General features: G+C 36.7%; 1 protein-coding gene across 1 annotated transcript; it reads left to right on the top strand.

The window, feature by feature from the left end:
- Window positions 1–4,972: 4,972 nt before the first annotated feature.
- LOC133516958 (uncharacterized) lies at window positions 4,973–115,896 on the top strand. Its single transcript, XM_061850031.1, has 16 exons — window positions 4,973–5,864; window positions 41,806–41,949; window positions 71,176–71,238; window positions 78,056–78,192; window positions 80,025–80,218; window positions 80,451–80,579; window positions 85,194–85,314; window positions 86,013–86,294; window positions 89,176–89,362; window positions 90,358–90,486; window positions 93,110–93,350; window positions 93,631–93,795; window positions 93,989–94,185; window positions 94,778–94,890; window positions 95,365–95,451; window positions 101,148–115,896. The coding sequence occupies exons 1-16, from the start codon at window positions 5,384–5,386 to the stop codon at window positions 101,298–101,300; spliced, it is 2,823 nt and encodes a 940-aa protein (XP_061706015.1). The 5' UTR covers window positions 4,973–5,383; the 3' UTR covers window positions 101,301–115,896.
- The last annotated feature ends 6,000 nt before the right edge of the window (window positions 115,897–121,896 follow it).

The raw sequence follows: 121,896 nt of genomic DNA, 5'->3' as shown, positions 1-121,896 counted from the left end.
AGGTGAAAACCGCATGAAAATCCGCCGTTCAGTACCTAGTTGAGTTTATCGCGATCATACGTATCTACATACATACAGACAGACAGACGCGGCGGGGTTCTTTGTTTTATAAGGTGTAGTGATGTTTCTTTTATACCGCAAACAAAGGTGACGCAGCCATACAACGCGATAACAAACCATCAAGTAAATCGTTCGCACTAGCACTAGCAGTCAAAGTCATAAAATAAGTAGTATGGTATTCATCAACTCTAAAAGCAACCTTTAACTGGATATCGTTGGACCTTGTCTTGCAACTAGGTTAATAAATAATGAGTTCTTTGTATCTTAGATTCAGACCAAGCTAAAGCTAACTCTGCAGCGATTTGATAGTTGAAGGCCGAGAAAATATGTAACACACTACACATGCTCTTTTATGGCTCTACAAATAAGGTCGTGTCTGATATTATTTAGGCCTTCTTTGTGTAACATTATTGCAGGTGACTGTACAAGTGCTATTTCAAACGTCAACTTCTATGAAATTATAACGTTTAAAATAACACTTGCATACTCTATGCTATCAAAATCGCTGCAGAGTTGTCTTGGTCTGACTAAGATTTTTATAACTTATTGTAGATTGTATATCAGTCGCAATCGCACGTTAAGGCCGTAGGTACCTACTTAGGTCACAAGTTCTGTCATAAAGGTTTTGACTGATAAAATATACATGTAAATTACCTTTTCATAAAAAAACTTTACCAAGATTTGAAAGCTTGTTTTATACTGATCAAAACGTAATATATTTAGTTTAAAATTTAGATCACCTCTTTATTTACTACTTGTTTCCTTTGGGATTATCGTTAGAAGCAAATACGCGGCTGGATTGTGAAAAATTGTACTTTATACAAGAGAGTAAAAATCAGTGTCACATTAATAAAATTGGTAAATCGTTTATTTGTATGAACCTCCTTTATTAGAACGTTATTTTATCACCAGCATTTAGTTTTCCGACAAGTCTGTACTTCAGCAATTGCCCTTAAAACTTAGGGTACTTTCAGTTACACGCTAAGTTTTGACTGCCATCCAATGAGTAGGTTTGGTAAAACACGTACGGTTGCAATTTTGGCTATCCAATACAAATTAATTATATTTTAAGAAAGATAAAAGATCCAGCTTTTGTTGTTTGTAAGATTTAACCATATAAACAGAAAAATAAATAAATGGGGATCAACTCGAACAGGTCGCGTATTTTTTGCATGTTTTTTTCTAAAAGTTTTTCGAATATTACATAGAATTATGCAAAACTGAAACCGAGACAGCAAATGACGTGAAATTATAATGTAAGTAATTCAGCATAAAATAAGCTTTCAACCCATATATTATATAAATAATAAGGGATCTGTACCTATAGCTTTTTTATCAGTCAAAACCTTTTTGACAGAACTTATGTCCTGACTATATACATATACACGTAGGTAATATTCTGCTGGTGTTTTTACATGCCTGTTCAACTTCAGCAACCATGGGTATCTCTCCGATGCAGTCACTTATTAGGCCGTGTATACATGTCCTTATAGGTTTGCCGTAGCTCGGAGATACTTATTCCATCAAACTATAGCGATAAAGGTCAGCGATGACCGCCGGTCGACCGGAGAAGCTACTAAGCTAGTGACCAATTGATCACACTATCGGCGTGTTCAACAATGCGCTAACGACATCAGTCCACGTTGGCCGTCTATTTCATTGCTGGCACACTTGCATAATAGCTCTTTGCACGTGCCACCTATTGTCTTCTGTTCTACTAATCGGCATGCCTGTATGTGGCGAGCAAGTAGATTGCAACCATTTTTTAACACGGAGGGCTGCAAAACCGGCACGAGTGAACGCACTCGACAGGTACAGGCATGCCAGAGGAGTTGTCGCCGTGTTGCACGTTTTTTTAACCAACACAATCGCGTGGTGCACGATATATTGCTATTGTGTTCGCTATCCTAGATATCTTTTCCCTATTTTCCCTTTCCATTCTGGTCATCCAATTTTTCCATTTCCATTTCCGTTGTCTTCCCATCTGTCCCCGCCGAGCACAAATGGGAAGGATCCATACCCATCTGTGGCCGGCGGGGACAGATAAGAATGAAACTATGATGAGGGCCGCAGTTCTAATCTAACCCAACCCACTGTTCTGGTAGCAGCTCGTTTCTGTGAGGGCCGCAGTTCTAACGTGACCTACCCCAGTTTTCTGGTAACAGTACGATTCTGTGAGGACAGCAGTTCTGGTAGCAGTTCGTTTCTGTGAGGGCCGCAGTTCTAATCTAGCTACTACTAGAGTTTTGCTTGGTACTTGCGTAGTTCTAAGCTAACCTAATCCACTCTTCTGCGTTTTGAATAATATGAATTTTGATGTTAGAAAAATCCAACTTTAGTCAACTTTATATACAGGTTTATATACGGCCAAAGAATACGGAATATATACGGAAAAAAAGGAAAACTGATTTTAGGTGAATCGAAATATTATTATAATGACTTTTATGCGAAATAGCGTTATGCCAATCGTGTTATGCCATGTGAAAATATGACAATCAACTTTATGTGAAAAGGTGCCTACCCTGACGGAATAACATAATATGAATTAGGTAACCTATTTGATTGACAAAAAATCGTAATCATGTGTTCCCAATCCTTGCTTCATGATCAGTCCAACACTATGGTTGTACTGTATGGACGGAATAATATTGAGTTCGCATTCGTATCCTATTTACATTTTCGTTCTGTATGCATGCAACATTCAACTCAATAGAATGCCGAAAATTGGGTCAATTTAACTCGTAACATTTGATTATAGTGTATAGGCATTGGAGATAGATTCAAACTTACAAACTCATGTCAATTTCATCCCATTTTTTACATCATTCGCCTGCGATTAGTAACATATCAATAATGGATTTTCATCATCATCATCATAAGTATTCTTCTTTTACTACGGAGTCGGGGGTTATATATAACGATAGTCCTAAGACTACAGGACAAAATGTCACCATCTTCGAAAAAAAACATCTGCAAAACAAAAAATGCAAAAAAACAGTGGTTCATCCATTGTGTGATTTATGGGTGGGTGACAAACAGTGTTGGGCGTAATCTAATCAATTACTTGTGTAATTTTAACTACAAATTGGATCACTTAAAGTTGAATTATTTGTAGTTGATTACATGTAGTTACAACTACTTGCAATTGAGTTTACTTTGTAATTTATAATCAAAATGACATTAATTTATGATCAAAATTACTCAATAACCTCTTAATAAACAAAGTTGAGCAAATTTGTACTTGTACTCTCTCAGTAAACAACACTAATAATATATTTTTTTAATTTTTTTTTCATAAATTTACTCAACCTCGTGCCATATAAATTTAAAAAAATGCTCGTGTGCCGCTTCATGGAACTACTCACCTGACAAAAACTCGTTTTTGCCCTAAAATTTTCATATTTTTTAAAAAGTTCCTTTGTACAAAATCTTGTAAAATTAACATTCTTTTTTATATGAAAAGTCAAACTTGATATGTTAAGATCACTAGTTAATTTTTTTAGGGTTCCGTAGTCAACTACCCTTATAGTTTCGCCATGTCCGTCTGTCTCTCTGTCCGAGGCTTTGCTCCGTGGTCGTTAGTACTAGAAAGTAGTACAATAAAATCAAAAAAATGTTTTTAGGGTACCTCTCCTACACGTAAAGTTTTTTTTTTTGCTTTAACCCTAAAGTGTGGGGTATCGTTGGAAAGGTCTTTCAAAACTAATAGGAGTATTCAACAAACATTTTTGATAAGTGTGTATATTCGGAGATAATCGCTCCGAAAGCAAAAAAAATGTGTGCAGCCCCCCATCACCACCCCCCCCCCCCTCTAACTTTTGAACCATAGGTCCAAAAATATGAAAAAAATCGTGGAAGTAGAACTTAAGAAAGACATTAAACGAAAACTATAGCGGACATGATCAGTATGGCTGTTTCCCCTTCATATTAAAAAGATGTACATCCACAGTTAAACGTTATTACGACATTAAATGGGTTGTTAAAGTTATTTGGCATTATTCATGTAAATAAGCTAAAATTTAAGATACAAATTTGCTTATTGTACTCATTCTATTTTTATTTAATATTTAATTTGTCTAAAACTGTTTCATTGGCTGGATGAGTAAAGCCGTTGACTATTGGCAGTTTTAGAACGAAAGAGTAAAAATTAAAAAGTAAGAGGCAATCCCGCTATTTTTTTATTAATATTCGTTTATTGCACTCATGTACGATGCATTATTAAAGTGGTGTTGGAGTAAACTTTGGCTGGCATCTAACGTTGTTAAATAAATAAATAATTAAAAGGCACGTATATTTATTTTATTTTAGTATATGGAAAACCAACAGCGCTATATATACTCGTATCTAGAACTTCCAATAGAATTACAGAGCCAATTACAGGTTCTCACTTATAGAAATACAATAAATTATAAAAAGTTTTTGCCCATCTTAACTTACACATACAAGTTCCTACAGCATAAGAACAGATCTATATATATATATATATATATATGATTCATTTTTACAAAAATAAATTTTAAAAAGAAAATAGTAGTTAGTAGAGTAGTAGTAGTAGTAGTATTTATAAAAAATAAACATGAATATTTTATATACGACATCCATCTTGGTCCAAATTTCATTCCCACACCCTCCATTACGCATGGTCCGACACGTACTTGGTCGGTTTTTTCACACTTGACCATACGTTTAAACATATACCAAAATTAAGTATTGTGGGTAAAAAAATATAATAACGGTTACTGAATATTCTTAAGACTCGGATTTCCCTTCGGTGTCCTATTTAAAATTACACTCCTCTATTTAAAAAAAGTATACTATTCGTTTCAAATATTTCTAGCTGAGATAAACGACAGTGATATTCCATTGGTATTCAAATTTCCGTTTTGATTACCTCAGCAGATACTCGAAAAAAGAGTTGTGATATCATCTTACTTTAATTTAGATACAAGGGATATTGTAGTAAAAGTAATTATATGTTTACATAACACGAGTATATAAATGGTGACCGCTAGCGTTTCATGTAAAAATCGTCGCCGGGTTCCATACAGTAAGTAGTGTGTGAGAGGCGGGCGAAAGCGATCGATAGAACGAGCGGCGCGGCGCTGCAGTCGGCGAACCGGCTGCCTGATGCCGTCGCGGTCGACTCGCTTGTGCTAAGCCAGGAGCCGAGCGCCCGAGCCGCGCCGAGCGAGCGCCGCGCGCCGTGCGTCGCGTCCGCTGCCGCCACCGCACCGTCGCGACTCGCCGCCGCGGCGACACTTCGCCAGCGCCACTCCGGCACTCCGGCGAGCACTCGCGTCGCGATTCGACGCGTGACGCGACCATGCGCGGCGATCGCGCCGCCCGCGACAACCGTCACAACAAGGATCACGACAACCTAAAATCGTCTCTCAAAAAAGGCAGTAAATCAAAAAAGCACAGAGTAGTTTTTGACGAGAGCGCGAATGAATTTTTCGAAGCGGATTACATTATTGTCGTACGCGATGAGTGCGGGTATTCAGATGAAGGCGAGAGCGAGGAGTGCTCCGGTTGTGGGGCGTGCGAGCAGCGCTACCAGGAGCCAGAGCCCGGGGCGCTCAGCCCGCCGGAAGGGTACAAGGATATGGGGCTGTTTAATAGGGACGGCACGCTGCGGGAGCAGGCGTGGTGGGAGACGGGCGACGTTCTGCTGGTGGGCGAGCGCTCGGGCACGGTGTTCACGCCGCAGCACCTGCAGCTACTGCGGCGGCTGCAGCGAGAGCGGATGCTGCGCTCCACCATCTGCGCGGACTGCGACGCACACGCCGCACTCCACCAGCCGCTCGGTGAGTCACCTCTATCTCAGCGAAGGACGAATGCCCGCAAGCCAGACGTCCTGCCTTCGCCCCTAAGATGTCACCGATTATACATACTTATTAACATGCATATTGAACTAGAACTCTACAAGTATTTCACTTCTCAGGAATGGCGATTCATGAGTTTCATGACATGACTCACTATGCTAGTGAAACCTTATACGAGTAATTGAGAAGCTATCATTGTCTAGCTAGTCCGCTCTTTATAAACGATGTATCTACTCGTAAGTATATAATCGTGTCGTTTAGTATTTCACTCGTAAATAGCAAGATGCATGACAGTTAAAAAGTATCTTAAGTCATTTAAAATTAGACCTGGCAAGGCGAGTGTTTATTGTTTTTCTGACCTTTGCTTTATATTTTTAGGCCTTTACAAATATCATTGTGTAACTAAAGCATATGCGAATTTATTGATTTGAATAATTCTCTTACACGCCATAGGTTTACCACTTAAATGAAATCGCGATTAAGTAACGTGAATATAGAGCATTATGTTTCTAAACTAAATAAACGGAATCTTTCGTCTTCGCAAGTTAGTCTTATTTTATATTGTTATTTTTTGAAGTTTATGGTTGATTGGACCTACCTTCGCAATTATTATTGACCAACAGTTTCTATGCCACATTGACCAACCAAGAAAACTAGAGTTAGACCAGCTAAGTTGGCAGCGATTTTGATAGCCCAGACTGTGCAAGTGTTATTTTAAACGTCAAACTTCAATGAAATTATGTTATGACGTCCGAATAACACTTGCACAGTCTGGGCTATGAAAATCGCTGCCAACTTAGCTTGGTCTAACTCTATTAGCTTTTCAAATAAATATTGCTATGAGTATATGCCTGAATTACTCGAGTGTTAGGATTATTTCAAGATTCATTTGCTCACTCCGTTAGGACTAACAAAAGATAAACTTTTAAATTCAGAAGCGCTTTCAGCGCAGAACGCTATTTAAAGCGTTGCACTATGATGGGGAAACAAAGAAAAATAGCTGTTTCTTTTCTAATAGCTACCTTCAGTGAAGTCTTGCGGATAAGCTGTTCGTTGTTAGGTATTACGAATTGGAATCTACATCATTAGACCGCTACGCACATAACAATATTCCCACGATGGATAATTAGAGATTTAGAGATGTTACTGAGTTATTCTTCTGCGATTTCGTTTTATTTTATATTTTATTATTGCTTAAAAAACGTTTGAGTTCACACCCGAGTTTTTTTCTTTTAGAGACTGTGTTGGTAAATGAAGTATTTTTTTATTTGTTATATCGCAGCAAGAGAAACACGCACACAGACATCTTTTACTGTTCATTTCTTGACATACTTACAGTCTGCTGACAGACAGATGACGGACAAATGGACCCTAAAAATATACGAACCATAAATGAAGTCTGTATTAAATTTGCCGTATGCTCGCCAACTTTGTCTTGCCTGTTCTATACTTAGTATTTTAGCTTTGCGACACAAATTAACAAGATACATCAAAAATTATGATGCATTTTTCTTGTTGCAATGACTTTTTTAGGTAGTGCCCCCGCCAAGATGAGCAACGAGTAGCGCAAGGGCACTACCAAGCTATATATTTTGACTAAGGTGTAGAGTTTGTGAAGTTAGGGCTTTTAGAGTTAGTAGAAGCTTGGCTCTACAAGAGATCTGATAACTTTTAGACGAACTTTATGGTTTCGTCTTAGCAACATTTTACATGAAAATGTTTTTGATGCGATTATTTATTTCGCAAACAGTAAGCATTTAGGGCATAGTACAGCAAAAGTATGTCTAATAACAATACAAATAAACGTACATAAGAATATTGGATTTTAAGGTCCAGGGCCGCCAGAGGCGATTCTACTATTAAATTAAATTAAATAATCATTTAATTCAGGCATAGCCCATATAAGTGTTAGTAACAGCCTTAAATAATATTGTTAAACTATGACTATTACAATTTCCTATAATCTACCATGCAACACGTATACTATGGCATTCCGACCAGGTCCTTTGACATTTATTATTACAATTTCACAATATTACAGTTTCAAACGCTATGCAGAGTTAGATTGATCCGACCTGTTATCTCTGAAGACTAGGTATAATTTTCCATTGAACCTGGCATGCCACTCAATTTGGGTCGTTGCATGTGTTTTATTAGTAGACTAGGACCTCTAGTACTGTGCATAATGCATAATAATTAGACCGCAGTTTGACGTCTGATCATTACAGTAGCATATTTCTAGGCTTCAAGAAACTCATGTTACCAGGGTGAAAAGTGATAGTTCGAAAAAAGAAACGGACTTGAGTAGTCAGTCAACTTTTTTAGTAGAAGTTAAACTGCGGTGGCGGGTGTACCTAAATAAAAACGAAAAAAAAATCTTACCATATTTTTGTACTTAATTGGTATTATTTAGTACCTCCATAAAAAAAAAAATACCTCACGGAACTTAAAGTTATCATCAAAAAACAGTACACCCGCCATTCTGACAGAATAGCGGGTGTACTTTATTACGCTTTGATCCCGCGATTATTGATAAATTCTATAATAACCAAATTTTTGTACCTTCATATTCAATTATAATATGAGCCAATTTATTTGTGGTTTCCAAGTTTTACTCATTTTACATTTTGCTTGCTTTTACACTTTTGCAGGCGCTATAATATTAAACCTTATCGATTTCATTTATAAGAAAAAACGCTACGGTACAATTATTAATATTACGCCAGGAATTAGTAACTTTCACGTTTAATCTGATCAGTTCAAATAACTCAGAAAATTATGTCCGAAGGCAAGTCAAACAATTCCTTCTAAAGAAAAACCATGTTCTGAAATGTACGTTTTTCATTAATTATTGGTGATTAATAAAATTTACCCGCATATTATGCGTGTTTGTCGGTATATTAGTGTGATGAATATACTTCTTTGAAGGATATCGATGCTGTTCTTTTTTGAAATAAAAAAAAATACTAAGTACAACTAGTGGCTCCGTGAGCTGTACACCTTACGAGAAGATCGATAAGCTTAAAACATGTAAAGCCAACAAGAAATATTTACTTCGTCAAGCCAATCAATGAAAAACGAACATTTCAGAACATGTTTTTTTTAGAAGGAATTCTTTGACATGGCGCCTGGCCCTTTTTAAGACAATTTCTGAGTTATTTGAACTGATCAGAGTAAACGTAAAAGGTACTAATTCCTGGCGTAATAAAAATAATTGTACCCTTAGCGTTTTTTGTGACGTACTGTTTTTTGGTGATAACTTTAAGTACCGTGAGGTACATTTTTTTAATGGAGGTACCAAATATTACAATTTACGTACAAAAATATGCTAAACTTTTTTATTTTTTATTTAGGTACACCCGCCATTCTCGCTCTCACAAACTGCGGTCTAATAATTATGCATATGACACAGCTAGAAATCCTGGTCTATAGCAGTTATTGCTTTCCATAGGCTGGAAATTTGTCAGTAAGTATTGGCATTTTGAGAGAGGGAAGTGTCAGTTGAGGACTCAGGTTTAAGACATTGAATTAAGCATACCTATATGTATATAAATTTTTAGCTGCAGCCCGCGACTTCGCTCGCTGCATTACCACGACGAATAGCCAAAGTTATAATTGTAAACAAACTTGTATGTGTAATAATTGAACATGTTTTTTAAACTTGTGCTTATAGATCTTATTACAAACCGCATATGAAAGAAACAGGTCCGTCTGACTCATCAACGTGTTATGAAAACAGCTTAATACAGTAACTTGAGATGTCCAGTTGTGTGCTCTGAGCAGTGGGCAGTCCGAGTTTGCATGCATTGAAATGACATCTACAATACTAAAATGTCTAAAATATAACCATTAACATCGGCCAATGACTTTATAAGTTTCCATATCTTTAAGTTTCATACAAAGTCGTCCGCAGCGTCCGTTCTGTATATGTTCGCGATAAACTCAAAATCCGCACATTGATATGTGCAACCCCTGTGAAGCTGGCTTTATTTTTGAGTATAATTACAGTGAGACACCTCATTCGGTTCTCGTATGTTTCTTTTATCCTAATGAATGTTTTAATTATACGGAATTTTGACTCTTAGAGACTATACATCTCTAAGGATAATTTGATAAAAGTCATTTAGTTCTGACATTTAGAGATATTTACACCTCTAAATAATTTTAGAATTTATTTTTGTTTCTATTAGTATCTCCTTGGATTTCACGGGCCTATAAATCCCTGTCTTTTGATAGGCTTGCGTGGGGATATAGATCCAACACGTAGATGCCTCTTGGAGAGATTTAATGTCATGTAGAATTAGTATTTTATTGTATCTCCTTGGATTTCACGGGCCTATAAATCCCGGTCTTTTGATAGGCTTGCGTGGGGATATAGATCCAACACGTAGAGGCCTCTTGGAGAGCTTTAATGTCATGTAGAACGCCTGCTGGACCCCGTTCACGAGCGCAACAATAGACACCCATGAACCGGTCGCAACAGGCATTGGGACTATTGTAGTAAAGTGAACAGTATAACGGTCTATGGATTGAAGTTTGGGAGGACAATGAGACTGGGTTATTGCAAAAACGTCCGGACACCTGCCATAACAATGTTTTCACTAGTTATCGAGGCAGGCGGTGACTCGCCGCCCACTAGATGGGCCCCTGAAAATGCCGTCGTGAAGACGACCAGGAGCAACACCGGTGTGAGCGGCTCAGGGGTGTCGAGAGGTGTACGCCGCTTTCTACCCACCAGGGGCTGATAACAGCCACTGTGCCAACTCGCGTCTTATGCAAGTTTTCACTTCCACCCCTGGAGCATTTAGCTCTAACGACTCCTCTCTGGACGGCCAATGAAGGCAAGCCAGAGCTGAGAGTCCTGCGGGTCCCCTTGGGGTCCACTCCGACCGACGAAGACACGCCGGAGACGGAGACCCTGACCGACTCTCGGGAGTACTCGGGTCCGTGGGGTCGTTACTCCCCAACAGCTCGCCACAAGCTGCCCTGCGGTTGAATTAGTATTATTATTATTTTAGTAATTTATTGTAATTCGACATTTAGAGACTTTATACATCTCTAAGTAATAATAATAATTCACTTAAGTACTTTTTCTTTAAAAAATAATACTTTAAGTAGTTTGCATTAATATTTTCAATGAATTGTATTTTATACTTAATTGTTGATGTGCTTGTTTTTGCTTGTATGTAAATTCCATGTTGACGTGTAAAAGTGCCCTTGTGGCCTATTTGCTGAATAAATGTTGAAGTTGAAGTTGAAGCTGGGACGGGTCGCTAGCATTAGATTATGATTTTGTAACTGTGAATCACTTTCCTTATCTGATTGAGATGAAATTGGTATTAGATCGACAATTCTGATATAAGTAATATAATTCTGTAATGCTGTAATGCTAAAAGTCGGAAGGTAACTAAACGGGTTATTCCCACTAGTTACCGCCAAGTTGTTACCAGTGGTAACTACTGGGAATTTTTTTCCCAGTAGTTACCAACAAAATTTGGTTGGCGTTCAATACTAATAAAAACAGTATAAATATAGAGTACTTTAATGAATAATTAATTTAAAGTATAATTAATTATAAGTTAATTAGTTACTCGTTTAATTATAAGTCGATTACTGTTTCAGTAAACTGCCTTAAAAGTAATAAAAAAAATCGGTCTTGGACTGATTTGTTTGTTCATTCGTATAATTTTGACGTTATTTATTGAAAGTGAGTTTATTGTCGATGGCGCTTACGCCATTATCAACGATACTCCTATATAAATACAACGCTGCGCTACGCAGTATGGTGTAAGCGCCTTTGACACAGGATCGATGTTTCATAGGTAACGTCACAACTAATTCAATTTACAATGAACAAGATAAATGATCTCATGCTTTCGAGGTTGATGGCAAAAAGGTAAACAAAAAACATATAATGTAATAATGAATATAATGTAAAGCAGAAAATGATAAATAAAGGAGAATATAATGTAATAATTCTTAATAAAACAAAATCACACATTTATTATACGTAAAAAACAATTAAAAAAAATAACAAACAATATTGATTGAATTGCTATCGGCGCGTAAGATAGGATTGCTATTGTCATCGCGCGAGCGCGGGCGGACCGGACTATCGCGCAGACCAGCGTAACGTGACCGAGACATTGATAAAGAGAGCGTGCCAGAGATACGCGTTTATACTGGTTGACCTGAGCGGTCAACACGTCTGCCGAGCTCGCCCAGTAGTTGGTGATAAGATAACAGTCCTACAACATGCATTACGTGTTAACTTTTAGTCACTACACAGTCTATCCTAATCCTACGCGCCGATAGATTTCAATCAATGGTGTTAAAATCTTATTTTATTTATTTATTTTTACGTATAATAAATATTTTAATTTTGTTATAACTAATTAACTTATAATTAATTATACTTTTAATTAATTATTATTAAAGCACTCTATATTTATACTGTTTTTATTAGTATTGGACGCCAACCCAATTTTGGTGGTAACTACTGGGAAAAAATCCTACCTTTTATCAGTGGTTTGGTGGCACCTACTGGGATCTTTTTCCCAGTAGTTACCAGTGGTAAAAGCTGGGAAAAAAAATCCCAGTAGTTATCACTGGTAACAACTTGGTGGTAACTAGTGGGAATAATCCAAACAATCGAACAAAACGTAAACACATGAGGTTTAGACAGACGTGCTTGACACGGGGTACAGTATGCCATAAAAGCATGCATAACATCCAGCAACCTGTGACATGGATTTGACATTACTCAGATATTATACTTACATATTATAATAGCCCACTGCATATCCGATAGCAAATTGGATGTAATCAGGTTGAGATTTTTCTAATTCTCTCCTATGTCTTTGTTATATCTTTGCTATTTGAATGATAAATTATGTATCTATAGAATTAAACCGTCGTACAGGTCGGATCTGCTGACTAGGCAACCGGCTCTGTTTGAAGGATAGGTAAATTTTATCTAAGGAACCTTTTAAAATTGTTGTAAACCGGTTACTCACATATTATTTTTATTTTATTTATAGGAATACTTACAGCTAGTTAGAGTAACAAAATAGGTTTCGAAATAAATACAGTAAGCCAATTACAAGTTTCCACAGGTAAAAATTGCGTAAAGTACATGACGTGCGAAACGGTCAAATTAATAATAACTATTATGCTTATAATTATGTGAGGCTGAGTTTAAACATGGAACGAGAAGAACAAAAGAGAAAGAAATTCATGATGTTTGCAAAGCTGATTAAAGGACCTAGCAGCTCTTAAAAGAAATGAGATTTTCCTATAATTAGTATGAACGAGGGGAATTTGGAACGTTCGTTTGGTGCGAGAGGATAAGCGTGAGGGGCTGAGAGCCATAAGTTCGCTAGCACATGGTTCTGAGCAATTTTCGTAATATAAATTTCATCAGATATATTCCGCCGGATGTAAAGAGGTAGCAGGTGGAGTTTGGCACCATGCTGTGTGCAACTTTGATTTGGAATTTATATCTCAGAAAGCGAATTAACTTTTTTGGATACTTTAAATTTTTGAAATAAAGGTGTCATAAGTGTCATAACAAGGGTTCCAAACCTGAGACGCGTATTCTAGATGGCTCCTTACAAATGTAATCGACAGTTTTAATTTATTTTAATGTTCTTACACGATATTATGATAATACCAAGTACCTTTAAAGCTTCGTTGACTATTGAATCAACGGTCCGATCAAAGATCAACTTATTATCCATTACGACACCCAAGTCCCTTATTTCACTACACTTGAAAATAACCTAATTTTTTAACAAATAGAATTAAATACATTACGCTTACGAATAACGAAGATGGCAAAGCATTTGGACACATTTTTAACTGGTTCATTATTGGCACACTATCGATCTAGTCTAAGGAAGGAACTTTTAATACAGTTGCGAAAAAATAAGAAAAACAACAAGTACTTTTTTATGCATGTACTATAAGACAGAAACAATTGTAAATATAAAATATTTTACTATTATTACCCAAGTATCGTTATTTACGATTATTTGTGTATCGTATATTTAAATTGTATGAAAAAATATCGAATGTTGCCTTTGGAAACTTAAAACATCATTGCGGCGAGAAAAAACGATGCTTTGACAGGCGTTTCGGCAGCTATTCCATTCCATTCAGACAACTTATTAAGAACGGTTTTTCAATATTCAATATTAAAAAATAAACGTGCTATGATGATGAAGAGGTAAGTAATAATATATGAAATATGCTCAAGTTTATTATTTTTACATTAACAGTAGGTTTTTATGTTGATTACGACTTTTAAAGGAAACTAACATTAACACTCATCAATAAGTAGTCTTGAATTGGAACACGTGGAAAAGTAAAAAGCACTAGTTCGCGAAATCCAACTTTCCGCACGCTAAACAGCTACGTAAAATAGCACTTTTTGAGCAACTGTATTAAAAACATATTTATTCGTATTACTGGGAATTGCACATCGTCGTTGGGAGTAGTGTTTTGTATCAGATAATTATTAGAAAAACATGCTGGCATGTATATTTAGACACAATTTCAATATGATAAATCTGATAATCGGGCCGGAGTCAGGTCATGCTTAGTGTAGGGTTCCGTTGTTACCATTCTGTCAGAATACGCTAATCGGCCGGGGGCTATTATATAGTGAGTATCATGTACATTACAAGCATAAGGAACCTTCGCAGCGCTTTGTACTTCTTTTATTAAGAAGATAAGATCATGTTCGCTATAGTGTTCATTGAAAATAAAGCTTTTATTTTGAGATTTTTTCATGTTTTTTGGTTCGTTTGGTTCGGTTTGGTTCAAAAGTTAGAGGGGTGGGAGTGACACATATTGTTTTTTGTTTCGGAACAATTATTTCTGAAAATATTTACTTTCTCAAAAAATGTTGTTGAAGACCCTTATTCGTTTTGAAAGATCTATCCAACGATACCCCGGACCATTGGGTAAAGCGAAAAAAGGTACCAAAAAAAATATATTTTTGTTGTATTATTTTACCGTTCTGTCGTCATGCATGATTAATGTATCCATACCGGCCATACTAAATTGGAGCTATCTAGCACTAATGATTACGGAGCAAAGCCGCGAACAACAGACAGGCGGAAATGGTAATACTATGCGTTTCTAGTTGACTACGGAACCCTAAAACGTAGGTGATTTGACGTCACTATTCTTATAAATTCCATATTGCCATATCGTTTCGATAGTTCTAAAAAAGAAACTGACTAGTAGGAGTTCTAATGTATTATGTTTTAAAGATATGTTCTTCATTCATGCGACACGCGATACTCATAAGCCGTCTATTTGTCCGAACTATTTGGCCACTTTGACTACTACAGAGTATTTGACGCTGACTGTATCTACCAAATGGAGAAATAAAACAAAATCGGACTCGCCAACCGAGGGTTCCGTACAATTCTTTTTTTTTTCAAATTAATAGTTCTGATTTTTGCCTGTATTAGTAGTATAAGACGATATTTAATACTTACTTGCCAAATTTCATACTTAGTGAAAGATCGACGTAAAGTAACCTATAAATTTAGATGCCCTTGGGAGAGTCGAAATATACGTTTTTTCGCCATAAACGGCCGTATCTGCTTTTTACGTTAATTTAGATATTTGAATTTTTCACAGCTTCAAGGGACTGTAGACATGAAATACGGTTTTAATTTGAACACGATACCTCCACGCATTCTCGAGATAAAGACTCTTGACAAACAGATGGACGGGCATCTAAATGATTCTAGTGATACGGAACGGAACCCTAAAAATACAAAAAAAAAGAAAACCGACTAAAATAAAGTATTAGGTACCCCATTTAATTATATGCGTTACAAACTGTTAGTTTGAAGTCGGTGCCAAGCCAAATAATAACAATACCGATCAGTAATAATGAGATTTATGTCTAAAACTCACAATACATTTCAACTAATACATATTATATACTAGAGTAGCTGTGATCTGTAGACCTCGCGCTTTAAGCTTAGAAGATATATAACTGAAAAATACTTAGATCGATGAGTCGTTATCATAGTGAAGTCACAAAGGTCTTAAGCGCCATAGGCGCTATAAGGCCTTGTAAGTCCTTTATGCCAATTTCCGAATATAAAAAAAAAAAATCAAAAACTATATTGACAAAAAAATATATAGTCGGTCAAATAACTTTGTCAGCTTTCTACTGATAAAGTTATTTGACCGGCTATATATATTTTTTCGCGAAATTTAAATTTTCAGTGGATTGATTCACTTCACGCGTACATTTTTAAATTTTCCGCATTTTTCTACTGATCCAAACGGCTTAACAATATTTATCATTGAATCTGGGTATAAAATTTCACGAGAATCGGTTTAGAATTGCTACCTGTAAAGGAGTTAGTCAACGAATTCCTTTACATTTTGAAATTAAGAACGACGGGAAATACCTCAGTCCGAATTCCATGCCTGGATCCCAGGGACAGTTTGAAAATTGTTCTTTAAAAACACGGCGGCAATTAACATATATTCTGTAGGTATCTAATACACACGGCTGAACCGAACCCCCACCATGGCACAGTCCTTACCAAGTTCATCTACTCCATACGATCACTTTTATAGTATGAAACGAAATCCACCGTCGGTACTTATAGCCGCATCCTACTAGTGATACGATTTTTTTTTTTTTTAAATATCAGTAGACATAATTAAAGAATAATTACCAAGCTAAAACATTGTGTACCTACATAACTTTATTGTTTATACAACGTTCAAGCGTGCTATAACGACGTAAAAACAGCGAATGTGGCCTGGGGTCCTTTTAACGAATCGCACTGATTTTAGGTATACATAAATAAAGCATTACCGAAGAGCCCTTTAAAAGTGGTTTAAAAATGTTTTTACTAGATGGCTCCATTAAATAAGAATATGTCTAAAATACTTTTATCATTCTATAATTGTACTGTTGTGCATATGACAGCGGCCAAGAAACTTATGTTTCGTGGAAAGTTGCAGAAGGAACCGGATAACAATTCAAGGATAAATTAATGTTCGATTTCAAACAAAAATAGACGTTTTCCTTAAGTAATTTCTAACTCGATACAAAACGTCTTTCAGTAAAAAATATATTATAAATAGCACTGAAGTATCCTTTACAATGGTATAATTCAAATCGCACGAAGCAGATACCTAACAACTTTCGGATCAACCCTCGTACATACACAATAGTTGGATATATATAGACGAAAGGTACAATTTTTTATTTATTTGTTTGTTTGTAATATCTGTTAAACCCACTGACATAAATATACTAGACAGGCTATCGAGAACAGATTGTGTCCGCCATTTTCGGCGTTTGACGTCTGTCACTAAGCTATAGAATAAGCATAGCTGTGTAGCTAGCCAGAGGCGAAACTGTTATGACAACTGTTCATTTTCTGCATACATACACACTGTGAAGAATCTAGATAAAATGTATTTATTTCCTTACAAGTGTATGGAAATTGTTTTACATATGTGACATGGACGACATTAAAATTTATAAAAAATTATAAATTTGTGACACATGCGTGGCATCTCGCCTGTAGTCGGAGACATACTAAAAGCAGTGAAGTGCCGGCACTTCATTGAGGTGTAGAAGCATTTTCTTCCAGTGGTCTTCTCTAGTACTACATAATACCTCAATGGTTAAACCAGCTGTTTAGATAGCCAGACCCAGGCCCACGTAAACAACGCAGCGCGTGTAGCGTACCTCGCGCAACCTTGAGGCGTATTTAGGGTTAATCGAGCCACTTAAAATTATACTAGGGCTGTCCAAAGTGCAGAACTTTCGTGGCATATTCGACCTAAGGACCTTTCGAGGTAGAGCGTTTTATAGGTAACTTATCGACTTCCATATATCGATACGTTATCCTTCAGAATAAATTATTATTATTAACGTCGTGTGTCATGTACCTTCACAAACCGGTTCATACAGCGGTATTTAATCTTTTGACACAACACAAACGCGCGTAATATTTCATATAAAATTGTTAAGCATATATGTCTCACTAATTGTGTTTACAGACGTGTATCTGTTAGGTTATCTGATATGAAGCGGAGTAATTTGGACCTTAATAAATGGCTATTTATATATATCCATATCCCTACACTTTCTTGATTCCTAATAAAAGAGTTTTAATGCCAATCAGAAAATTAATATTATGTTTCTAAACGGGGTTCTTGTAGGTAGAGCGATTGGGCAGCAAAACCCTTATTTATATGCAGAAGTTGCAGAATATAGGTATATGTATGCTTAATTACTTACTATGTTAAACAAAATACGAGGGGGATACATTGTTACGAAGAATATTTCTCGGCTGCGATCCCTGACCAAGCTTAATGTGGCTTACAATTAATAGTTCGCGGCAACTATTTTAATTGCCTTTGACATTTATTTTAGTTTGGTGCAAATAATTTATGTAAAAACAAGATCACTGTATTTATTCTATTAATTAAAATTTTGAAGAATGTATGTACCTAGGTATTTGTTTTTAATTTTATCACAGGCGGACGCGTTCAATAAATGAAATATACCGATCAAGTATGTGATGTTGTCGTGATTGAGGGTTCCGTACTTTATAAGATAAGAAAAATATGTAGTTATTTACACTTCCGTCCTTTTATAAAGAAGGGAAGGGTAAGGATTTATTTATTGATTCTAACTACATCCCTATGCTTTGTTATAATTAACCTTATATCTAAAGGATAGGTGTTCAATTGTATTTTTTTACACACCAAAAAGGGCGTAAAAAATATTCTCCTAAATAGGAAATAAACAATATTATAGGTAGATAACAGAATATTATTACCTGGCCCCTATAAACAACAAGCGGTTTATTTTATTAACTTTGACACACACCTACACAATTGATTCTCCGATAAACTAAAACCAAAAATCGATATGGTTTATTGGTAAAACAAAGTAATGAAAGCGTTTATTCGCGCCACCATAAGCTTCACAATTCCGATTGACGTTCCACAAAGCCCCTTTTGATTGTTAATCCACAATACGCCACGGTTTTCACTACTACTAGTTTGATTTAGCAAAATTATTCTGCTTTCTATTTTATTTAAACCTACAAAGGATTATAGTTTTAGCCTTGATATGTTACGTTTTGTTTGTTTTATCAATCTACTATTAAAATGTAGTTTTATGAGTTTTTCTACTTTTTGCACCTCGGAAGTAGTTAAACCGAATCTGTTGTCCGTTGAACGTCGAACTGTGTCCGTTTTCACCGTATCCGGATGTAAAGTAAATAGTATTTTACCTTCGCCATGTTGCGTATTTTCAGTGATACTAATTTCTTTAACTGCCATGTTGTACTTTTTGACAACTGACGTTAAAGGTCATTTAACGTCACTGATGTAAACCACTGACATATACGTACTACGGACTAGACAGGCAATCGGCAACAAATTGTATGCGTCATTTTGTCAGTCGTGTCTGTCCCTGAGTTAAAGAATAAGCATATAGCCATCCAGAGAAGAAACTGGGCGGTTACCGGGAAAATCGAAATTCGTCAATTGCGGGCATTTTTCTCTGTCACTCTAATTACGTGTTAGTGAGAGTAAAAGAGAAAGATTCCCGCAAATTGCGAATTTCGGTTTTCGCGGCAGGCCCCCTGTTATGACAGCCGATCATACGAGGGTGGATTGAAAAATTCGCGGCCTGAATATTAAAAACAAAACAGAGGTTTTTTAATTTATTTTTATTTTTCTACATCCCCGTCGAGTTGAATGCACTTATTCCATCTGGATTCCAGAGCCATTACACCACTTTTGAAGAAGCTTTCCTCGAGACCTTCACAATAGGCATCCACCTCAGCTTGGACCTTGGCGTTGCTTGAAAATTTCATACCACTCATATGTTTTTTTAAAATTGGGGAACAGATGAAAGTCCGATGGTGCTAAATCGGGTGAATAGGGTGGGTGGGGCATTAATTCAAACCCACATTTGGCAATCTCCGCCATCGATTTTAGTGACGTGTGAACACGTCCATTGTCCAGGTGGAAGATAACTTTCTTTGTCAACATTCCAGGTCTTTTTATCTTCAGAGCCTCGCGTAATCTGCGTAATAACTCGCAATAATAGTCGGAATTTATAGTTTTACTTCTCTAGAGATAGTCAACCATTATTATTCCCTTTGCATCCCAGAAAACAGATGCCATGATTTTATTGGCCGACAAAATTGCGTTGGCTTCGATTGCTGTTTGGTCTCTGGTATATAGTGGTGGACCCACGTCTCTTCCATAGTTACAAATCTGTCCAAAAAGTCTTGAGTATCGGCTTCATACAGGTCTAGACATTCACGTGAATTAGTACGGCGAGGGATTTTTTGTTCCACTGAAAGAAGCCTCGGGACCTATCTCGCCGACACCTTGGAAAAACCTAATTCGTTGACTATAATATTTTGAGTTATTTCATAAGAGATGCTTACGATGTCAGCTATTTCCCGCACCGTTAGTCGCCGGTCTTTCATTAACATTTCGCATATAATTGCCATATCGAGGGCTGGGTGGTCAAACCCGATAAGTCGAAAAAATTACATATTTGAGTTAAATACAGTTTCATACAGTACTTTTCAAGCTCTTTCTAGTGGTCAATACCAATTTCGTGATTTAATACTCCTTCTACGTTTTTAATAATGCAGTAATCGAATAACTCTCGAATTTGTTGAATAGTTTTTTAAGATAAAATCATGTAAGTAGCAATAAGTGCTACATTTTGTAAGACTTCCAATGGAAAAACTGGATAGCTGCATGTATAGGAATTAAGCATGTAATTTTCATGGTCACATTGACTATTTTATGTTCTGGTAAGAACAGTTATATTAACTTATAAGATATTAATAGCAAAAAGTTTTTAAAAGTATCGCACTTTTTTTATAGTAAAACCATTTTAGTGTAAGTATATGATTTCTCCTTTAAAATACAAATACAAAGCCATAGTTAAAGCAATTTAACTTCTTTTCATTTTTTTTTAAGACTGCAACACTCTCTCAAAAGTTATAGGTTAAAACCCATAACTGGGCTTATCGTACTCGAGCCCAGAGCCGAAACGTCATTGTTTCGTCAGTTAGGTTTACCACTCCCGCGCAGCACTTTGTATTCGTTGAAAAAATTTAAAATAAAAATCGTATAAACAGTTTAAAGTGATGATACTCAAGTGAAAGTTGTTAAATTAGTGAAAATGAGTTATCGATCAAGAAAGATAGTGAATGTAGCTCTTCAAGGAGGCACGAAATCAGGTAAATATTTGTATTTGTTTTTATAACCTCATGTCAATGGCAAACGTATATGTACGTATTCTTTCATAATACGTTATTTGTTTTAAGTAATGGCATTTATCAGTTAACTCTTAGTGTCTATTTAACATGATCGTTATTTGTTTTAATCGGAAAATGATTTCTACACGAAAGCAGGTACATTTTTTAACAGTAATGATGAATTTCAAGGTCTTCGTAGTAAAACCCAACAACGATTGTTATTTGTTGTCAATTATTCTTATTTGTGTAATATTTTATGTCTAGAGGTACAATAACGACCGGTACTTCTTCTACTGATAATATTAAGGAAGCGGACACAAAGTCTAAACCTGATTTTAAACCAAGTAAGTGCCATACCTACCTACTCACTAATAATAGACCCAGGCGGTCGAACCCGATAACTCGAGCAAACGTTTTTAAAATTTAGAACTACGTGTGACGTATACAAGGTGTATGTTGTGATATAAAAAACATTTCGTCTTATAGGGTTTTAGCTCTAGAGCCAGGCCATTAAAAATATTTTTGCATAAAACCCTATAAATACGCTTTGTCATTCTATTCTAGGGGTAAAGCGTTTTATTGTTTTCGTTGTTATTGCATTTTATAGGTTCACCTCAAATAAGGGAACACAGCGATGGAAACTCATCAGCGGACTTGGATGAAAATCAAATGGACATTGCAAACGAGATGAAAAAGTTTGTCCATATGGCTGATTTATTTTCATCAGGAAGTTTTCTGACCCGTTTATTTTACAATTACTTACTTACGTTGAAGTCTGGGCCGGGTAACGCCTGGTCGACTGCCGCTTTGTCGACAACTCGTTGTGGCATAGGCCGACTGGGTAGTTTAGTTATGGCCCTGGTCTAATACCTACACCTGTAGATTTGTACACGTAGGTACACGCTTCCCGGCAGCGGTAGGTATATTTCGCTTGCGGCGCGCTTCGTAGGTACTGACAAACTAAGTATAGCTATGAGTAAGTAGTGCCTATCTAGTTTTATTTTAATACGAAAATCGCCTAGCTACTGTACAATGTAATGTACATCAATTAACTTAAAACTTGTACTATTATGTCACAGTCATTTTTCTATAGAAATGCTGATCTACAAAAGTAGGTACCTTAAAAGATCACTCACAATAGACCGTACGTCCAGGCCAGTCACAGGGAGATCGTGTGCGCGCGGGTGTGTGTGTGTGTGTGTGTGGGTGTGTGTGTGTGTGTGTGTGTGTGTGTGTGTGTGTGTGTGTGTGTGTGTGTGTGTGTGTGTGTGTGTGTGTGTGTGTGCGTGTGCGTGTGTGTGTGTGTGTGTGTGTGTGTGAGAGAGAGAGAGGGTGTGTTTTGATTAAATTAATGGGGAAGCTAGTATTGTATAACTTTACTATTTATGAAGCGAGATTGCCAAATGTAGCTTACTGTCTGTGCTGGTCTGAAATTAATGGAAAAAAGGGAAGCTGTGAAATAGGCACATGTCTATATTACTACCTGTCAGAATGTATACCAAAACACGTAAATATTTAACATTTCTGCGCTACTTCTCTGGGCCGTTCAAAATCCCGAGCATCTAGATACCATCGAGCAAAAGTTTTTAGAAAATGGACATACCTACATGGAGGTTGACTCGATGCACGCAGCCATAGAAAATGCAGCTAAAAATGTTTCTATTAACAGCATATCGGACTAGAAAAATACATTCAAACAAGCGAGAAGAAAACAGATTAAACACATTAATACTGATGATGGGCAACGGAAAAAATACCTAATAGAAAACTATAAAGTGAAATAATTTAAATACAAAGACGACAATTTACATTTAGACGACAACAATGATGAAGTATGTAAAAGGGGAAAAATACAATTTTTTTTTCAACTATGATCTCACTGACGACTTTCTAATTATGGGCATACAATCAATACTCCGAAAACAAGAAAACGAGCACGCTCTAATCCACCTTCTGTGGCTAGTAATGAGTACCCGATGGATATTGATTCATTGTACGACAATCACTTGCCAATAAGTAAAGCAAAGAAAAGAGACTTGGAAACGATGTGTAACAAAGGTATTATTCCAGAAGAATTCCCCCCTGGATTCGTGGTTTAGCATCTGTGAACGAGGTAGAACCAACTTATTGTGATAGTTGTGAATCCGATTAAATTTTTAAGACTAATTTGTGATAAAACTGGCAGTAAAACTTTAAATAAAACCCTCTAAGTCCGCAAGATGAAATATTAATTTAAATCAGAACCCGATAAGTAGTTCCGTGTTGAAAGTTATTTTGAAATAAAAGAGGAATTGTGGATTTTAGAGATGTTCGTTAGTCCTCAAGTCATAAAGTAATAATAGGAGTTTTAATTTTAAGCAGTTTTTTAAAGTAATTCCTTTAGCATCCAAATTTACAGGTCCTTAAACTTTCAAATTCGAAACTTCCAATAAAACCCTGTAACTCCGCAAGATGTAATATTATTGAAATCAAAACCCGATAAGATTGTTCTCTGTTGAAAATAATTTTGAAATAAAAGAGAAATGGTGGGTTTTAAGGATGTGCGTTAGTCTTCAAGTCATAAAGTAATAATGGTAGTTTTCATATTAAACACAATTTTGAAGTAATTCCCTCAGCATCCAAATTTACAGGACCTTAAACTTTCAAATTCGATTATCTCAAAATGCATATTTTGCTAGTTATCGGATTTGACCACCCAGCCCTCGATATTGTCCGTGTTAGTCACCGTTGTTGGCCTCCCGGGACGAGGGTCATCTGCGATACTATCTCGTCCACGCTTGAATTCAGCTGCCCATTTTTTCACCATCGTATATGATGGACAGGATTACCCTAATGTACTTTGCATATCATCATAAATTTGCTTCGGTGTCAATCCTTTTTTATGCAGGTATTTAATCACAGCACGCTGCTCTAATTTCTCCATTTTCACGATATCTACCGACACGTAACTTTAAATATGCCGTAAAATTGTTTTGAATATAGACGCCAATTGAAATTTCGCGGGAAGACAGTTGAATAATGACAGTATTTTTTTAAATTTTTCACTCAACCTTCGTATTCTGCCTATACATACACATAAGTTTAAATAATCGTGATAAAATATATTATTACAGTAGACAGTACATACATATGATGCTACTTTACCGCACGAGTGCGTAAATTAGCATATTACGTTACTGTGTCGAACATTTAAAGGGCCATATGTACTGTAAAATCTTGTACGATACATGTGCGAATAGGTAATTCGCAACTCGTGTCGATTTAAAACACTCCGTTCGGTCGTTTTTTAATTTATCGCCACTCATTTCGAATTTCCTATTTTTCTCACTTGTATCGTAATGTACTATTTCCTTACAAGTCTGATAAATTTTGAGTGTGTAACACGTTGCCTACACCAAGGGCCACACAGGCACCCCCACTAGCGTCTTTTGAGCGTTGCGCCAAGTAACAGTCTCAGACATGACTAGAAGCCGACGCTCAGGAGAAGCTAGTTTGGCTCTAAACTGTTGAATGTTTTTAGCACTTATTAAGCATTCAAAAAATAAGGTAATGAGAACTGATACGTACACTGCGAGTGACGACCTATTTTCGATTACCTGTTGATCGGCACAAACGATATCAAATGAGGTAAAAGGGGTGGGAGTGTTTCGCCAGGAATCTACTAGATAGGTGATTAAGGGCTTATCAGCATGTTGATTTTTAATAATTCGACTTATGACCGCCAAGATTGCTCAAATCTACGTTCGTGCCGTAAAACTAACTTCAAAAATAAGTATAAAGCCACATTGTGACTTAATATTTTTATCTACACACATATCATAAACCCTCTATGATGCCTTCAAAATACGTAAATAATGGCCAACATTACGATAAACTGTTTTGTTACAACAAATTTCTTATCTGTGATGATATTGTAATTGCTTCGTAACTACATCAAAATCGATTTAGTTACGACTTGAAATCTGGAACATCTCTGAAAAAAAAAGCAATTCCATTTGACATCTATTCTAATATCAGTCGAGATGCCTTTTTGTTCGAAATGAAATGTAAATTGCATACAATTGACATATCTTGTATGTTAGTTTGTATCGAATGATACGGAAATAGGCCCCCGACTCTAGTTTGTCTCTGAATTAAAAAAAAACTACGAAAGTTTATCTATTAATTAGTTTTAAGTATAAAATGAATATGTTTAGTTGTTTTTAAAGTAACTATAGCAAAAGTTTTGTGTAAAATGAGCGATAATAATATTTCGGTGACGCCACCACATATCCGCGAGTTCCGCCAAGAAAGCAACGATGCCCTGTAATTTGGTTTAGTGAATATATCATAGAAAGTTTATAATATGTGTGTAGATAAAATAGTGTATGTAACTGTACATAATTATGCATTAAAACACTGATGTGATCCTATTAAGTAACTCACTTCGTTCGTTTTTTAAACCCACAGTCGTGTATTTTAATGCCTTTTATTATGTAGTAGTCACATAAACTACTATAACAATTGTTCATATGTTTGTTATTTATGTGTAGTTCGATATATCGAAGCAGTCAAGGTGCCTAAAAATATCTAAACTGGCACTTCAACTTGATAATATTATATGCTCTTTGTTGATAATATTAGACTCAGATATTTATAAACACATTGGCAGCTCAGATATATTTGATGGTGACTGAACATCCCTACTGAATAAATTAAAAGCGAAAGCAACTCTGTCTGTCTTTTACCTCTTCACGCTTAAAATGCTGAACCGATAAGATGAAATTTGGTATGGAGATAGTTTGAGGCCATAGATATAAGAAGTTTGAGGCCCAGGCCAAGACAGGGTAGTTTTTTTCCATCACCATCATCAACATTCCACAAGCGAAATAGCTTTCCCTCGGAATTTTATTACATTAGTTTTTTTGTTATTATTTGTATAATTGATGTCCTTTTTAGGGTTCCGTGGCCAAATGGCAAAAAACGGAACCCTTATAGATTCGTCATGTCCGTCTGTCTGTCCGATTCTGTCACAGCCACTTTTTTCCGAAACTATAAGAGCTGTACTGTTCAAACTTAGTAAGTGGATGTATTCTATGAACCGCATTAAGATTTTCACACAAAAATAGAAAAAAAACAATAAATTTTGGGGGTTCCCCATACTTAGAACTGAAACTCAAAAAATCTTTTTTCATCAAACCCATACGTGTGGGGTATCTATGGATAGGTCTTCAAAAATGATATTGAGGTTTCTAATATAATTTTTTTCTAAAATGAATAGTTTGCGCGAGAGACACTTCCAAAGTGGTAAAATGTGTGTCCCCCCCCCCGTAACTTCTAAAATAACAGAATGAAAAATCTAAAAAAAATATATGATATACATTGCCATGTAAACTTCCACCGAAAATTGGTTTGAACGAGATCTAGTAAGTAGTTTTTTTTTAATACGTCATGAAATTTAAAAAAAATTTTTTTTTTCAACATACCCATACATGTGGGGTATCTATGGATAGGTCTTCAAAAATTATATTAAGGTTTCTAATATCATTTTTTTCTAAACTGAATAGTTTGCGCGAGAGAATCTCCCAAAGTGAAAAAAAGTGTGTCCCCCCCCCCTGTAACTTCTAAAATAACAGAATGAAAAATCTAAAAAAAATATATGATATACATTACGATGCAAACTTCTAACGAAAATTGGTTTGAACGAGATCTAGTGAGTAGTTTTTTTTAATACGTCATAAAATTAAAAAAAATTTTTTTTTCGTCAAACCCATACGTGTGGGGTATCTATGGATAGGTCTTCAAAAATGATATTTAGGTTCCTAATATAATTTTTTTCTAAAGTGAATAGTTTGCGCGAGAGACACTACCAAAGTGGTAAAATGTGTGTCCAAAGTGGTAAAATGTTGAACGAGATCTAGTAGTTTAAGTAGTTTTTTTTAATACGTCATAAAGGAACCCTTCATGGGCGAGTCCGACTCGCACTTGGCCGCTTTTATTATACAGGCTGTAGACAATTTTTGATGTAATATGGGGCTTTATTGGGTCCCGGCAAATATCCAACCAACACTAGGGTTTTCATTCTGGGTGAAGTGTTTTGCGAGAACTCTTGTAAGCTCAGTGGCGTGTTGCGGCTTTTCTCACAGCAAATAAATGAAACATATATACACATCCCAGGAACGAGCTGTTATGGGCTAATGACCCGGCGGCGACCGACAAAATTGTCTCTAAGTGGTTAGATTCTATAATCATCATTATTCACATCTTGATCATTATTGAATGTAGGAATTAATGGTACTTGTGCCATTACAATAGCGACTTACATCTCATTTCTGAGCCGGAGGGGAAAATAATCCCTATTGGGGCTAGTACAGTTTACTTAAATGAGTCACTGTATGTTACTGTAAAATCCCTAAGTACGGGAAATCCTAGGATTTACCAGTTACAATAGTTTTCATAAAAAACAGTGCCTGCGCCAATCTTGGGATGACTCGCCAATTCTTGGGATCTCTATTAGGCTTTCTAAAGCCAATTCCGGTCTTTTTTAAGGCCCTGAAAGTTCGTGTTCTTCTTTCACTCTCACTGAGAGTGCATAAACGAGATAGATGTGCGTGGGGTAAAGCGCCGAGAGCTGGTAGACATTTTGAACTATGTAGGTACTTGAGACAAGTTGAAAATTTTACTGATACTTCTCATATAAAGTGCCCCTGTGGCCCATTTGCTGAATAAATATTTGTTTGTTTGTTTTATAAAAATCATGTATCTGCTTCTGGGGACAAAAAAAGCTGCAGTAAATAGTAAAAAGTAGAATGACCCAAAATTGTTCAGCCTGAGCCTAAATTCAGACGAATCATCCATGTGAAAAAAATAATCATTTTATAGCCTTTACAAGATCGTATGTTAGAGGTTGTCCATTAATCCTGTCATGCCTAGTAAGAGGGGAGTGGAGGAGGTCTGAAAATAATCACGAATATCACCATGGGGGCGGGGTGGGCCGATTGTTAGGAAATTTTACATGTATTCTTTTCTTGAATTGCAATAATTGTAAGCAATTATTTCGTTTCAATAATAGTTTTCAATACTTGCACCAAGAGTTTAAACATGACCAATAATTTAAAAAATGTATTCAATTATTGAATACAAGTATTGACAGGAAATAATTGCTACTCATTACCAGTAATGACGTAAAAAGAAACCCCTTTTAATACGCAGTAAGCACGTACCATGGCATTTCATATTGTATAGCTGTAGTAAAAATCCCCCACTCAACATCCCTTACATGATATCCTACGGCCGCCTTTCATCTCTGTCATTAGATCTGCATGCTCGATGGTATATTGCATTGCTATCAGAACTAAACCAACATGTAAAAATATACTAATAAATTGATAATAGAAAATCATTCTATATCAGCTTGAAAGATATGCCCTAAACAAATTGACAAACTAACATACATACATTACAAACATCAAAAGTTAGTAAAATGCTATTACAAAGACTTGATTTTTAATTATTATTATAATTTACAAAAACAGAAATTAAAATTTATTGTCAATAAAATATTGACAATATTATCGACGCGTCCCACGCACAATCTAGGTTTACTTAAAACTGACGTCATCTCGTTCACGGACAGGGTTGTCTATGGTTGTTCTTGTACTTGTGTGAATATGTTTATGCTAGTTTTTGATAATTTAGTCGTGTGCGTATGTAGCGATGCATGCAAAAATGCATTAGTGTTAACAATGTGTGTGCGTTATCTCGTCCCCCGCGCCGTAAACGGCAGAATTTTCTATTCCATCTAGTTATATCTTCCAAGAGCCAGTACATTTGGTCGGGTCTTTGATCTTGCCAGGCGCGTGTAAAACATTTTTCAAATCAATTTCTAGATCGCCTGACAAGGTCAAAGACCCGACCAAATGTTCTGGCTTATTTTTGATGACTATTTAGATACTAAACTTTTACTTTAAAAATTACAGATGCCTCAAGAACATATTTTGGGGCAAAAAAAATCTTTAGTTGATTTAGCACGGCTACCCGGCAGTCAGTCCTGCAGTGCTGATTTAGGGTATGATAGGAGAAGTATTAGGCAAATTTTATTTACTCTAAAAAGTCTACCAGCTCTTCGTCTAAGTAGTTGTTTTATGCGATAGACGCAGCGTTGAACGCATGCGATTACGGAATGTAGAGAAAATGACATTGTGCTTACTGCTAAGTTTACCGCGTAAAACAATGTATGGTCATTAGATTATCTCGGCAAATTTACGAACAATTTTTACATAAGGTCCACATTACATCCACGCATTTTTTTTAGTAAAATATAAGATTTGCGTATTTTTGTGATCTTACGTAAGAACTATCAAGACTCCTCCCACCCCCTTGTAACAAATAAATATAAGACATTCGACTCCCCCTGCCATCTGAATAGTCTTACGTAAAACATGAATAGCGCCCTTTGAAATGTGTTCAGCCATAATTTTATTGAGTTTTTAGCCTCACTGAAATTACACATATGTTTGTATGCACGTATACTTCTTTATTTCCATAAGATTGTTTGCCAATAAATCGTCGGTAATATTTGCACGTGCGGATAGTGGATACACGTTGCAAATTTAGTTATCTAAAATTGGGAAACAATTACTGGATACCTTAAATTTGACTCCTTTGCTCAAGGAATAACTGACAAGGGCAGCAGACATTCTTTTCTACAAAAAGAGACAATTTTATTTTTCTCACTAATTATATTTTTTATAACAGGAAGTCTTTATTATTTATTTACAAGCAACAAGGAAAAATAGCTCAAACGTTGTTCAAAATTAGCCATGCTAATTAAGATTAAATAGTACATTGCGCAACGAGAGGAGTAAGGGAAATTTTGCATACGAGGTCTTTCGATGCACGACAGCCACAGGCTGGAGTGCATTAAAGACTCGACTTTGCAATATTCTTACCCCCGGAGTTACACACAATGTTTTCCATCACACACTTATATAAATAAATAAATATAATAGGACATTATTGCACAAATTGACTAAGTCCCACAGTAAGCTCAACAAGGCTTGTGTTGATGGTACTTAGACAACGATATACATATATAATATATAAATATTTATAAATACTTAAATACATCGAAAACACCCATGTCTCAGGAACAAATATCCATGCTCATCACAAGAATAAATGCCCTTACCAGGATTTGAACCCGGGACCATCGGCTTCATAGGCAGGGTCACTACCCACTAGGCCAGACCGGTCGTCTAAAGAAACACTTGCTAAGAAAAAACTAAATTTTAAGGGAAATTCTTAAATACACACATGACGTTTCGAACATTCGTCGGCCATATTGTGATTTAGGTTTAGGCATCGAAGGCACAGACCTATCCGGCATTCAGCCACGATTGGAAATTCTGTAAAAATATATTAAACGGTTATTAAATTTATCATATTAAATATTTTTTAAGATGAACAACAAAAATAAATATATTCTTTGTTTTCACAATCCATAACTCCCACGGGAACAATACATGCCTTTGTCCTTCAGTATACCTGCATGAAATAAGATCTTTTTCGAGCCAATGTGATGTAAATATATAAAAAAATGGTAACTGAACTAAAGTGATGAAGAATATATGTTGCTACCGGTGGGAACCTATAATTGGCTCTTTGTTATTTATATGTATATATAACAATGTGCAATTTATAGCTGATGGTTCTCCGAACAATAAATAAATAAATATAATTTAATGCTACGAGTAAGTAAATATTCTCTCTCTCTCTCTCTCTCTTTTAATTTAAGAGCAAGGCTCTTGTCGGTGGAGTAGACGCCAGTTTTCGCGGTTTTCTTTTTAGTTGCTGCGTGTAACTTGCTCTTGGTTTTCCTATTAAATAAATATTATTAAAATTGAATTGGTACTACTATTTTTATTAGGCAGGCGTCCGGTTTTTTATATTACATAGCCAAGTATTTAGTCCATTGCTTTCACCTAATAGCCCTAGTTCATTTTAGATTCCATAAATACTCAATATTCCTTACACCCTGGAGGGTGCTGCCTCAGTGTGCGTCCTATGAAGCGGGCAAGGGCAGAGTCCGCTCGGTGTACCCCTTACATCTAAGTGTCAAAAAGGGGCTGTATGTGTTATAAAGGGGCATCACGGAACACCATTGTTCCATGATGTGTATAAATCGACCTACTTCCACAGTAAGCTAAATAAGCCTTGTCATTTAATATAAACTTGTATAATTGCGATTTGTGTGTGTGTTCCAAAACAATAGTACAGTCGGCAGTATGGATGATACGGTCAGAAATATTAACCAGATTTTTTTACTAATGTTTGATATCTGAGTATTTATAACTCCTAGTTAGCAGAGCGCTGTTGACTGTGATCTGATTACGTTTCGTTCAGCAAAAGACATGTGTCGGTTTCACCAAGCTTCAAAGTGACCTGTGAAAGGTCTCCGCGTGTAATCGCCGGTTCGCGAGCCCGCATCGATTTTCGGCAATTCAGTCAACCTCGCTCGCCCCACCTCGCCGCCAGCTCCACGAATGAATGTAAGCTATCTCACACCTCTATCTGTTTAAGGAATGTAAACCGTGTTCACACTGTTCGCTATATCGTCAAATCTGGGAAGGGGAATGACATTGTACATGTCTCTATTTCTGGATATGAAATTGTCAGGCTTAGCCCATAGGTATTTCGCCGTTCCAACTTTATTTACTTCTTATAGGTCCTTTCCTTGCATAAGAGTGCTGGCGTGTATTTAATATACACGTCAAGTTGGTATAGGTAGATAAGAGTATAAAGCCAAATAAATAATTTCATATAATTGTATTGTTTTAAAATCAATTCATAATTAATAATTTAAATGCAACTACAAAATCAATGGTTTACACTCATCTTTCCTCAACTAAACCCCTCATTTTCATGCTGCTATCTACAATCAAAATATTATTTCAATCATTTTAAAACTATCCCAATGTTTGGCTTAATCGTGGTTGCCCTAACACTGCGTTTAAATTTAAACAGTTAAAAACTATTTCTTTCAAGTGAACACTTTCGTCTTTGGTTGCTTATCTGACACATCATTTATGAAAAAACGTATGTTGGTTGATAATTGTCACTTATCAAAGAAAAAAAGATTTTCCACAATAAAATTATATAATGTTTTCATTGTAATCCGTAATCAGCGAATGCATTCTTTAGATATCGTAAAAACTGACACATTTTGACGTATACCGAATCAAGTTCATAAAGCCTCCGCTAAAATACGCGTAAACTGGAGTATATACTCTTATATCACTAACTGCGAAAAAATGTTGAATTGCATTAATGCAGACTTGGAGACATTTCGTTAGAACATATTCAACGTTTTAAATTACGTTCCAATGTACATTCAATTGAACGGCTTTCCTGCAAAATCCTGATTTTGTAATTGCCTCATTTTACTGAGGAGGTATCGATCTTGTCGCACATCTTAAACTAGCGAAATTTTTGACGACACCACTCTATGATGCGTGCGCGTGGGGACCAATCAGCGAGCGATCGTCACGGTCATACTAAACAAATTGTTAAATAGAATTGCCCGCCAGCTCGCTGATTTCTCTTGTTCATTGGCATTTTTACTTCAATGAGGAAAAAACACGTGACCTATGAGGTACAAGTAGAAACGCGTAGCTCGTGCTGGCAGTAAATTTTACGTTAGGGAAGAAAATACGCACGATAGGGTAAATCATCAACTACTGGCCACTTTATCCTATTGGCTATGTGCAAATGTAATGCTGTGGGTAAGTAAAGCGATCCCAGCGCATAAGGTGGTAAAAATTAGAACTAACTGCGGATAGCGTCTTTAACATGTCGTACAAGTTATATGGCTTGAAATGAAACTTTAAATTAAGATTACTCCTGAAATATTCATTTAAAGTGTATGGTGTGAGGGACCATTGTAATTTGTATGAAATGCTTAATATAACTAGGCTTTTTTAATTTGATAATTATAGGTTTAGGTTTAAAGAACTTTACTGTCATAAATAATTACATAATTCACTTACATGAGAAAATTCATAGCCACTCACGTGCTTATTTGGCAACTGTAGTTACCAGCTGTCACCCTTATTTTATTATAATAATAGAAGTCACTGAAAAATATCAAGCACGAGAGTGGATAGTGGGTATAAATTCATAACAAGATACTTATTACTAAACGCTCGGAACATAATTATATTTACGTTACCAACTGAACACCAAACAGAACCAGCTATGTATGAGGCAGATAAGACGATGCGCTAGGATGGATGCGGCATACTCGAGAGTGCTCATAATAAGCATAAGTTTCGTGGATAGATAATTTTTATTCGTTTTTATTTATTTTTTCTAATATAATTAATATATATCGGTGCATACGTAGTTTGAAAATGTTTAATTATAATTACTGTATCCGTGTAAATAGCTTTGCAAACGCCACACATTATGTGATCTTTTTCTAGAAGTTTTCAACTTTCCAAGAATGGGTAAAGTAAGTTACTTATGAAAAAACATGAAAGGATGTGGGATGAAATGCTAACTTAACTAAGCTTTTTTCTAATCAAAAATGTCATTTTTTAATACAAGCCTTTATTTATTTATTTAAAACTCCATATCTCCATCTAGCGAGCGCTTAAACCAACACGACTTCGCTGTTTTGGTCACCTGGAGAGGATAGGAAAGGATCGAGCTGTGAGTAGAGCATATGTGTGGCACCCGGGTGGAGAACGTCCATCTGGGCGTCTCAGGTACCGCTGGGCTAGAGTGACGAAGTCTTTTAAGACGGGAAGTGGCGCAGAACAGGGCTCAGTGGTGTTTGTTAGAGGCCAAAGGCCTTTTTGAGTCACTGAAGTAGCCATTGAAGTAGTAGTTTGAATAAATTTGCAAAGAAAACTTTGATCGACCTTAAACGCAATGTAAGATCTCAACGAGAAGAGACTGTCTCAAAAGTTAGAAGACATATTCGAATATCTTAATATCATCAAAACCACGTTCTGTTCCATATGTCAATTGTATTGGACAACTTTTTGAAGGAATTGACTGGCATTAAAATTCATGGTAGTCAAATTTATATGTAATAAAGCCAAATATCTATACATCAACTTAAATAATTAAAAAAAAAAAATTCGCATCGCAGGCAACCAATATTAAACGGAGGATAGAAGAATCTCTATAACCCATACATTGTAACAAATACAGTTATGCCTTCAATTCGAAAAACCATCTAATCAAGCAATTAAATGATTTGTAAGAAATAATAGGCGATTTTTTTTAAGTTTAACATCGCAACCCAATAATAATTAATACTACTAACTTAACTAATCTAACCTACCGGTTACCAATTGTATGTTTGCACATGATTTTACAACGGCGTATTTTACGTGCGTCGCGTTATCGCGCCTATGTAACTGAATGTTATATACCATAATAATAATCTACTTAGAAACAAAATTTTTAACCAAATAAAACGTTCTCATAAAAAAATGCCGAAGTTTGTTATCACCGTAAAATCATCGGCGAAAAGGTAATACGCCTAAAAATACCATAACACTTGCTGTTACGCAGCCTTTTATACTAAAACCTTGATTACATTACCCTTTTTATAAAGTTCGTATGAGTTTTATTAAATAAAATATATATATTTGAATTATTCGTTTTATCCGGATATCCGGATAGTAAAATAATAAGTATTCGAATTATCAGGATACGAAAATGGGCGGATAATTGTAAGCCCTACATATAAAGTGGTATTAGAATTATTCTTTTTATCCGGATATCAACTTAATAATTATCCGGATAGTAAATTGGACGGATATCCGGATTGTAAGCCCTAGTTGTTAAAGCTCAGACGGATTAGGCAGCGTTTTAGATAAAAACTCGTAGCCATCGTGATTTTTTCCAACAACATCGTTATATTTCAACCAATTTACACAAAACCTTAACAAGTTATACACGTAAACCTTCCTCAAGAATCACTCTATTGATAGATGAAAATCGTACGAAAATTCACTCAGTATTTTTTAGTTTTAGAGTAGTTTTATAAGATGTAGTGAATTGACGTTTTCTCTAGACTTGCGGACGCTAAGTTGCGCAACAGTCGTGCATATAGCGAATAGAAACACAATTAATTATTTTTTATCTACCTTAGAGCTAAATCTTATATTTTTAAGATTATACCTATGTTTAAGTTATTGAGTTACAATTAAATATTTTTATATGCTACTGAGTCTTTTTACTTAAAATTTATATCTATCGGTGCCTTTTTTAACAATAGCTTTAATATTATTAGGTTTATTATTTATGTTTTCAATTACATCGATTCGAAAGCTGTTTAGAACTCTTGGAATGCAAGAGGACCAGATCCTATTACCATATTCATAATTATTTTTATTAGTTATGTAATTAGGTTCATTGGGTAGACTGTGAAGGTTATTTGGCCTATTATAACTATTCACCGGTCCCATACGATGCTTGTATTCTTATCATATACACTTACTAAATGATAAGGCTAAACTGGCCGTAATCCTACTACAGTAATTAATCAAGTTTTCATAATTATTTCTAAATTATTGTTTTATTTTTAGCGGAACTATAGTTTTTAACATTCTAATTTGTAATTTATGCATTCGTTGTAAATAAGTTTTATAGGTTCGTTCATAGCCGGATATGCCATAGTTAATTGTGGAGTCAGCAAGGCAATATACAATAAACGGAGTATGTTATTTGGCATTTTTTGTTTAATTATAATAAGATTGCTAAGGATAGCTCTTAGCCTATTGCCAACATTATCAATATGCGGTCCCCAATTAAACAAGGTGTCAATTTTTAATCCCAAATAGGTATTAGCACACCTCAGTAAAAGATCGAACTTAAAGAAAAACAATTAATATTAGATAGAGACAGACAACAGGCGGCCTTATCGCTAATCTTGTATGTAATCACAGTTTTAACCTAAATAGAGTTGACAATGGGTAATCATAATAATACTATGGTAAAATCTGTACTGCAAATAAGTATTTAATTCCTACATTAGTACTCAAATAATTCTTGGTTTGCAATAGTCTGCCTAATACTTCACACGTTTAGTAGGTACCTACTGGCAAGATCCCACAGAAAAAATAGCTGAATCTAGGAAGCCAATTCAAACTTACATTGTGACATCAAAGTCTAAATAACGTCAGTCGCCCGTCGGTTCGCTCGCGCCAATACATGTACGGACAGTACGAGCGAAATGCACGTGCGACTGACATTATTTAGATGTCACAATGTGAGTTTGAATTGACCTCTAGAAAGTTGAAGCAGACGAGGTGGGATCAACGGCCAGTGAGACGAATAAAGTCGCGCGTGGCTACGGAGTAGACGCTACGCAGCGTATATAGCTCGTAGGCCGCCAACTTAAGCTACGAATCACGAGTCTTTTGTATCGTAAATAGCAGGTGCGAAACCTTCCATTGCGCTTGGTCCGACATTTATTTTGCTAGTTTATTTATACTTTGCAGTTATCAGCGAAGTGTCTGCAACATTACATAGTAGTATATTCAATATTTACATTTAGCACAAACTTGATCGTATTCTTTTTTGCTAATTTATCGTCAATTTTAAGTGCATCTCTATAATGGTGATTTATCTTGTATAAAAATATTAACATCAATAAATGTCCATATCCGCGTGGTAAAGAATACACTCAGAGAGATACTATTTTTTTTTTTTTGCGAAAATATATGCTGAAATCTATTTACATGCAGCTCCCAGTTCAATTAAGCCTTTTGTAAGTTTATACCGCGGTTTTATTTTGATACCGCCCCGCGCATTCAATGATGCTGGTATTCACGTGCACGGCAAACAAAAGTGCCCGTGTCATAAAAGTAGAGTAGAATGGTTCGTTTCCAGTGATCTTTTTGATTTGCTACAATTTTTTATACACGCAAGGCACGCATATAGACGTCATGTTTTTATAACTTTTCAGGCGCAATGAGTCTAGGTGTTTTAGTGGACTTTCGTACAACATTACAGGTCTGGGCCTATATAGTAAACTTATTTTGTATCACTATCAATCTGCTATACACATGATGTGACCTAGTACCTTAATACTGGATAAGTACCAAAATGCGATCGAATTGAGAACCTCGTTCTGACGATGGTGTAGATTGCTAACAGTGTTAATTAGTTAACGCAGGCTGTTTTAATTATTGTCTACAGAGCTGCAGAGGTGACAACTCTTGTTTTAAAAATCTATGCATGACCAATATTCGGCCCTGGTTGGGGAGCCACAAGGGGATATCGTGGTGTAATTTACTCTGCTCGTGGCTCGTTGAAACACCAATTTTACCGAATAAGATGATCTTGAGAAATATTTAACAGTTATACAGACTGACCAGCAGCGCAGCATGCATAGGCATACAATTAAAAAAAAATTAAATCCGCATGGATCTTCTGCTTATGATAATGAATATTTTTAGATCATGATCATAAAATTGTGAAATGAGTAATTTGCCGCTGGACATCCTATATTCAAATTTTACATCATTAATCTATTTTGAAATTTTATTGTTAAATCATGTAAGTAATTTGCAGCGCGTATGTTTTTTGAGAGATCGAATCCCTTATTATACAGTGTGTATTTTTGATATAACCTCAAACTTAAAGTATACGTAGGTTTTAGTGTTATAAAACAATTCTGAAAGATTATTTTAGTTTAGTCTTCACTACCAGAGCATAATTAAGTTTTTTTTTTTCGAGCGGCAATGTATTTCGTACTTCATTATCACTTGTGACCATAGAAAAAGCATATGACATGTCTCTGCTTGTGACAGTTATGACATCGCGTCATTAATGATACGTTTTGAGCTAAAACAAAGTAGTGATACATTGCTTACTGAATTATTTTGTATGAAAAAATAGAAGTCATCCATTTTTTATAAAACCTATGAAAGTGTGTTAATTACAGCCTAAACTAACTGCCCTTTGATTATGTGGTCGTATCAAAAATACACGCTGTATATTAATTATTATGATGACCAGTCAAGGATGAAAATGCAAATGCGAGTGAGTTGGAAATCGAGATCTAAGGGTGTGTGTGCGTAAGGATTTTTTTTACTGACCTAGAATACTAACAATGGGGCACAGTTTGCCATCGTGTTTTCCTTTATAATTGGTTTGATCATGATAAAAATAATGACTGACGACCCCAAAGGGCTGCTTAATATTTTGACTGATGATGTTAAAAAATATATAGGTATTTGAGGAACCGACAGGCCTCTTAACATGGGTCCGTAGTCGTAAATGTATAAAATGGCCACCATCTTGAATTTCTTTTGTTTTGGTCTAAACTTGTTGAAAATGGATATATCTAATCTGAGAATTAGAAAGGCTCCTTCATGACTCCGTTGTCAACGTGGTAAGAACGGCAGCCATATTGAAATTCTTAATTTTTTTTTTGATATTAAAATTGACAAAAAAGATCCGAAAGACCCTTTATTATGAAATCGTAGGCAAAATTAAAAAAAAAAAACGCCAGCCTGATGTTGAAATTTAATATCTGTACATCCGGAAGGACGTCATCTTGAATTTCTTTATTTTACTTCCGATAATGCTGAAAATCGATATCTGAGGATCCTAAAGGTCCCCAATATTAATCTGTTGACAAGATTGTAAATAAAATAAAACAATATCTCTGTTCGAATTTAGATTGGCTCATTTAGTCCGCATCCTTGCGGAAGCTCAGTTCTCCATGCAAACTTCTTCTTCTTCTTCTTCCTTGCCACTTCCCATTATTTGGGGTCGGCTCTCCTTGTTCTAAGCCGCCAGGACGGTCTGTCCTGGGTTGTCGCATCTGTAAGTTGGGCTCGCTCCAGGTCGCGGGTTATAGTAGCCAGCCACGTGGTTTTGGGTCTTCCACTGGCTTTTCTGGTGCATGGTATTGTCAACGCCTTCTTGACCACGTGATCTTCGGAACGTCTCATTATGTGGCCATACCATCTAAGTCAGCTTTTGGTGATCTTATTTGTGATGGGCGCAATTTTGTAACGCCCCCTGATATACTCGTTTCGTATTTTATCAAGTTTTGTTACGCCTGCTGCCCATCTCAGCATCTTCATCTCTGCAACATGGACTTCGTTTTCGTGCACCTTTTTAATAGCCCAGCATTCAGTCCGTACATTAATGCTGGTCTGACAGCTGATTTATAAACTTTCCCTTTTACCCGAATCGGCATCCTAGATTGCTCTGAAACTTTGTACTTACATATAATCGGATAAGGAATATCTGCGGTGTCCAGGTCTAAATAGGTTTTATATGTAATTAAAAAACTATTTAAAGCATAAAGTATTACTTTGCTAATCCACGAAAAGATAACGTGCCAATCAACCAGTGCTAACTCATTATACTTACTTACGTATTTTTACATGAAATTAATATTCCCACCCTCCCACCGCAAAAATAAATACGCAAATAATTACTCATAACAACCCACCACCAAAAGTACAAAACCCGACACGTGTTTCGCCTCTCTACGAGGCATTCTCACTTCCTCGGGAGATGCTGGAGATGTTGACGGTCTAACGTCCGACAACTTTCACTTTCAATTTTTTGACTTTCAGTTTTTGGTAAGGATTTCCTTAAGTAACGCCTGATTCTATTCATTATGGCTTTATATGTACTATGTCAGGTCATAAGTTCTTTCAAAAAGGTTTTGACTGATAAAAAGGCTATAGGTACAGACTACAGACAAAAAGTACGGTAATAGCCGGGCCCACACAGAGCGAGCATAATACGCGCAAGGCAATGTCCTCACGCACAATACGGCTAATGTAGACGGGCCTCGGTCGAGGCGGCGCGCGCGTTTTCCTCGCCCGAGTGCGCCGCCTCGGCCGAGGCACGTCTACACTGGCCGTATTGTGCGTGAAGAAGTTGCCTCGCATATACCTATGCTTGCTCTGTGTAGACCCGGCTAATGGCAGTCAAAAATTGTCGTGTCACTGAAAGGTACTAAGTTTTCAGGGTAGTGCTGAGCTGAAGTACAGACTTGTCGGAGAACTTAATGCTGGTGACAAAATAATGTTCTAATAAAGTAGGTGCATACAAATAAACTTATGTACCTATTTTAATTAGTGTGACACTGACTTTTACTCCCTTTTGTAAAGCATAATTTTTCACGATAATCCCAAAGTAAACAAGTAGTAAATAAAGACGTGATCTAAATTTTAAACTAACTATATTACGTTTTGATCAGTATAAAACAAGCTTTCAAATCATGGAAAACTTTTTTATTGAAAGCTCTGTATTATATTTTATCAGTTAAAACCTTTGTGTCGGAACTTATGACCTAAGTACATATATTATTAATATATTTTTCACGTCAGCAGCTGGAACAAGGGTAATTTGCTGCTTAAAAACAGTGAGCAAAACCGCATTTTGCTCACCGAGTGAGACAAAATAACATTCAAGTGACGTTTAGATTCGAATGTAATTTCAACGTGCGGGGCCTAATACAAGTTCGAAATATTTGGATTCTATTGTCTTTATCCCTTTCACGTCATTAGCAAAGAGAAAGAGACAAAAAAGTGCATACGTTATTCAACGGTATATTGACGGTTTATAATAGACCCCCGAAATAAGTCGTAGTATCCGCAATTCGGACCGGATCTTACGAAGTTTTCTTTTTACAAAAAAAAAGTTGTCAATTGAACTGTCAATTGATGTTCGTTAATTCATTATTTTCGTATTATTTTATTGAAATTTCTTTCGTTTTGTTTTATTGCGGTAATTAAAGTTAATTGTTAGAATACCTTCAGAAAATATGAGTGAAATAGTGATCCGTCCGTCTGGATTACATTTTTTCAGGTTGTATTTTTTAATGGCTGACTGACGTGAAAATTTTTGTGTACTACACGAGATCAAAGTTATTTACATCTCGTGCGCTTTTGAGTCCCTTACTACGCTCAAGATTCTAAATTAGATATTATAGAATCTTTCGCTTGCACGGGACTCAAAACAAGCACTCGAAGAAATATCAACTTTGCTCTCTTGTTGTACAAATAACTATTTACCTATGGTCTATGTTATTACTTTTCCCTTTATATGTATCATTCTTTTGTTCTTTAGTTGTCATAAATCTTTACTGGAAGCCGGTTGTTTCGTCGCTCTCCTTGGTTATCTCTATAGTAATGTCCCCAGTTCCGGGACACTACCTGGTAGTTTATGTATCTCTGAAGATACATAAACTTGATGATACCATAGTTAGAAAATACAGCGAATTTAAGGTTTTCATACAAAACTTGATTTGCTCGATTTCGTTTGTTTTATTAGCTGGGGCTGTATTAAATTAATTACAGACATACCTCATGTAATTTTATGTGTAAATCCAACACGTCGTAGTTTTAAAATGAGAACGAAACTCCGTTTGTATGGGAAGGTGAAATTCGGCCGAGCTGTTAACGCGCGAATTGCAAATAAGTATATTTTTGATGGAATGTCATGAATCTAATGATATATTAGATAAAATGAATAGGAATACTAAGAAATTACATTTTAAAACCATATAGCTAAAAGCTTTGCTATATGGTTTTAGAAAATGAGCAGTGAAAATATATTTTGCAAGATGAATTGACGAACCATCGATTTTTCAGAAATGGAGTACGAGTATGAGGAAGAAGAAGCGAACGAGGCCGACAAGGAGCTGCGGCCGGTGGTCCGGCGCACGGCCAAGCACATAGCCGCCGGGGAGGAGCGCCCGAGAATCAACTCCAGCCAGCAGACTACACCTACTGAAGGTATTTATTGACTCGTATAGAAGCTTCACTTCCCTGGCACTAGCTTTTCATTGAAGGAAAACTTCGCGAGGAAACCTGTATACATACCCGCAGAAATTGAAAGGTTTATGTGAAAGTCCCCGACCCGCATTGGACCAGCATGGGAACTATAGCCCAAGCCCTCTCGGGCATGAAAGGAGGCCTGTACCCAGCAGCTGGACGTACGAGTATATGGTTGTATACTGTATTAGAAATATATTAATTTTCGTTTTAAATTCGACGTTTAATTATTTTTCAAATGAACGCATATTTGTTATTATTTTAATTTATGGCGTTTGATGATGATGATGATGAGATCCCCTTTTGCATAGTGCGTCCATAGGACCCTTGGATCATTTTAGGACCTTGATACTCGAAACTGTCACCAAACTTAACGCAGAAAGCTTGTTTAGGTTAGAGTGCTTTCATAAACATGAGATCTTATGGGACAAATTCCCCCGCCTTTTCAGCCCCACCACACTAAAAATCAAATCAATCTGTTTACGAGAGCGAACGTCGCAGTGATAGTCCCGTTTTGCCAAGTACTTAGTTGGGTCATAAGACTCTTAAGTTATGTTACAAAGGCTTACTGATAAAAAAATATATAGGTCCAGATCTCTTATTAATCTTATTATTCATACATATGAGTATTAAAGGTTATTTATTGCGGTTTTGTACGGTTTTTGGTCTGAGCCTTGCATAATAAAAGGTAACACTAATTTTAAAATGAAACTTATGTTTCTTCATCGTCTACTTATCTGTCTTTAATAACAGTGTATTACTGATTTGATACAAAAAATCTCGGCAAAATATAACGATTTCCCCAAAAAGTGGGAATTGTACGAATATATTATATTAAATATTATATGCGTGCATGTGGGGTACACGTGGGGTAGTCTCGTACACCATTCGTTTTTTTCTGGGATTCATTACTTTCTCAGCTATTTGTCCCGTTCCAGTCAACTTTAAAGCATATTATCTTACTGACCTGTTTTTGTAATGATTATACTCTTGATTTAAATTTTTCTTCTGTCCCAACAGGTGCATTTGTACATGTACAGTATAAATTTACAAATAATTCAGTGTACGAAGGCACCGCAATCAAACCGAACACAAAAAGTATCAAAATAATTGTTAAGATAATTTCAAAATTATAATTTATATTCCAATACTATATATTAAGCATGTAGGTACAATAAATAAAAAATTCTACTTTCATTAAATCATGAAGCATTTTATCAATAAAGCGGTGGTGGCCGAATGGATATGACGTCCGACTTTCAATCCGGAGGTCGCGGGTTCAAATACGAAATATCATTTGATATTTACCACTAGCTTTTCGGTGAAGGAAAACATCGTGAGGAAACGATTGTGAACGAATGGATCACGGTCAAAAATAAAATTAAAAACAATTGAATATTTGAAACTTGAAACCCTCGCAACGCTCAACCCTCCACTTTTTTAATCTCTCGCTATACTCGCGGTCGTGGTTCAATTTTGGAGTCCTTCGCTTGCTCGGATATCAATAATAGCACGAGGGGTTAAGCAACAATTTTGCCCCCTTGTACATTGTGATACAAGTGTGCTAAGCTGGTCATCACACACGAGGCTATATTATGCGCGCGAGCTGCAACCGAGCGCGCAATAAGAAAGCCGATCTGTGTAATGACCATAGCACACGCGTTTCATACGACGTTTTTCAACACACTTGCGAGGAAAAAATAAACTTTCATAGTAATCAAATTTTAAAGTTAATAAAATTCTTGCATCTGTCATACTGCCTGTCGCCGGGGCGCCGGTTCCCGCCAGTCCACGTTGTAAAATCTGATCGACCAATTTAAGAAGGCTCCGTTTCCATACATATTATTTAGCAATCAGTTACCTTCTTAACTCAGTCGGATAATATGATGAAAAAGCGCGAGTGTTATAATATACTGAAAAAGCGCGCGTGTTTAATATCTAGGATTGTGAGCCAAAAATCGGTGGAATAAAAACGCCGTTTTTAACCGACTTCAATTTCATTGAAGGAGGAGGTTCTGTATTCGGTTGTGGCAATTTTTTTTTTATGTTTGTACACCGATTACTCCGACACCCGTGCTCCGATTTGAGTAATTCTTTTTTTGCTTGAAAGGAGTTAGTTACCTCCAAGATGGTCCCATAATATTTTTGGTTCTGATCTGATGACGGAATCCGCGAGGAATTGAGGGAACTCCTCAATTTTTAAAGGCACATGTATGGTGATTTGACTGTATTCTTAAGCAACTTAAGCATTTCCTCTCGTAAACTACCAATTTGATGTAGTGCAACTGTAGCCTTACCACGAGTTTGACTCTACATATTAACTGACATGTTCGTAACTTACTTTCTATACATCTCGCTCGCACTAATAGGATGCCAGTACGAGCGAGATGCATAGATAATAAGTTACGCTATAGCAAATTTGTCAGTGTCAAACTCGTGGTAAGTCTACTTACTTATTATGAAGACCACGGGCGATATGTGGAACTTACCTGTTGTAATTGGGTGTATTTTTTTGTTGTAATAATAGTGATTTATATAAGTTTTTTTTTGCATAACTTTTGTTATTATACAAGTTGTATATGATAATGTAAATAAATGTAATTGTGTGTATTATGATTTTTGATGTAGGCAGTATTGGAAATAAGAGGTGAGGGGTAGGTGTGAGAGGTATGTGAGGTAGACGGTGGTGCTGAAGGTAGTAGACGGGGGTCTGAGGTTGGGCTTTGAGGGGTTTGGGCTTGACGAGTCAGGCTTTGAGAGGTTAAGGGATCGAGGGGGTGGTGAATTGATGGGTCGGAGACTAAGGGGTTGGGAGTTGAGGAATCGGGGGGTAGGAGTTGAGTGGTCGGGAGTTGGAAGTTGATAAATTGGGCGTTAGTATTAGGAGTTAAAGGGTCTGGGGTTAAGGGGTGGAGGAATAGCGGTTGAAGGTTTGGTGTTGGTGGTTCAGGGTCAAGGGTTTCAGTGATCAGGGGTTGATGTGCTGTGAGGTTGAGTGATCGGAAGGTTGAGGGATTGGGCCAGTGGCGGGGCGGAGGAGACTAATGGCAGGAATGATTTCGCAGACGCACTGGAGGAAAATCCTGATTATTTATTGAAGTTAACGAATTTAGTGTTAAACATGATTGTGTTTTTCATTTATGTGTCACGCATTACTCGTAAGCTCTTAACAATGCCTTATAACTATAAATGTAAAAACGAAAACTTTTTACAAAATAAGTTAACCGACTTCAAAAAGGATAAAATAAAATATTATCATTTTTTAAGTATATGTGCTACCAACTGATATGTTTGAAGTCGGTACCAAGCGAAATTGTAACAATACATGTCAAAAATAATCAGCTTTATGTCTGCACACATTACAACTGTAGTAATAGAATAGGTATTATAAACGTGAATTTAATTCTGTCTCTTTGTTTTTGTTACCTTTTCACGGCTAAATATCTGAATCGATTTAGGTGAAATTTGACATGAGTCGGTCCTGGAATTGTTTTATATTTTGAAATGAAGTTCTCTGGATAAGGAATTGGAAATAACTCAGTCTCAATTCCACACTTGCGTGCTATGGACAGTTCGAATATTATAATATGCATTGGATTTATACTAATATACCGACAAACATGGTATGGACTGCGCTAAGAAGGTTCGACCGTGTGTTCTTAGGTATTTACCTACAGAAAGTATGTTCATTGCGGTCGTGTAAGGCAATCTAACGTATTGTATTGACATATTTATATAGCCGCATCCTTATTGAATCGCACCAAAATCATGGTATGCTTCATAGTTTGGCTTGGCACCGACTTCAAACATATCAGTTGGTAACACATATACTTAAAAAATGATAATATTTTATTTTATCCTTTTTGCAGTCGGTTTACTTTTTTTGTAAAAAGTTTTTATGAGCAAGTGTGTTGAAAAACAAATAATTATGTATTTACACAAGCTGATTTGTAAAGATTTAGAAATTCGGCAGTTTTTGTCACAAGTAAGTAAATGAAATTCATATTTAAATCTTTAAACATCAATTTTATATGCCTGCCTGCCTGGATTAATTATTCGGTTCCTTCTGCTATTTCCCATGCACAATTAAATAATAAGTGTATAGATTTAAAATATATATATATATATATATATATATATATATATATATATATATATATATCAGAAATTTCTACTTTTAATGATGACTTTCGATGAAAGTCCCGTAATTTCAAGGGTGCATTCTTGAGCTTAAATTAAGTAACTTTCTCAAAGAAATCGGCATTCTTATCAGCTCCATTTTGGAGATAATCAATGATTTATTTTTATCTGATAAGCCCCCTACGAGCAATGCAGTATTTTTTCGGCCAGTTTAAAAGTGAACTAATAAAAAATAAGTCAGAGAGTTGCTGTTTACAAACACTGTACAGGTACACCAATTTCATTCATTCTGCTACGAAAGCAATTTTTCAATTTGATTTTCTTAATTCGAATCATACTGCATATTTGTTAACTATGCCTGTGAATTCTGAGGGCGTCCGCTGCTACACGGAGCGGGCGCATGCACGCGGGTGTCATTGCAGGTAAAATCAGTCGCACGCGTCCACGCCAGTTAGTGTTGCTCATATGATTTCTCGTTAACTCGCTCATCCGCTGCGTGGCAACCGCGCCAGGTAACGGGCGCCCTGATAGTAAGTAGAGACAGCCGGATCTGTTAACGGCGTTACGTTGATTAAAAGTCGCCCCCACGCCTGAACTCCATTTGCTTAACCCCTTGTCATCCATTGATGATATTTCATTTTCAACCATGTGAAGTATAGCCTAGAATTTGATATCCGTATGAAAACAATCACACCTTAGGTTAGCTAGCTAGACTATTTTAGTTAGTCAGGTGTAGAAATAGTGACTCCCTTCATAGAAGTGTGATTGCAGGGGCAGGGGTCAACTATCTCTGCAGCTAACTTGTACATTCCTGCACGTTATTAATTATCGAATGGCTGCAGCATTTTGCGGACGTGCTTGCTAACAATATAGCTCCATTATTGTTTTTGTTGTCTATGTCACTTTGATAAAGTTTAAGATATAAATAAATAAATCCATTTTGTGAACTACGGAACAGAGAACGGAAGGATAGGAGTAAGTGTACTGCTATCCTTTCGTTCTGTGTTCCGTTAATTATATCGGTATACACGATCTTTGCGCAAAGCGTAATTAAATCGTATTTGATTCGTCGGTCCAGACTGAAGTGTCCAAAAGCGAAACTTCCGTTTATAGACATAGCACAATCGGAATAGGACCAACCTTGAAATCTCTGGAACAGTCCTGATATTTCTTATGCATATAAATTAAAAGCCCCTTTTACATGTCCACACCATTTAACATTTGGGAATCTCGAGGAATTGTAACCATCATAGAAAATGTGTACCATCCTGGAGAAGTTTGCGTTTTACTATAAATCTACGTTCTCTATGAAAATATGATGTAAGGCAACATTAAAGCTTATTAAATTCTACACAAAATAGTCCTAGATATCTTTGCGGAAAAAATACATTTTGTTATAGAAAATCCTTGCTGAACCCACATTTAGCGCTTCTAGTTAAAACAAGATGTATTTTTTCCGCTAAGATATCTAGGACTATTTTGTGTAGATTGTAATAAGCTTCTAATAAGCCTTACATCATATTTTCATAGAGAACGTCGATTTAGAGTCATACGCAAAGTTCTGTAGGATGGTACTGTAAAGGGATACGGTCTATCTGTGGTGGAGAATGTAAACGCTCGAGGTAGATTTCTGATAATCTATAATAATATTTTTTCTTCAAATAGTAATAACATAAATATCAACTTGGACCCAGGTATGTCCTTAAACTACGTCCTAAAGAGGGGTATGGGCCAGTGTTGGCCGAACGGTAATTGCAACAGTTATTTACTACGAGACAGAGGTTTCCAACCTTCACAGTACACATTTTCCACGACGGCTGCAATTCCTAGAGGTCCCCAAATTGTAAATGGTGTGGGCATGAAAAAGGGGCGTTTAATTTATATACATACCAAATTTCAGGACTGTTCCAGAGATTTCGAGGTTAGTGCTTTTCCGTTTGTGCTAACACCTAAGCTAGAGCCGATGAAGTCGGACGGTCGTAGACGGCTCCACTGCACGTTAATTAGCAGCTTGTTCGAAGCCGCTGAAATTCGATTAATGTTTTCAAGTTAGTTCAACCTTACATGCAGCTAACTTTTCCACTGAATTATATGTTTCTCGGGAAATTAAAAAGTAATAAGGTTGGGTGTCGTTCTACGTAAGTATTTTAAGGTATTTTTATGCGTTTTTTTATTTTTAGTATTGTCATTTAATTTCGTATTATCTTTAAGTATCTCTGTTTATTTTCTCTACAAGTGTTTATCTTACCCCACTCAGATAAAAAAGATATCTTAATTCAAAACGCAAAACTCTCTTGCGCACGGTTGCTTAAATAAAATAATAAATTGCTTAGTCCAATAAATATGTCTTGAGTTAAAAACAACATAATTTTTTAAAGGAGAATAAAAATTATTTAGTTTTATCTTTACACATTTTTAAAGCGAATGGTAGTGATTTGAGAAGAAAAAAAAGTCTTAGAAAGAGATATAGCACGCTCTTAAAAAACGGTTTTATCTTGAGTAATTCTACCTCAAACCAAAAATATTACCAAATTCCAAAGAAGAAGCACCAAAATTTTCCTTTGAGACTTTTAAGTTTTTAGGCAAGAGCGATTAATTCTTGGTTTGATGTTTTCAATATACAGTCAAGAGCCAAAACTATTTTAAAAAAGAATCACCAAAACTTTGGTTTGAGACTTTTAAGTTTTTATACAAGAGCCATTAATTCTTGGTTTGATGTTTTCAATCTACAGTTAAGAGCCAAAGCTATTTCAAAGAAGCACCAAAATTTTCCTTAGAGACTAAGTTTTTAGACAAGAGCGATAAATTCTTGGTTTGATGTTTTCAACCTACAGTCAAGAGCCAAAGCTATTTCAGATAAGAAGCACCAAAATGTTGCTTTGAGACTTAAGTTTTTACGCAAGAGCGATTAATTCTTGGTTTGATGTTGTCAATATACAGTCAAGAGCCAAAGCTATTTAAAAGAAAAAGCACCAAAACTTTGGTTTGAGACTTTTACATAAAATAGTATCAATAAATTTGATGAAGGGGACAAAAGCGCTGGTGGCCTAGCGGTAAGAGCGTATGGTTCAAACCCCGGCTCGTACCGATGAGTTTTTCGGAACTTCTGTACGAACATTTGATATTCACCAGTCGCTTTTCGGTGAAGAAGAAAAACATCGTGAGGTAACCGGTAATCCCAATAAGGCCTCTAGTTTAACTAGTGCCTACGCCAATTATCGGGATTAGTTTCCAAGCGGACCCCAGGCACCCATGAGCCGTGGCAAAATGCCGGGACAACGCGAGGAAGAAGAAAAAGATGTAGAGGATTATTGAAAACTACAAAGATTTGGTTTAAGAAAATTCATTGTTTATTCAAGACATACTAAACTTGGCGTTAAGAGATTTCAGCTCTAGATATAAATAATATCATATTTCATATTGAGTAACGCACTCTTGAACCAATGCTTTTTCTTGCTTTTATGGAGAAATATAATTCTCAATTCAATTATGAGTATCTCACCCCAAGAAACAAAGTTTCTTGGCACAAGTTCTTTAAGTATTGCACTAAGACAGTTAGGTTCAATTAAAAAAATACAATACTTAAAACAAAACGTAAACGCTCTTGGTGAGAATAATGAGCTTTTTAAACAAAACTTTTTATAGCTCGGATAGAGAATTTAATTTTTTAGCTTAAATAATAAACTTTGAAATATTTTATATCTTGACGCAAGAATTTTATTGTTTCCTTATATAGGAAAAGGAAACACAAAATGTCTTGACACAAGAGTATTTACTTGGCTGGAGAACTATTTTTTTTCTGTGCACCTAACCTTACCCATAATAAGATATCTATAAGTTTTTTTTATTCAATAATTATTGTATACTAGCTGTTGCCCGCGACTTCGTCCACGTGGAATCTTGTCTTGAATGTTTTATATCTTTATAGGTGCAAAATATTTATTACAATACTCGTACTAATTTTATAATCTCAGTAGCGGCTTTGCATTGATTCAAACTTTCAACGCATTCTTAAGTAATGAAGGGGATACATTTTGAAAACTTGTTAAGGTTTGGTACCCAAAAACGGGACCGTATTACTAAGATTCCACTATCCGTCTGTCCGTTCATGTAACTCATGAACCGTTATAGCTAGACAGTTAAAATTTTCAAAGAAAATGTATTTCTGTTGCTGCTATAATAACGTATACTAAGAACAAAATAAAATGAATATTTAAGTGGCGCTCCCATACAACAAACGTGATTTTTTTGCCGTTTCTTGCTTATTGGTACGGAACCCTTCGTGCGCAAGTCCGTCGCATTTGACCGGTTATTTTTTCTTGTAGGTACACGTCATAAATGTAACCTAATGTGCTAACATCAAGTTTCTGGCCATAGTAGCTCCCGCTTTGCATTATTTAAAAAAATCAACTCATTACTCCTTCACGGGATGAATTTTTATAAACGCTGAAATGTGCACATATACAAAGTTTCAAGTTCCGCATTTGTTTTTTTTTAAATCTCTATACTAATTTTAACCCCTTTTTAACCTTAGGGGATTAATTTTCAAAAACACTGAAAGTAGTTGTATTTTAATAATATATCTTTTTAATTAAGTTTTAAATCCTTAGCTTAAAATAAAACTTGAACCCCATTCAAACTTTCATCTCCATTTTCCCCTCCTTAGGGGTTGCATTTCCGAAAATGTTGATTTTTTTTTTGTAATCGGGTATTATGAATGTCTTAGAAGTTTCAAAGCATTTGTAATGGATTCAAACTTTCAACCTTTTAAATTTTTTAAAAACGATGGAATTACTTTTCTTGTATTCTAACAATTTGCAAATATACAAAGTTTCAAGTTCCGCACTCGAAAAACATTTTGATCTCCATACAAACTTTCAACCCCTTTTTCTTCACCTTAGGGGATGAATTAGCAAAAACGCTGAAATCGGTTTTCTTATATTTTAATAATTTATCGTTATACGAAGTTTCGAATTCCTAGCTTAAAATAAAACTTGAACCCCATACTACAACCTACGTACCCCATACTACGTACAAACTTTGGACCCTGATTTCATCCCCTTGTGGGATGAATTTTGAAAAACCTCTTCTTAGTTGATACTAACGTTATAAAAACTACCTATTGTGAAAAATTTAGTTCTCTAGGTCCAACGGTTTGGGCTGGGCGTTGATTTAAGTGAGTCAGTCAGGACTCTTACGTTTATATACATAGAAGATTATTAAATGTAAGGTTGCGATTTGTCACATGGAAGTAGCAGGTGTTCAAATTGGACTGAGCATTCCTTTATTTTCAGAGAGTGTATGTATTGACCACCTTGCTACCCGACCAGCTACTTTATTATCCAGAAAGTAAATAAAGGTGTTATTACTCGCATATTTATTTTTTTGCTAAGAGGAATAGAAAGATATGTATGTGGTTTCCCGTCCCTCTTAGCATCAAGTAGAAAGTGTCCGGGGAAAGGATACGAGGGCTGCTCCGAAACGCTCCGGATCTACGACGCTATTGTAATATAATAATATTGTGAGGCATTTTTCAGTACTTATTGAAGTGGTGTAGATTAATTTTTTGGAAACGATTTTTTTTTACTTCGTCCTATCGCAGTTTAGTCATGATAATAAGTAACTGAGACTCCATTTGTGCAATCATTTTATAAACAGTAAATGTTTAAAAAAAATGAGATTTATTAGGTGCTGATTATTGCGAATCTCGACCGTCTTTTTCACGTATATAAGTAAACCCTGACCAGGAATATATGATCATGTCCCATGTTGCGGTATTTCATTGGAACTAATTTCTTACACTGGTAATAATTTTAATGATGTTCGTCACCACGTAACGGACGATTACAGTTTACGGTTCAATTTGTAATGGTTAACGGTCTATTGCATTAACATTTCGGCCAACACTGCTGACAACAGTGAATCGACCACGAATCCTACATTCACGGTCTCCGGGAATACGTGTTGATACAATACGATTATTTTCAGTTTGGTATTCCTCAGGTTCCGTTATCGAGGCCCATTGTAACATAACACCGCTTAGTCTTAGTCCCTTTTCCTGGGTACATGTGACGTGAAAGCTCGTTGGACGCCGCGCCGGCTTTACTGACGAAAATACATGCTCCAATATGCTCGGAAATGTTCACCGTGTTCTACGAGAATGCAGAAACTCAAATAAAAAAATCTAAATAATTATTGTACTGTTAGTGAACTGGAAGTTGTGCCTACGAAAATCTATTGCTGTGTTGTTTTTTACCTTTTGGTCACCTTATTTATTTTTATTTATTTTCGCATTTCGCGAACGAGTGCTTTTTACTTTTCCACTTGTTCCAATTCATGACTATTTATTGATGAGTGTTAATGTTAGTTTCCTTTAAAAGTCATAATCAACATAAAAATCTACTGTTCATGTAAAAATAATAAATATAATCATATTTCATATTTTATTACTTACCTCTTCATCATGATAACACGTTAATTTTTTTAATATTGAATATTGAAAAACTGTTCTTAATAAGATGTCTGAATGGAAAGGAATAGCTGCCGAAACGCCTGTCAAAGCAGAGGCGTTTTTCTTACTGCAAAAATGTTTTAAGTTTCCAAAGGCAACATATATTGTTTTTATACAATTTAAATATACAATACACCAATAATCGTAAATAAAGATACTTAGGTAATAATAGTATAATATTTTATATTTACAATTGTTTCTGTCTTATAGAACATGCATAATTAAGTACTTGTTGTTTTTCTTATTTTTTCGCAACTGTATTAAAAAACGTCGTTCGATACACGTGCGGAAATATCAGTCTTCACTCGTCCCGAGTCTTGTCACTCGCCTACGGCTCGTGGCAAGATATCTCGGCACTCATGAAGTAATGACATACTTTCCGCACTAGCATCGAAATGTACTATTTTTATGCATGTTCTATAAGACAGAAACAATTGTAAATATAATATTATTATTATTTACGATTGTTTGTGTATCGTATACTTATATTGTATGAATACAATATCGAATGTTGCCTTTGGAAACTTAAAACATTCTTGCAGTAAGAAAAAACGCCTCTGCTTTGACAGGCGTTTCGGCAGCTATTCCGTTCCATTCAGACAACTTATTAAGATTAGTTTTTCAATATTCAATATTGAAAAATAAACATGCTATAATGATGAAGAGGTAAGTAATAAAACATGAAATATGCTTATAATTATTATTTTTACATTAACGGTAGGTTTTTATGTTGATTACGACTTTTAAAGGAAACTAACATTAACACTCATCAATAAGTAGTCATGAATTGGAACACGTGGAAAAGTAAAAAGCACTAGTTCGCGAAATCCAACTTTCCGCACGCTAAACAGCTACGTAAAGTAGCACTTTTTGAGCAATTGTAATAAAAAAGTTATTAGTAGTTATTTGCTTTCTGTAGACTAGTCAAACTTTACGAATGCAACACTAAAAGTTTTATAATCTCAAAAACTATTAATTTGAGTTAATTTTCTGGTCACCTAAACACATTTTACCCATTTTGCTATATAACATACTTTCTTCAACTTTGTCCAAAACACATTACATATATTTTGTCGTTGTATTCGAAAAGCCATAAAACAAGTATAAACTCATAAAGAGTCAAATCGTAAATAAAGACGCTGAGAAAGATATAAAAAAGGCTTACAATATCGTAAAATTACGTGAGGCTGACAATCTCTGAATCTTGAGCCTAGTTAGGCGTTTCAAAAAAATGAAGCTTGTTAATCCGGTAACCAACCATTTTATTTCAACCGCGTACGAATTTGGTATTAAGTACGAGAGACATAAAAATGTACGATCGTGCTTACCCCTCGATTTAGAGGACGGAGTCTCATTGGGGAGTGAGGCGGAGTTTAACCTTGACCTGGTAATCTAGGGCGCTCGGAATATCCAAGAGTGTGCTTTTGGTAGTCTCGTACAAATTAACGTCAGTTGAAGTACAGCTGTTAACTGATAGTTACGTGTAACTAAATTTGGCGTAACTTGACAACATTTCAATTACTCGTAGCGTAGTTTCATTCCATCAAACCTATGCCATAGCACTTACATACTTTGGGCAGGGAAAGGTTTCCAAAAGTCTACTGATTCTATACAACGTGTTTGTCCACATATAGTGGAGCCGTTAACCACGTGTAGTAGGAAGAATTTTATCGACAAATCACCCTCCATACCTATGCTTTTTTTCAATCATTTTAATTTTAAAACTTCACCCCTTCAAAGTTTTATGGCGCTAAACACGACTGCCTTTGGTTAATGTACCATTAATACCATTATATGTCCATTTACCTATCGCACATAAAAAAAAGTAATACGATAGCTTATGAATTAATTTATTATTTCTAACATAAATGTTACAGAAAATTTTCCACAATTATTATACTCGAGAATTAATAACAAAGATAAAAATTGTCTTCAAACATTTACTATTTTTTAACACAATATCTTTTTTTTCGAAATGATGTCGTTTACCAGTACTTTTTTTATTGTTAAATGATAGTACAGGATATCAGCTAAAAGTTGACATCAAAATTATAGCCCTAGTTTAAACATTTCACACATGTAACTACACAAGTCCAAACAAGACCGTTTGTACGTGTGTGTCCGTGTATGTGCGTCGAACTAAGTTGCTTTACTTAGTTCCAAATGATAATTCGGGCGACGGGTAAGGTAATGTTTCTTTAAAACTAAGTCGTGATCGAGTTCGGCTCGCACTTGGCCGGTTTTTTGTTTTAATTTACCGAACAAAATAAATAAATCCATATAGCTTTAATATTTTCATATTAATATAAGGCCTGTACTGAAAAAAAAAACTGTAAGTTAAAGTCGCTGTAATTTTGTTTCTAAGTAAGATTACTACGGCATTCTTACCGCGATAAAAAATTCTTATTATCTATCTATCTTCTATCTATATAAATAATATTTTTTAAGAAAAAAAACCGACTTTAATGCGGGAGACCGGTGAAAGAACGAATATTGTTGATTTTAGATTTCATACAGTGAAATTAAAAAAAACAACGTCCTACGCCTAATTATGTAGAAAAGGAGGTAACATGTTTTTTTTTGCCACTGCACCCACCTTGACACATTTCAGATTTGCCCTATGGTTGACTGGTATGATAATCGCAATTCGACTGTATTTAAGATAAATTATTTCACACCATGCATGAAATAAAGCACCAGATAATTAATAAAAAACTAAATAGGATAGAACTATAAAAATGTGCCTTGAAAACCTAACTGCTTGGCAAAGAGAACAAATTGCCAAACGTGAACTATGCATCATTGAAGAGTTTCGTTCTTTTCATCATCAGCAGTTCCACTTCATCAAATGTTACTTCTACAAATGTAAATACTTGATTTGTTAATGAAAATACTAATATCACTGATGAGTTTCCTCGAGTCCTCATGGACCCCATCGTCAGAACTCGAACTTGACAAAAATTTGTCTTGAAAATCTAAATTGCTTAACAAACACAGCGAAGAGGACAAATCGCCAAACGTATACTATGCGTCGTTGAAGAGTACCATTCTGATCATCATCAGCAGTTCCACTTCATCAAATGTCACTTTTTAAAATGTAAATGCTTGATTTGTTAAAGAAAATACAAAAATCACTATATGTATGCCTTTCATATTTGAACAGTTCACTCGATTCCTCATGGTCCTCATCGTCAGAACTCGAACCTGACAAAAATTTGTCTTGAAAATCTAATTTACTTAACAAACACAGCGAAGAGGAGAAATCGCCAAACGTGTACTAGGCGTCGTTGAAGAGTTCCATTCTGATCATCATCAGCAGTTCCACTTCATCTAATGTCACTTTTTTAAATGTAAATGCTTGATTTGTTAAAGAAAATACAAAAATCACTATATGTATGCCTTTCACATTTGAAGAGTTCCCTCGATTCCTCATGGATCGCATCATCAGAACTGAGTTTTGACAAAAATGGGACCAATCTGTATATATATAATTTCAAACAAAAAAAAATTTCAAAATCGGTTCAGAAATGACGGAGTTATGGAGTAACAAACATTAAAAAAAATAAACAACCGAATTGATAACCTCCTCTTTTGAAATCTTGAAGTCGGTTAAAAATGAAATGCGTTTGTTAGTCACGCATAAACTCGAGAACCGCTGGACCAATTTAGCTAATTTTGGCATTGAAAGGTTTTTATTACACCACAGAAGGTTTAGAAAATGATGATTTTGAGAAATCCAACCCCTAAGGGGATGAAAGTTTGTATGGGATTCAAGTTTTATTTTAATCTAGAAACTTGATTCTCTGTAAAAAGGTATTTTATTTAAATAGAAGAAAACGAATTTCAGCGTTTATGAAAATTCATCCCCTAAGGTAGTGAAAAAGGGGTTGAAAGATTGTATGGAGATCAAATATTTTTTTGAGTGCGGGATTTGCAACTTTATACGTAGGCACATTTTTGTTTTAATAAACACAAAAAAATAATTTCAGCGTTTTTAAAAATTCATCCCCTAAAGGGGTTAAAAAGTGGTTGAAAGTTTGAATCCTTTACCATTGTTTTGAAACTTTTTATAAAGGCATAATAGCAGATTACAAATAAAAGTTATTTCAACGATTTTGAAAATTCAGCCCCCTGGTGGGGTTAAAAAGGGGAATGAATGTTTGTATGGGGTTCAATTTTTATTTTGAGCTAGTAACTTAAAACTTTAAAAAAGGTATTTTATTAAAATAGAAGAAAAATGATTTCAGCGTTTTTGAATTTATTTTCCCCAAAGTGGTGAAAAGGGGGTTGAAAGATTGTATGGAGATCAAATATTTTTTTGAGTGCGGGATTTGAAACTTTGGACGTAGGCATATTATTAAAATACAAGGTAAGTAATTTCAGCGTTTTTGAAAATTCAACCCCTAAGGGTGGTTTAAAAGGGGAGGAAGGTTTGTATGAGGTTCTAGTTTTATTTTGAGCTAGGAACTTAAAACTTTGTAAAAAGGTATTTTATTAAAATACAAGAAAACAAATTTCAGCGTTTTTGAAAATTCATCCCCCAAGGTAGTGAAAAAAGGATTGAAAGTTTGCATCGAAGTCAATCATTTTTAGGGTTCCGTAGCCAAATGGCAAAAAACGGAACCCTTATGGATTTGTCATGTCCGTCTGTCTGTCCGTTTATGTCATAGCCACTTTTTTCCGAAACTATAAGAACTATACTGTTCAAACTTGGTAAGTAGAAGTTCTATGAACCGCATTAAGATTTTCACACAAAAATAAAATAAAAAAACAATAAATTTGGGGTTCCCCATACTTAATAGGGAAATGCCACAACCGCTCCGAAAAAAAGTTGTCCGTAGGGTACTTATTTGACAAGTCAGTAACATCTGTAAAAGAATGATTGGATAATCCGTGACGTGCTAAAAGGGACTATAAATTTATATAATACGAATACGATAGGTGATACGAAGTTCACCGGGTCAGCTATAGGTAGTTATATTATATATTCCAATATAAATAATTCTGGTTTTACGCTGTTCGACTTTACACCGGTAAATAGAAGAGATCACTGAAAATTGGTCATTTCAACATCCTACCTATACATGCCTGATTTCGAAACATTTAAAATTATCTCAATGTTTCGTGTAGTTCATAATAAATAACTAATTTAGTATGTTGTCTCTTGAACAGAGGCCTTGAAGCGGCAGATGACTAGGAACAAGTGACCCTGGGCCCGTCACAAAGATTGCTAATAGAATTTGCGAAAACGAAGCATAACTTGTCATAATTATCGTAAAAAAACTGGAGTACATATGCGGCTAAAGTGCAACGAGCGACGATAAAAGTCAGTCAGCTATCTCACATACTCTCATTGTGATCATTTGCAAGTTTAGATTTGCAGCAATTACCATTTGAATAATTGTGTGATCCATATTTTTAATTACGAGTTACACAAGGCTCGTGAACCTGGCAAGGAGGCTGGCGCCGAGCCAACGCGTATATCTCGAATTTTTAAGCCACCAGCTATTCGTGACATTGTCGGCTCCCGCAAATCTCTGAGAAGAGGATGTTTGTACGGCGTTGTTAAAAAACACGGGGATCCTCATATGCTGGGAGGTCGTCCTTTATGCAGGCTGTTGTTTTCTTCATTATAAACGTGGCCTCGTGGCGCCGGGCGTTTGATCTCTTAATGTGTCACCGTGTGTGACACTCCTTATTTTCTCCTCTAAAAGGTCCCTAGTATAGGTATCTACAGAAATAAGAAGATACATAAGTATCTAGATATTTTTGCGCGCTGCTTTATTATGCAAGATATTATTGCAGGTGACTATATCTAAACGCCTATTCCTCGACTTGAATATAGGTTTTTAACATTTTACAATTAATTATATAGCGACATTTATTCGTTTTTTTACTAGAGTCACCATTCATGTCAATGTCATCGTAATTGTAAAGATGCGTGTAACAGAACGTTATACTATCAACCAGTGTTGGCCGAACATTCTTCTTCTTCTTTTTCCTCGCGTTGTCTCGGCATTTTGCCACGGCTCATGGGAGCCTGGGGTCCGCTTGACACGCCGTTGGCCGAACGTTAATTGTAATTAACCATTAAGCTTTATAAATTGAACCGTAACGGGCGGTTACAGTTTACATATTAAACGGTACACACCACAGCACCGTATTAAATAATAAAGGCTATTTCACCATGTCAACGCATTGGCGCACACATATGCAGTGGCTATGGCGAAATTGCACTAGTTGTTACGTTACGAAGTGGTTCCACACCCGTCGACCAAATTTGGCTCAATGCGATTATTTCCATTTACAAATAAGAAAAAATGGCTTTCGTTCGATTGAATAATTTATGATTAAACAAACTTACCTGAAGTGAAGTTTGATCATAATTATACAAGACGTTACATCCGAAGAGATTTAATTTTGACTAGGTAGTACACTGTTTAATGTACTAGGCATCCAGCACAATATTTAGATATAAGAAAATAAAAATGTCAATTGATCCTCTCGTTCTCTCCGCTGCGCCCTCTGTCGGCGCGCGCGTCACCTCATTACTTTAGAGAGTTAAGGCATCTACTCTGCGAAATTTTGGGATGAATTGAATGGTAAGATGTAACAACTAACTACCATTCAAACAGGGCGGGATGGGACATTAAATCTCTTCGGATGTAACGTCTTGTATAATTATGATCAAACTTCACTTCAGGTAAGTTTGTTTAATCATAAATTATACTATCGACGTTACATCCTCGAGATTTAATTTTGACTAGGTAGATGTTTAGCGCCCTTTCGCAGAGTTGGGTGAAAACTAAAGGAAAAAACACTACTGTAATCACATGGTGTTTTAATTAGTTTCTGTCATTATATGTGTATGATTATATAATATACGCTCATGATCACGTATAAACTATAGGTAAGTACAATCAGACATTATAAACTGCCTTAGCAAAGGCATTGTCGGCATTTGCTTCAGTTGTTAGGGGTCTATTGTACAATTTTGAGAATACTAACGAATTCCCGGACCGGCCTTCTGTCTTCTTAATTGTTTCAACTCACGGGCCTTGGCGATTGGCCGCTGAGGTAGCAGCGTGCCATGTGCTGTGAGCATAGAACAAGCTCGTACCCAATTCCAGTGTCACCATCGTCTTTTATCAAGAAACTAATTTGTGCTAGAACTAGCGCTATGTATTAGTCTTTTATTGTTAATAAAAGTCGTTCTATGCTGACGCTATTTTCAAGAGTTTGGGTCCTATCCATGTATGCTAACAATGTCCTGGCTGGGCAGATTTTTACTTTATTGGGGAATAACGGAATAATGAGACGTGGCATTGTCCTACCGGGATCGGATGTTTTTATTATATCATCAACAATGATTTTAATGTTATATTTATATATTTGAACATTGGGAGGCTTAATCAAGGATAACGACTGTACTCGTTGTGCCGTCGACAATCCGAGCAGAGTTACGGTTTTTCGTGTTAATAGATCCAGGCTCAAGTATATCTTCGTTTGGATATAAGGTAGTTAAGTGATCCAAAACTATATTCGGGTCCCAAGTTGTTTGGTATTTGGGGAAACAGGGTTTGGTTTCATAAACTCCCTTTAAAAACATAGACACATGTCTAACTCACATCTTTAGTAAGCGACTCTCCTAAAATTAATGATAGAGCTGAGCGAGAAGTATTTAGACTTGAATAGTTAGCTCCACGTTGATATTGCTCCGTTAGAAAATGTAATACTATGGATGTGTCCACTGAGAAAAAATCTAATTTATTGTTTTTACAATGCAGCCACCACTTACACAATGCACAATTATATTGTTTTAATGAATTTGCAGATAAAATTGAAATCATTATATCAATCGTTTGGGGCATTAATGACTGTCTAGAAAATGCTTTCCTGATAATAGCATCGCCACCAAAACTTCCTCCAGAGTGGATGGTAAGTCCTAAAAGGGGATAGGAGCAAGTTAATATTAGGTACCAGGAAAATAAATTCTGACGTCGACAAGGCTGTCAGTAGCGAAAACCACGGCTGGCTAGGCCAGTAGGGAACAATAATTATGCCAGTTGCTTTATAGGCAATTATCTTATTTAAGCATCTTAAAACTTATGAGAAGGGCGGAAATGCGTAGAAAAAAGAATACTGTAAACGCATCAATATTGAAGGCACTTGGATCCGGGAACCAACAGATATATTTCTGACATTTAGAATTAATTCGAGTGGCGAACATATCGATGTTAGGGACACCAAATTTGTCAATAATTTGAGTATCCGTATCCTCTGATAACTCCCACTCTATATCGATATTGGTGCGCCCGGACTCTTGATCGGCCTCCTTGCTGTCTCTTGATTTTTATATAAGTAGGATGCGAAAATAAATAGCTTTCTAATTTATATTATATTAATATGGTGTTCCCTATATGTAGCGTTCCAGAAACCGTGAGAACGTTTACTATTACAATATATGCCCCAGCCAATGAGTGATGAGTCTAAAAATATTTCCAATGCGTATGCGTGATCGGATCGGGTTTTTGGTGGTCATTATGTTTTCCTGCCTCCACTTTAAGTGTGGTTGAATTTTTTCATTTAATATCATATTAATATCATAATTATCACCTGAATTCCTTAACGCACGAAATTTTTCTTTTTAAACGTTTGGTGTATAACCAACCATAAAATACTGCCAAACAAGCAGAGGTAAGAGAACCAAGAAAAAGTATCAAATTCTCTGTTGGTTAAAACATTTTCTTTGGAAATATTTTTTGACTGATCATAGATATGTTTTCGTTTCTTGTAGGGCAACTCTAGGCTTATATTGCGATAATTTATAAATCAAATCCTAGAAAGGTACATGTCTGTTTTGGCTACAATATACTTTTCTTGTCGTTAATCACAAATCCTAATTTCTCTAAGAGGGATACGGTTTCTGGCATTCGCTATAAGGGCGACATATACACAATATATCGTCTAGATATATTACAAGCATTAAGCCTTTACTTCCAAGATGTGTAATAACTGATGGTTTCATAAGTTTAGTAAAACAGGCTTGATTCGGAATTAAAAAATATGCCTCTTTAAGGTCAATCATTGCTAGGTATCCTGATTTAGGTACCAGTTTTGTGGCAGTACGAATATCTTTCAATTTCTTGTACAACTATTGAATTAAATGGGATTTTGTATCCAACAACATACTGCAGAACAACCGGATCATCTGTGATATCACGCCAATTATCAATATAAAACTGGAGTCTACCTGAGTGCTGCTTTACCTCTATTGATGTTTGCATGGCTGCCGGCTGTCTCTCTTGGACAACGAAGGCTGGTACTTCTCCGAGGTCGTCCGCCGGGGCTGCCGAGGAGAGGCGCGAGTCCGGTACCCACCCAGCTTGTTTGTTCGCGAACCCTGTTACCTGGGTTTTGTGATCCTCCAGTTTCCCTGGCGCGAGGTTTCTGCTATTGGTATTCCCAGAATGAAGATCAGCTATTAATTGGCTAACATCGGCCATCTGATTTATGATAGCAAGCTTTTCCATGTTTTCTGAAATTAGGGAACCTGTGAGCTTGGATAAACCTGCAATAGCCAATCCTAGTTGGGTTTGGGCCGTTCCCATTCTTTTGTCTATTTGCCTCGATGACTCAGACATTACAGCTGCAATTTCAGCATTCAGTTTAGGAGCTTTAAGTAATTTAAAGTTTTCCGGAATTAGACATTTCTCTGAAAGCTCCTCCTTTCCTGTTTTGCCTACGCCCTCAACTGCTATTCGCCCCCAACGTTTAGCTATCCACCCAGTGCCTCCAGGATATTAGCTGGCAACTCCACAGATGGCACTTCCGGCGTTAAAGTGCTTGGGCCTTGCAACAGGACCAGAAATGAGTGTTTGTGTAGCCTGGGCGTCGACCGAAGTTTTAACCGGTATTACTACCGATTTAATTTCTTCTGCATTAGAGTAGTCCGATGTCGAAGTTTCTGATACTTCTTCATAGTCAGACTAGTAATTTTTCCGCTGAAATTTTCCATTCGGAAACTGTAATAATGAGTTCCCATGCAACTAAAACAACTTCGAGCAAGTAGGTATGAGCATATATCGATCAGACGTTGATGTGTGCGTAAATATGAAGTGCATACCTCGACATGAATTTGTATTTTACTTTGCAAAATTGTATTTTAAATAAGGTCGTAATTGCATCACGATTCAAAAAAAATTATAGACAACAAAAAGTTAGGACCGTAATCGCATCTAAATAACTTGTTATAAAAAAGTGAAGTTATGAGGGCTAAGAATTAAAAAGTTTGTTGCCAAACTTAACGTTTATAGTCATTGATTGCAATCTCATCGCAATTCTAGACTACAGTTATTGACCGTAATCGCATCACGGTTCTAATAACTTGTTATAAACAAATCATGGCATTAGGGCTAAAAATTAAAAAGTTTGTTGCCAAACTTAACGTTTATAGCAGGGATCGGAAACCGGTATTTTTTGTATGGGAACGAAAACGGTATTTTTTCGTTCTTTGTTAATTATTTCATTCCTAATCGGGCAATGTAATAATACGAAGTCGTTATCTAAAAACACAACTGAGTCCTACATTTTGAGTATAAAATATATATGGTTATTTCGATGTTTTTGCAAAAAACCGGTTCCGATCCCTGGTTTATAGTCATTGATTGCAATCGCATCGCAATTCTAGACTACAGTTATTGACCGTAATCGCATCACGGTTCTAAATAACTTATTATAAACAAGTCAAGGTATGAGGGCTAAACATTAAAAAGTTAGTTGCCAAACTTAACGTTTAAAGTCATTGATTGCAATCGCATCGCAATTCTAGACCAGTTATTGACCGTAATCGCATCACGGTTCTAAATAACTATAATTTATTGTGTTCATTACACATACGATATCCACACATATTAGGATTTGCAGCACACAACAGCGTAGGGCTTAAAAACAGTTACATAAGGACGAATATTTCATTATTAACAAGGCTATTTATGTAACAGATTCATTCTAATAGCCATGCATGTCGATCCGTGTAAAATGCGCCTAATTACATTGGTAACTGGTTCATATACGAACCGTGAAGCACTTGATTGGTGTGTTTACATTTTTTAAGATGTGCGGTAGGTAGCAAACAGCGGAGGCTCGCCGTCGCCGCTCCTGCACCATAGTGTCCGCGCAATCAGCTTTAACAAATTTACTTCGAAACAATAAACTCACCTTCATCGTCACTATAATAATAATGGCGCCGATCCACACTGCGTTTTAATCGTTTGTTAATATATTCTGAGCGACGTCTTCTTCGTTTCCTCATGTTGTCGTGATATCCTTTTATACGTACGCGGTAAGATTTCACTTATTTTCACAAGATTCATAATTTAAATTGAAAAAACTTGAACGAGAGTGTACTGCGATGCCCGCACAAAAAAAGCGAATGAGGTGACGCGCGCGCCGACAGAGGGCGCAGCGGAGAGAACGAGAGGATCAATTGACATTTTTATTTTCTTATATCTAAATATTGTGCTGGATGCCTAGTACATTAAACAGTGTACTACCTAGTCAAAATTAAATCTCGAGGATGTAACGTCGATAGTATAATTAGTTATTTGTTTCACAAGGGGCAAAGTTATAACCGCTCGTGCTGATTTTCCATAGCGAAAGATCTAGGCCTGATACTGGATGAGAAACTAAGCTGGAAAAGTCATATAAATAAAATTAGATCCAAACTATCTTCTCTGACATGAGCATTAAGACATTGTGCGGGCTGCATACCTTATAAAGCTCGGCTACTCATATATAACTCTTTAGCAAAGTCTCATTTACAATACCTAATTGAAGTGTGGGGATGCGCAGCAAAGACAAATCTTCAATTTCTGCAGAGATCACAAAATAAACTAGTAAGAACTCTATTTCAATATCCTCAGCTCACAAAATCAAAGTCACTTTATACTAAAACAAAACTTTTTAATCTAAAACAACTATACACATACTGTACTTGCATACTCATCGATAAGTTACTTACACAGAATATACACTCTCAGTTACTATTAACAAAACGAAAATTTAGACATAATTTAAGAAATACTAATAAAATAAAATTATTTAGACATAATTTTAATACCGAAGAAACGGTTAATTCAGATTGGTACATGACCATTTGCTTGCCGGAAGTATTTGAACAAATTCGTAAAACTAACCAGCGACGAAGAATCATTCTTCATCATGACAATGCCAGCTGTCATACGTCACGCGAAACAACTTTATTTTTGGAAGGTCAAAATGTGGAATTAACGGGTCATCCGCCGTACAGCCCTGACTTGGCACCCAATGATTTTTATTTATTTCCCAATTTAAAAAATAAATTACGCGGTCAACGATTTTCGACCGCTGAAGATGCTGTCGACGCATTCAAACAACACGTTATGGAGGTACCTCAGGCGGAGTGGCAGAAGTGCTTCAAAAATTGGTTCACACGAATGCAAAAGTGCATAGATCATCAAGGGGAATACTTTTAAAAACAATAAAACCATTTTCAGCCGTGTACGTTTGTTTGTTTTTTGTTTCCGGATATATAAGTAGCAACCCTCGTAGTAAAAACACGCACGTACGAGTACTACGAAAATGCTCCCTTTTCCTTATTATTTACATAGTATCAACTTAAATAGCCCTCGTTTAAAACTGCCTGTTGTGACGGGTAACTACGAAGCCTTACACGGAGCATTGTCCGACATGTTCTTGGCGGGTTATTTAAATAGTCGTATCGCTATCCTAACAAGAATTTCAGAAATAGCTGAACGGATTCTGTAGGTTAACTGTCAAAAAGTCATAAGAAACAACAAGTATTATGGCGAACACGATGATGGCGGTACCGCCACAAGAATAAATGTGCGATGTCAAGGGATGTCAAAACCTAAATGGGATTATGCGCTTGTGAACACTGCATTACTTTATAAATAAAGGCTAAAAATGGTACGGTATTATCTCGGCCTCCGTATCTTCGTTCCACTTTCGCGGGTCACTCGCGACCGAGAGTGAGGGTGGCCCGAGATGTTTTTAGAACGATACAACAAGAAGCACTTTTTTGCATACGTACCTATATTAAAAAATAACTTTGTGTTTTATTTATTAGTTACCAATATAGCAAACCAAATGAGGCATTTTCTTTGCAGGATTGTTAAGTAGATGCATTTGTAATACGGAACCCTAAAAACTGCATGATTTTTTTAACCACCTTTTTAGTTTTTATTTAATAATGCGGCGCACATGTAATTCCTCCGGAGTTGCAGGCGTACATAGGTTACGGAGACTGCTTACCATCACGCAGGCCGTATGCTTGTTTGCCACCGACGTAGTATTAAAAAAAAACAACTTTGTCGGCATGATTGATTTATATTATATATCCATGCCATATTGCAGCTTTCTAGAACTAACGAATCTAACGAGAGCGTAGCCTCGGATGGACAGGCAGACAGACGGTCATGGCGAAACTATAATGCGGGCTATAAACACTCGTAGAGACAGGCCGCGATCGAGTGTGTACATTCTGGTCTCGCTCTTCCTCGTCTCGTCTCGCGCTTCTCCGATTGGATCGGAGCGGTGCCGAGACTTGGTGTGAGACTCTCGACGAGTATATACAGCCGGCATAAGGATTTCTAGTTGACTACAGAACCCTAACCATGATATTTATTTTATTTTGTTTGTTTGATTAAAGTAATTCTTTTTAGAGTTCCGTACCACAAAGGTTTTAATAAAAATAAGGACTGGCTTACACAATTATTGTGTTTAAGTGTAAACAATTTATTGACAGGCTAAGATGATAGTGGACAGTCGTCCACTATCATTTCTTCTTCTCCATAAAAACTACGTCCTCTTTTTCTTCCTTGGATATCGTCATTGTGAAAAATATTCTTATAGAATTGATGTATATTAGGTTTTTGATTGAAAAACTAATCGCATAGAAATTTTAAAAAGCTTCTATCTCTTATTATAACAAACAAAAAAATCGAAAAAAAATATCGTCTCTCGTTAGCTATGGTTAAAACATTAGATTTGAAAGAATATTTTCAACAATGACAATGGCCAGAGAGGAAAATGAGGACTAGATTTTTATGGCGAAGCGTCGTCCCCTTCTTGCCTTAAGATGCCACTTTTTCTAGTATTACCCTTAACAGTTACCTAACTTTCCTCTTGGCTTTAGGGAGTAAAATGCAGGTAAAAAGTAGCCTATAACAAGCAATAAGTTGCAGTACAAAACTCAAAAATGTGTACGTAAACTACAGCTCTTCACAAAAATGAGCTACCTCGTTCGCGAACGCTGCTGAGCAAAACTCTAGTGTGTGAAAACTCTCGTCATGACTACCGACCACAACCACGAGTAGTTAGAGTTGGACTATTGTGTTGTGTTGTGCTTTGAACCAACATATCCTACAAGTATTATACTTAAGTGTCGCCAGGAGCAGCGTTTTATAGTAAACATTTGAATAAGTTTGCTGGAGACAGCTCGTGTTGTCGATTTTTGCCGATTTAATTTAAAGTTTAAGGTCATATGGGCCAAACGGCCCCTTGCTGAATACTATACTTCCACTGTAAGCGTATTTATTTGATTTACTGGCACTTGTCCTTACGATAAAATTGAGGTAACTATTTTAAATAGCTTGTTGTAAATAAGTGATTGGAATTATTAAGTGTTGTACCAATATCGTTGATATAAATTGAAATAAACTGGGCCTTAAATAGGATCCCAGAGGAATACCAGAAGGCACGCTAAGATAATTAGAACAGTAGGTACCCTTTAACACATGAACCGTATGTGACATACGGCTTGATTGCGGTTACGTACCTATATAGGAGTCGATCAATCTCAAAAGGCTGTCGGGCACACCGGCGTTTAAAAGGTTGTTTATGAGCAAATAATAATTCATTTTATCTACACACATATAATAAACCCTCTATGATGCCTTCAAAATCCGGTAAATAATGGCCAATTAGATAAACTGTTTTGTTACAACAAATTTCTTATCTGTGATAATGTTTTAATTGCTTCATAACTACATCAAAATCGATTTGCTAATGACATTAAAATTTCGAACATCTCTGAAAAAAAGCAATTTAATTTGACCTCCATTCTAATATCAGTCGAGATGCCTTTTTGTTCTAAATGAAATGTCAATTGCATACAATTTTGTCAAATCTCGCATATTAGTTTGTATCGAATGATACGGAAATAGGCCCCGACTCTAGTTTGTCTCGGAATTTTAAAAAAAACTACGGAAGCGTGACATGCGTGAAAAAATATTTCAATTACCGCAATTTGACGTACAATTTATCTTTTAATTAGTTTTAAGTATAAAATGAATATGTTTTAAAGTAACTATAGCAAAAGTTTCGTGTAAAATGAGCGATAAAAATATTTCGGTGACGCCACCACATATCCGCGAGTTCCGCCAAGAGAGCAACGATGCCCCAACGTTGGCTATAATTTGGGTTAGTGAATATATCATAGAAAATTGATAATATGTGTGTAGATAAATTAGTGTATGTAATTGTACATAAGTATGCATTCAAACACTCGTGTGATCCTTTTAAGAAACTCACTTCGTTCGTTTCTTAAACCCATACTCGTATATTTTAATGCCTTTTCTCTGTTCGATAAACTACTATTATCTAACGCTTTTGAAAATGCGGTGTACACCAGACATCCACCAGTTGGTGGATGTCTGGTGATCTGATGATACATATTTTTCCCGTAATATATATGATAATGATAATGTTATATAAAAAAAATATCATTTGTCGTTGACAAACCTCGGAAATAATTGGTATTTTTTATCACTTTTTCCTTCATTAGACTTAGAACGCACTGCGATAAATTTCTTGCGGTTACAGAACCGCAAAAAATGTAACGTACAGCATGCTTCATAAACGCACGCACTTGGAAGACTGAAACCGCAAGAAATAAATCGCAGTGCGCCCAAAAAAATTTTTTTTTCTCTATGAAAAGAAAAATAAAAAAAATGTTTCGTAATGTACAATTTGAGCTCTTCCAAAGTACTTCTCTTTACTTGACCTAGTATATGTCTATATGTTTATATTGGGCATTTTCTATACTAAATAAAATAAATAACACTTTCAATATGTCTGGGTTGTCTTTTCGGGCGTCAGTGGATTGGACGATTTGGTCCACGCCGTTGGCCACCTAGGTCTCCGGACCTAACGCCGCTCGATTTCTTTCTGTGGGGTACTTTAAAAGACATGGTGTACAAAGAATTGTGTAACACCGCAGAAGAGATGAGGCATAGGCTTACGGTCGCCTTTGAAACTCTCCGCAGGAGAAATATCCGCACCCAAATTTTGTCGCAAGTACACCGACATACGCGAGCACGGGCAGCAGCTTGCATAATCAGACATGGCGGTACTTTTGAACATCGCATGTAAATTGTGTAAATTTGTTTTAGGTAAGTGAAGTGAATGACATGTGTCATGTGCAAATGTAAATAGTAACTTTATAGCGGCAGGGTTGTCACCTATAATAAAACGTTTAATTTTTAATGTCTTTTTGTTTTGCTTAACCTGGCTTTAAAATGATAATAATTTGATTCAAAATTAATTAGATAACACTATAATTTCAGCAAATACCATAGTTAAGTGCCATTCTGTATAACTATTCCAAACTTTACTAGACCCCTTGTAATTAGAATTTGAAATTTTGGCCCCCTGTCATATTGAGCATTTTCCATGGTAAATTAAAGAAAAATAAAAAATTGGCACTTATTGCGTTCGGGTTAACCCTTTTTCAAAAATGTTCCGAATTTCAAATCGATGGTTCAAGTAGTTCTCGTGATATTTGAAAATGTGACAGACAGACAGACGGACGGACAGAGTCGCACTATAAGGTTCATTTAGCACCTTTTTGGTACAGAACCCTAAAAACTACGGATGCGTGACATGCGTGAAAAAGTTTTCATTTACCGCCATTTGACGTACACTATGTGCAATTTATCTTTTAATTCGTTTGTAAGTATAAAATTAATTTGTTTTGTTGTTTTTAATCTAACTATAGCACAACTTTCGTGTAAAATGGGTGATACAGTTATTTCGGAGACGCCATCTCATATCCGCGAGTTCGTGATTTGACGGAATAAAAACTTACATGCAATATTTCTTGATAAGTACTTGATCGATCTAAATTAGCCTTAACATTTTTTTTTATTTAAACGTAAAATATCTTGCATAACAACAAAAAAAATAGAAACCAGGCAAGCGCGATAGTATTAGTTTGTTAGTGCGGAACTACAGAACTCCTTGGAACGTGAGTGCATCTTGCACTTGGCCGGCGTTTACGTCTTGCGACAAGAACTTCTAGCACAAAACTCAGCTACGTAACAATTTTTATACATTATAATCGAATTCATCAGGAGTGTTTTTTTTTTTTAATACTACGTCGGTGGCAAACAAGCATACGGCCCGTCTGATGGTAAGCAGTCTCCGTAGCCTATGTACGCCGGCAACTCCAGAGGAGTTACATGCGCGTTGCCGACCCTAAACCCGCCCCCCCTAGTTGAGCTCTGGCAACCTTACTCACCGGCAGGAACACAACACTATGAGAAATTGAGAGCTGCTAGGCATATTAGTTAATAAGCGCTCTCTGAGGGTCGGTTAAACGTTCAATAACACTTCATATCTCGTTTGCCTACTTTGAACAAAAGGTGTTTGAACAATGACGTCCCGAAGTGTGGGTAAATTGGACCGCAACCTGCCTTACTGAGGCAATAGATGTATGTTGTGCAGTACAAGCAATCCAAAAAGTATAAATAGTTTAGGTTCATGAACGGTACAAGGTGATGTTTTTAACTGATCATGAATAGGTAATTCTGTAGTTTCTAGTACCAAGGAAATTTAATTATTTATTAGTACACTACTGGTAATTTTCCCTGAACGATTAATGCATTTTCGTTGATTCGTCAGCGTCCCACATTACGTTTGCCGAGAGGAAAGGGGGCGTCTTCTCCATACAAACGGAGTCCTCATTTCCCTCTCTGGATATCAACATTATGGAAAATACATTTACATTCTACGCAGTATATTGTATATTAACCATATATTGCCCCTATTCAAACGTAGGGGTCCCACATTACGTTTGCCGAGAGGAAAGGGGGCGACCTCTTCTCCATACAAACGTAGTCCTCATTTCCCTCTCTGGATATCAACACTATGGAAAATACATTTACATTCTACGCAGTATATTGTATATTAACCATATACTACCCCTATTCAAACGTTGGGGTCTGCCCCTATTCAAATAGTATAAAAAAGTCGTTCATTGTACGTGTGCAAGTGTCATTGTGTACTTGTCCCGTATTTTTTATTTGCCTACGGCTCATAAAAGTCATCTCAGGACTCTTGCGTAATGAAATCATCAGCCGTAAAAGTGCATGGTAACTTTATTAATGAATTAAATCATAATTTCACCATGCAATTTGGCAGCTCACTATACTCTCGTATTCTATTATTTTACTAACTGGTTGGTTTTGTTGCAGAATGCCCGCCAGAGTTGTTTATAGACGATAACCAAACAGAATTGCCTTCTGCGCCTCTAACAAGTAAGTAAACATGCTTGTAATTTTGCGTCTATTTGTTTTTAATACGTTTGGTAGGAACGCTCTATGCGAGTATGTTATGTTTTATTCTCCAAGTAGCTAAGACTTATCACTGGATGAAGGGAGCTGTTTAAAATCACGTTGGTTAAATAGACGCAATAACGCATAGTGGCATGTACCCCGGTCGACCTTACCTGCTTAAAGTTCGTTGCAAGTTGCGGTGCAAATGACACTGAATATTATTATTATTATTTAGTTATTCTTGTCTAAAAACTATCACATTATAAGTTTTGCTTTAAACGTAAATAGTTGTCATATCATAAGGTCAAAATTACATTAAAAGCATTTTAACTTTCTTAGAGAGCTACTAAAGTCGCACGAATCGCACGATAAGGATGAAGGTCGCACGAAAAAAACATTCCCACTTTACGTACACCGGAAAGTACTCTATCCTTGTTCTATTGTTTTATTTTATCTATTGCAGGCATTTCAGCCTTCTAGTTAAGTAATAATCGTTAAGGTGAACCGCGGACGGACATACAGACATGGCGAAACTATAAAGGTATTTTAATAGGTACCATAGTTTAATATGTACCTAACCCTAAAAGTGACCGATTTCATTTCATCAACTGTGCTGCTAAGGAAATGCTAGCTGAGCGAGCCCTTCCATATTCATACCTTAAAACTTAGCGCTCGGCTCCGATGCTACAATACGTTGTTTTGCTGTTGTTTAGTCTAGCCTTCGAGCAAAATTCAAAATTCAACTTCGCACTTCGCACTCACTACATACAAAATCCAATCTGTAATGACGACACAAATACATAGACAATGACACAAGACAAATCTTGCACACCTCGATCTCTATTTGTGTACGGACGAGTCACAACATGCACCGCCATAGGCACAGATGTGCCAATGCTTTGGCAGAGGGGAAATAGTATGAATGCCGTCTCCCTTCCCTGTGTTGCTCGAACGGTCACAAGGCTGCGCTGGCTGGGAAGGGCTGTGGTACAATGCCAATGAAAATAACACGGATTGATATAAAAAAAAAATCTGTAACACGTGCCTCTAGATTAAATACCTAATTGTAAAGAAAACTTTGTTATCCTGTGCAATGAATTATTTAAATAATTTCATCCAACACTATACGAGTACTTGAACTTGGCAAAAAATATAAATAAGTATCTAATAACTATATATACATACTTAACTTTAGAGAATTGCTAGAACTCTAATCAACGAAAAGAAATCAATACTTAAGGGAAATTTAGCCAGTGAAAAAGTTTGCATGTACTTAAATACTAGCGGTTAATACCTTATGCTAAGCTAAAAAAGCGCTAGTGGCCTAGCGGTAAGAGCGTGCGACTTGCAATCCGGAGGTCGCGGGTTCAAACCCCGGCTCGTACCAATGAGTTTTTCGAAACTAATGTACGAAATATCATTTGATATTTACCAGTCGCTTTTCGGTGAAGGAAAACATCGTGAGGAAACGTGACTAATCCCAACAAGGCCTAGTTTAGCCTCTGGGTTGGAAGGTCAGATGGCAGTCGCTTTCGTAAAAATTAGTGCCTACGCCAAATCTTGGGATTAGTTGTCAAGCGGACCCCGGGCTCCCATGAGCCGTGGCAAAATGCCGGAACAAAGCGAGGAGGAAGAAGAAGATAGTATTTACTTAAGTTTCAATATTCCTGTGGCGACGATTAACTCAGTGCTGCAGAGCAAAGAAGAATGATCCAAATGAATCGGGTCGGGCCCTTTTATATCCACTGCTAACCGGCTACTCGCAACTGGTTGATCATACCACTTGTCGTTCGAGAAGTGACGTCAGAGACCTATCTTCTCATGTAACTTATCTAGTTACCGAATAATGCAGAATAAATGATTACAACATCTTTTGCCGTCAGTCGGATCGACATGTCATTTGAGTAAATTGGTGGAAGAAAAATAAAAAATATGCCGACATGCGTGGTCAAGTGTTATAAGAAATATACAGATCAGACGAAAAAAAGAGATGGGATAACTTTTCATAGGTCAGTTTATCAATTATCATGTTATCGTACGTAAAATCACGATATTTTAATTTAAATTGCTGCGGAACAGGAGTATGACCAGTATGTTGAATAGGGTAATTCCCCGAAAGTAGGGTAATTGATGCCCCTCTTATTAAATCGTTATTTACTTATAAGAGATTATTTAGGTAAATGGATAAATTATTGATTGCGTATTTCAAAATAAGTCGGTATTAAAGACACTTTTATGACTAATATTTGATAGTAAACCTTTGTTTGTTGTGTATATTATATTTTAGTTCAAAATCAAATATCTCTAATGTCTTTTAACAATTGGATCCATTTAATGTTTAATATTATGATTTTATAAGTGTTTGCACGCGGTGCATGTAATTTGAGTCCGTAGATATGGTGCGCATGTGTTAAGACTTATAAAAGCATATACCTTCGTAGATATTTGTAATTTAGTCTATATTTGATTAAAAAATATTTCAGGATTATTTATACTTTTATATAAATAATCGATATTTATAAATTTTCGATGATAATTTATCATAATTTCCGATCTGCAACATATTTTTTGTTTAAGACTTATGGTTTAAAGATATGTTTCAAGTATAAATTAAAAAAAAAACGAACTGATATCATCCCGATGCTAAATATTATTATTTTAAATAATGTTTGCACAAAATAAAATTACGCATTTTCAAAACCCATTCAATCAGGTACTTACATATTTATTGTCAAACATAAAACAGTGCATTTTTTTTAGTTTAAAAATAATTATTAAGTACATCAGGGAGAATATGTTTTACATTATATCACTCGTCTACACGCACACTTTAAAACCATCCGCCATTCCAGAGTCACAGTTTGTCGTAAGTCAAATTACCTCTGATAATATCTTTACTCTATGGGTTTGATGAAAAAAGATTTTTTGAGTTTCAGTTCTAAGTATGGGGAACCCCCAAAATTTATTGTTTTTTGTCTATTTTTGTGTAAAAATCTTAATGCGGTTCATAGAATACATCTACTTACCAAGTTCGAACAGTATAACTCCTATAGTTTCGGAAAAAAGTGGCTGTGACATAAACGGACAGACAGACGGACATGACGAATCTATAAGGGTTCCGTTTTTTTGCTATTTGGCTACGGAACCCTAAAAATGACTCGCGTTAGATGGTGTCGCAAAACTACGAAAATTCAACCGAGTAAACTCTAAACGCTTTTACGACATTATCAGTGGTGACGAGTCTTGGATATATGCCTACGATCCGGATTTTAAACAGCAGTCAACTGTTTGGGTGTTCCAAGATGAGCAAAAACCGACCAAAGTAATACGCTCACGGAGAACTTCGAAAAAAATGGTCGTCACGTTTATAGCGAACGTGGCCACGTTGCCACCACCGTGCTCGAGGATCGTAAAACGGTCAATGCTGACTGGTATACCAATGTTTATTTACCAGAAGTGTTTAGAAGAAATGTTTATTTATCAGGGAGCTCCGAAAAAACAACCCCAGACATCGTATAGTACTGTACCACGAACCACGATAATGCGAGCTCTTTAAAAGAGCAAAACGTCGAAAATCTGGAACACCCCCCGTACAGTCCAGATTTAAGCCCCAATGACATCTTCACTTTTCCAAAAATCAAGCAACGACTTCGTGGTCAACGGTACCGATCGCCTGAAGAAGCGGTTGAGGCATACAAAAAGGCCATTTTGGAGACCTCAACTTAGGACTTTAATAAGTGTTTCGAAAACTAGTTCGATCGAATGAAAAAGTGTATTAAGTATCACGCTGATTACTTTGAAAAACAATAAATACCAATTAACACTTATATTGTATTTAGTTTTACCAACCTACAGAACTTAAAAGGCATCCCTCGTATAATTACTTTACTCTTTGATACCAACTAATATGCGAGGTTTGTCAAAGTTGTTTGCGATTGACACTTCATGTCGAAAAAAATTTCGTCTTGACTGCTATCAGAACAGAGGTCGAATTGCTTTTTTTCTAAAGAAGTTCTAAATTTGAATGCCATAAGCAAATAATTCTATTTCTGTGTTATTATTACGCAATAATGACATTGTCACAGATAAAGAATTTGTTGTAACAGTGTATCTATGGAGGGATAAAGAGAAATTTTTTATCAAAGTCTAAAATTTGTTCGCGATGTATTGTGACGCCACCTATTTAAGATTTTATGATCGACACTTTTCATACGCAAAGATTGTTCTCCTTAAATCTTTCTTGTTCTTTTTAAATTGTCACTTATTCATACAAACCAAGTAGCATAAATGAGTTTTACTTTTAAAATACTGACGTTTATAATTTAATATTTTTGTTTATGTTTAAAATTGTTCTATTTGATTAATTAACAGACGTTTTAAATATTTTTACATAATTTTCAATCGTGGATGAATGCCGAGCAGGTCTGTGCCTTCGATGCTTAACCTGTCAAGAAATCACAAAATGGCGGACGAATGTTTGATGTCACCGAATTTAAGAATTATTTCGCTTAAAATTTAGTTTTTTCTTCGCAAGTGTGATGAAAATCATTGTGTGTAACTCCGGGGGTAAGAATATTGCAAACTCGGGTCTTTAATTCCCTCCAGCCTGCGGCTGTCGGGAATTACCACCCTCGTATCCAAAATTTCACTTACCCCCCTCGTTGCACAATGTACTATTGTTATCTTGTCGAGAAAGTAAGTATGAAGAACGAGACGACTTGCTGATGTTATTATGAATATTGTGTGACGCAATACCTACCTAATTAAAACCTACTATTTGTATGGACATTTGGTACGTTCTCATAACATAAGCCAGGCGGCATCACAGGTTAGAGGCAATAAATATTTTTTTACGATGTTTTTAGTCCGTTAATACTCGTGGTTATCTATTACGTAGCGTTACCAGCAGCTTCAATAGATATCTATCAAACACACAATAAGTACCATATAAGAGGTGTATATGAATTGTTAAATAAAAAGCGGTAAAGTAATTGAAGTTCCAGTGTTTTGCCATTAAACGACAGCGCTGTTGGTTCTAGAAAATACCGTACGTATCTTTGAAATACAGCCGAGTACAAAATCGTGGGCGTATTCCAACATGTGGGTGGTGCACGCTCATATGTATAAAATCCTAATAAAGTTGTTGGGCGATCATGCTTTCATATGTATTATACTGCATGATAAAATACATAATATGCGAAGGAAAACTCTAGATAAAGTTAAGCGTGATATATATATTTTTTTAACTATTGTAAAATAAATCATAAAATATACTGGGTTCCGTGTTCTGTGTAAAACTGATAAAACGTAGTTTTCTGATATGGGTTCAGACGCCATTCTAGCGCAAACAAGGTGCTTACATCTATCTGAAACACGACGCTATTACCTACGAGGCGTCATCTGACTACGTAACTACAACCTAGATATACTTTGTGACATAAGTATTATTTCCATGCAATTGTAGTATTATTTATAACGATCAGTAAGCTAAGTCGGACATGTCCTAACGAGGCCCTTCTCTCACGAGACTATTCAAATGCTACGCGACCGAGATGCAAACCATGATCGCCTACTGGTATACTACTCGTTTCCGCACACGGTGCTACGCAAATGAGGCTATTTTTATAACCTTTTTTTTGACGCGGGGGTAAATGCATTTACGCATCTCACCCCCTGGCTGGGAAGGCCAACTTGGGGGGTGGTATGTGGGACTCGCTCCTCCCGTTACTCCCTCTGATAATCAGAGGGAGGGGAAGAGAATACCCACCAACAGCCCCTGCGGCGTTGCCCGCTCTACCGTTATTGAGGGACGCCACGGGGTCGCGAGACCATTCTACCGGCCTAGCCGGGCCCCGGTTAATACCGTACCGGGGGCACCCTCGATCCACAGGAGGGAAGGACCGGGAACGCACTGACCCTTCCCGCAGACGTGTATGGCCCTATATTGTGGATCCCCAACCAAGAGACCCTACTGGGGGAGTAGGCGATTAATAATAAACATCATATGACATGTCATAATGTCATATGATATTTATTTATTTATTATATACTGTACCCGCCTTCTCCCCATCCGTCTACGAAGGAGCGGGTGAGCATTTGCTCGCTCCTCATGCTCCCGCTCCGCTACCTCTTTTTTCTGCAGCACTACTTCGCAGAATTTTGTAACAGCATTCCACGATCTCTCGCTGCTCAACATACACGACACCACACGGTGCAGAGAGAGACCATCCACCCCCAATATCGTCATCATTTCGTGGCGCTCTAAAACCCAACTTGAGCAATCCGCAAGGGTCTGCTGGGCATTGTCGTCATCTTCGCCACAGTGATGGCAGACTGTTGACGGTTCCCGCTGAATTTGATGCAGATAATGACCAAAGCAGCCATGTCCGGTCATTACCTGCACCAGCCTATATGTTAGGTTCCCCCTTTTCCGGTCCAGCCAGTTGTCGAGCGACGGGAGAAGCGCCCCTATGGTGCGGGTACCATATGGAGCGTCCTCCAGCTGGTCTTTCCATCGGTCCCGCTCCCTTTTGACTGCCGCCTTTCGCCTCGTCGTCGACGCGTCTCGTCGTGTGGGAAACGAATTGAATATGTATGGCGGCTACTCACAAGCGACGCGTAGGATACGCGTACGAAACACAAATCGCTTGAGAGTAGCTTCGTGAGAGAAGGGCCTTTAGGGTTTCTTCCTTGTTGCGCACAGAATCCTAATAAAAGATGAGTAGGGTTGACATAGCACCCGTGCCCATGGCAATATAATCGAAAAGTTTGTTTACAAAGTGTACCTATTTCCAATCAGGCGAAGAAAGTGACACGGGGGACGCAGAAGGTCGCCAGTCATCCGAGAACTCTCCTTCGAGGCAGCGGCGGGGGGGCATTCTGAAAGGCGGGCGCCTCTGGAAATCGCTCGACAACGACAAGGATATTATTGAACAGGTGATTTCCGTTTACCTTATTTATGTACAACATCAAAGAACCTAAACGTTTCATAACACTACTTGGTTTAGAGGAGTAGAAAGTAATTTGAAATTTGATTTTGATATGATTTTATACAACCCTTTATCGGTATCTTCAGTTTTCATTATGGCTGTGACAAGACAGCTGCCAACCCAGCAAGTCTATGGTTGTATAGGTAGTTATGAACTGTATCAAATGAGATGGCATGTCGTTAACACAATAGAAACTGAAGACCAAACTGAAGACTAACTGTGGTCACAGTCTTTCTACAGCCAACATACAGAACGCAGGCCACCTAGCATAAGATTGTTTAATATTGAAAAACAAATTTAGAAATGAGAATTTATTGCATAAATTGAATAGTGAGTTTTCAAAGTTTTCTAATGTCACTTACGGTTGGTTTTCTTGATGAGATGAGGTAAGGTGGAACGACATTTATTTAAATGTTTGGCTAAGGTTGGCTCAGCATTTAAAGTGAACCATAAATATAGATAAAAGAAACCTACTTTTAAGTTCAGATCTAGACACAACGTGAAGTAAATCTGATTGGTAGAAACTTGGAGCAATTTAACTGGAGACGCCTTGTCTGTAATTTTCTGTACAAAACAATCTGCCGATTTTCGCGGGAGAGGGGCACGTCAAATCAATACAGATAAATACAATACATATGACCATTGGCCGAGGTTTTCGACAGAGGGATAAGCTTTTAAAGGCGAATCCGGTTGTTAAATCCTCCAAGGGTCTAAATAATGTAAAAATCTAAATATAACCATCAACATTTTGTGACAATAAAATATAATAATGATCTACACTCAAGACCAATGAAAAATTTGATTACGGGTCCACTTTATTATAATATAAATACGAATAGATCCGTTTTGCTATTCGATGAATTTTGTAAATTAGTTTTACTAAAGCGCGCGATCTTTTATGCGATAAACGCAGCGTTAAAGACGATGCGTTTGCCGCACACCCATTTTACATCAGATAATCTAATGACACTACATTGTTTTACGCGGTAAACGCAGCAGTAAGCGCAATTTAATTTTTCCTACATTCCGTTGATCGTATGGGTTCAACGCTGCGTTTAACGCATGAAATAACCGCGCGCTTAATACGTTACTCGTACGATATGAGTTATATTGCAGTTGCAAGCGAACTTAAAAAAAATATTTTCTTGGAAATGATACGGACCCATTTTACATCAGATAATCTAATGAATGACACTACATTGTTTTACGCGGTAAACGCAGCGGTAAGCGCAACTTAATTTTTCCTACATTCCGTTGGTCGTATGGGTTCAACGCTGCGTTTAACGCATGAAATAACCGCGCGCTTAATACGTTACTCGTACGTTATGAGTTATATTGCAGTTGCAAGCGAACTTGAAAAAATATTTTCTTGGAAATGATACGGACCCATTTTACATCAGATAATCTAATGACACTACATTGTTTTACGCGGTAAACGCAGCGGTAAGCGCAATTTATTTTTTCCTACATTCCGTTGATCGTATGGGTTCAACGCTGCGTTTAACGCATGAAATAACCGCGCGCTTAATACGTTACTCGTACGATATGAGTTATATTGCAGTTGCAAGCGAATTAACTTGAAAAAATATTTTCTTGGAAATGATACGGAAGTACATTCTACATAGTTGTCACAATCTTACTTGTTTTTATTTATAGGTACCTACAGGCATAATAGCCAGACTCGATATACCGTACCTAATTATTTTTATAGATAGGCAGTTCTATTATAGAGCTACTCATTTGATTGTCACAGTTTCAACATATCGTGCATTTCAACAGAACGATGATCAGCGTTCAACTACAACGGCGAGCGATGAGGACGGGTCCTTCACGCCGCGCTCAGTGCGTTTCGTTGAGAGACCCAAAGAGTCAAGTGAAGACGACCCTTCACATAAGAGTGAACTCTCTGCTCGGACGTCCTTGTCTGATAGTGAAACCAACATTCAAAAAGACCATTCAAATAATACACAGAGGTGAGGATTATTTGTACACAATTTAGTTCCACTTACCAATAAATACACTATATTTGCTGAGAAAAAAATTCAAGCTGCGTCATATACCAGCATAACCGCTCCTCGTTGACCGTCGTTAACAATATTGCACGTATGCAGTTTGCCACGCCTTATACATTCTCCGCCTTTACTTCTATAAGGATTATACTTCAATAAGGAGGAACATGTGCTATAAATCCGCTTCTTTTCCTAGACTTGAAACTCCGCTGATAGTTTCAACTCAAACGCCGAAGCCCAACTCAGCCGTGCAGCAACTTTTCAATAGCAGTAGGCCGCCGCCTCCAGCCATTGAGCCACAGTTGGTTACCTCGGAAACTCTAAGGTGAGAACTTTATTTTACTCTCTCTGATGATTTTGCGAACGCTTCAATATGAATAATAAGGAAAGGCTGAGTTACGTTTAACTTTCCTTTTTAACACGCTTTTATTAGGTCGACCTGTATGTAACTATGTAATGGAATGTAAGGTAACTAATTTAAGCATCTTCCAAGGATCGTATCGTCATGAAAATTGGCAGCTGTATGTAGTTCTGATCACAATACAATAATATGGTACTGTCGAACTGATCTGATTATGGAGCCGGAAGATATGAACTGGAACTTCATGATAGAACATTGTATCATAGCTGTGTTTGGATTTGTTAGAAAAGTCTTATAATGAACTTTGACCACGATTAGGTTTCAAGGTCTGATGATGAAGCCGGAAGATAGGCACTGGCATTCCATGATGGAATATCGTATCATAGTCGTGTTTGCACTTGTGATAAAGGTCACGTAATGGACTTTGAACACGACCAGGTTTCAAGGTTATAACAAACCTTGGCTTGAATGTTTTTCAGTTATCTCAAATATATCCTGAGCAAAAAGAACAGCTTGGCCGCGAAATGCATATTGCCCAAACGCACCGCTTAATTTAATGACTTTGATGAAGGGAATTATTATTGATAATAATCTTTGCTCAACTAGCGACAAAAAGCGTATTTTTCTAGTGTTTTTTAAACTATTAATTTTTTTGTAATGTAAAATTTTGCACAGTCCCTTCGTCCTATGAATGAAACGTACTAACGTATGAAATGAGTTACTGTTAGTATGAAATAAGTCCGTTAGTATGAAATAAGTGTTCCATGTTCTACATAATAAGAAAATTCCTTATCATAAAATAAAACATTGGAACTGGCTCATCTATAGGTAACTACTTAAAGGGAAGATTTTGCCAGACATCGATTAAGCATAAATTACAAAATAAATGAAACCATTATAATGATTATAAAGCAGTTTCTAAACCTTTCCAAATAATTGACATAAATGCGATCGAATCAAACGTTAGTCACTCGCCTTGTCATCATATTTATTTAATCGACATACAGGGTAACTGGTAATTCGTCGTATTCCTTCAAGGGGGTTATTCTACAGCTTATTTGCAGTGATTTAAGTCCAGTCAACCAGGGGTCAAAACTCATTGGTTTTCAAGTTATTCAAGATTTTAGATTTTTTTAAGCGGGTATTTACCGCTTTTTGACCTAAAACTAGTATATTTTTTTTAAACTACGTATTTTTCAAATAAAAAAAAAAGATTTTCCGAATAGCCAATGAATCACTGATTACGTAAAATAATAAAAAAAGTACAAAACATATAAAAATTTTGCAAATAAAAGCATCTGAAGTCAGATTTTTATTTTTTTTCAAATATTGTTACATTTTAAGGCATAACTAAAAAAAAGTAATAACACTTCGCGTACAAATTACAGAATTCATTTCCTCAGTTCATAAGCTTTCTAAAAATGTACAATATATGACATTTTATGCTCATTTTTTACAATTAATAATAATAATACCAGAGCAGGTACAGGACTTAGCGTACTTGACTTTACTTGTTTGTGTCGTTTTAAACTCGCCGAAGGCATACTTTGTCTCCAGTTTCTTATCTTATCTTATTCCTTGAGGTAGTAGGCACTGCAGATTGCCTTTGGTGAAACAAACAAACTGATTAAGGATTATTAGCTAATGAAGTTAAATTACTTTAATTAGTTTGTTTGTGTCACTTTAATTCTTACGGCGGGTTTTTCGCCTTCTGTTCCTTATCTTATCTTAATTTTATTGGGTGGCGATGCTTCTCATGGGGTGGGGGTGAGACTAACCAGGTTTAAATAGGTCATGTAGTAATTAATCAGTTAGTTACTTTCAACTTTCTTTCCAATTCGGACGATATTGATAACTAAGTTTTTTCTCAAATGGCTACTTACAAATTTGATTCGGATTCGGCTATTTTTTTTATTTGAAAAATACGTAGTTTAAAAAAAATACTAGTTTTAGGTCAAAAAGCGGGTATTTATTAAAAAATCTAAAATCTTGAATAACTTGAAAACCAATGAGTTATGACCCCTGGTTGACTGGACTTAAATCACTCCAAATAAGCTGTAGAATAACCCCCTTGAAGGAATACGACGAATTACCAGTCACCCTGTATTTAGTAGGAACCAATCGATATAAGATCTTCAATTGACTTTTTATCTGTTTTGCTACTTGGATACCTACACCTGCCACAGCTGCTGACAGCTTCTTAAATATTGAGTTGAGTCCACCCCCCATTTTGGGCCTTTGATTTTTATCATCTCCGCATAATGAGACTTACACTAGTTTGCCGATAACGGGAGCACAAAGAGAGCTTTGTGCATGGCAGTCAAATGGCAGTCCAGCAATACATTCTTACTAACTCGGTCGGTCTGGTTTGATATTGGAGCATTCCGCGAAATTGTCTACCCTTATTCCGTGCAAACGCTAATTTACTGAAGATTGCTAGTATAGGAGTTTATTTTGATGCCACAGAGGACAAGAAAAATGCCCATAAAAATACTTAATCAGGTCATAACGTCATAAGTTCTGTCAAAAAGGTTTTGACTAATAATAAAGCTACAGGTACATATCACTTATTGTTCATTCATTGTGTCTTAGTTTTGCATGAATCTGTAATCTATGTAATATTTTTTTCTTTTCTGTAATCTATGTAATATTTTCTTTCGGATCAGCCCTCGTAATTACTATAGATATAAATTTATACAAACACAAAAATCTTAACCTAAACTAAATTCAAACCAAAATCTAACCAACACACAAAAGGGTCATGACCACACTCCCGTGTGCGTCTGCCCACTTCCCCAATAAATGTCTTGTCCTTATCACACCAACAGCCAGTGGCTTCAACGGCAAGAGCCAGCGCCGCGTACTGCGCCCGCTTTCGAACCGACACCAGCTCAGCTGCTGCCCCCGCCGAACTCACGGTTTAGCTAATATGAGAAGCAGCAAAAGTGTTGACGCACGTGGCGTCCCATAACAGACATCTGCCCCTCTCCCACGAGACCCAGGTCAACCCGTCTTTCCATCAGACCTACTAAGTCCCGGCAGCTCCAGTACACAAAGTACATTCGCCGATACCAACGCTCTCCGGATGATATCATTTAAGGCGTGGTGGTGTGGGTACCTTCCTGCACACCGACAACAACTTAAGGCGTGATGGCCGTCCCTCTTCACCATAGAGCCTCACACACCTCACAGCCCACGTGAAGAGCCACGGCCACCCGCATCGAGTCATTGTCAAGGAGGGTAACTAAATGCGGAGAAGGAAGCGCCTGAAGCCAAGTCCAAGACTCCGGCCTCGACACGGCGTTGAGCCTCGCCCTATCCACACCTCCCGCATTCTCCATCAAGCCATCAAACGCACTCTTCACCCCTATATCATCCCATGAGCACTGGCGGTCCAGTCTGTCGGGCACGGGCGTAGCCGACCATGCTTTGCATGCATAAGGTATGGCTACCTCATCACCGTTCGAAGATAAAATTTGAGTGACAAGGCCGCCAAATTTTGTAAAGTATACTTTTTCATAAATTTCATAATCGAGCCGCGTATTCGCGTCTAACGAAAATCCTAAAGTAAACAGGTAGTAAACAAAGACGCAATCTAACTTTTAAACTATATTACGTTTTGATTAATATAAAACAAGCTTTCAAATTGTGGAAGTATTATATTTTATTAGTCAAAATCTTTGTGACAGAACTTATGATTTATGACCTAAGTAATCATCATAATACGCTGAAAAAAATATTCATACACGAAGTAAAATGCAAATGCCCCTTTGAATAGGTACGTGTGTGATTTAAGATGAACTTCCACCCGCGGACGCTCCGGTTGTGAAATAAGCTACCTGCCAAGGTTTTCCCGTGGGTCTACGGTATGAGGTCCTTCAAAAAAGGAGTGTGCACTGTACAGATTTTTTGAAGGGTCGGCAACGCGCATGTAACACCTCTGGAATTGCAGGCGTCCATAAGCTACGGTGACTGCTTACCATCAGGCAAGCTGTATGCTTGTTTACCACCGTTGTGGTATTTTAAAAAAATACCTACATTGAATGTCAGATTAACTGAACTGACGTAGACGTAGTTGAGAATATTTGACTGTTAGGTAAGCTATTGAACACAGGTCATTCAAGTAGGATTAAGGCATTACGGTAATCGCAAGTAAATGTGGTGTAGCTGTGGACTAACTCAGTTAGCAAAAGTATCTGCCACCCTAGAATATTTGTCCTAATAGAGTATACTCTCTACAGTTCGAGTTCAAAAGTATTTTCAAAAGTTTAATTGTTCTACATATTTGCACCTATACTTTAAGTTGCACCCATACTTTAGGCAATGTCGCGATTCCGAGCTTTGGTTAGTATTACTAAGCTCGCCAAGTGCCCATACTTTGGTCTGAGTAAAGTGCATCTCGTATAAAGCTGGATGTCACGCTAAAAAATGCTACGAGTAGGCGCTACAGCGTAGCACCGGAGTACACTACGAATAGTGCAGCTGCGTCTTAAAGATGTATACCTCGATAGGACTTTCTTCTCGTCTTTAGTTTAGTGAAATTTCCCGTTACAAATTCGAATGATTGGGTGATCGCAGAGCTTGGGACGCCGGCGTGAGGCCAAAGACAGAGGAAGCAGCCGTTCGTCGGGTAGCCGAGAGGAATGCCCTTCGGTGCTCCCTATTGCGAAGCGAAGCGCGGAAGAAACAGCAACCCAAGGTATGTATCCACCTAACAAGGACACCTTTTTAGTTCCTCTCCACGGTACCACGAAGCGATTTATTGTATTGAATTGACATTATAGAAAATTAAGAAACACTTTCTTTTCCGAATCATATAACTTCATATGAAAAAGAAAACAACTCGAGGGGTTTACCAAGGCTCAACAATAGTAGCTTAATAGTATTAAACGCGCTCAGATCCGTTTATAGGGAAATAATTTTCAACATATACTTATATATTACATTGAATGTATTGTACAATTATATGTATGTAATAAAATAAATATATTAATACTAAGTATTCTATGTCTGTGCAATCTCTGAAATATCTTGGCTATTGGAGATGATTTTAGTAAACTCCAACACCACAAGTGAAAGCTACTGAAGGGTATAATTTAACAAGATCACATGAATTTATATTATAAGTACAATCTGTACTATTGATAACCGTTATGTCTATTCGTACCTATTATTTATACGACGCATAATGCAATTACTATAATTGTAAATGAAAATGGGTTTCTTTTTAGTGTCAGCATCTCATACTATAATTAATTATACGAGTCTTTCTATTTTCTATACTGTGAGACTTCTTTATAAAAGTAGTATCTATCATTTGTTGTTTATAAATGAAATTAACCCCAGTTTATAGATAGCAACTTGGATCATTATCTCACGGCTCTCACTGAATTGCAGCAAGAGACAACCTCATTAGCCGAGAGAATAAGACTCCTCACATGCGATGTGGATGACGAGGGCGAAGAGCAGCGGGCGTCGCCGGCCGGTGCCGCGGCCGACAAGTACTGCAGCGGGAGCGACAAGTCCAGCGACAAGTCGTACAACAGCGTCGACCGGAATAACGAGAAGGCGTTCGGCAGCGCGTCGTCGAGCTCCTCGTCGTCCACGCTGTCGGTGACGCCCGCTTCGGGCCGCCAACTACCCCCCGACTTGGGAGACGTTCATCAGGAACCACAAAAGGTGATATAACCTCTCACTCACTCTCCCCTTTTTTTCCTTGTAGGTTTAAATATATTTACTCTTATAAAAGACATACAAGTCACTTACACGAGAACAGAATTATAAAGTAAAAGTAATCATAATTACGGTAGCATACAAAGTCGCTCGAGAGGTACACGCTCATGCTAGTCATTTTTTACGGAAGTAGTACTCTTTTTCGTGCTTTCGGCCAATTCAATTTTATTTTACTATTTTTTCCAAACTTAGCATCACTTTTATGAATCGTTGCCATGGGGCTTATCCTTGTATCAGATGACGTAGTAGATTATACGGTCCCCGCCCGAACTATATCCGGTGCGACGAGTAAAGATGATATGTAAAGAAATTTCATACAGCTTCACCAGTGAAAGGAAATAAAACATGGATGCATTCTGACCGCTCAATTATAGCCCAACGTAAACTACCCTAAGGTGGGCAGGGCTTACAAACTACTCGATTAGCAACTTCAGTTCGACCGATATTACAGTCAGTGATCGATGGCTAAATCGGTTTATAAAAACAACGTTTTTATATAATTAAAAATGTCGTCATGTGTTGTGAAGTGGTGCAGAAGTTATTCTGATTATTCCAAGGATAGTAGGATACGTGTAAGTAAACAGATAACTTCAGTAAAATTTGGAATAAATATGACGACATTTTTTCAATATTACCGTGCTAATTTAAAACGTAACTGCATACGACTTTCATAACAACATACGTCTTTGTAGATTACGAGGATAATAGGGATGATGTTATGCCAAATGAAGTAGATTATTTTATTAACTGATGTTTGATTTAGATATTTTCTATATTGTAATAAATTCCTTCTTACAGATTTGTATTTTCCTTTTATCTTTCATGAGATAGAGCTATAAAAAACCGGCCAAGTGCGAGTCGGACTCGCACAGGAAGGGTTCCGTACCATTATCTATAAAAACGGTCACCCATCCAAGTACTGATCCCGCCCGACGTTGCTTAACTTCGGTGATTGGATGAGAACCTCGAGATTGGAAAGAAATATTTTTATACATTCTGTTTTTAGTATTTGTTGTTATAGCGGCAGCAGAAATACATAATCTGTAGAAATTTCAACTGGCTAACTATCACGGTTCATGAAATACAGCCTGGTGACAGACGGACAGACGGACGGACGGACAGTGGAGTCTCAGTAATAGGGTCCCGTTTGGCCCTTTGCGTACGGAACCCTAAAAACTACCTAGTAATTTCAAATTAATAATCAAATTTGGTACTGTCATTTTACATTGTAGTATTTGTTATACTTTACACTCCGATTCGCACAAGAATATTCGCAGCGAACTATGGAAAAAAACTCTCCAATTAGAGAGACATGAAATTGATTGGATGCCTGGAAAGAGATCTAGAATATGTTTTATTGATTTCAAAGATGAATATTTCAACTTGTCAAAAAAGGCCGGGTTCACACAGCTTAATAAAACCGCTGTTCGTTCAATGGTATTACGGCCGCTCTGTGACAACCAACCCGTGAGATAACCATACCCGGTCTCCTATAGGTATGTAGATATTTTTTCTGTCACTCTTTCAAATAATTTGTTTAAATACACACAATATCTGAAAATTAGGATCATTTCAATCCACCCTCTGCTGTCATTTAAATATGGCTAAGAGTTTTTGTCGAATCTTTCTCCCTTTGTACATTTTCACTTGCAGTTGCCCAGAAATCTTTCCTCCGTCTTGCATTTAGACAACGCACACAGAGGTCACCTTTTCCAACAAAAATACTTCCGTTGGAACTGAAAGTGGCGATGAGCCTTTATTTTCGCTCCGCCTTTTCAAATATTTTTGACCCGATTCGTGTACCCATGTAAATTTTGCTGGCTGTACCTGAACATGACTACGCTCTGCCATACAGATTGATTATAAAATTTATCTAGCCATGAAAATACTTATTATCAGACCCCGTTATCAGTGGTGAAAATTCATTGAAATAGAATCATAGGGTTGTCACACAATATTAATTTAATTCGTGTACATTTGACATACTGGTATAAATGTCGCTTAAAACAATTTAGGATGAAACGCATTATTTAAAGGTTTTATTTACTTTCACCTGACCGTTGTCTGTTTGTAATCAAATCTTGCAAGTTAAATTTGACCCACTTCCCGGTTTCCGATGAAGCTGAAAATTTGCATACATATGTAAATCGGTGACAATGCAATATTATGGTACCATCGAGATGATCTGATGATGGAGACATGAGGTGGCCATAGGAACTCTGTGATAAAACAACGTAACCTAATTGTGTTTGGGGTTTTAGAATTGTCTCGATGAGTATTAATTACTTGTGGAAAGAAAAGTACAGTCAGCGATAAAAGCTTGTACCAAAAATGAAATTTTTGCCAAAAACTTATTTTGGTTTATTTCGTCATCTGAACTCAACTTCCTCGTCAACTCGAAATAAAACAATAGTGTAGTTTGTCATATTTAATCAATACAAGTGGCCAGTAATTTGCCTCGATGGATAAGGTTTATCTCAGGAGCCTTTTGCCTTTACAATTGTATTTTGTACCTAAATTAATACCTTTCAATTACATTAACTACTTCATGCTAAAAAGGTTCCAGATGGTATTTTCATTAACATTTTCCGTAACTCTGATGTTGGGTTATTGCATGTGCAATACAATCCATCTTTTGGCCATTCGGTTTCACTCGTCATACATTTTCTGAATACTCCGACCTAAGAAGACATGACATTCGCAATCTATTGCCATATGTAAACTGTTTGTCGCTATATTAGATCAAGCCGAACCAACTAGAAGAGCTGCAAAATAAGAAAGAAAAACAGCAGCGTTCCTTCTTTCCCACAATACTCTTTTTGTACAGCCAAGGCCGGAGCCTCGAAGACAGTTTCTCTCGACACTAGCGCCACTAACGGCGTGCGTGGGGAGCGCGGCGCACCACGAGGGCTTCTATTACGTGCCGCCCGGCGAGCGCACCTCAGCCTCCACCAACATCGACCTGCAGGAGCACAGCGACGCGCCGGCGCCCGATGTTGTCGCTGGGACCCCGGGTAAACTATGCTATCGCTAACATGACGTAAAAATTGTATGCTCAGTTTTGCCCACGTTGTGCATTTTTCCCACAGTTATGCTGAAATGTATATATAGATATGTAACCAACGTGAGGTCCTTGCACTACCTTCTTTTTATCTTAATTTGACCCTGTATTCACAACTGCCCCAACCCTAAGTGAAACCTTGATTGAAGGTTATATATATTCAAGATTGATTCTGTTACTACCTACACCAAAACTCTTTCCTTTTTGCTTTCAGTTTCCTCCAAATTGTTTACTCGACCTGATAGCACCAAAATATAAAGTCGAGGCACATTAAGACCAAAGGTTTATAAAATGAACCCTACACGATTCCCATTGTGGTATACAAACTATAATTCCGATAGCCCTTTTCTGCATCAATAAAGGACGTATTACATCGATAAAAATTTAATTTTGTATCGCAATTAAGATGTTATGAGAGCGTTGTAGACCGTCTTAAGCTGTTCGACTTTTATTCCCTCACGAATTTTTTTAAAAGCAAAACAAGCTAATTATTAAACTTTTGTAATTGCGACTTCTAATTCAGATTAAAGTCAATCAAAACGCTGCCGTTTATATTTAGTAATAAGGAATTGGGGCGTCTAAGACCGAAGTTAATATAAAATTGATTTTGTTTTTCTACCGTTCAAAGTAAGATTGTTCATTGAGAACTTGATAGAAAATTCAGTAAGTCCCCTATTGGTGTCATCAGCGAAAACTACAAATTCGGGATAAAGTCATTCATATAATTATTGAAATCGTTAACAAATAACAAACAAAAATAGGACTCGCAATGGACCCTTGGGAAACGCCCATAGAACTCGAACGACTGATACCTACGTTATTTCAAAATTTAGATAGTGTCATTCAAGACTCTCTCTTTATCTTCCTATTAATAGCATAGATGTTTTTTTGAACAATCTATTCTTTGAGGTAACTTGTAGGGTACTTAATTATAATGTTACTCATTAGGTGCGGGTGACGGTGACGACGGTCTAGCAGCGTTCGCGCGCGCAGCTGGGCCGCGGACCGAGCGGTTGCGGCAGCGCTACGGCCACGAGTCACAGCCGGCCAGCAGCGACGATGAACACGACGACTACGGTAGGCATATCATATACGTTTGTTAGGTTTAAGCTTCAAGCAACACAGGGAAGGGAGACGACATTCATACTATTTCCCTTCTGCCAAAGCATAGGCACAACTGTACCTCTGGCGGTGCATGTTGTGACTCGTCCGTATACAAATAGAGATCGAGGTGTGCAAGATTTGTCTTTGACGTGTGTCATTTTCTATGTATTTGTGTCGTCATTACAGATTGGATTTTGTATGTAGTGAGTGAGAAGTGGGACTGTGTGCACGGTTCCCCCACAAAAAAAATGGCGTTCTATTTGTTCGGTAAGATATCGCTTGGGCTCCTCCCTTCTGACGTGTCGGAAGCCGGTGTTGCTCGATGGGTTTAGATGTTAGCAACTACCGTATATAGTTAAAAGTATTTTGAAGTTAATGGGTAGGTACAGTCAAAGAGAATTGATTTTAATAGAGAGGTAAGACTAAGAAAAAAACACAGGGCGCTGTACTGCACCATACGTTTTGCGGTCACTCATTTGTCAAACATCAACTTTTGACAATCAGACCTACTGCAAAATTATGGAAGGCCTAATGCCTTAGGCAGAACTGTTACAAAAGTGTCCAGCTGTCAGCTATAAATAATAGTTGCAAATCTCTCCAGAGTAGCGCTAGAGTAGCTAAGAACCTAGGCGTTATTGACGGAGTGAAGTGCGCTGTCTATTTTTGTGACACAAAATATCGTAAAACATTAAAAAAAAAATACAAATTTATAAAAACTACTAGTCTAGAATATTTCTATAACAAATTCTCAAAGTCAAACAAATAAAATGCAAGATAATAACAACAAAGGAAGTACATTGGAATATCCATTACATCATCATTATTAAAATATAATAAATAATTAATCATTTCGAATCACAAATAATCTCACGTTGTTTCATCATTCATGTAGTCTTGTGTGGTATAATGAGCTTTAGAAATAAGTTAACACTTTACATGATTCTTATATTTATTAATTGCTAATTCAGTAATATGGTTTGGAAGTTTATTATAAAATCTTACACATTTACCCATTAATGATTTTTTAATTTTATGGAGCCAAGTGAAGGGCACTGCGAGCTTATGTTTATTTCAAGTATTAATATTATGAATGTCAATTTTTTTCCTAAAATCGGCAATATTTTTATGTACATACAGAATATTCCCATACATTTATTGACAGTGCACTGTCATTATGTCAATTTCCTTAAATTTATCTCTAAGTGTAACATTAATTGTTTCAATTGTCCTCAGTCTACCGTACGTTTGACATCAGAGATATACGTAAAAATAACAAAATTATGAATAGTACTATTTACGTTGATCCTGTATAATGGAAAAATTGACAATGCGCGCTTGCGTTACGCCCAGATGTGAAACAGTTCATTATTATTTCATGGTAGGAACTTATCTATCCATCGATACTGTTTTTCGTCAGGAGCAATAATAGTAGTTTGCTGCGACTGCTACTTAATAAAAGGCATTAAAATACACTAGTGTGGGTTTAAGAAACGAACGAAGTGAGTTTCTTAAAAAGATCACACGAGTGTTTTAATGCCCAATTATGTACAGTTATATACACTATTTTATCTACACTCATATTATAAACTTTCTATGAAATATTCTAACCCAAATTACAGCCTCCGTTGGGGCATGGCGGAACTCGCGGATATATGGCGGCGTCACCGAAATATTTTTATCGCTTATTTTACACGAAACTTTTGCTATAGTTACCTTAAAAACAACAAAACATATTCATTTTATACTCAAAACTAATTAATATATAAACTGTACGTCAAATGGCGGTAAATGAAACTTTTTTCACACATGTAGTTTTTTTTAATTCAGAGACAAACTAGAGTCGGGGGCCTATTTCCGTATCATTCGATACAAATATGGAGTGTGGATTAAAAGGAGTGAAATCGCTTATGGTAGAACTGTTGCAAAAGTGTCCACCTGTCAGCTATAAATAATAGTTCGAAATCTCTCCAGAGTAGTGCTAGAGTACTTAAGAACCTAGGCGTTATTGACGGAGTGAAGTGCGCTGTCTATGATTTGATTTTTTTGTTCAAGTACTCTAGGTATTGTAACGCCACCTACTTAAGGTTTTTTGAAGACACTTTTTGGTACATGGAGATTTCATTCCTTACCTCCACCTTCCGTAGATACAAACTAAAATGCGATATATGTCAAAATTATATGCAATTAACATTTCATTTCGAACAAAAAGGCATCTCGACTGATATTAGGATAGAGGTCAAATCGAATTGCTTTTTTTTCAGAGATGTTCCAAATTTGAATGCATAACCAATTCGATTTTGATGTAGTTATGAAGCAATAACGTCATTATCACAGATAAGCAATTTGTTGTAACAAGACAGTGTATCGTAATGTTGGCCATAATTTACGGATTTTGAAGGCATCATAGAGGGTTTATGATATGCGTGTAGATAAATGCCTTGAACTGCAGTAAAGCAAAGCAAGAGTGAGGCATATTAGTCAGTCATACGTATGCACTTGGCTTGGAAAGACCTCATACTACCTTTTAGAATGTCTATTTGTGTAGATTATGTTATAAACTGTAACATTGTGCCGACATCCCTTTTGCTGGCGGCAGGGTTCCACCGTCGGCCGGCGGTCCGCGGCATCGCCATCAAGCAACAACTAGGAGCGTCCGAGGACATCTTGCAGCAGATGCAGAACGACTTGCAGCCGTCGCCCGGCGCCGCGCCCGCATCCTCCACCCCCGCACCGGCCCACGCTTGCCAGCGCGCCAACTCCAACTACTCCTGGCCGTATTACTCCGAAGCTAATCTCAACTCGAGGCCTCAGAGCAGAGCTAGTGCTACATCTAATTGGTAAGCGATTCACCTGAGAACAGTGGTTCCTCAAAAATGCTAAGAGCGGTCCTAGATCCTTTCAAGATGTCCTGTAGATATCGCTGGGATGAGTCGGGGAGTCATCTGTTCATTTGTTCCATGTTGTTTTTGAGTCATTTGTTCCATGGATATGTGAGTTAAAAACTGGCGTCCATATTAGACAAAAGTAATATCTTACCTGTTCCACAGAAGTAATGGGACCATCCGAAAGTCCGTTCGAATTTTACGCATAGACTCTTACTCTTACATTTGGTACCAGGTCGCAGAAGTCGTCTGAGTACGTGTCGGGCCGACAATGCGGCAGCACGCCGGTGCCGCTCGGCGACGCGTGCTACGCGCCGGCGCTGGGCACCGCGTACGCGCACTACCAGCACCGCCCGCAGGACGCCGGCTACAAGAACTGCTCGCTCTACGCTAACATCGGGTACGTTACTACTCACTAACACCGTGCTCCTACAACTTAAAGGTTAAATTATTACTTTAATCCTATTATTACTTTTATATGATTTTATTTCCTCAAACTAAACGTTACTTTCCTTTGTGTGCTGCCAGTCTTTTTCTTTGTGTACTGTCAATCCTGCTTTTTGTGAGCAACGTGTGTTTCGTCGTTTTTCCAGGTGTTCAGACAGCAGCCAAGAGCTGTACAGCTCGCAGACGAGCTCGGAGCAGACGTCGCCAGTGCGCGCGGCGCGTTTCCGCCGGCCGGAGTCGCCGCCCCCTATCCGCAACCACCACCAGCTGCTCTACGTGCCCTACAGCAGCCACTACCACTACCAGCACCACGACTACACGGCGCACTGGACCGCCAACGACTGTGAGTTCATATTATAGTTAAATACTTGTTCCACTTGTTCAGTTTAATGTCCCCAAACATTTGTATGTATGTATGTTGCAAGCTAAATTAGACCCACTTCCCATTATTCGATTGAGCTGAAACTTCGTATAATGCAATATTATGATACCATCTAGCTGATATGATGGAGATAGAAGGTGGCCATAGAAACTGATAAAACAACGCAACCTAATTGTGTTTGGGTTTGTTAGAATTGTCTCCATGAGTATTAGCCGCCTATAAGGATGCTTTGCACGAGGAATTTCGCATACTAATTGACTAGTCTGTTTCTATGTCTGTCGCACTTATACTATATATACGTTATAAGCCGCTCTCAGTGTCATTGACCGCCGTCATAATGGGCGGGACAGCAATATAATTACACGCGAACGGTAGAGGTAGGTACGGGCAGGTCAATGAATGAAATTCCTCGTCCTAAGCGTCCTTTCTTGCGCGTGTCCAGCAGCGTGTACGCCAGATGTAAACCAGATGTGTGTTAATCTTTTAAAAAGAAGATTGCAATAAACTATTTCCTTGGCATTTGATTGTGGATATTAATGAACGGTTGTTCCAGACACGCGCATGCACTCGTACTACCAGCAGCAGAGCCGCGGCGGCGCGAGCACGCCGCAGCCGACGCCGGCGCAGCCACAGCGCGCGCAGTACACGCACGCCTTGCAACTTCAGGTATACTTATAGACCGTATAGTTTAGTTATAATATTTAGAAATATAGGGATCATGCCTTTAAGGCGCGAAGATTTTATTGTCCGAGACAGGGATCGGAACCGGTCTTTTGCAAAAACTACTTAGTTTAATACTCCAAATGTAGGACTCATTTGTGTAGATAACGACTTCGTATTATTAGATTGCCCAATGCGAAATGAATTACATAATTAACAAAGAACGAAAAAATACCGGTATCCGATCCCAGGTCCGGGAGCTCAGCCCTCCCCATTTCAGCTTGGACAAAAATACTTTCGTTTTAGTGACAATCCTAGAAAAAACGAAAGTTATTAGGATTTTTTTTCTCATTCACTCATAGGCTAAATGTAATAGCGTATTGTGAATAAGATATATTTAACGGAACTCTTATTTTTGCCCGGCTTCTATGTTTTAGTTATTATTCTGAGTATTGACCTGGCGGTGCATTTGTTTCGCAGACGCTAATCCCAGCCCCGGCGCGATACAGGCCGGTACCGGCGCCGCAGCCCGGAGGCGGTAAACAGATGATATGTTACTCGGAAAAGGTATGACATAACGTAAATTACACCTACAGTACGATTATTTGGGCAAGGATCACAAAAGTGTACTTTTTTTCCTGGACCTAACTTTGTGTAAAGTAATACGTTATTTAAAGAATTCCAGAAAATTAGTTATATAGTTTATTTATATGATTATTATTATTTAATCTGCCTGCTATTCTACCCTTTAAACAAGGTCTACTGAAGACGTTGGTGCCTTACTGACTACAGGTGCTCCCACACTCACCAAGTGGCTCCAAGAAAGCTTTAGTGCATGCAGCGGCCACACCCCGATAAACCGCGTTAGTTCGCGGGCTAAACTGTTGAGAGGAACCTGCCTATGGTAGGTCTTACAGCGAAAACCTCTCACTCTAAATGCATAAGCTTATTCCGGCGGGAAAGGCAGCTCAAACTAGATATACAGTTGGTTGAACCGGCGGGATAACAAGGCAAAGTGAATGGCCTAGGGCGATGATAGAGGGCGTAGTTATCATCGGCTAGACACAGCATCAGACCCAATCTCCGGTCGTATCAGTTCTTCACTCCACTGGGTCAAGATGGGTGACGACGAGAGTGTGCATCTGCGTTTGCGCGTACGCTTGTGCACCTGAATATTTCCTGCGCACTTGACTGTTTCTGAACCAAGGACTCCGATCGTACACAAAGTCCCGTGGCGATGGGTTGACGAAGAGAGGTCTGGTTTGATGCAAGCCGGGCTTTTTCTGATGCCTGCACACTGGCGACCCTGGGGGCGCAGTATGCGCCGTGGTCGCTTTCGCTCTGAAATGAGGTGACAGAGAGAACTCGGCAGCACCCAGGGTGACAAAGTAGCCCTATTTAGGGAGGCACTACTTTCCCAGCTTAGCCGGGGAGAGGGCTAGAAAACGTGCCCTAAAGAAAGCTCAACGTGGAACGTGCAAACGCTTCTTGACCGCAATGAGAATGGCTGTCCTGAGAGAAAGACCGCAATAGTAGGTCGGAAACTCGACCGATACAATGTAGATGTGGCTGCTATCAGCGAGACACACCTTGCCGACGAAGGAGAGCTGGTGCAGATTCTTCCGAGCCCAGAAGGTCCCGGGTTTGCAATCAAGAATGGTCTTGTAAGTACGCTACGGATTTGTCCGAGTATTCCCCGTCTAAATTTCGAATCGCGTTACCACACTGCGCCTCCACCAGGACAATGATAACTACCTACATATCATCAGTGTCTATGCTCCGACGCTAGACAAAACTGATGAGATTAAGGATAAATTTTATGAGGAATTGACACAATGTCTTGACCGCATAAGTGCTAATAGTGATTTTAATGTCAGAGTTGGACGTGACTTTGAAGGTTGGCCTAATGTACTGGGCAGACACGGAGTCGGCAATATGAACAGCAATGGTCAGCTCCTACTTAGCTTGTGTGCCATTAACGTATTAAAAGAGGAGGACACCCAATGCCAAAGAAATATGTCAAAATATATGTAGCAAACTGACATTAGGAAATAACGCGTCTTTATAATTATTGCCAAGATAAGTATTTCATACAAAAGTAAACTTAATGCAGTACATATTAAGTGTCAAATTTGCAAACGGACATTTCAAAACATTGAATACTTAAGGCTTTTTAACTTGACCTTTTCGTAAGTTTATCATTGTATAAACGTCAAAATGAATAGCGAGTTATTATAATATTATTGTCTTTAAATAAAAATACCAAAATCAGAAATAGATTTTTTTTAATAACTATAGTGAGATATTTGTATAAATGGTCTTTGTTTTGAATGACAACATGCAGTCTGTGACTGCCATGCAGGAATATACTACTGTAGAAGAACAGTTTACTACGTACTTAAAGATAAAATAAAACGACTTAAAAACACCTAATGTACTTGAAATAAATTCAATTAGTTGTATGTCTTTTTGATTAACATTTACTTTTGGAGGTTTCTTTTTTCGCAATGTAAGCGTACAGTTAGATACCGGTTAGTTATCGACTTTATTAAAACAATTCTATGATTGTTGTTATGGTTTTCTTCTGGACATGACGTAAAAATGTTTACGTGCATGAATGTTTTCAATATATCTAAAATTGTTATGCTTTAATCCCCTTCGCATGTTATGTCTTAACCTTTTTCCAGGCATAGTACGATTTATCGACCACATACGCGCCATTAGAATTTCAACTTTAGCATTCCGATTTAAGGTTCAAATTAGATTACACTTTCAGGAAATGTTACTTGTCTTCAAATCAATCATCAAAGCTGGATTTATTAGAATATATTTGGATTTTTTGGGAAAACCTTGTAGATTGGTGCGGCCTGGAAAAGGGTTAAAAGTTTCAGTTGTTTGGCATACAGTAAATACATCTTCAGACGCATAAAAAAGCGGCCAAGTGCGAGTCGGACTCGCCCAAGAAGGGTTCCTTTATGACGTATTAAAAAAAACTACTTAAACTACTAGATCTCGTTCAACATTTTACCACTTTGGACACACATTTTACCACTTAGTGTCTCTCGCGCAAACTATTCACTTTAGAAAAAAATTATATAAGGAACCTAAATATCATTTTTGAAGACCTATACCCCACACGTATGGGTTTAACGAAAAAAAAATTTTTTTTAATTTTATGACGTATTAATAAAAAACTACTCACTAGATCTCGTTCAAACCAATTTTCGTTAGAAGTTTGCATCGTAATGTATATCATATATTTTTTTTAGATTTTTCATTCTGTTATTTTAGAAGTTACAGGGGGGGGGGACACACTTTTTTTCACTTTGGGAGGTTCTCTCGCGCAAACTATTCAGTTTAGAAAAAAATGATATTAGAAACCTTAATATCATTTTTGAAGACCTATCCATAGATACCCCACATGTATGGGTATGTTGAAAAAAAATTTTTTTTTTTAATTTCATGACGTATTAAAAAAAAACTACTTACTAGATCTCGTTCAAACCAATTTTCGGTGGAAGTTTACATGGCAATGTATATCATATATTTTTTTTAGATTTTTTATTCTGTTATTTTAGAAGTTACAGGGGGGGGACACACTTTTTTTCACTTTGGGAGGTTCTCTCGCGCAAACTATTCAGTTTAGAAAAAAATGATATTAGAAACCTTAATATCATTTTTGAAGACCTATCCATAGATACCCCACATGTATGGGTATGTTGAAAAAAAAAAATTTTTTTTAATTTCATGACGTATTAAAAAAAAACTACTTACTAGATCTCGTTCAAACCAATTTTCGGTGGAAGTTTACATGGCAATGTATATCACATATTTTTTTTAGATTTTTCATTCTGTTATTTTAGAAGTTACGGGGGGGGGGACACACATTTTACCACTTTGGAAGTGTCTCTCGCGCAAACTATTCATTTTAGAAAAAAATGATATTAGAAACCTCAATATCATTTTTGAAGACCTATCCATAGATACCCCACACGTATGGGTTTGATGAAAAAAGTTTTTTTGAGTTTCAGTTCTAAGTATGGGCAACCCCCAAAATTTATTGTTTTTTTTCTATTTTGTGTGAAAATCTTAATGCGGTTCATAGAATACATCCACTTACTAAGTTTGAACAGTACAGCTCTTATAGTTTCGGAAAAAAGTGGCTGTGACAGAATCGGACAGACAGACGGACATGACGAATCTATAAGGGTTCCGTTTTTTGCCATTTGGCTACGGAACCCTAAAAAGCCCACCCATGATTTTTATGTCAAGTAACCAGTGGAAATCGCATCCTCACATTTTTGTTCCGTGACAACCGTTAATTCGTATCAACAAAATAAATTATTAAATACCATGAAATTACGAAGAATTTACGTTAGTTCTTGTAAAATATCAAAAGAACTCACTGAAATAAATATATGCCATCCTTTATTTATTGTTGATTTATTTCGGCTGATTGTGAATCCAGTTAATTATACTAACATCAATGTTGTGTGCACAATATGATCTCGCAATCACGAACAATATGTTCAGGTTACCTGCCAAGTACAACACAACATGGATGCACCCGAGATCCAAGCATTGGCACTTAATAGACAATGCTATTGTAGGACATAAGGATGTTTCCCAGGTCCAGGTCACTCGTGTCATGCGTGGTGCGCATTGTTGGATGGATCATCGGCTTCTTGTCATCAAACTATCCCTCTGCCTTCGTCGTCCTCGAAAATCCGACAAAAAGAAACCTATGTGTTCTAATATAGACAGACTAGAAGTTCTATAAATAAGGAAGAAATATACCGAAATCTTGTCGTGTGCGCTTCTGTCGTCTATGGATGAGACTTTGAATGGGGATGCTCTCTGGAAGCCTCTGTCCTCTCATATTCTTGTCACAGCCGCATCCACGCTCGGTCTAGGGGTCCGTAAAAATGAGGACTGGTTTGACAGAAATGACTGTGTTCTGTCAGAGGCATTGCACAAACACCGTCATCTCCTGCGAGAGCACCGAGGAGAGCGTCAAGATGGAGACATAAGACGAAGTGAACTGGAGCTGAGAAGACTATAGTGGGAAACCAAGGAAACGTGGTGGCTGACAGAACAAGGCTCGTCATATGCAGTGGCTCGCTGACTCAAACCAAAGTGAATTTGAAATATAGGTGTATTGTCAAAGAAAGCGTTGTATCCACGTAATATTTTCTTCGTAACTGTCACATTTTTGACGAAAATGCTTAAAAATTGCAACAATTTCCATTTTATTTAATTTTTACTCTTTTATGTCGCACTGTAGTGTCGCTACAAACAGCGTACATGTAGCAATCATGTGCATACGTAGTGTATAGTCAAATAAAATGTCAGTACAGGCAAAGACAATACATCTAGAGTCAGACCAAGATAAGTTGACAGACAGTGCGAGTGTTATTTTAAACGTCAATCATCTAAGAAATTATTACATTTACTTAACACTTGCACGGGCTGGACTATCAAAATCGCTGCCCGCTTATGATGTCAACGACCAAGTCGACCATCAAAATATTGTTTTTTGAAATGTTACAGTCTTTCTCGCTTTTTTAGTTTCATTGTATTCCAAATATTTGTTACCATCTTTGGGATTCTTTTTTGGTATTTTTGTGGCAAAAATGTTCGCAATTATGAAGATAGATAGATGACAATATCTTCTTGTTTACATCGGCGTTAAATTAGTAGCTCTGAAAATCCGCAGCATGGTGAATACCAAATAGAATCTGGCAGGCTTTACATTTAATTGTATTCTTTCATTAAACTTTACTTTCCTCTTTTGACGGGTTTTGTCAAGAATTTTATTGTGATGATACTAATAAAGGTGGATGGGCTCCAATTGTATCAACTTTTATACAATTTAATATTAGTGACCACAGCCGGCAAAATTTTCCATAAGGACGCCTTGTCAAGTCATGCGTATAAAGATACATGCAAATAGCGTTCGCGTCCTTATGGCAAACGACAAAGAGGGACGTTTTGCCGGCCGCGGTCACATTTGGTAACTATTATGGATTGTTATTATCTTCACAAAACCTAAACAATTACCAGATAATAAGTTATTGCTTGGGTATTGAGAAAAATAGTGAACAACAACTAGTTCTGCGGTAACGCGCCATCTGTTGGTTGCTATTCAATAGGACCAGGAACGTTCGGGTAATTAATTTTTCTACGATTGTTCCCTGGCTGACGAGATAGGATAACAACATGAAATATTAGATGCATCCTGGTAACCGTGGTCCATTCCCCAGGTGGCAGCACCGCTGTACCAGCAGGCGCCGGGCTCGCCGTCGCGGGCCGCGCGCGGAGCCCCGGAGGGCGCGCCGGCGGGCCCGGCCGCGGCGGCCGCCACCTCGCCCATGGCGCCGCCCTCTAACCCAGTCTACTACGCCATGAATGTCTGACGGGGGGACTAGGCGAGTACCTACTATTAATTCAATTGTGACCTGCATTCGCCATTGACATATATATCTAAGGACGGGCCATACGGGCACTAAGAATGGTGCTAGTTCAGTGGTGTCACTCACGAGTTCGAGCCAATCGTGCAGTCTAACGCAACTAGTTGCGACTAATCTCGCGCGTGGTCCGAACTTATCAACCAATCGCGTTGCAGCGTTAGACTGCATGATTGGCTCGAATTTTTGTGCGTGACACCGCTGTACTGGCCCCAGTCTTATTGTCCGTAAGGCCCGTCCTTAGATATAGGTATATGTCAATGCCATTCACTGTAAAAATAAACTTGTTTCGCTGGATGCCGTTTTTAACCGACTTCAAGATTTCAAAAGAGGAGGTTATCAATTCGGTTATGTTTTTTTTTTTATGTTTTATACTCCATAACTCCGTCATTTCTGAACCGATTTTGAAAATAATTTTTTTGGTTTGTATTTATATATATACAGATTGGTCCCGTTTTTGTCAAAACTCAGTTCTGATGATGGGATCCATGAGGAATCGAGGGAACTCTTCAAATGTGAAAGGCATACATATAGTGATTTTTGTATTTTCTGTAACAAATCAAGCATTTACATTTAAAAAAGTGACATTTGATGAAGTAGAACTGCTGATGATCATCAGAATGGAACTCTTCAACGACGCATAGTACACGTTTGGCGATTTCTCCTCTTCGTTGTGTTTGTTAAGTAAATGAAATTTTCAAAACAAATTTTTGTCGAGTTCGAGTTCTGACGATGGGGTCCATGAGGAATCGAGGGAACTCTTCAAATTTGAAAGGCACACATATAGTGATTTTTATATTTTCATTAACAAATCAAGTATTTACATTTGTAGAAGTGAGATTTGATGAAGTGGAACTGCTGATGATGAACAGAACGGAAATCTTCAATGATGCATAGTTCACGTTTGGCAAGTTGTTCTCTTTGCCAAGCAGTTAGATTTTCGAGGCACATTTTTATATTTCTATCCTATTTCGTTTTTTTAATAATTATCTGGTGCTTTATTTCATGCATGGTGTGAAATAATTTATCTTAAATACAGTCGAATACCCTATTGCGGGTATCTTGCCAGTCAACCATAGGGCAAATCTGAAATGTGTCAAGGTGGGTGCAGTGGCAAAAAAAAACATGTTACCTCCTTTTTTACATAATTAGGCGTAGGACGCTGTCTTTTTAATTTCATTTCTAAAATTAACAATAATCGTTCTTTCACCGCTCTCCGTCATTGAAGTCGGTTTTTTTTGCTTAAAAAATATTATTATTTATACAGCTGAAATCAAAATTGATCCAAAATCAAGTATAAAAAGCTTTATAAAATTTTCAATTTAATTAATTATAAAGATTTTGGTGATAGAAACTGTATAATAAAATACATATATACTTTTAATATCGGTCACCTCATTCTTATATGTACTATTTTAGTAAGTACTTTGGATAATATGTAATGTTCAATTATTTATTTTCAGGTGAAAATTGTGGTAGGCCCTACAGGTGAAGTCCGAATCAGCGTCCAGCCGCCGACAAATTCTGTCGAATCTGCCAAGAAAGTTTCCTACAGCACGGATTGACCGTGAAAGGCCGTGCTTTCATGCTTTGAGAGTAGCTCGGTCCGTGTCGGCCGTCCGTCTCCGGTACTCTTAGTTCTGATACTCTTTACAGTGTTAAATACTTACTAATAGGTATTTAGCACCGACGAATTTGAACAATTATCACAGAAACAACAAAGAAATCTAATTTTTGGTAAAAAAGAACCAACGAACACGTACAAACTCGAATTACTAACGCAGCCTAGGGTAGATCTTCAACAATGCCTGTTATATAAAATATTTTAATTATAGATAAGCATCGATCGTTCACAAGGCCGACAATAATTTTTAGACTTATAGCTCCATACATAAGAACTGACACTGCCACTAGTCATCCAAAACAACGTACGTACAGTTTACAGCAATATTAAAACTGGATGTTCACCGATCGATCCAAATTCGGATCGGCGCTCTATGATCGCTCTCGCTCTAGGATCTGGGGTCTCCACTAAACGATCCAAACGAGCGCGGCCCGTCCACATCTACTGGGCATTTGAATAGCACTGGAGCGCGCCTGTGGATTTGGTATGTTCGAAATAACCTAAGAAAATATGCCTATGATCATCGATGATATGTGTAGTAGTTAAATTTTAAACGGTTATTCCTTGAACCTTGAGGTCTTCTGATAAACATGCTAAATGTCCCCAGTGTGTGAGGTTACGGTGGTGGAGTAAAAAGTACAGTAGGGCTCAAAAGTGCATGGACAAGTAATGAATGATATCATTCATAAATTGTCCATGCAAATTTGAACCAAGCACATTGGACCAAGATATTGGACAAATGGGACACCACCCTACGCAATAGCGGTAAATCAAGGCAGTGTGCTTACACCTTGATTTGATAATAATCGACATATTAGGTAAATAAACACTTAGTCTTTATTATCATACTGCAGATGTTTCTATTTGTTAAATGAATACAATATTTGATTATTCGTTGGGAGTATATGATTATTCTAGGTTTGAAGACACTTTTAAACGAAAACTACTTATAAAAGCGGGAAAAGGGATAGATGAAGAGTAGGTACAGAACATTTTCCCTATGCATATCAGGCACCGCCACCGTACATACACATTATAAGTATATTCTGAACTCTAGAGGAGAAACACGACGCAATTCACTTAATACTCATATATATGACCCAAAGATATATTTCACTCTATATACTAATGTATGTCACGTGAATTATATCAGACGTAATATTTATAAGTACCAAAGATTTATTAATTTTGTATAATGAGGAATGTCTAAAAATATTTCGTGCTTCGATTTTCACAGCTAAACGAGATGGCGCGGTACATCATGTACAGTAACTTTGGTTGTCAAAAGTTGACGTTTGACAATACACTGACTAGAAAACATATGGTGCAGTATAGCGGCATCTGTTTCGGCTATCAAACTAGCGAGCACGTTTTATCTTAGACTTTACCTCTCTATTACAATTAATAACTCTTTGAAAGTACAGATCAGCAATTAAAACGTCTTGTGGTTCTTAGAATCTTGAATACTAGGGGTAGTCCCAGGTATAGCATTGGATGAAGTGTGGCTGTAGTGGTAAATTAAGTATCTACTTGTTGTGTACTAAATTCTCATGTAATAAAATAAAACATAGCATAACGTGTAGTTGCCAGAGAGCATGACACAGTTGTTCCTTCGTTCAAAATGAGCTTTTCAAACCACGCAAACGCAATCTACCCTATCTTTCTATCTACTCGTATCTAAATATCTATTACAAGAAATTAAAAATAAATGTAACTTAGCTACCTATCTCTTGAAAGAACGGCCGCAGCTGATCTGATTGCCTTACTTACTAATTAAATGATGATCAGATTATACAATTGACAGAAGGTCGAGGTACTTTAGCCGATCGCAAACTTACATTTGCAGTTTGGGGCCAATGTAAATGTATAGGGATAACAGCATAGCAAACGCTTCGTTTGTACCATAACCCAGTTTATCTGTTTAGAAACGCCTTATATTATGTGTCCGTGATCTCGAGAGATGTGACTAGCAATATTATAATAATAGGTACTTGTTTTTTTTTTTATTAAAGTTTGCCAACAGGTGTAGTTCAAATACAATTGGACTTAAATAATAACCACAAAAATCATACCGGAGTATTCACCCAATAATAGGCAAACACAACTTGCTAATACTACGCGCTTACATTTTGTATTTATGTTAAAATTCTTAACCTTAGCCAAAACAAAACAAAAAAGCTACAAGCATTAAGATACAAGAAAGCAAAATGAAAAGTAAAACAGATGTAACTATTCTAGAATTAAGCTATGATAAACTACAACGACTCCAAAAATACTACAATTTCATGTACCAACCTACTACAGACAGAGGTCGGTGCATACAATTGCAGGAATTAAACAAAATGGACATAAAGGCGAATTACAGTGGCCATCCAGTTAATTTGTCACAACAATTATTACTTTTTGACATTTCAATGTAAACAATTATTTCTATTTTTAATAAGTATGTTTTATGTGAAACTAATTTTTTAATTAAAGAACAGAAATAAAAAAATATCGGTTATATACGTCTGCGCCATACGTAAAATTTAACGTGTTTGGCTTCTTAGCTTATTAGTCTTTTTGCAGTTCATGAAGATAGCACAATTTCTAACAAGAGCTGCACAAATAAGTGGCCTTTGCATTGTATTTGTCAAGGAAAAATACGAAAATCAATACTTTCGCTGAGTAAATCTGACACCGCTCATGATATAAAGTTTCTTCATCGCTCTCCTAGCTTTATCCCAGCATTCTCCTACGGCTCATAGGAAGGACCTGAGGTCTGCTCGGCAACATAATCCTAACAATGAAATAAGAATAAGCAATCGTTTTTACAGTACATATGTCACTACTTTACCGCACTAGTCGGTAATTAGCACTTTGCGGGCCTATACTGAAAATTTAAAGGGTTATATATTATGTACTGTAAACGAGTTGCGAATTACCTATACGCACATAATGTACTATTACGAAAGGGACGGCCATCTAACCTCCCCGCCGAGAGAGGAATAGGTCTATTCGATCTTTGCCACTACAGTCTATGCTATTAACAAGTAGAAAAATACAAATATAGCATCGTAAAATGAGTGCCAAAATATTAATTTCAGTATTATAATATAGTATTATAGTAATGTAGACAAAACCGTGAATTTTTGCCTCTCTTAACTAGATAATTAGATATATTAATCAGCACGTAAATCTTATGTTGTTTAAGTAAAACTGAATAAACAGCGCTGAATAAGGGTTTTTATAATGCGACTTTATTATCAAGACGGAAAAAGGCTTCGATATACAAAGATTCCGTTTTGGTTTAGGTGATTCAAATGTCCTTAAATCTATTCATTATTTTATATCTTTAAGATTACGTTCGAGATGTCATAATTACGATCTACCGATAATCACAGGTATATAATAGGTAGTACCAAGTAGTACTGTGAAAACTAAGATACGTGCCAGATTTTTCAGTAACTACTTAATACCTTATATTGTTACATACATATTATATCCAAACAATCTTTTAAATCGGTTTCTTAATTTCGATAACCCGTGAACGGAAATAAAATACTGCTAAGAACAGGTTGACCTGTAGCTCTACTTATTTCTTTAAGATTTCCGCAGCCGGCCTATATTATCATAATATAAACTATTGGGGGTAAATATATTATATTAAGGAAATTAAAAGTATTACACCATTGTTGATCATGAAATGTTATGTTACTTGTATATTAATACGGGTCTTCGTTGTTCGGATAAATGTGTAGGGAAAACCTCGATTTTCTACATCATATAATGTGGACATTTGTGAAATGTCGAGAGTAATTAGGTCCCCTGTCATATTAGCATACATCAGGGTTTTTAGTGCGGGAATGTTGTACACTAGCCAAAAATTAGGGTAAAAACTAATATTATTTTACATTTCTAAGCACAATTGGAGCTTATTACCTAGTTTTAATTCATAGTTTAGTAATTATTTTACAATAAACAAAGTTATAAATACAGGAAATTATTAGTCCGAGGCACGTCTACAGTGGCCGTTTTATGTGCTACGGAATTGCCTCGCTTATTCCCTATTCCCGCACCAAAAACCTCGATGTATCCAAATTAGTAGGTACCTGTGTCTAATTTCTTATGGCTTAAAAGTCAATCCTGATAATATTTTAGAATTTCGTTTCTAAAACTAAGCATTTCTACATAGAAAATAAAAGAATGTCTTTATCAAATAACAAAAATTAATATACCTATACAAACATTAAAACAACGTCGCACAAGTGTAAGACCAAAAGGTAGACCAAGTTTTGAAATTCTGCTGAATTCATGTATATACCTAAGAAAAATAATATTTTTGTCTATTCCGGAAATTTGGGCCTCTGGTTAAAGCCCTGCAATTAAATTCTTCTTGCCTGACATACCTACTGTGATCTTGAACCTAAAGATTGTATTTATATTCCTCTACACGATGCTGATTCTCATGATTCTGCTATTACGTCATTCTTCCAAAGTGCAGGTTTTATTACTTAATTGTTTTCGGACGTATACAATTTAGCTGGTTATCCAACATTTACAATAATATAGGTACATATTGACACAAATTTGGCCGAATCACACAAGAGTGTTGTCTAACGGGTGATAACAAAAAATAAGAATGATTTTCTGTAGACTTATAAACAAATCTACCTACATAAACAAAAAAATGCTATTAATAAAGTTTTTGCTAGTTCTTTTGAGATTCTTGAATTTCGAATATTTATTTTTTCAAACATTTGTTTTTGTTAGAAGTGGAGTCGAAACAAGAAACTCTGCGAAAACGTGTTGTACGTTTTAAAAATTCTAACTTAAACATGGGAAACGGGACACAGTGGGTCATTTTAGTACAGAGAATGTAGCAGTACCTACTATATATAGAAATATTCCATCCTTGACTATAAATCGCAAAAGTAGTAGTGGCTGGCCAGCGAAAATAATAACCAAGGCAAGCCTGAATTGATTCCAGCACTTTTAATTATATAGCCATCGAGATGCCGCCAAAAAGTTTAAGTGTTACCAACCGTACATTTGTCGATCATCAAAAAAGATAGGTGCTAGAAGGGAAGCGCCCCGGCATACACAGATCAGTAAAAACCAACCATTACATATATCTCAGTGGTGTCGCGATGACTCGAAATTACAAAGGGAAATCATTCAGTTTCGATGATAAAAGTTATTTTCCTTTTATCAAAACTTATATACCTGGAAACGGTTGACACTATACTACTCGTAGCAATAATTCTACAATACCAGGCAATATCAAACACAAGTATTATGGACAAGTTTGAGCAGACATACATTACAATTCTCGGACTCCAATAACATACCATTTGTATGTAAGAAAGTCCGAATTACCACAAAGCTTCCACAATGTCGGCTGATTGATAGTTATTTTGGCTGTTTGAGTAGTTGAGTGTATACGAATAATTGGAGAGCTGAAAACTGTGCCCAGCTAATGAAAATGACTAACACTTGTGTTCCGAAAATGGACAAAAACGGTGTCCAAAGGTCTTATTCGAACTTTATATCTAAACTACGTCAAAAAGCTGACCACGGGCCCTATTCTAACGTCCATTAATTTTATTGTAAATAATTATCATGTATATATTGGCTAATAATAACAAAAAAAAGTTTTTATCACAGCAGCTCTGAAATAATTCTCATTTTTTGTTATCACCCGTTAATACAACGATGATACTTAAATAAAGATGACTATCCTAATCTGTCTTTTTACAAATTTACTGTGGAAATAAAATAATCGCTGATAGGTAATTAATTTTTTTCAAGTCAGAAAGTTTAGTCATGTCCGCCTTAGAAGGTCGTGGCATTCCATCGACATCTCGTGTAGCTCGTAATTTGACGCATATTGTGAAGATTGAAACTTATATTCTGATTTTACAGACCTCGAGTATTACTTACATAATTTACATTTGTTTATATTTGATATGCTTCACAGGTACTAAATTATTAGATACCTACTGCTGTAGCTAAGCTCTTTTAATCTGTTTTGTACAAAAGCTTACCAAATAATACCATTATTGATTTGGACCGAAGCCAGAGGCCAGTAGTAATGATAAGTAGGTAGGTTAAATTAATATATTTTTTGTGCTTTCCAAGTAGAAATTGGGAGGCAGCTGTAAAAACACATTAGTTTAATAGAAAATACGAAATAGAACAAATCACACTTGTTTACTTCGAATCGCAACTTCAGCTTTGTTCGATGTTACCGGGAACATAGCTTGCTCCAATAATTATTGTTAGAAAAGGAAATCTAAAAAAGGAAACTTACATCAAATTCTAGTCACTATTTCATAAGAAGAAATACAGTTACCAATAGGTTGTTTTATCTTATATGTAGGTAGTTTTGTATATGGTCTGGAGGCTGGAAGATCAGTAAAAAGCTGATGCCAGGAGGCGCCACTTGCAACTGCTCAGCAAGCAATGGCTAAGAACTATCTTGAGTAGTGTTTAGTCGTACGAAAATATGACAATATTCCAAAAAAATTGTTGCAGCTTTATCGGATTACTAAACTCGACGGTGTCTTAAATCCAAGTGGGTGGGAAGATGACCATTCTAGGTATGTTACGATCTATGTCAATGACGTTTCTCTATTGTTAAACTTCTCTTCTATTTACAATCACAATATTCCACGTACCACATCTTGCTGAAGCGCAGGTTGTGAGCGTCAGGATGGAGGGCGGACCTCAGTGAATTTCAGCGAAATATTCATAAATATATTGTAACTTCTGTGTACCTCAGGGTACCTTTGGTATCTCAATAGAACAGATCTTTAACGTTCATTAAAATTAAGTTCGCTCCCGGGGTGAATGCACGATTTGGTACGGTGTGAAAAATAAAACTGTTTCCTAGCTCCATAATGAACATAGTGTTGTTAAAAGACTAGTCTTGAAGACTTTGAAACCTTAAAGACTCGCAAACCAAGAAATTATTGAAAAAAAACCTTGAAGGTTCAAGCTTTGAAGACTTAAGCGTTGAAGGTTTGAGCTCAAAAACGGTTCAGAATCTTAACGACTCAAGTTTTACGAGCTCTTAAGAGTAAGTTTTTAAGACTCGTACCTCATAGAGAGCTCAAGCTTTAAAAACTCGGGCCTATTGAAAGCTCAAGCCCCCCGAACCTCGAAGGCCTGAGTCGAGCGTTAAGAGCTCAAACAATGAGCGTTCTAGGCAGAAAGTATTATATAATTTTTTTAAAGAATATTAAGCACGTAACATGTTGCCACTTTGTAGTCATGTCTGGGTGTAGTGATTAACAGATCGCAAAAAGACTGATGTCACTCATAAAATTGATCTGCAGTCGAAATAAATCTTTAACTTTAGTTTAGAGGTATTGTTTATCCACTCTAATTGATATTACGAGTATACAAACAAAAATGCGATAAAGTCCAAATATATTTTTTTTTTTTCCCTATTTCACAAAAAATTATATAATATCCTCACGGGCACCCTATAGGTATAACTATCAAATATGGCATAGATTGATGTAAATTTTTAGAAGCTTTTAAGACTTGAATGCTCCAAACCTTATAGACTTAAACCTTCAAAGCTTAGGAGGCTTTAAAGCTTGAGGCCTAAAGACTCGAGGTTTCTGTGATCGTAAGCAGCAACGCGAACTTATTAATTTGAGGCTTATACGGTCGAGGGTTTAAGGTTCAAGGCTTCTAGACTCAGCAGTCGCGAGTCTTGTAGTTTACGCCTTGAAGCCTAAATTCACAACACAAAATGAACATTATGAACAAATACCGTTTATAAAGTATAAATGATTAATCCTGCGGGGTGGCGTCACCATGGTCGGTCACGTTAAATTACATTTAATTTACTTATACGTCAACAATTATTTTAATCTAGATAATACAATAATAATATATACACGGAACCCGCGAGGAAACGGAAAGATTTTAACAGTATATTCCAAAACGTAATTAGAGTCAAAAATGTCATAAACTTTTTTTTTATTCGCCTATTTTGAGAGTTGATAACAATTTAAAAAAAGGCGTTTGTTTTTACTGTGTTTCAGTGCATAACGCCTTTTTGATGGGCCCTAGTCTAGACGTCCTCATTGGCAGATATCAAATGGACACGGAACACTTTGAATAAGAATAAATTTTATTTTCAATAAGACACAACAGAATATGTCAGGGGTCTCCGCACTAGGCTACACCTGTATCACGGGGAACCAGTAACAATTAAAATTATTAAAATAAGGTAAGTACGTATAGTAAGATAAAAAACATTCCTGCAAGGTATGAACACTAAACTAACAGACTAGTTTTTACGAATTTACGAATAATTTTCCAAGAATATGTACTTATTATGTATAAAAATATACAAAAAGCAAAAAAAAATAGGACTGAATTGATTTAAATTTGTATAAGATTATTTGAATTATTTCCTTCTTATGACCTCAGTAGGGCTAATATAGTCGGCTCTTTATCATTTGTCACCACGCCTGTCACGTTCTAACAAGTATAGAAGCGCAAAAGTGACGGGCATAGTGACAAGTGATAAAAATGGAACCATAATACCGCCGCAGGAATACATGGGTCAATTTTTTCCATTTCCTCGCGGGCACCTTATATATATGCATATGTAATTGTTGAATTTCTAGTTCGATGCCAAGTGATTAATTAATGATGCCTGAAATTTTAGAATAAAAAGTTGAAGTTTATGGATTTTGTTAATCAACTTACATACATATAGATGTTACGTGAGTATTTATGTAATGTAAGTTACTTACAAGAATGGTATTATATTAGGTAACATGATTTTCTTCGCCAAAGATGCGAGACTGGTACTGCTTACAGAATCTCATGCCTCACGATTCCGTTTGCATAATTAGTAATAGGTAAATAATGTATATTTGTTATTAATAAAAATAGGGTAGCGTTTGTAAGGTTAGTGGTAATGTTACACCAAAAAATGCAGTTTTTGTTGAATTCATAAGAAGAACGTTTTGTCAGAGTATATTTTGGATTGAGGCTTCTGTTACAGCAATGAACTCATACATGTTTGAGTAATGAAGATCCTTGCGTACGCTTGTGTATATAGCCATATTGTGCGAGGTGATTAGATTGTTCTGCGATTTGGGGGTATGTATTTCCATGATAAAAGTTGTTCAGAATGATCTACACATTCACCTCGCAAAATTGGACTATTGGTTCATAAATAAACAGTCTAAACCCTATGGCAGACGTACCTGAAGTTGTAAACGAAATTTTAGGATATTGTTGATAACATGTAACGTAAATTATTTGCGTTTGTGAACCCGTTAATAAGATATTATTAACATGTAAAAATTTTAAAATTAGAAAATAATGGGTAATGATATCTCGCTACCTTAAGTCATGAGAACAGGGGCTGTTGTGAGTAGAAGTATTGGAAAAACTTCATAAGAGAACCAATGTTCTGTATTATATACAAATCTCAAAGTTTATAGTTTTATCGTGTGTAATTTTATATACTTACCTAATATCTGACATAAGTAATCACATAAGGAATGTGATGAGAGATATATAAATCACAAGCTCTGGTGATGTATAACGTTGCTACGACTACAAATGGGTGAAATAAATGAGCATTATCCATTTAAAAAGTAACTTTCAAAAAGTTTAGTCTGGATAGTGAGGGTGAGCATCTAGCAGAGCTATGAGGGGTTGTGAAAGGGTTCGAGAATGCGGAGCGGCGCGATGATGCGTTCCAAATAGTGTGTGTGTTGCTATTGGTATAAAAGTTTCTTCCGCACCACCGCTTCGTTACTTCGCTTAGCTGTGAGGATTGCTCACCCTGCCTGCGCACGAGACCCGCTGAATCCAGCCAAGTCGCTCGTCGGTCGGCCAGGCCATTAGCGATGCGACAAACGATTCATTGTTAAAGATAATATTTTAGTAGATCTCATATCTAATTATAGCGCTCTAATTCGATGTTCAGTGATTAAGAATTTTTCTCTAAAATTTGAGTATTATTAGCAAAAATTATTACCTACGTGTTGTGAAAGATCTACCTACATATAAATTCATTAATTCACGAAAACCGAATGACTCATGAGTACCCTGTACCGGCATTGCTTGTATTAAATATAGCTTGAATTTTTGTGTGATGAACACGGATATTTGTTTCTGAGTCATGGGTGTTTTCTATGTATGTATTTATAGTTATATTATATATATATATCGTTGTCTAGGTACCTACAACACAAGCCTCGTTGAGCTTACTGTGGGACTTAGTCAATTTGTGTATTAATGTCTTATCACATTTATTTATTTATAAATACAATACTTGCGAGTTATTCAGAGTAGGTAAATGACTTACTCAAGTTAATGGTACTTGTATAAGCTTCATTCGGTATGCAAATATGTGAAATTATATGTTCGTGTCGATGGTGGCATACCTAGTTAGTGCCTACCTAAAAATAATTGGATCCTGATTAAATTGATTGTCATACTTAATGAGAGTTTCGTTCATCCTAACTTAGTTGGTTTCAATGCTGCTGAGCACAGGGGGCACGGCACAGGATAGGTTAGGTCATTTTCCCAAAATCATTATTTCCTTGTAGCGTAATTTCCAGTCGCATTTTTTCCTATTCTTAATTTACACCAGACGTATTTATTCCTAACATGATTTTTCCATTCGCATATTTTCCCATTAGACAATTTAACTATTCTTAATTTACACTAGACGTATTTATTCCTTGCAAAATTGTCGGTGTTGGGAGTGTTGGGATTGGGACGGGGAAAATTTAAGGGTAGGTTAGGTTCGTTAGGTATCTTCAAACGGCCGAAGGCCAAACGGCACAGAATAGGAGCCCCGCGCAAGCGGGGCTCCGTCGATATTGCTAACTGTACGCAATTTGGGTGATTGTGGATAAATTGTCTAATGGGAAAATCTACGCATGGAAAAATCATGCAAGGAATAAATACGTCTAGTGTAAATTAAGAATGGTTAAATTGTCTAATGGGAAAATATGCGAATGGAAAAATCATGTTAGGAATAAATACGTCTGGTGTAAATTAAGAATAGGAAAAAATGCGACTGGAAATTACGCTACAAGGAAATAATGATTTTGGGAAAATGACCTAACCAGTCCGGCACAGGTATAAGACTAACTGATAATACATGTGGGTGTGCCTAAAGTAGACAAGTAATAGCATGGCTTAGGATATTTTTAAAAGTTTCTACCTATAGTATGAAATAAAGGATCCTACGATGCAGTGGATGGTGCTACAAATGTTATTTTATTTGTACTTGTACCGTACCCATGCAACACTGAAAGGTGTTTTTGAAACATTTTCTTTTTCTAATGCTCTTATTAATACGATGTGCACTCGGGGTGTGTTTCACGTTTTACAACGAATGGTGTATTATTGGTCGATTATAACGATCGAGGCATATAATTTATAAGACATATACATACTAATGACGTATTCTTATCAGATATATCTTTACTGACGACCGGTTTGGCCTAGTGGGTAGTGACCCTGCTTACGAAGCTGATGGTCCCGGGTTCAAATCCTGGTAAGGGCATTTATTCGTGTGATGAGCATGGATATTTGTTCCTGAGTCATGGGTGTTTTCTATGTATTTAAGTATTTATAAATATTTATATATTATATATATCGTTGTCTAGGTACCCTCAACACAAGTCATATTGAGCTTACTGTGGGACTTAGTATATAATAATATTTATATTTATATCTCTCATAGAATATAACAGGTATTTGATATAATATCTTTCAACATAATGCCAAGCAAGTATGATGCACATGCTTTATAATAAGGTATAACATTCATTGGCTATTATGTATTATAGACATATTTGTTGGAGCATCGTATCAAGTATGGTACCGATAGATAGGTTAAAAAATAGAGGTATCCCCTTGTCTAAAGAGGAAGGCGGCTCGGGGGGTATAACAAAGAAGAGCAAGTACAACCGCTATTTTAGGTTGAGTCAGATTAGGTTACCAACTTTGCCCCTCAGAAAATAGAAGTCCCGCAAAGCGGGGCTTCGTCTACTAGTCGTCAAGTCGTATTTGCTATAGTAATAACATAACAAATATTATGATACCTAAATTTAAGCTGTAAGCATAAATTTCATTGTAAGGATTGAACCTAATATAAATTCACACACGAGAAAATTTATTTTTTTATTCTTAATTATACCATTATAAAATTATTCCCCTTGTTGATAAACATATTGTTGATTATATTACCTTAGTGATATATCTTTCAAAATTATACCATGTGTTCTTATACTCGTATCGAATGAAAATATATCATTTATTGTTTTAGTGATCATTACACACCCGTGCAATCAACCATCAAAATATAGCCGTGATAAGTATTATCAGTTAGGTTCTATTACCTACCATTAACATTTCATTTTCGTTAGTATAATCGTACCTATCAGATTGAGGTACATAAGAGGGACTGATTTGGCGTGAAGGTAGGTACAGTAGGTAAATATTTACTTGTAGGTGATCCCGATCTTAGTATATAAACTAAGATTGTCCTTATGCCAAATTTTACGTTGTAATAGTTTTATGAGAAAACGTGCATATTTAGCAATTGTTTACTGTTTTTCGTTCTAAATAATATTGCTATAGGTATATTGCGCATATATAATTATGTAAAATGTTATTACTAATTACTTAATTGTTTTATATGCTATTTAAATTGAATAATAAATATTGTCTTGGTATGCAATGCCGGTAAAACTTAGTTTATTATGTTAAAGACTTCTAATTAAAAATTTGTTCGAGATATAGATAGGTATTTAGTACATAAATTTTAAAAAAACAGCAGATGTATAATGAGTGTTAGGGCAAAAATTTCGCCAAAAGTTTTGAACTACCCGTGTACAAAATTGTATTTGTAGATCGGTACACAATAAAAAAATAATTGAATCTTGATTTTTATTTTCGCTTCTTAAGCTGCTTAGGCTTACCCACAGACCTAAGGTTTGTCCACGAAAAAATGTGGTCGCCATATATTTCATTAAAAAAAATAAACCAAAAAAACAATTGACGTTTGTGACTTTCACAGTTAATGGCGGATAGTTTAAGCTTTCTTTTGGGGTTATTGATATTTTGTAATTTATACATTTAATAAATTGTGCCCTCGCCAACTGGATATACGTAAAAAAATGTGTACTTACACTTACAACCAAAATACTAGCATATCGCAAGGAAAGTTAGCAAAATTATTAAATGTTCCAAAATCAACGGTTCAAAAAGTATTGGCTAATTATCAGTCGAGATTGTCTGTTGCAAGAAAGAAAGGTTCGGAAAGAAATCGTGGTCCTGTTGATAAAGCCAAGGCGAAAAAAGTCATCGAGAACTTTAAGAAAAATCCAACTCTTTCCGTCCGGGACGTCGCCAGAAAATGTAAAGTATCGAGATCGGATGTACAGAAAATCAAACAGAGTGCAAACTTACGGTCGTACAAGGCGTCTACAGTTCCTAATCGCGATGCTACAAAGGAAAAAAGATGTAAAACTCGTGGCCGAAAACTGTATACGGACTACTCAACGAAGTTTGGTTGCAATTTGATGGACGACGAAACGTACATAAAAGCGGATTTTAAACAATTACCGGGTCAACTGTAGTTGTATGTGGCAAATCAACGAGGGAATATACGACAAAAAACTTGGTAAGTTTCCAAAGAAAATTCTTGTCTGGCAAGCCATCTGTTCATGTGGTCACAAAAGTAAATCATTTGTGACCACTGGCACCGTCAACCAAGCTATTTATTTAAAAGAATGTATGAAAAAGCGCTTATTGCCATTTATTAGAAACCACAGGGACTCCGTCATATTCTGGCCTGATTTAGCTACTTCGCATTACGCTACTTCTGTCCGAAACTGGTATGCTGAAAATGTCTCTTGTGTACCGAAATCTGAAAATCCACCAAACTGCCCAGAACTCCGGCCCGTGGAGCATTTTTGGGCAATTATGAAAAGAAATGTGAAGAAAAGTGGTAAAATCGCTAGAAACGTGCAGAATTTTAAACGAATGTGGGATACGTCTTGTAAAAAGGTGACAGAAGTAGATATACATACACTGATTATTTATTATTTATTTATTTAGAAACCAAACAGTCGTATAAACATCAACAATGCAATACAAACGATGTACCACAACAAAAGGAAAATACAACAAAAAGACCTGGAGGTTCATAAATTATAAATTATGTTAACTGAAATAAATATAGTTATATAGTTATGAAGGGTATCAGGAGAAAAGTCAGGGAATTTTACCAGTCTTAATGTGTTGCACAGATAATTTCGTTTATTTTAAAGATCGCTAATAAAACTTTCATATAATATCCATTTGTTTTAGTTATTTTATTTTATTTAAGTAGTCATTATAACGTCGACCACTTTTTTTCCATGGACAGGCTTTATATGCTCTTTGAGACCTATGTTCATGTTCGGGCTTACCACACGCTACCGAATTCGGATTAATCTGACAGAACTATTTTTAACAATTCATCAAACTCTGTAATACCTTTCTGAATACCGTGGTGTCTGTGGTGAGCCTCAAATATGCATTTATATTTGGCAAGTGTGGATGGAATGGACAATATCGACAAATACTCCATTGCAACTCCTGCGCCGCTCCCGTGCAAAATGCACTTAGCGCGTCATGCGTGTACTACTGCGCTAGCGCACACGGGCTCGTATCGAGCTTCCTCCCAAACAACAGTTACGGCCATAGATATCATAAGGTGCACTAATTAGGCGAGCACTTGATGTGCCTCTAGTGGCCATGTAAAGTATAATTACGGTTTATGGAGTGTGGATTTAAGAGGAGAGAAATCTCTTAAGAACTGTTGCAAAAGTGTCCAGCTGTCAGCTATAAATAATAGTTCCAAATCTCTCCAGAGTAGTGCTAGAGTAGCTATGATCCTAGGCGTGATTGACGGAGTGAAGTGCGCTGTCTATGATTTGATTTTTTTGTTCAAGTACTCTAGGTATTGTAGCCACCTATTTATGGTTTTTTGATGACACTTTTTGGTATATGGAGATTTCTTTCCTATTACGGTTCCAGCTGTAATATTTTTAAGCACGTATGCATCACGTAAGTATGTATATTTAGAAGTATACTAAAATCAAAAATAATCAGTTTTATGAAGCTTTTTAAAGATACAGTAGCGGAAATTATCTATCATATTTGTGTTTTTTTTAAGTATTTTTTTATGAGAACGACTAAGGCTGCCTAAATGATTATCATGTGAAAGTCCTTTAGATGGAGAGTGAAATCATATAGTGCATTTGTATGACACCATACAAGAAACTCGTTTTGTATGAGTTTATTAAAAAGTGCATAAATTAACTAATACTCGAAATATAGGTAAAAGTGGTTTATTAATAAAGAAAACAACAAATCTTACAGATTCTGCACTGAAAATCAAAATATTAGATTAGTACTTGGTACTCGTACTGAAACCCTTTGCATTAAGAACAGCTTGGCATCTTCGGGGCAGTGATGCAATTAACTTCGCGAGGAAAGAACTTGGAATGCGTTCCCACTCTTCTTTTAATTGTTCAAATCTTTCGTTGACATTTCTTGCACTCACACGACGAACTAGCTCCTTCCATAGGTTTTCTATAGGATTCAAGTCCGGACTTTAGCTGGGCCATTCCAAAACCCTCACTCTACGTTTTTTGAACAATTGTTTAACAAGATTAAACGAATATTTCGGGTCATTATCTTGCTGAAACATAAACGCTCTGCCGAAATTTTGGCGTGCCCAGGGAAGAAACACATCTTGTAATATTCCTTCATAAACTTCCTTCGTCATAATGCCGTTTATTGGATGTAAAGGACAAACTCCACTTGGACTGAAACAGGCCCACACCATAAGGGAGCCGCCGCCGTGTTTGACTGTAGGGAGCTGATACTTGGGGTCATAGCGAGCATTGTCGGGACGTCGTACGTAGGTAATTCCATCTGTTCCGAACAGTAAAAACTTGGATTCATCGCTCCAGATTACCTTTTCTCACATTTCCGCAGTCCAAGATAGATGTTCTTTCGCATATTTTTTTTCTAGCTGCTCGATTTTTCTTGGAAATCAGTGGTTTCTTTGCAGGACGACGAGCACGAAGTCCACCATCCATCAGGCGATTTCTTACAGTACATACGGACACTGAAACTGAATTTCCACACGATATTTCCCGCATAATGTCGCTCGCCGTGAGTCGTGGATTGTGTCTTGCTATTCGCAAAATGTTGCGGTCTACCAAACTTGATGTTTGTTAAGCAAATTAGATTTTCAAGACAAATTTTTGTCAAGTTCGAGTTCTGACGATGGGGTCCATGAGGACTCGAGGGAACTCCTCAAATGTTAAAGGCATATATATAGTGATCTTAGTATTTTCATTAACAAATCAAGTATTTACATTTGTAGAAGTGGAACTGCTGATAATGAACAGAACGGAACTCTTCAATGATGCATAGTTCACGTTTGGCAATTTGTCCTCTTTGCCAAGCAGTTAGGTTTTCAAGGCACATTTTTATATTTCTATCCTATTGTATTTTTTTTTTAAATTATCTGGTGCTTTATTTCATGCATGGTTTGAAATAATTTATCTTAAATACAGTCGAATACCCTATTGCGGGTAGGTATCTTACCAGTCAACCATAGGGCAAATCTGAAATGTGTCAAGGTGGGTGCAGTGGCAAAAAAAAAACATGTTACCTCCTTTTCTACGTAATTAGGCGTAGGACGCTGTCTTTTTAATTTCATTGTATGAAATCTCAAAACAATAATCGTTCTTTCACCGGTCTCCCTCAATGAAGTCAGTTTTTTTTTCTTAAAAATTATTCCCGTTTCAAAACCTTCGATAGACTGATGAACTTGAAATTGCTTAGCCAGCGTCGATTGTGTGAAGCCATTTCTATAGCCATTTATAATTGCTTCTTTTATAGCTACTGTTAAGTTTTTATTTCCACGAGGTCTTCCCATGACGGAAGTGATATTTCTTACAAATATGATTATGAATTAGCACGATATTCCGTTTTTTAGGGTTCCGTAGCCAAATGGCAAAAAACGGAACCCTTATAGATTCATCATGTCCGTCTGTCTGTCCGATTATTATCGACTTAAATACTACTAGTGACAGACGCTAAATTCCAGAAAAATGAATTCAAATTGTATTTCGAAATATGTACCGGCCTGTTAGCGTATAATTGGTTGAGAATAATGGGGTTGGCCGGTCGAAGTATTAAACAGATGGCGCCATCATAGCTTGCCCTGTCAATCCCTAAAATTGTGTCAAATGCTTGTTTTTTTTTTTTGGAATTTTGTGACCTGGATTCCAGTACTTTAAGCCAAATCTCATAGAACAAAACTAGAGACAGGGGCAAGCTATGATGGCGCCATCTATGCAAACCTTTGACAGTTGCCAACCCCATTCAATATAACCTTTTTTTGATTTGTTCTTGGTTTCATCTAATTTCAAATATTTTACAGAAAAATCACAATATGATAGATTTTTTTCCGCTACTGTATCTTTGAGAAAATTAGTGTACGAGACGAGGACGTTTGAGAATGTTAGTGGATACTAACATACCAATTTTATAAAATTTATTTAACGCATTCACTGCCAGGGGGCGTGGTCTAGGAACAAACTTGTATGATGGTGAACGCATATATGCGTCGGTGGCAGTGAATGCGTTAAAAAGCACTTTTGCTCACAATATGATCCGTATGGCATTTAGTTTACCTCCACTCCTTTGTCAACGGTGTGTGAATAAAATGGTCTTTTGTACAATTGGGCCTGATTTAGATGAAGGATTGTTGAATTTGGTATGAAAATAGTTTTAGTACGAGGAAGGATATAGGATACTTAGGTTTTTCACGAAAATACTCATTATACCTACACAGTCAAAATAGTGAGCATAAGACCGACTAACAATTATTCCTACAGGATGAAATTTTAACCACCAGGCATACTCTGCGTGGTGACTTCATAGGTCATAGGTGTACTTGCCTTTTTGCCGAATTATGTTTCGCAAACCAATCCTTGGCATAATTTTACTTCGTAATTTTTTTATTTCGCTACATTTTTATATCGCAAAATTTTAGTACGTCAAATTTTATGTGGTAAATAATTGTGTAGCAAATGATTTGCTAAGGCTAATAACATTATTATAAGTAGGTTAGGGTTTTTTTTTTTAAACTTGGTAAGTTTGCAAAGAAATTTAAAATCATACTGCAATTTGAACCTTGCATTCTAACAAACTAGGTTAGATTTCATAATGCCATTCTATATCTTATACCTTTAAACGAGCAATTCTTGTATATATATATATATATATATATATATATATATTTCCGGGATCTCGGAAACGGCTCTAACGATTTCGCTGAAATTTGATATATGGGGGTTTTTGGGGGTAAACAATCGATCTAGATTAGTCTTATGTTTGGGAAAACGCGTGTTTTCGAGTTTTCATGCGTTTTTCTTTCGACGCAAAATATGGTCGCTAATTTTGTGTTGCCGGCCATTGTCCGTCTGGTCCAGCGGATTAAGACGCGGCCTGCTAAACGAGTGTTACGGGTTCGAATCTCGCCCGGTGACTAACTTTTTTTTTATATGTTCATGTTTATATATATTTTTTTAATTTTTATTGTTTTAGACAATAAAGTTTAATTTATTAAAAAAAATGTAGTTAAGATTATCACCTATACACCATATGAGCAAAGCTCGGTCGCCCAGGTACTATATATATATGTATATATATTTCTGTGATCTCGGAAACGGCTCTAACGATTTCGCTGAAATTTGGTATACGGGGGTTTTTGGGGGTATACAATCGATCTAGATTAGTCTTATGTTTGGGAAAAAGCGTGTTTTCGAGTTTTTATGCGTTTTTCTTTCGACGCCAAATATGGTCGCT

Source organism: Cydia pomonella, chromosome 1, assembly GCF_033807575.1.
Source record: "Cydia pomonella isolate Wapato2018A chromosome 1, ilCydPomo1, whole genome shotgun sequence".
Taxonomy (NCBI): domain Eukaryota; kingdom Metazoa; phylum Arthropoda; class Insecta; order Lepidoptera; family Tortricidae; genus Cydia; species Cydia pomonella.
Note: the sequence above shows the minus strand (reverse complement) of the source record. Positions and strands in the feature narration are given on the sequence as shown.

Coding starts and splice junctions, on each gene's coding strand:
- LOC133516958 (XM_061850031.1), top strand. CDS start 5,384: ATGCGCGGCGATCGCGCCGCCCGCGACAACCGTCACAACAAGGATCAC. Junction 89,363..90,357: donor TGTTGTCGCTGGGACCCCGG/GTAAACTATGCT, acceptor GTTACTCATTAG/GTGCGGGTGACGGTGACGAC. Junction 93,351..93,630: donor GCTAGTGCTACATCTAATTG/GTAAGCGATTCA, acceptor ATTTGGTACCAG/GTCGCAGAAGTCGTCTGAGT.